This window comes from Quercus lobata, chromosome 5 (assembly GCF_001633185.2).
Source record: "Quercus lobata isolate SW786 chromosome 5, ValleyOak3.0 Primary Assembly, whole genome shotgun sequence".
NCBI classification, from domain to species: Eukaryota; Viridiplantae; Streptophyta; class Magnoliopsida; order Fagales; family Fagaceae; genus Quercus; species Quercus lobata.
In genome coordinates, this window is record NC_044908.1 from 8,100,755 (window position 1) to 8,244,933 (window position 144,179).

The 144,179-nt window shown below is 34.2% G+C and overlaps 10 protein-coding genes, 1 long non-coding RNA gene and 1 pseudogene across 20 annotated transcripts; 7 read left to right on the forward strand and 5 right to left on the reverse strand.

Annotated features, from left to right (window-relative positions):
* Positions 1-2,505: 2,505 nt before the first annotated feature.
* LOC115992744 lies at positions 2,506-6,316 on the forward strand (annotated as a pseudogene).
* A 713-nt stretch (positions 6,317-7,029) lies between these two features.
* LOC115992746 lies at positions 7,030-12,808 on the forward strand. 4 transcript variants are annotated; one of them, XR_004092643.1, is made up of 4 exons: positions 7,030-7,284; positions 7,444-7,560; positions 8,878-11,292; positions 12,574-12,808. It is a non-coding gene; the product is annotated as an uncharacterized LOC115992746 (long non-coding RNA). The 4 variants fall into 4 exon arrangements; XR_004092641.1 differs by lacking the exon at positions 12,574-12,808 and having other exon boundaries at positions 8,878-10,272; positions 10,370-12,032; XR_004092642.1 differs by lacking the exon at positions 12,574-12,808 and having other exon boundaries at positions 8,878-8,922; positions 10,110-12,032.
* Positions 12,809-21,829: 9,021 nt separating this feature from the next.
* On the reverse strand, positions 21,830-24,036 carry LOC115989883 (zinc finger BED domain-containing protein RICESLEEPER 1-like). The gene is made up of 3 exons (XM_031113757.1): positions 23,442-24,036; positions 23,007-23,337; positions 21,830-22,904 (listed from the first exon to the last, which is right to left on the reverse strand). Exons 1-3 carry the CDS (start codon positions 24,034-24,036, stop codon positions 21,830-21,832), a joined length of 2,001 nt encoding a protein of 666 aa, XP_030969617.1.
* A 1,765-nt stretch (positions 24,037-25,801) lies between these two features.
* Positions 25,802-29,744, forward strand: LOC115992745 (G-type lectin S-receptor-like serine/threonine-protein kinase SD1-13). Of its 2 annotated transcripts, none has more exons than XM_031116968.1 (7): positions 25,802-27,802; positions 27,993-28,103; positions 28,186-28,346; positions 28,421-28,631; positions 28,846-29,083; positions 29,168-29,318; positions 29,474-29,744. In XM_031116968.1, the coding sequence occupies exons 1-7, from the start codon at positions 26,521-26,523 to the stop codon at positions 29,717-29,719; spliced, it is 2,400 nt and encodes a 799-aa protein (XP_030972828.1). In that variant the 5' UTR covers positions 25,802-26,520; the 3' UTR covers positions 29,720-29,744. The 2 variants fall into 2 exon arrangements, with proteins under 2 accessions (XP_030972828.1, XP_030972827.1); XM_031116967.1 differs by lacking the exon at positions 28,846-29,083 and having other exon boundaries at positions 25,802-26,122; positions 26,294-27,802; positions 29,212-29,318.
* Positions 29,745-44,598: 14,854 nt separating this feature from the next.
* On the forward strand, positions 44,599-55,882 carry LOC115992315. Of its 3 annotated transcripts, none has more exons than XM_031116467.1 (9): positions 44,599-44,877; positions 45,400-45,562; positions 47,049-47,223; positions 47,733-47,791; positions 49,643-50,470; positions 53,643-53,780; positions 54,535-54,825; positions 54,965-55,021; positions 55,533-55,882. In XM_031116467.1, exons 2-9 carry the CDS (start codon positions 45,434-45,436, stop codon positions 55,692-55,694), a joined length of 1,839 nt encoding a protein of 612 aa, XP_030972327.1. In that variant the 5' UTR covers positions 44,599-44,877; positions 45,400-45,433; the 3' UTR covers positions 55,695-55,882. The 3 variants fall into 3 exon arrangements, with proteins under 3 accessions (XP_030972327.1, XP_030972329.1, XP_030972328.1); XM_031116469.1 differs by having other exon boundaries at positions 45,444-45,562; XM_031116468.1 differs by lacking the exon at positions 53,643-53,780.
* Positions 55,883-62,245: 6,363 nt separating this feature from the next.
* On the forward strand, positions 62,246-68,610 carry LOC115992316 (developmentally-regulated G-protein 2). Of its 2 annotated transcripts, none has more exons than XM_031116470.1 (12): positions 62,246-62,353; positions 62,730-62,817; positions 63,300-63,367; positions 63,879-63,955; positions 64,223-64,403; positions 64,640-64,696; positions 65,201-65,275; positions 65,447-65,566; positions 67,028-67,198; positions 67,502-67,615; positions 67,736-67,906; positions 68,098-68,610. In XM_031116470.1, the coding sequence occupies exons 2-12, from the start codon at positions 62,748-62,750 to the stop codon at positions 68,191-68,193; spliced, it is 1,200 nt and encodes a 399-aa protein (XP_030972330.1). In that variant the 5' UTR covers positions 62,246-62,353; positions 62,730-62,747; the 3' UTR covers positions 68,194-68,610. The 2 variants fall into 2 exon arrangements, with proteins under 2 accessions (XP_030972330.1, XP_030972331.1); XM_031116471.1 differs by having other exon boundaries at positions 62,336-62,373.
* A 942-nt stretch (positions 68,611-69,552) lies between these two features.
* LOC115992318 (omega-amidase, chloroplastic-like) lies at positions 69,553-72,574 on the reverse strand. Of its 2 annotated transcripts, none has more exons than XR_004092475.1 (10): positions 72,379-72,574; positions 71,733-71,849; positions 71,386-71,607; positions 71,174-71,267; positions 70,686-70,760; positions 70,519-70,597; positions 70,215-70,230; positions 70,049-70,119; positions 69,835-69,917; positions 69,553-69,753 (listed from the first exon to the last, which is right to left on the reverse strand). XR_004092475.1 is itself a non-coding variant. In XM_031116472.1 (10 exons), exons 1-10 carry the CDS (start codon positions 72,463-72,465, stop codon positions 69,702-69,704), a joined length of 906 nt encoding a protein of 301 aa, XP_030972332.1. In that variant the 5' UTR covers positions 72,466-72,574; the 3' UTR covers positions 69,553-69,701. The 2 variants fall into 2 exon arrangements, 1 of the variants encoding a protein (XP_030972332.1); XM_031116472.1 differs by having other exon boundaries at positions 70,049-70,129.
* A 25,133-nt stretch (positions 72,575-97,707) lies between these two features.
* On the forward strand, positions 97,708-99,807 carry LOC115989884 (receptor-like protein EIX2). The gene has a single exon (XM_031113758.1). The coding sequence runs from the start codon at positions 97,708-97,710 to the stop codon at positions 99,805-99,807; it is 2,100 nt and encodes a 699-aa protein (XP_030969618.1).
* A 159-nt stretch (positions 99,808-99,966) lies between these two features.
* LOC115989885 (receptor-like protein EIX2) lies at positions 99,967-101,856 on the forward strand. Its single transcript, XM_031113759.1, has 3 exons — positions 99,967-100,442; positions 100,484-100,535; positions 101,788-101,856. Exons 1-3 carry the CDS (start codon positions 99,967-99,969, stop codon positions 101,854-101,856), a joined length of 597 nt encoding a protein of 198 aa, XP_030969619.1.
* A 3,512-nt stretch (positions 101,857-105,368) lies between these two features.
* On the reverse strand, positions 105,369-108,426 carry LOC115989886 (omega-amidase, chloroplastic-like). The gene is made up of 9 exons (XM_031113761.1): positions 108,364-108,426; positions 107,927-108,028; positions 107,580-107,801; positions 107,365-107,458; positions 107,139-107,213; positions 106,972-107,050; positions 105,720-105,735; positions 105,554-105,634; positions 105,369-105,455 (listed from the first exon to the last, which is right to left on the reverse strand). Exons 1-9 carry the CDS (start codon positions 108,424-108,426, stop codon positions 105,369-105,371), a joined length of 819 nt encoding a protein of 272 aa, XP_030969621.1.
* A 5,307-nt stretch (positions 108,427-113,733) lies between these two features.
* On the reverse strand, positions 113,734-115,897 carry LOC115989233. Of its 2 annotated transcripts, XR_004091847.1 has the most exons (4): positions 115,628-115,897; positions 115,181-115,291; positions 114,547-114,740; positions 113,734-113,884 (listed from the first exon to the last, which is right to left on the reverse strand). XR_004091847.1 is itself a non-coding variant. In XM_031112901.1 (2 exons), exons 1-2 carry the CDS (start codon positions 114,676-114,678, stop codon positions 113,756-113,758), a joined length of 261 nt encoding a protein of 86 aa, XP_030968761.1. In that variant the 5' UTR covers positions 114,679-114,827; the 3' UTR covers positions 113,734-113,755. The 2 variants fall into 2 exon arrangements, 1 of the variants encoding a protein (XP_030968761.1); XM_031112901.1 differs by lacking the exons at positions 115,181-115,291; positions 115,628-115,897 and having other exon boundaries at positions 114,547-114,827.
* Positions 115,898-124,380: 8,483 nt separating this feature from the next.
* Positions 124,381-128,104, reverse strand: LOC115988541 (vacuolar protein sorting-associated protein 2 homolog 1-like). Its single transcript, XM_031112114.1, has 5 exons — positions 127,964-128,104; positions 126,711-126,841; positions 126,091-126,195; positions 124,823-125,083; positions 124,381-124,672 (listed from the first exon to the last, which is right to left on the reverse strand). The coding sequence occupies exons 1-5, from the start codon at positions 127,998-128,000 to the stop codon at positions 124,535-124,537; spliced, it is 672 nt and encodes a 223-aa protein (XP_030967974.1). The 5' UTR covers positions 128,001-128,104; the 3' UTR covers positions 124,381-124,534.
* Positions 128,105-144,179: the final 16,075 nt, after the last annotated feature.

Consider the following 144,179-nt stretch of genomic DNA (forward strand, 5'->3'; position numbering starts at 1 on the left):
TATGACAAAAAAAAAATACTTTATTTCACTAACTTTAAGTCAACAATTTCTATGTGGAAAAAACTTTAATTCAACAAAATTGTGCATACTAAAGTAATTTATAATGGATTCTAAACTGATTCTTTTGACAATTGTGTGTAGTAAAGAAAAAATTAACTTCTAAATTGTATGAATAATGAAGTGTAACTACTATTTAGAATTTGATCGATTATTTTTATCTTTCTCTAAACCAAATATAAATACATTAACTTATATTAAACAACAAAATTATAGTATATATGATATGTTATATAACATTCACTCTCAAAACATCAATGTTAGAGCATTAGCATTGGAGAATGCTAATGTCATATCTAAGGGAAATTTGGCATTTGTAGCTTTAAAATCATCTACATCAGAAAATTGTAAAGGCAAGTATTGTAAATTTTTTGCAATACTTGCTACAGTGCAATTCTAAAGATAGAATTGCACTGTAGCAATATTCTAAAAAAAAAAAAATATTTTATCTCTACTCTCTCTCCTCTGTCTCTCATCTCTCTCATTTTTTCTGATCTCTTCTCTCTCTTTCGTCTCTGCTTCTCCATCTGCTCTCTCGGCTCTGCTCTCCATCTGCTCTCTCATCTCTCTCATTTTTTTGAATGGGTTTGCTCCGGTGGCTCCGGTGATGATTTTTTTTGAATGGGTTTGAATGGGTTTGCTTCGGAGGCTCCGGTATCTCTACTCTCTCTCCTCTGTCTCTCATCTCTCTAATTTTTTCTGTTCTCTTCTCTCTCTTCTGTCTCTACTTCTCCATCTGCTCTCTCGACTTTGCTCTCCATCTACTCTCTCATCTCTCTCATTTTTTTGAATGGGTTTGCTCCAGTGGCTCCGGTGATTATTTTTTTTGAATGAGTTTGCTCCGGTGGCTCCGGTGATGATGTTTTTTGAATGGGTTTGCTCCGATGATGATTTTTTTTTAATGGGTTTGCTCCGATGGCTTCGGTGATGATGTTTTTTGAATAGATTTGAATGGGTTTGCTCCGATGGATCCGGTGATGATTTTTTTTGAATGGGTTTGCTTCGATGATGATTTTTTTTGAATAGGTTTGCTCCGGTGATTTTTTTTTTTTGAATGGGTATGAATGGGCTTGCTCCGGTGATGATTTTTTTGATCGGTGGCCTGGGTTTCAAATCGGCAGCGTGGGTTTCAGATTGGTGGCTTGGGTTTGCTGATCGGTGGACTGGTTTGATGGTTTGTGTGTGTGACTCTGTTGATGGTTTGTGTTTGTGTGTGTGGCTTTGTTGCTGGTTTGTGTTTGTGTTTGTGTGTGGCTCTTTGTTGCTGGTTTGATGTTTGTGTTTGTGTTTGTGTGTATGGGTGTGGTGATGGATTTGGATAGGTTGATCAGTGTATCATGGGTATATGTGTGTGTGTTGTGTGTTGAACCGGTGCTAGAGGTTGAGAGAGAGGAATAAAAATGACCGTTGGAAAGCCCAGGAAAACGGTTGGAAACAAAATAATAAAGAAAGGTTAAAAAATAATATTTTAATAAAAATAGAGTTTTGGAATGTGGAGGTATTGTAAAATGGTATGATATATTGATAAAGTGGGATTTTAGAATGGTAAAATAGAATAGCATTGAAATTTTCCAATACTGATGCTCTTCACATCCTATTCAGTTATTAATATCACACACGGTAAAAGTAGGTAATATGTATAATATATAGAATATTTTTTTATATATAAAAAGTTATAAACTGGGGGCGTCTAATGGAAAATCTAAAAAGCTACCAGCTATGGGGGCCTAGGGTGTATGTACATGATAACCTGAGCATGCATTAACATGATGATGATTGATAACATGGTAGGCATCGTAACGGTGGATGCGATGATAACATGATAGAATAACAATGTGGTCTTTTATTTATTTATTTATTATTATTTTATTTTTTTAAAGTAATAACAATGTAGTCGTTAAGGGCTTCTTCGTTGGACATAGGTGGTCAAATAACCATCTCGGTCTAAACGCGTTTTCCCAAAGTTTTCTGATTTCAACTCTCACGTTCTCAACATCTCTCTCTCTCTCAACCAGTCTTTTGTATTCAATTTCAACATGTAATCTGTCAAAAAAAGGAGCTTGAAGAGTTGAAGACTAGGGTATAAACCCATTTTGACAATTCGACTTAGGTGACTTAAAATGCATTTCTGGAATGTAAGACTTTTGAACGTCTTGAGTGTCCATCCTAGAAAACTATGAACTAAAACCATAACTTGTTAGGTGAACATTGCTACATTCTACATTCTCACACACAAGAAGGTCAGAACAAGTTATGGGACTTCTAGCAAGACAAACTTGTTGCCTGTCCTTTGCTGCTTCTGTTTAAACTTAACTGCTGCCATTGACACCATTAGATCATCTCAATCCATCAACGACTCTGAATACATAAAATATATATATATATATATATTTTTTTTTCCTCTTATTTTTTCTCCTCCACGCACATACACCTACCCCTATATCTATCTTCACTCTTTTTTTGGATTTTTTGTTTTTCTAGTTCTTGATCTCCAGAACATATCTCCACTTCCCCCTCTCTCTTATACACACAAATTTCTCTCCATCTATCTCACACAAACAAATTCTCTCTCATACACACATAGATCACCGGCAGAGAACAAAGATTAGAAAGAGTTGGCCTTTTAAATCCGCGTTCATGCACGCCACTTTGTTCGCTCTATCACCGCTCGTCCTCCTCCCCACTTCTAAGAACATGCAGCTTAATCACCATGTTGGTAAGATCGGCGTTCTACATGCTTTTTTTTATTAGTTTTATTTTATATGAAAGATTGTATTTTCTCTTTGTTTTGATTGTGTCTCCCTCTTGAGTTCAGAGACGATTGAGAGAGAGAGAATTTGCGATGAGTTTGTAGTAGTTGTGAGTATTAAGTAAAATCTGAATTTTTTAATTGATTTGTTGAATTTTTCATTTTCATAAGTTGTTTTGCCAATGAACAGTAGGTCATCAGACCAAGAGAGCCACTGTTCATTAGCAAACAATTTTTTGCTCATGAACACTGTTCTTAGCAAGATAAACCTGTTGCTGTTGCCTGTCCTTTGCTGCTTCTGTTTAAACTTAACTGCTGCCATTGACACCATTAGATCATCTCAATCCATCAACGACTCTGGATACATAATTTCCAAAGGGAGTGTTTTCAAACTAGGATTCTTCAGCCCTGAAAATTCTACCAATCGCTACCTCGGAATCTGGTATAATAACATTTCTGTATTCACTGTCATCTGGGTAGCTAATAGAGAGAAACCTCTCAAGGATTCTTCTGGGGTTCTTACTATATCTGAGGATGGCAATCTTGTGGTACTAAACGGACAGGCAGAGATTCTTTGGACATCGAATGTTTCAAATTCTATAACCAATTCAAGTGCCACTCTTCTGGATTCCGGAAACCTTATGTTGAAAGCTGACACTACAGGACTAGTAGCATGGGAAAGTTTTCAACATCCATCTGATTCCTTCTTGCCAGGCATGAAACTTGGTACTAATTTAAGGAAAGATCAGAGAGTACACCTGACGTCATGGAAAAGCCCTTCTGATCCATCTATTGGAAGCTTCTCTTTAGGCAATAATCTACTAAACAACAAGATTCCCGAAGGTTATGTTAGGAATAAGGGTCGCCCATATTGGCGGAGCGGTCCATGGAATGGTCAGATCTTTATTGGAATACCAAACTTGTATCCTGGATATCATTCTGGATTTACATTGGTTGATGACAAACAAGAGATAGTTTTTGAAACTCTTACTTATTTGGACGTGTTACGTATGTCAAAAACTGTTTTGGATTCGCAAGGAAATCTAGCGCAGACATATTGGAATGAGGAGAAAGAGGATTGGGAGGTTCTGTGGTTAGCTCCAAAAGACAAGTGTGATGTTTATGGCACATGTGATGCATTTGGAAGCTGTGATTCGCTGAGTTCACCAATCTGCAGTTGTTTGGGAGGGTTTGAGCCGAAGATTATTAAAGAATGGAATAGAGGAAATTGGACTAGTGGATGTGTCAGGAGGACACCATTGCAGTGTGAAAGAATGAACAATAGTATTGAAGAAGGAAAACCAGATGGGTTTTTGAAACTGGAGATGATCAAAGTGCCAGACTTTGCAGAGTGGTCAGATGTCAAAAAAGAAGATTGTCAAAACAAGTGTTTGAAGAACTGTTCTTGCGTAGCTTATGGATATTATACTGGCATTGGTTGTCTGTCATGGAGTGGAAAACTAATTGACCTACAACAATTCTCCGTTGGTGGATCAGATATATATATTCGTCTGGCCAATTTGGAATTCGGTAAGATCATTTATTTTAACTTTCAAGTCATAGTTTTGTAGAACCTTATGCTTCTGATCATCCAGCAGTTGGACCACTTGTTTGGTTAACTGGTTACTTACAACATATGCAATAGGATTTCAATATTTTTATTTTAAATTTCTTTACTCAATTTTGACTGAATTAGTTTAAAACTTGTATTATACACAGAAGAGGAGAGAAATTTGAGAGTAATCATCACAATTACAGTGACTATTGGAGCGATTGCTATAGCCAGCACTGCTTTCTTCTTCTGGAGGTGGATGGCTAAGAAAAAGAGAGGTAATATGCCCAATTGTCCATTAATTTGCTACAGAGACTAGGCACTGCAAGATGGATTACTAAGTAATATAATTTGCAACAGCAATGGAAAGTAAAAGCAATGAGAGTTTATTGTTTGACTACCTAAATGATGTGAAACTCCAAGATCTACCAATCTTTAATTTGGAAGAATTGGCAACAGCAACAAACAACTTTGATATGGCTAATAAGCTTGGACAAGGTGGCTTTGGTCCAGTCTATAGGGTAATGGTTTCTTATGTAGTGTTCATTTTTCCCTCTCAAATATATATGTGCTGATATTCTTTACTTTCTTATAGGGTAAATTACATAACAAGAAATAGCGGTGAAGAGATTGTGTAGAGCCTCCGGACAAGGACTTGAAGAATTTATGAATGAGGTGACGTTGATTACTAAACTCCAACATCGGAATCTTGTTAGACTTCTCGGTTGCTGCATTGAGGGAGAAGAGAAGATGTTAATCTATGAATACATGCCAAACAAAAGTTTGGATGCAATTCTTTTTGGTTAGTTCATACACTTATTTATCTTGAATATCAAGTAAGTCAGTACATAAAACAAAACAAAATGAATTTTAATAATAAGTTTCACTGTGCTAATTTAGTCCTTTGAAGCATACTTTTGTGCTAACACTGCCCCAAATTGTTTTCTCAACCTTATATTTTTTTCTCTATACAAATTTATACTCATACATTATTTATTTGGCTTACTATTGATTAGATCCAGTCCACCAAAAACTCCTTAATTGGAGAAAACGTTTCTACATTATTGAAGGAATTTGTCGAGGGTTGCTCTACCTTCATAGGGACTCTAGACTAAAGATTATTCATAGAGATCTAAAGGCATCTAACATTTTGTTAGATCAAGAGCTTAATCCAAAAATATCGGATTTTGGTATGGTTAGAATATATGGAGGCAATGAAGATCAAGTAAAAACTAAAAGGGTCGTCGGGACATAGTAAGAGCTTTGTTGAAATTAAATTTACGTGATGGCACCACTTATACTCAAATAATATGGATGTGTTTCTATGTTTGTATACAGTGGTTATATGTCTCCTGAATATGCAATCCGAGGGCTGTTTTCAGAGAAATCAGATATCTTCAGCTTTGGCGTGTTATTACTAGAGATTGTTAGTGGGAGAAGAAACACTAGCATTTGCGATGAGGAGCAATATTCGGGCCTCGCTGGATTGGTAAATCTAACTAATAACGTTCACAATATTAGAAAATTTAGTCAAACTCTAATCAAAAGCTATTTTATCTATTTGATTTATTTATTCATTTTTGACATGGTCTACTTTCAAAAAGATTGATCAATTTCAATTTTTGTCTTTCACACTTGTTAATTTTCAGGCATGGAAATTGTGGAAAGATGACAACATAATGGCTTTGGTAGACCCAACAATATGGGATCCATGCTTTCAAATAGACATTTCGAAATGTATACATGTCGGACTACTGTGCGTGCAAGAATTGGCAAGAGATAGGCCAAATGTGTCTACTGTTATTTCAATGCTTAAGAGTGAGATTTTGGATCTGCCTACTCCAAAGCAACCTGCCTTCATGGAAAGGCAGATTGCTTCAAATATAGAGCTTACTCAACAGGGTCAAATAAGATTCTCTATTTGTAATGTCACTACTTCAACAGTTAGTGGTCGATAGAAATATTTTTTTTTAGATAAATTCCTCTTAATTTGATTAATATTTTCTTCAGGAAGTAAAAGTATTTAATCTCAAATTCATTTATATCATATTTATTATCATGCATGTTTCTTATTTTTTTAAAAGAAACCATGCTATGTTGGCTTGAATTAGGACATTGATTCTAGCACACTCCTTAGTTTACATCGACCCTACATACCACTTATTTTAAATTTTAAATTTGGATATCAATAACAAAATGTGGACATCAAGTGTGAAACTATAGATATTGTGTGTATAAAGTGTACATCATCGAGTGTGTGAAAACATTTTAACTATAAGCAAACCAAATTGATTATTAGTTTATACATTCTGTAAAACCTTAAAAACATTATGTTGTCATATACAAGGAATTAATCAGCAACCCCCATTATTTATTTTTATTTTTTAAGAAAGACAATAAAGAAAATACTTTATGTTTTAATGCTAGTGGGACTTTAAAGAACAAAATATGTACCTATCATGGATTTTAGTGCTAATGTTTGACAAATACAATCTAATCTAATCTAATACTATATATATAATAGCAGAAGCCTTTAAAGAGGTGCTGCCACATTAGGAAAAATGACCCCTTAAAATTCTGCCACGTTTACAATTTATTTTTAAAAAAGCCGTACGGTGCACCGTTTGGAGAGTCTTTGTCTTTATAAAAACACAAACCCAAACGATGTAATCCCAATCAAAAGTCAAGCTCATTCTAACTTCAATTTCTCTTCGTATGAATACTCTTAACACTAACGCTTGCGTTACAGAGATAGAGAAGGAGGAAAAAAAAAAAAAAAAAAAACCTTGCGATACAGAGATGAGAAGGAGACAGAGTTCATACCCGTCACTGTCCGTTCCCTTGCCAGAATTATACCACTCGAACCAGAGGTAACCTAAAGGTGCACGCAGGAATTGAGATACAGACATAGAGAGAACTACCACCGGTAAGTTTTTCTTTTTTTCATTCTTTCTTAGATCTGGGTATGGGTATGAAATATGATTTAGGTTTTGAGAAATTTGGTTGGATTGATTTTTATATAGGTATTTGGGTTACATTACGTTTTGATTTGTTATTTTGAAATTTGGGGTTATATATGATTTAGGTTTGGAGATGGCAAAGATAGAGAAATAAGAGAGAATCTGAATTCGTTATTTGGAAAGAGCATTGGTAACAAGAGAAATCTAACATCTTCTTGTCAGAACGCCAGAAACCTTTATCGGTAATTTTTTATTTTTTATAAAAATTTTATATTGCTTTAAACGTTTGAGTTGATTTAGTCTTAGGTTGGGGTATTTAACTGAATTGATTTTGATTCAAGATCTATCTTCCTTTTTTACTTTTTTTTTTTTCCTCTAAACCACACTCTTAAATACCATTTAGAGGATAGAAAAACAGACATCTCCTTCCATTAGAGAGCGTGAGGGAGATTGAAGAAGTTTGATTTATTTAATTTGATTTTGATTGTCAATTTGTCATATACTTACTGCTACAATTATTGTTTATTTCCTTTTATGCATGTTTTGATCTCATGTTGGTTAAAATTATAGGAAAAAATAATTGTGTTAAGTTCTTAAAATTTTCTATTGCATATGACTAATTGTTAACAATGTTCAGTTCAATTTTTATCTATTTTAAATTAGTTCTATGATAGATTTTGTTTGATGTTTCTGAAATGATTTCAAATTGCAGAGTGAATATTTGTTGTTTTGTTTAATTAGTTTAAATAGATGGGTTAGATTTAGTTTTGATTAAGCGATTTTGGTTAGAAATTTTGTTTAGGTTAGCTGGCTTGGCATAAATTGGTTTTAGGTATCTAGAATCAATTTTGCATATTTGGGTTGCTTTGATTTTGAATTTGCCTTTGTTGTTTTTGAATGGTCCCTTTTTAAAATCCATTGAAAATATGCGGAGAAACATGGTACAAACTATATGATTGATTGCACCAGTTTCATTTAACAACTCTTCACTGTAGTTATTAGGAAGTATTGTCTTGGACATTCGGTGCCCTGTTTCTTAAATGCTTCTCACTTGGATATGAAAGAATCATCCTTCAATTGTGTTCTTTGTGAACATCTTTATCAAAAACATGTATCATTTGTGTATGGTATGTTAGTGTGCTCAATTAGTCCATGAAAGAAATACCATATTGCTAAGTAGTTTTTTTGCTGCATTATGTTTTGATTTTTTTAAAAGTTGTTTTAAAAGATTATCAGAGTCATCCTATATTGTTTAAGAGAAACTATTTTCAAAATTGTATTCTTTTTCTATATTTCACAATTCAAAACCTAATTATGTGATTAAGATTTTGGATTTTTTTTTTTTTAAAAAAAAAAAGAAAGAAAGTCAAGATCATGAAATTCTATCTAGAACTAATGACAATTCTGGCAGATATTATTTAGGAATAATAACAATAACAATAATAATAGTGTACTGACACCTATATGGGATGAGCTAAAAGTAGTCTTCTTATTACAAAATGTCATTTTTATGTTCAGATATGTCATTTTGCCTTACTTTGTTCAGTTCTCTTTTACAGGGTGATACTATTGCACTTCCCTTTTTTTTTGGTGGCAACACAAAGGTAAGATTCTGTGAAGGCACCAATTAGTTAACCCTTTTGAAAGTTTTTATTTTTTATATTTACTTCAAATATTTATTTGTTTGCCTTTTGTTTCAATGCGTAAAACAAATCATAGTTATTCATCACATATGTAAATAAGAGAAGCGTTACATTAATGATAGTAGCTGTGGTGATAGAGTTAGGGGTGGTGGATATCATTGCAGTGCTAGCAACATGGTGTGAAAGAGATTTAGGATGGTCATGGAGAGAGCAATTATTTAGAGGTTATCAATCTGGTGATTGTTATTGTAGTTTTCGGTAGTGTTGAAGATAAGGAAGAGATTGCTTGAGGCATTGGAGGAGATATTCTTCATGGTTGAGCTCCATATAGAATTTTCTAATGTTCTTTCACTATTAGATTTTTATTACTGTAGGGACCTGTTTCGAGTGTATGATTTTTTGAAATTATGTTCTAGCCCATGCATGACAGGAAATTTGATGGGTTTAATCTTTGATCTCAGAAATATAAATAAGAAACATTTAATATTTTTCTTTGTTTGGTTTGTTGGTGCTGAGATGTAAACATTTAAGATTTTTTGTTTGGCTGAGGAGGGTCACTTTGTCAAGAGTGTAGTAAATATGTGGTTCTAGACTTTAGCTCTGTTCTCATTGCTTTTAATTCATACTTAGAATAGTTTGAATTTGTTGGCTTTCTTTTATTTAGGATTTAGGATTGAGATTGGAAAGTGTATTTAATTGAGTTATTACCAAAGATGGGCTATATTATCCAGTTGCAGACACCTAACAAAAATTGATGTTATTTCTAAATTACAATTAAATACCTAAATATGTTAAATTAGTTGTTTATTAAAACCCATTACAAAAATCATTGTTATTGGAGTTTTAGAATGGTGGATAAACCTGCGATTTTCATAAGATTTGTTATTGTTTCTGACCTCAACTCAAATAAACTTCAATTCTAAATATTCTAAAGTAATATGTTTACATATGTTGATGTGGGTCATGGGTTTGTATATTAGGTCGTTCTTTCAGTTGGGTTTGTGTTTGAACAACTTTTAGTGAGTTCGTTTGGGTGTTATGAACACATATTTCTATCTCTCTTTTTCATCCTTTTCTATTAATATCAATTTGTGTGTAATATATTGTAGATTAAATAGTTTTTACTGATGTATCTTAGTCATTGGTAGCTTGGGGGAGGTTTGATATTTTGGGTCTTCTAAGATAGAAGTTCAATAGCAGTTTTGGGTAAATGGGGACAACCAAAGCTACAATGGACATAGATTATGAATCAATCTTTTTCGGTGATGTTAACAACTACACCATTGTTCAAATGAACTCACAAAACTCCAGGTATGAACTAAAGATTTTGAGATAAATGATATGGTCTCCATGTATCTTTTAGTTTTGTTTTTACTTTTTCCATTCCACTTATCTTTCAACCTTGCAGTGCCATGACAACACAATTGAAGAGCTCATCACAAATAGCTTACAACGTTGACATTGTCCTCTTTAGCAATTAGATTGGCCAAATGAATACGAAGAAAGGTGCATCATAGACAACAGTACCTAATCTTTCTCCCTCTCTTTTCGGTATTGGAACACCATTTTTTCATTTTTTTTTTTTTTCCTTTTGGGTTTTCAATTTTGGCGGATTATTATTGGAACACCAGTGTTTGAAGAAATGCTTAAACTGAACTTTGGATTGGATATGTGGAACCCAATTGTTTATGCACGGACAATGCTATTTACAGATTTCTTTTAAATTTTGTTGTGAATTGTGATATCAATATTTGGTTAAGTATATGTATGTGGGATTGGCCTATGTATGCTCAACATACATATTCATATTGGTATATTTAATTTGTGTTTGCCAATTGGGTTTGTGTATGACCTTGGGTTCTTGCTGTCTAATTGTTACTTTCTCTCTCAAAAGGCTAAATACTTTGTTATGTTGAGTTATTTGGGTTTTGTTTGAATGATTTTTGCTGTTTTTTATAGGTAAACTTTGGCATTGGTAATTACTATTATTATTATTATTTAATTTTCTATTAATAAAGCATATTTACACTCAAAAGTTGTTGGGTTAGTAAGTGAAGGGTTCCATCCTACCTTTTTGTTATTAATTTTTGACGATTTCTAAGTTATTCTTTATGTTGGTGCTATTTATCAATTTTTTTTTGAGATTGCTTGGAATGAAAGATTATGGGTGAGAAAGTTGGATACTTTTAACCCAATTTTGTTGGGTAAGCAATTTTGGAGATTTGAGCAGGAAAGAAATCAGATCACCATTGGAAGTGAGTTTCTTGTATGGGAAGGTTAGGGACAATTGACATAGGATTTAGCAATTGCAACCTTTGGAGAAACAAAAAGGTAGGATGGGATAGATTTGCAGGACATGTGACTTTTGTTATTGGGGATTGTAGAAAAACAAGATGTGAAAATTGACTGGGAGACCATATGCAACAAGAGCATGATTTCATATCAGTAGGTTAACTATTTGGATGAGCTCACATTTTGCTGATTTTTTTAATTCTTGCAGATTACTATTGGCAATGGTATTTTGCTTATAAATCTGATGCCTAATATCAACCTATGTTAGTAATTCTATTCATGATTCTCACGGTGTTAAAAATAGGAAAGTGAGATACTTTTTTTTATGCTACCCATAGGACAGAACATTCAAAGCATTTTTAGAATTACTATAAATGAATTGTATATTTTGAGAGTGTGAGAGACCTATGTGTTGTCGTTGATGATAAAGACAGTTATGTAAGTCAGATATGTATAGTTGGCCCATTTGGTTGGTGATGAAATCTAGGAATGTTTAGTTTTATGACTATGACATTGAAATTTGCTATCAATTCATTAATATTTTTTCTCAAAATTGTGTAGCTTTCATGATGTTCAATAATTTTATCTTATCTATATATATATATTATAAAACTGAAGCCTTTGACTTTCGATTGACTTCATAATATGATGCTACGTTAACTAGCTCCACAAATTTCCACATCAGCATTTTTTTTTCTCTACTTTTTAAATCTGAATTAATGTCTTTTGAATTGTATGTACCAGTTGATTTTTTTGATTGATATTATTGAATTTTGGTTTGTGTGTGTGATTCAAATTTGAGAAAATTTTTAGTTGAAATTTCAGATACAATAGGTTTGGATAGATTGGTGGTTGATTAGAGTTTAAATTTCGTGTTTTTGATGAATTTGGGGATCCCCAGATTTACTATTAGGTTCTAATTCAGAAGACCCATTTGGCTATTGATTTTAAATGATAGTTGTGTTCTAATCATTATTATTATTTTTGCTTTTTAAGTTGGTTCTCATCTTTTCTATTTGTTCATTTAGTAGATTTTAGATGCTATTATTTGGTTCTCTTTTAGAATAGCGTTTTGTTATTGCCTATTGGCTTTTCTTTCATATGAAACCGTATATAGTTAAAATATTTCATTGTGAAATTAAAGCTCTCTATAGTTTCTTTAAAGTGGTTTCTAAAACAATTTTGCTCTTGAGGAAATTTTCTTGATGATGTGTTGTAATTGTTATTTTTATTTTTATTTTTTTTTTCGATAACAATTGTTATAGTTGTTATTGTCTTATAAAAGTTGGTGCTAAATTTGATTTCTTTACTCTTTTGCAGCTTTAACTTAGCCTCATTTGATCAATTGCTTCCAAGGATATTCTCAGCATTCTCTTTTAGCTAGGATTTTTTTCACCTTAATTGCTAGAAATATTTTGTATACATCCAAGGGATGTTACCATTAACCTTTTTTATTTGAGAAAAAGTTACCGTTCACTTTAGTTGCTTATAATATGCTTAAAAGAAATCTATTTGTAAGAATCATATTGTGATGGAAATTATATGTGTTATTATACGACTCTTCTAAATCTATTTATTATTAATCTCTAATTAATTAATTTTATTAAAATTCTATTTTATATCTCCTCATTATCAATGGCCAAAGTAGAATTCTATCTCAAAAAAAAAAAAAAAAAAATTGATTCAACTTTGTTCTTCAATAGAACCACAATTTATAAAAAATATATATATGTACATATTCAGTCTATTAGTTATCAAATATCATTAAAAAAAAAAACTATAATTCAATGATTTATAAATTTGATTGTGATAGTTATTTCCATATTCAATATGATATTCTTAATAAGTTTTTTTATTAATTTATAAATTTTATAACATTAGCTAAACAAAATATTTAATCTAAATTAAGTTTAGAGAAAATTCAATTAAAATCTTAATTTTGTGTCATGTGTCTCATCTAATTTTTAATTTTTGGGTCAAGTAAATTATTAAGTGTAAATATCGAAAAGTCCAAATCCAATTGACGTCCAAATTTGTGCTGTGCCCATCTAATTTTTTAAATTTTGTAGTAAGGGCATTATAGGGTACAAAAACCGAAAAGTTTAAATTCAATTAAATATTTTAAAAATGTATAGTTTAAAAAAGATGTAAGCCAATACTATGTATAATTTGAATCATATAATTGCGATTATTTTTAATTGTATCCCGTGCATATGCACGGGGTTATACACGAGTTTATATAATGTAAAAATAATTGAGAGATGCTACGTCTACAATATTTTTACAATATTTTTACAACAAATCACAGGTGGTTAGTTGTTATTGGTTCAAATTTGAAATTAACACAAAGATTACTTTTTTGCCCTAACAATAACAACCTGTCACTTAGGATTTGTTGTAAAAATATTGTAGAAATGTTGTAGACATATCATTTCTCAAAATAATTTAACTTTGTAAATCTTTAGTTAACCTTTTTTAACGTTGCTTACACATGTTTGAAAAATGTCACTTAACCCATCCTAAGTTGGCTCAGTTATGTAGTTGTTTTCACCTCATTTCTTTCATTGATAAAAATGTAAAGCATTTAGATCCAAAATACACACACACACACACACTAAACAAGTCTAACTAATTTTATATTTAAAAAACAAGTTAAGACAGTTTAGTGAGCATATAGTAACATATGTATTCCTTGTGATGGCCAAATCATATTGTACCTGCACATGTATCAAAAGTAGCAAAGAATTTTGTGTGTTGTGTGTGAAAAACATCGCAAGATTACATAAGTGTCTACATGGTATGACGATTTGAGATATGAGAAAATAAATTTAATTTACACATAATCATAACTGCTTGACGTGGACTATCACCTTCAAAGAATTTAGTTAACCTTTTTTAACGTTGCTTACACATGTTTGAAAAATGTCATTTAACCCATCCTAAGTTGGCTCAGTTATGTAGTTGTTTTCACCTCATTTCTTTCATTGGTAAAAATGTAAAGCATTTAGATCCAAAATACACACACACACACTAAACAAGTCTAACTAATTTTATATTTAAAAAACAAGTTAAGACAGTTTAGTGAGCATATAGTAACATATGTATTCCTTGTGATGGCAAAATTACATTGTACCTGCACATGTATCAAAAGTAGCAAAGAATTTTGTGTGTTGTGTGTGAAAAACATCGCAAGATTGCATAAGTGTCTACATGTTATGACGATTTGAGATATGAGAAAATAAATTTAATTTACACATAATCATAACTGCTTGATGGGGACTATCACCTTCGAGGTACATCTTATAACTCCCACATCTCCTAGAAACACGCATGCAACCATATTTAAAGCATTTTGTTTTTTGTTTTTTTTTTTTTTTTTGCTTTTGATTTTCTTTGCATAATTTTCTTTTGAGCATATTATGCATAGACATATAAAAGAGAGAAAAGAAATACCCAATTATGTTAAGCTTAAGCGTCAATTTTGCTATACCGAAACATACAGATGTTATTCATGATTAGCGGGTTTTAGTGGTGAGATGGTTATTTATGCATTTCTCTTAAGATTTTTTAGTTATTCCCGTCAAAAAGAGTGATATGAGTGTTAAGTGCAAGAGATTAATTAATCTTACTCATCACAAACAAGAGCCACAAAGTTCACTTGCTTAGTTATGCATAGAGATGCTCATCTAAGCTACAAAAGATACAAAGTTTAGAAAACTTTGTTTCAATGACCATCCAAGGTACACAAGTACCAATGTACACAAAACACACTGTTTCTGTATTTTTCTAAATTTTCAATTTAAAAAAAAATAAAAATAAATAAAGCAAAGCTGAAAACGAACAAACAAACAAAAACATGTTAAACAAGGCATAGCATAAAACTATATGCAAATGCATGAGGAAAGAGGAGAAGGAGAAGAGATCAATCCATGGAGATGACACCAATGTTTTGGCGAAGGAATTTAAACCGTTTGCTATCAAGAGATTTAGTGAACAAATCAGTCTTTTGATCGTCAGTGTGAATGAACTCAAGAGTGAGGGTACCATCTTCGACAAGCTCCCTAATGAAATGATGTCGAATCTCTATATGTTTTGTTCAAGAATGTTATACCGGATTCTTAGAGATGTTAATGGCACTAGTATTGTCATAGTAGATGGTAAGATGTTCTTGATGAATACCATAATCACAGAGGAGTTTTTGCATCCACAGAAGTTGGGTGTACCAGCTACCGACAGCGATGTATTCAACCTCTGCAGTGAATAAAGAGATAGAATTCTGTTTTTTGCTCATCCAGGAGACAAGATTATTACCCACATAAAAACACCCCCCCCCCCCGGAAGTACTCTTCCTATCATTAGCATTACTAGCCCAGTCTGCGTTAGAATACCCAACTAAGACATCATTGGTGTCCTTGCTATACCACACATCGAAATCGGCAGTGGTTTTGACATACTTTATGATTCTTTTCAAAGTAATCATATGAGACTCTTTGGGATTAGCCTGATATCTAGCACACACTCCTATACTATAACTAATATTAGGTCTACTAGCAGCAAGGTAAAGAAGATTACCTATCATGCTTCTATAGAGAGAAGAATCAACATTTTTTCCCAACAAATCAATAGTGAGTTTAACATTTGGGCTCATGAGGGTTCTAACAGAACTAGCAGATTCCAAACCAAACTTTTTCACAAGATTTTTAGCATATTTGGATTGAGATAAAAATATACCTGACTCTTGCTGACGGATTTGCAACCCAAGGAAGTGATTCCAACTCTCCAATCATGCTCATCTCGAACTCGGCTTGCATGAGTTTGGAGAAATTATGAGCCAGTTCATCCTTTGTAGACCTGAAGATGATAGTCTGATGGATTCCATACGAGCTACAGGAGCAAATGTCTCATCATAGTCTATTCCTTCCATTTGTAAGTATCCTTGAGCCATAAGACGAGCCTTATTGTGGATCACTTCCCTTCCTCATAAGTCTTATTGTGGAATATCCACTTTATGCCAATGATGTGCTCACCTTCCAGTCTAGGTACTAAGGTCCAGACATCTTTGAAACTGAAGCAGTTCATCATGTATTGCCTCAACCCAGCTTTCATCCTCGAGAGCTTCCTCAACCTTGGTGGGTTCAATCTGTGACAAATAGCAAGAATAAGACACAAAGTTAGCAACACATTTATCAACAGTACACTTTCTTAGTGTAAGTTCATTCATATTTCCCACAATAAGTTCAGGAGGATGATTCAACCTGATCCTTGAGGATGGTCCTTTCTCTTCATGAGATTCAGAATCAGGTGAGGTAGGTATGTCTGTTGAACCTTCTACAACACCTAGAGTACTTGGAGTACTTGGAGATGTGGGCTCTTGATCAACTATTTCCTTAGGTATCTCCTCACTAACTTTCTCAGAACTAGAGTCTGAAACTTCATCAATAACAACGTTGATTGTTTCCATCACCTTCTTTGTTCTCTTGTTGTATACTCGATAAGCCTTGCTAGTGGAGAAGTATCCCAAAAATATTCCTTCATCGCTTTAGGAATCAAATTTTCCCACATTCTCTCTATCCTTAAGGATGAAATAGGTACTTCCAAAGATTTTGAAATACTTCATGTTTGGCTTTCTTCCCTTCCACAATTCATAGGGAGTCTTCTTGGTATCAGGTCTAAAAAACACCCTGTTAACTGTATGACATGCAGTGTTAACGGCTTCTCCCCATAAATTTCTAGCCACATCCTTGTTATGCAACATGGCTCTAGCCATTTCTTGAATGACTCTGTTCTTCCTTTCTACTACACCATTCTGCTGAGGAGTAATAGGAGTAGAGAATTCTTGAGATATACCTGATATAGTGCAAAAGGATTCCATGTATGAGTTCTTGAATTCTTTACCATGATCACTTCGAATTCGATCAATCTTTAAACTCTTCTCATTTTGTAATCTTGTGCACAAGGCTTCAATGTCTCAGGAGCATCTAACTTGGATCTTGGAAGAATAACCCAAGTGTACCTAGTGAAGTCATCTACCACAACCATGATGTATCTCTTTCCTCTAAGAGACTTGGTTCTAGTTGGACCCATGAGATCTAGATGTAGTAGCTCCAAAAGTCTAGATGTAGCTGATGTCTGAGTGTTTGGATGTTTAGCTTTTGTCTGTTTCCCAAGTTGACATGGTCCGCACACAACATTGTTCACTCTGCAGAGCTTAGGTATCCCCAAAACTGATTCATGCTTAGATACAATTGAGAGATGTTTGTAACTAGCATGTCCTATCATTTGGTACCATAGGTCTTCATTTGGCAATCGAATGCTATTGCACACAGTATCAACATTAGGTACTAGTCCATAGCAATTATCTAGAGTGTGAACGCCACTAATGAGTTTCTTCCTAAACTCATTCAACACAACGCATTTTCCTTTTGAGAATAGCACCATGAAGTCTTGATCACATATCTGACTTATACTCAACAAGTTCACCCTTAGACCTTCTACATATAGTACATTTGCAATGTCTGGCAGTCCAGATAGAGAGATAGTTCATTTTCCTTTTATTTGTGATTTGCTCTCATCACCAAAGTGACATTTCCACCTTTTTTAGACTCGAAAACCTTAAAGAGAGAGCGGTTTCCGGTCATGTGTAGTGAGCATCCATTGTCAAAGTACCACAAACATGTATCCATTACCTTAAATGCAGACTTCATCATAAAACACATTTCATGCTTAGATGACAAATCTGTAGGAATGGTGTTTTCTCTCATCTGCCATATAAGAACAAAGCCTTTAACCTTCACTCTTCTCAGATGAATTCCTCTGCATATTTTAATTCTGAGACAATCTAGTTTTTTCTTTATCACAATAAGATCTTTTTCAATAATCATCATGATAGCTTTCAAATAACTTTTAGACTTGCATTTTCTTAGACACTCAATCAAATAGAGATTGGAAAATAAGATGTATTTGAAACAAAAGATCTTTTCTTGCTGATTGCAGCCATGAAAACAGGGGTTAATGGATCACACAGTAAAGATTAATTCTAATCAGAGTGTGCCTGCTTTGATACCACCTGATAGGCTAAGAATGAATTGATCCCTTACAATTTAATTAATTACCCAAGTTAATTAACTAGACTCAATTACATTCAATAGCGTGGTAGCACAAACAAATCACTAATTATACTAAATGCAGCAAAAATTAAATTTGACACAGGTGATCTGTTTACAAATGGGGAAAACCACCAAGGCAAAACTCCACTGAGTGAATTTAAGGTCACCACTCCTAAGAATCCACTATTATAAAAAAAACAAGTGGTTACAAGTAAAAGAATTCTAGTACCTTATACCAACTTACAGTTGAATCCTTACCTTAATACACAATTGGACTTGTAATGTAGTAACAATCTCTCATTTTAATGCACGGCTCCTAGTATGTGACTAACCAATTAATACACAGATCCAAGTACGTGACTAACACACCAACTTGAAAAGGATGTTGATTGCAAAGTTCTTTAGTTCATCCACACGATAAAGATCAAGAAGCTCCTTGGTTACAAAATCCTACGGCGTACAAATGCAACAAATTCTTCAAGAGAAAGATGAACTAGGGCAAATTGTCTCTGATCATAATATGTATGAATAAAACATTTGCATCAAGTTGCATCAACTGAGACGACCCTTAAAATAATCCTTATATATGTCTAGGGTTGTGAGAAAAGAAAACCTAAGCACATAACTTGGATATGTATGAAAAACATATTTGAAAAATTGATTTTCGTAATTCTTGATAGATATTGCTATCGAGCTTATTTGTCGAGCTTCACATTTAAATCTCGATAGATACATTTGTCGAGCTATTTGCCGAGTTTTAAAGAACAACATTTCTTCACTTGATTCTTGAACAGATTTGCATTACTTCAATACTTGGACTTGAACTAATATTCTTTAAAGTATTAAACATATCCTAGATCTACCCAATTATAAGTAAAGTGCATTTTGTCAAAGGATTAGCCAATTTTAAATGACATATGTTCTTAACATAATCCACATATGTCCCAACAGATTGCATTATAACTTCATACTTATTATTGATTGCATAATTATTATGCAAACAATATTTTTTGATTGCATAATAATTAATAACAATATTTATTGATTGCATAATAATTATTGTAAAAATATTAGTAACATTTTAGTCGCCAAGTTCTCTTTTCAAAAAAAAAAAAAAAAAAAAAAACCTGTTGTAGGTTTAACCTTCGTCAACTTAACATGCAGTGGTGAAGTTAGGATTCTGTGTGTGGGAGGGTTGACCAAAAAATAAAAATAATTTTTTTTTCACAATGTAATTATAGAGTGAAGACATCAGGGTGTTGAATGTGTTTTTGTTGATTTTAATTACTTTATAAGATTATATATATATCAATAATATTTAAATTTTCCATAAACCATCGCGCACCCTTGGTGCAGTGATCACTCCATAAATATAAATGTTTGTAGAGTGTGGGAGGTAAGGACTGGGGTTCAAGTTTCTAAGAAGGAGTTTCACACACATATACACTTAGAGTAGTTTAGAGTAAAAATTCTACCTTGTATGAAATAAAATTTCCGTAAATCTATATTTTCAAATTAAATTATATATAATTAGTATAATATAAAATTTAAATATCTAAAAAGAAATTAAATATCTAATCAAATAATACATTTTATATTTATATGATGAGCAATACTATAAACACTAATTTTTCATAACTTTTCTAATAATAGTTGAGTTGATAAGTTTTTACTGATTTTTATTTAGACCAATTATTGATACTATTTTATTATCAACCATTAATAGCTTGCCACTTTGAGAGATGTTAAATTTGTTGTGAAATTATTTATTTACATAGAGTTAAGGTTATATACTTATACGATATACTAGGCAATTTATGTGTTATATATTATATAGACGCACAATTAAACAAAAATATCTTATAAAAAAAAGATCTTCTCAAAAAAAATAAAAAATAAAAAATAAAGAGTAATTGAAGAAAAGTCACATCACACATGGGGAGTTGATAAAGTAGATTAAACAGTGTTTAGCTTTTGAAGTGTCCAATCTTTTAACTAGGGCTGTCCACGAGTCGAGTCAGCCCGGGTTTGGGCCCAACCCGCACTCGACCCGATTGGGTCGGGTCACTGAAAAGCGGACCCGCAATCATTTGTAATATGGGTTAAACCCGCCTGGTCGGATCATCGGTTTGAACGGGTCGGATCATCGGTTTGAACGGGTTGGACCTCTTATTGGGCCTTTTCTGTAAATTTTATTGAATTTAATTTTTTTGGGCCTTTTGGCCGAAATTATTGGACTTTTCAACGAATTAATAGTTTTTGAATCTTAACATATCAGATTGGGCCTGTTTTTTACTAAATTTCTTTTAAAATGGGCCTTCAACTCTACTATAATTTGTCCAAAACTCCAAATTCATACTTCCCAGAATGTAAAATATCAATACATTATCAATTCAAAGTATGAATTCAAAGTATGTAAAATAGGCCTTCATTGAGTATGAATTCAAAGTAAAATCTGGATACCTGTTAAATATCAATAGAATGTAAAACCTAGGCATTAATCAAATAGATAAAAACACAAATACACAATTATCATTTTGTTACCACCTGTTCATCATCCACACATTATAACAAATATTTTCCAAATTGCCTAAGCCTTGAGGCCTGGGCAGTACCATTTTGTTTCCACATTCATCAATAAAACACAATTACCATTTTTGTTACCACCTTTTCATCATCCACACATTATAAATTTATAACAAATATTTTCCAAATTGCCTAAGCCTTAAGGCCTAGGCAGTACCATTTTGTTTCCACATTCATCAATCTGTCAAGGTGAAAACATACCTAGTACCTACCAACCATTCCACACATCAAACAAATTTCCAGAACCACATAGGCTACAAGCACTACTAAAAATACATCATCTTCATAATTTGATATATAAAGCCATAGAGGCAGCAGAGAAGGCAGTTACTGCACAAGGCAATAAACTACCAAAGCAGTAGGCAGTTCCCAGCAGTATATATAATAAGTTACAACTATGAAATACTATTAAGTATTTCCAAAAAATAGCTTTCCTAATGCAGTAAAGAACTACTCTATTTTCTATAGTTAACATGTCCATAACTTATAGAGAGGAAAGCCTACACAGATGCTAAGTTTTCCTTCCTCTAAGCAAGACAAGAGTTCATGTATAATTATAATTAGAAAAGCTACACATCTGTCCAAAAAAGCTTCAAAATATATCCAAAAAAACTGCCTCCTATACAAAAGGCGACCTTCCATCCTCCTACAATACAAGGGGAAAAATATTTATCAATACTATATAAAGACAGAATAACAGCTATAGAATAACCAAAAGGGACACCAAAATGAACAAAAATTATAAAGGCAGAAACATACCCAATCAGTGATCATTCATCAATATTGACTGTGGTACGAGTACCACCTTTGTTTGAACAGGAACTAGAACTTGCTGCTGTTGTTGTTTGTTTTAAAACTAGAAAAGAAAAAATTGAGACAATAGATTAAATTTTGCTCAAGTATATGACACATTTAATAACACTTAGTAAACAAGAAGATTGGAAGTTAAACATATTACCTAATTCATGAAATTCATCCTCCAAGGCCTCCATCTCGTCCTTTGACTTGCGAAAAGAAATTGGGACATGGGCTTGCAGCCAGTTTTGAGCACAAATAAGATTTTGAACCATGAGAGGGGAGAGTGAACTTCGAAATGGATCAAGTATACGCCCTCCGGTACTAAAAGCCGATTCAGAAGCAACCGTAGAAACAGGTACAGCCAGCACATCCCTAGCCATTTTGGACAGCACTGGGTACCTATCTGAATTGGCTTTCCACCATCCCAAAATCTCAAATTTCACATCCCTTCTACTCTCACAATTTTCAGCCAAGTATTTTTCCATCTCATTGCTACACCCTATAGACTTCTCAACCTCTAAAAACCGCTCATATCGTGAATTAACCATTGCATACGGATCACTACAACCAACTGTATCACCTTCCATGTGTGTCCTCTCATTCTCACTTGGTAGCACCACATTTGGTGAATCAACCCTAGAGTAATCATCATACAACCTAGCCATAAAACTCCCCACCAAGTCAACCATCTCATTAGCCACTTCATCCCCATAAATTTCAAAAAAAGAAAACTTCAAAAACCTCATTTTCTTCCTTGGATCAAGCACCACACCCACATATAAAAGCTTATTAATTTTATCCCCTTTCCCCCAATACTTTTCAAACTTAGCTTCCATTTTAGTTGCCATGTTTTTCAAGAGATGATTTTGAGATTTAATTAAATGAGCAATATTTTCTTGAATCACAAACATCTCATCAAAGAAGGTATTTGAAGTCACATACAAAGAACCGGAGAACTTTTTAGTTGCATTGTAAAAAAGTTTCAAGAAACTCACAAATGTCCTACAATTTTGAAAATCAACCCCACAAGGAGATCCCAAACCACCACTATTTTCCTTGTTCAAAAAGTATGAAGAATAGCTATCATCCTCAAAGTCCATTCTTAGGAACACTTTCTCAAATTTTTCAGCAGTATCTAACATGAGATAGGTAGAGTTCCACCTAGTTGGTACATCAAGACTTAGTAAACATTTGGATTCAATACCTAATCTCTCCATAATACTCCTAAAAGTTTGATTTCTATTTGGTGAGGACTTCACATACCTCACTGCTTCACGCACCCTAGCAATGGACGGATCAATTTCTTTCATACCATCTCCCACAATCAGATTTAAGATATGTGCACAACACCTCATGTGCAAGAACTCATGTTCTAAAATAGTCCCTTTCCAATCTTTAGTTACTGTTTGTAAAAATTTAATGGTAGCACCATTAGAGGAAGCATTATCCACTGTCAAGGTGAATATGCCATCAACACCCCACTCACGGAGACACATCTCAATCTTTCTACCTATAGTCTCCCCCCTATGGTCTTCCACTTGACAAAAATTCAAAATTCTTTTATGCAAGTTCCAATCATCATCAATAAAATGACCTGTGAGGGAATATAATTCAGATTTTGAATACTAGTCCATGTGTCTGTAGTAAGGCACACCCTACGACCTTTCAAGGCTTCCCTTAGTTTCTCTCTCTCAACACCATAAATGCTAATCACATCTCTAGCCACAGTTTGACGAGATGGGATATCCCTAATTTGCAACTTAGGTTGTAAGGTTGTTGAATATTTTTGAAACCCATACCCTTCAACAAACCTAAAAGGCAACTCGTCTATTATAATCATTTCTGCGAGTGCCTTCCTAGAAGCCTCAACAGTAAAGGCTGTTGGTACAAGCTTAAACCCTTCCTCCCCATTCATTTTGGGTTCAAATGCTAAGGTTTGTTGCCCTTTAAGTGAAGCTCTATTAGGGTTCTTAACACAGTTTGGTGTATGATTCAATAAATTAGTAGTACCATGACCCTTACTATTAGCACGGTAAGTTTTTTGGCAATAATGGCAAACAGCCTTAAATTGACCCTCACTCATTTTTATTTTTTCAAAATGATCCCAGGCACTAGACTTTTTCCTATTATTACCACAATCAACAGCTATCTCACTCACTTTGGTTTTATCACTAGGTCTAGGTGGAAGTGCCTCAGCATTTGTTGGAGTGGGAACAGGTTCAGCTTGGACAGCAGGTCCAGCTTGGGCAGCGGGTGTTGTTTGGGAAGGGGGGGCATCAATAGAGGGTTCCATGACCTAAAGACATCAAATTTAAGCATAAACAAACAACCATAAAAAAACTAATACTAAGAAAGATCATTGTAGTTGACCTCTTAAAGGGCAAAATCACATACATTGGAGCTTTGTAAAATAAGAAATATCATTATGCATAAGAATTTACTTCACTAGTACTGATTTCATTTAACACTCAGTGTTCTGTATCAAGGTAAATTACATGGCACTTCATGATTTCATTTAAATTGCAAGTATGCATTGTTTAAGAGTCAAGACAAAACTAAGAACTGATATAACTATAAGCATGTGAAAGAAATTGTCCTTGTTCAAAACATAGAGGCCCAATACATTTTCCCAAATCTTTTTTTTTTTTTTTTTTTATAAAACCAGATCATAGACACAACTTCAGTTGAAGTGATCTGAGACTCTCATTGTCTTTAGTTCTCTCTTTTTTTTCTTTTTTTTTTACTTTGCTTAGTTACACATAGCCAATGGTTTTTGAACAAACTTCCTCAACATCACAGACTCACAGTGTTCTTACATGGAAAGGAGGTGCTTGAGCACTAATCACAATCCGTAACCTCAAATATTTTTTTACTTCAAAAAGTTACAAACTTTGTTTGGTGTCTGTATTATTCGTTAAATCCTCACCATTCTTTATACAATAAGGCAATCAAATAATCTTAAAAGCTTTAAAAAACAATCAGAACTGAAGAATCTAAATAACTAATAAAAAAGAGAAAGAACAGATTTGTTTGAGCGACACGAACCTGTTGACGAGGAAAGCGAAACCGCGGTCGCCGTGCTTGAAGGCTGAGAGGCGGCGGACGGTGCCCTTGGTGCGACAGACCAGCGACAACACTCCGATCCTCTGCTCAGCGGGGATACGTGTGAAGATGAACCAGCAAGGTTTGGTGTTTGGTCCGTTGGAGACTTGGAGAGTTGGATTGAAGTCAAGTGTTCCAAAATAAAAGAGGGATTTTGAGACTAGAGAGCAGAGAAAAGTGGAACAGAGAGAAAAATCAGATCTATTTAAAAGAGAAAGAGATGAGGGTTGAGGGTCTCTTGAGGCTGAGGGAGGGTAACCGGCCATGGCTTGGGGAAGTGGAAATTTTTGACTATGATTTGAGGTGAGGTGAGGGTTAGCCGTTCTGCACCTCTGAGAGTCTGAAGATGAAGAGAGATTTGTGGGATTTTCTTTTGTGCGTTGGGAACTTGGAATGGATTTGTTGATCTTCAGAAGGATCAAGACCGTTGATCACGCTCAAATCGGACGGCCATGATTTGCTTTGTGTGTAAAAATATTAGGAGCAATAGGGCTGATTTGAAGTTTGAACTTAGCGTGTAAATCAATAAAAAACTGAGTGCTTTAACCGTTGATCACGTTCAAATCGGACGGTCATGATTGCTTGGTGTGTAAAAATCTTAGGAGCAAGTGGGCTGATTTGAACTTAGCGTGTAAAACAAAAAAAAACAAAAAACTCAGTGCTTTAAGTCCAATCAGTCCCCTCATTTCAGTCCTGGACAGCAACTCAGTCTTCACGGGTAAACTGAATTGGGTGCTGAATTACCCTTTTTTTTTTTTTTTTTTAAATATCGGTCGGGTCGGGTAATGCGGGTTTTTTCTTCCTTAAACCGTTACCCGACCCGATTATTCGGGTTTTGAAAGAAATACACCCGAATCCGACTCACTACAGGTATCGGGTTCACCCGTTGGGATGCGGGTCGGTCGGACCCGGTCGGTTTGGGCGGGTCAAAGAACCGCTGGACAGCCCTACTTTTAACCACACACATGGATCTCTGGAGGTTATAATTGGAAGGCATTTGAGCTTAGCAATCTGAGGAACTCTGTAGAATAAAACAACTTTGAAGGATAGAAGAAAAAGCTAATCAGACACAGAGATGAATGAGAAAAACTGAGAAAATGAGGGAGGAGAGAGTGAGAGAGGAAGGAGAAAAACTGAAAAGAGTAAAAAAAGACTCACTTATGGGTGTTGTTGAATAGGTTGCCAATCAACCCAAATGCAAATCAACTGGTATTGTTTATTGAAGACAAAGGAGACAAGTGCACAGAACACAGCCTCCTTCCATCGTTAATTCCAAAGTAAGCATGGTGTGTTGGTGATTTATTGATTATCCATGATTATTACTCAAATTGTATCTTGACTAAATAACCATCCGGTCTTAAGTCTAGATTGGATCCAAACGCGTTTTTCCAAAATTTTCTCATTTCTCTATTTCTCTCTCTGATGTAACCAATCCAATCTGTATTCAGTTTCAACCTGTCTTTTCTGTCGAAGGAAGAAACTTGAAGCCTTGGGTATAAGCACATTTTGATAATTTGATTTTAATGACATGAACAAATTTGCGGGATGTTAGACTTTTGAACATCTTGAGTTAACGTTTATCCTAGAAAACTAAAAGCTAAAATCATAAATGGTTAGAAGAATATGGCAGCATGTTCTGAATTAATTCTCACACACAAGCAGCTCAGAGCAAGTTATGGGACTTCTTAGCAAGACAAACCTGTTGCTGTTGCCTGTCCTTTGCTGCTTCTGTTTATACTTAACTGTCGCCATTGACACCGTTAGATCATCTCAATCGATCAGCGACTCTGAATACATAATTTCCAAAGGGAGTGTTTTCAAACTAGGATTCTTCAGCCCTGAAAATTTTACCAATCGCTACCTCGGAATCTGGTATAATAACATTTCTGTATTCACTGTCATCTGGGTAGCTAATAGAGAGAAACCTCTCAAGGATTCTTCTGGGGTTCTTACTATATCTGAGGACGGCAATCTTGTGGTACTAAATGGACAGGCAGATATTCTTTGGTCATCGAATGTTTCAAATTCTGTAACCAATTCTAGTGCCACTCTTGGGGATTTCGGAAACCTTGTTTTGCGAGTTGATACTACAGGACTGGTACTATGGGAAAGTTTTCAACATCCTTCTGATACCATCTTGTCAAGGATGAAACTTAGTACTAGTTCAAAGAAAGATCAGAGACTACAGTTGACATCATGGAAAAGCCCTTCTGATCCATCCATTGGTAGCTTCTCCTCAGGCATTGATCCACCAAAAATTCCTGAAGCTTTTGTTTGGAAAGAGGGTCGCCCATATTGGCGGTCTGGTCCATGGAACGGTCAGGTCTTTATTGGAATGCCAAACTGGAATCCAGGATATTATACTGGATTTACATTCATTGATGACGCAAACGGGACTGTTTTTGAAACTTTTACTGGTTTGGACATGTTACATTTGTCAAAAATTGTTTTGGATTGGCAAGGAAATGTAGTGCATACATATTGGGATGATGGGAAAGAGGATTGGGAGGTTGTGCATAAAAATCCAGAAGATGAGTGCGATGTTTATGGCACATGTGGTGCATTTGGAAGCTGTGATTTACTGAGTTCACCAATCTGCAGTTGTCTGAGAGGGTTTGAGCCGAAGATTATTAAGGAATGGAATAGAGGAAATTGGACTAGTGGATGTGTCAGGAGGACACCATTGCAGTGTGAAAGAACGAACAATAGTATTGAAGAAGGAAAAGCAGATGGGTTTTTAAAACTGGAGATGATCAAAGTGCCAGACTTTGCAGAGTTGGCACTAGATGTGAATATAGAAGATTGTCGAAAGCAGTGTTTGGAGAATTGTTCTTGTGTAGCTTATGGATATTATACTGGCATTGGTTGTTTGTCATGGAGTGGAAACCTAATTGACCTACGACATTTCTCTGTTGGACGATCAGATATATATATTCGTTTGGCCAATTTAGAATTCGGTAAGTTGATTTGTTTTAACTTTTAAGTCACAGTTTTCTATAATCGTATGCTTCTGGTCATCCAGCAGTTGGGCCACTTGTTTGGTTAACTGGTTACTTACAACAAATGCAAATAGGATTTCAATATTTTTATGTTAAATTTCTTTACTCAATTTTGACTGAATTAGTTTAAAACTTTTCTTATACACAGAAGAGGAGAGAAATTTGAGAGTAATCATTGCAATTACAGTGACAATTGGAGTGATTGCTATAGCCAGCACTGCTTTCTTCTTCTGGAGGTGGATGGCTAAGAAAAAGAGAGGTAATGTGCCCAATTTTCCATTAATTTGCTGCAGAGACTAGGCACTACAAGATGGATTACTAAATAATATAATTGGCAACAGCAATGAAAAGTAAAAGCAATGAGAGTTTACTGTTTGACTACCTAAACGATGTGAAACTCCAAGATCTACCAATCTTTAATTTGGAAGAATTGGCAACAGCAACAAACAACTTTGATATGGCTAATAAGCTTGGACAAGGTGGCTTCGGTCCAGTCTATAGGGTAATGATTTCTTATGTAAAGTTCATTTTTCCTTCCCAAAAATATATGTGCTGATATTCTTTACTTTCTTATAGGGTAAATTGCATAATGGACAAGAAATAGCAGTGAAGAGATTGTGTAGAGCCTCTGGACAAGGACTGGAAGAATTTATGAATGAGGTGGCATTGATTACTAAACTCCAACATCGGAATCTTGTTAGACTTCTCGGTTGCTGCATTGAGGGAGAAGAGAAGATGTTAATCTATGAATATATGCCAAACAAAAGTTTGGATGCAATTCTTTTTGGTTAGTTCATACACTTACTTATCTTGAATATCAAGTAAGTCAGTACATAAAACAAAACAAAATCAATTTTAATAATAAGTTTCACTGTGCTAATTTAGTCCTTTGAAGCATACTTTTGTGCTAACTATGCCCCAAATTGTTTTCTCAATCTTATATTTTTTTCTCTATACAAATTTATACTCATACATTATTCATTTGGCTTACTATTGATTAGATCCAGTCCACCAAAAACTCCTTAATTGGAGAAAACGTTTCTACATTATTGAAGGAATTTGTCGAGGGTTGCTCTACCTTCATAGGGACTCTAGACTAAAGATTATTCATAGAGATCTAAAGGCATCTAACATTTTGTTAGATCAAGAGCTTAATCCAAAAATATCGGATTTTGGTATGGCTAGAATATTTGGAGGCAATGAAGATCAAGTAAAAACTAAAAGAGTTGTCGGGACATAGTAAGAGCTTTGTTGAAATTAAATATAGGTGATGGCACCACTTATACTCAAATAATATGGATGTGTTTCTATGTTTGTATACGGTGGTTATATGTCTCCTGAATATGCAATGCGAGGGCTATTTTCAGAGAAATCAGATGTCTTCAGCTTTGGCGTGCTATTACTAGATATTGTTAGTGGGAGAAGAAACACTAGCATTTGCGATGAGGAGCAATATTCGGGCCTCGCTGGATTGGTAAATCTAACTAATAATGTTCACAATATTAGAAAATTTAGTCAAATTCAAAAGCTATTTTATCTATTTGATTTATTTATTCATTGTTGACATGGTCTACTTTCAAAAAGATTGATCAATTTCAATTTTTGTCTTTCACACTTGTTAATTTTCAGGCATGGAAATTGTGGAAAGATGACAACATAATGGCTTTGGTAGACCCAACAATATGGGATCCATGCTTTCAAATGGACATTTCAAAATGTATACATGTCGGACTACTGTGCGTGCAAGAATTGGCAAGAGATAGGCCAAATGTGTCTACTGTTATTTCAATGCTTAAGAGTGAGATTTTGGATCTGCCTACTCCAAAGGAACCTGCCTTCATGGAAAATTGGATTAATATTTTCTTTTGGAAGTGAGAGTAATTAATCTCAAATTTATTTATATTATATAGTTTTTATTATGCATGTTTATTAAAAAAGAAAAAGATAGAAACAATGCTAAGTTGGCTTGAATTAGGACATGATTCTAGCACACTCCTTAGTTTTTACATTGTCCTTACATACCACTTATTTTAAATTTTAAATTTGGATATCAAGCATGAAACCATAGATATTGTGTGTATAAAGTGTACATCATCGAGTGTGTGAGAACATTTTCACTATAAGCAAACCAAGTTTGATTATTAGTTTATACATTCTGTAAAACCTTAAAAACATTATGTTGTCATATACAAGGAATTAACCGACAACCCCCAATTTTTTTTAAAAAAAAAGATAAATGTAAAAGAAAATACTTTATGTTTTAATGCTAGAGGGACTTTAAAGAACCAAATATGTACCTATCATGGATTTTAGTGCTAACAAGTTGCGAACCCCGTGCGTTGCGCGTGATAATATTCTTAGGTGGTCTTATTAAATATATTTTTTGTAGTTTGGACTAATTTAATAAATAATAATGTATTTCATAATCATATTTTCAGTTATTATAAAGACAAGCTCAAATGTAATATATATAATTTTTGTCATACTAAAATGAAAATAATACAATTTTTCTCTGGAATTCAAAAAGTAGAAAAAACACTACTTTTAAATAAAAATTAATTATAAAATTTTGTGTATCATTAAAAAGTATATAAAATTTGGAAATTATTTTTTTAGTTTTAAACAAACTTTTTCAAATGTCCATATTAATTTATTTAGTGCCCTCATCATTTGCTGACCATTTAGGTACATGGAATGCGTGGTGGCTAATGAAAACACTATAATATTGATTAAGGCATAGCTAGGTTGGTGAATAAGAATTATGTAGAACAAATCAATTCAAATCAAGACATCTAAATAATGATACATTTTATGGGGTAGAACATTAAACGTAAGTTACAATGATAATATATATTCAATACAATAAGATTTGGCCTTTATAGTAAAAGATATTTGAAAGGCTTCAATTCACTAAAAAAGACAATGAAAAAAAAAATGGCTAAAAACTTAAGACTAAAGGATAAAGAAGCTATGTAAACATCCAATCAAACTCACAAACATGAAGATATATTTCTGTACTTATATATTTGTCTTATCTATAACAATTTGGGGCTTTGGGCAAGTTATTAAGCATCAGTTACAATTGAAATATATATTTAATACTATAAGATTTCGGTTTTATAATAGAGGGTATATGAAAGGCTTCTATTTAGTAAATAAACAATGAAAAATAATTGCTAATAACTTAAGCAATCACTAATCCATAAAACAAACAAAACACTATAAATTACAATCCTAGACAACTTCAAAATTACAAACCAAAAACATCATACAACTACTCTCTACACAATCACAAAATGAGTATACAACATGAATTACCTACAGAATTATTGCTTGAAATACTCTCCAAAACATTTCAAACGTGATGTGATCAAGCCAAATATCCAATTTATAATCAAACTCAAAATTTTTAATAAGGTTTTGAAGTAAAACAATATAAATATGTCACTATTCCCAAGCAAAAGTGTTGGTTATAGCTTTATATATAATGATTGTTACTCTTTTTTCTTAATAATAATAGTAAAAAAAAAAAAAAAACTAAGAGTACAAAGGGGAAAAAGGTAGAGAAAATTTTTTTGAAAAGAGAAGAAGTATTGTGTTAATATTGTCATAATCTATTCTAACATGTGAAAATTGAATAGATAAATAAATAACTTTAAAATCTCAAAGAATACACTAATGAAATAAGAAAGATGAGTAATACAAAATATTCGTAAATGCTTAAAATAATTACTCAAGCATCTAAAAACATCATCTAATAAAGACATAACAATTTGGTGCTAATTTATTAAAAAAAATATTTTCAAACAGTGAAATGAAACTGTATAATGACCATCTTCTTCAATTGCACTAATTGTTCTTCATCATATTGTCCAAACTATCCTGTTGTTTTCCAAATATACTAAAACTTGACAACAACACAAATTATGGACATATTATAATATGATTTTCCCCAAATATGGTCCAACAACGTTAAAAGTATTTAGTGTTTTAAATAAAATGATAAAAAATAGTTGCATTCAGGAAAGTATATGAATTAGTCAATAATAAGACAATGAAGGTACAAACCTCATAAAAAAATCAAACAAAATGGAAAAAAAAAAAAATTTGAGAGAGAGAGAGAGAGAGAGAGAGAGAGAGAGAGAGATAACCTTTTTGTATGGGAAAAAATATGCATAAATGGGGGAAAGTGACAAATTAATAGTAAGAGGATGAGAATAAGAACAACCTAAATAAAGGAAGATAAAGGGGAAAAATTATATGCAAAATTAAAACCGTCTAAGAGGAATATGTATAGACAATACTTAGTTATAACATTAAAATTAAAGTAGATGAATATGTAAAGTTAAAACCTCCTATGCTGAATTTTAAAGCCAATATATTTATATATTTATTATTGTCAAAAAAATTAAAGGTAAAAAATAAATATGAAAAAAATAATGATGTGGCAATGACATGGATGATCAGGTGGCTTAACAGAAGCATAGCAAAAATTAATGCTACGCTTCAGCTTTTAGATATTGTGGGGGGATAGGGATACGAAAACAGGTAAACAGGCAGTCAAGGTTATTTCCGAGAAGCTAAAATCCGAAAATTGATCTTGGGTGGTGATCTCACGATTTGAAGGGAGATTGGGGTAACATACTTGATGAAGATTCTGAGGACATACTTCGGACCTCGGAAGGACGAACACTAGTTATATGAAGGGCACAAAGCTAAACCGCTAGAAAGGAAAGAAAACTAACTTGGCATGGAATACGAGAAAAATGAAGAAAGAATGGTATAAAAGCCATCCCCTCTGCATTAAATACAAGACAACCACTTCTCTAGCCGCATTAATGAGAAAGTGACTATGGATGATGATGTGGCTTAACAGAAGCGTAGCAAGAATAAATGCTACAGGAGCATAACAAGAATAAATGTTACACTTCAGTTTTTAGATATTGTGGGGGGATGAGGATACAAAAACAGGTAAACAGGCAATCAAAGTTATTTCCGATGAGCTAAAATTCAAAAATTGATCTTGGGTGGTGATCTCATGATTTGAAAGGAGATTGGGGTAACACACTTGATGAAGATTCCGAGGACATACTTCGGACCTCGGAAGAACGAACACTAGTTATATGAAGGACACAAAGCTAAACCGCTAGAAAGGAAAGAAAACTGACTTGGCATGGAATACAAGAAAATTGAAGAAAGAATGGTATAGAAGCCATCCCCTCTGCATTAATACAAGACAACCACTTCTCTAGCCGCATTAATGAGGAAGTGACCATGGATGATGATGTGGCTTAACAGGAGCGTAGTAAGAATAAATGCTACACTTCAGCTTTTAGATATTGTGGGGGGACGAGGATACAAAAACAGGTAAATAGGCAGTCTAGGTTATTTTCGATGAGCTAAAATCCGAAAATTGATCTTGGGCGGTGATCTCATGATTTGAAGGGAGATTGGGGTAACATACTTGATGAAGATTCCAAGGACATACTTCGAACTTGGGAAGGACGAACACTAGTTATATGAAGGGCACAAAGCTAAACCACTACAAAGGAAAGAAAACTGACTTGGCACGGAATACGAGAAGAATGAAGAAAGAAGGATATAGAAGTCATCCCCTCTGCATTAAATACAAGACAACTACTTCTTTAGCTGCATTAATGAAGAAGTGACCATGAACAATGGTGGCATAGCTAAGATTTTAGTGTAAAGCTTTCTGGTATGTTCTAGATGGGACAAGAATTCTAGGAGTGCGATCCTAGCCCTCTAAGTGTAGGATCTAGATGCATTAAAGCTAGATATATAAACCAAGAAAATGATCTGGATTATGGGGATAGAAAAAAGAGTGCGAAAAAGAAAGAAAGAGAGTTCATCCATTTTGTAACCTCTTCCTCGAAATAGACCCGAGGACAAACACTTGTGTTTTTTCTTTATTCAACTTTCAAATTGAACATCAATGAAATAAACGCCATTTCTCGTTCAATTATAGGACATAAGCCTTCTTAATCTTTGTATTGGATATCATAAAACAGACTTGACTTCCCATCTCTAAAGAAATTAATTGTGATAGCAAATAGTAAAATCATCATTTAAGACATAAAGTTGATTTTTTGCTTTTTGCCTCCCACAGATATAATATATAGATATAGATGTTTGACAAATACAATTTATATAATGTAAAAATAATTAAACTTTGTCCATCTTAATTTTGTGAGGCCTTTTTATCGTTTCCTACTCATAGTTTGAAAAATATCACTAAACCCACTTAAAGTTGGCTTAGTTATGCAGCCATTTTCACCTTATTTCTTTCATCGATAAAAACTAAAAACTAAAAATAATAATAAAGCAAACAAGATCTAAAAGGGTATTTATAAAAAAAATTGAAGAAATTGCTTATGAATTGGGCCAGGAACACTCAAAGATAACCCAACTATTGCAAGCCTCATTTGGATTTCTTCTTTTATAGACAAAGTTCTTTGGTTTGTAACATAGAGACCACACCTTACTAATTACATCTATGAGCCACTTTACCTGGTGATAAGACTTACGACCGTGTTGATCTTCCCATAAACTTTAATAAGAAAATAGCTTGAATAACTTTTTATTAAATAATAAGTCTCTCTAGACTTATTATTTAACAAAAGGTTATTAAATAAAAAGTCTAAAGACTTATTCTCAAAAAAAAAAAAAAAAAAGTCTAAAGACAAAATTTTTCACAATTGTTTTATAATTGCTGAGGTGGCATGTTGTGATTGATACTAATGAAAGTGTTCACTACTGGACCTGTGTGAAAATGATGTTGCTTTATTCACAACTTGACACTTCAGCAATAAAAATAATACTACTACAATTTTTCTCAATATGTATCTTTTCTATATACAATTAAATACCAAGAAAGAAAAGTTCATGAATAGATTGCATTATCTTACAAAATTTGGTATCTATTTCCCTGCCATATAGGCTAACTTCCTACTATCAGCTAGAACAACATGAGGAACTGATAAAATTACAACTCTAATGTTGTTGTGTTGTACATTGTAATGAATATCCTCCAAAATTTTCCCCATCTACCATGGCTAGTGTTCTTTGTTTTGCCAATGCTTGGGGCATGGTGGTTAATAATTCCCTAGACCAAGCACCACTCAATTCCATAGGGATCCCTTTAGGAGTGAGACTGCCACCCTCATCCCTTTTCTTATATCCATCTTTATGGTCAAAGGTGAGAATTATGCATTTAGTCATAATAGAATGCACCAAACAAAGACCTATAGATCAATTTGTAGAGAGGCAGGCTTCCACACTTTGATGATCTTATGCAAGGCCATTGACCCACAGGATTCCTAGATGATCTAATCTTCAATGTAGTTATAAACCTATTCAATTTAACTCCAAGGAGGGATGAACGGACCACTCACCACACTTAGGTAGGTAAACATAGATGAAAGTTCAAAAACGTGTATAAACACCCTTGAACGTTTAGACCCCCAAATAACAACTTAACCAATTCAAGCAATATGTCAAACAACAAGTGTGCGGAAACTTAACATAAGCTATAATATGGAATTGGTTAAAAACTATCTAAGCCAAAGCAAAATACAATCCACAGCAGATAATAAAAAGACAAAGATAGAGAGGAAGGAAGATGCAAACACAAAGACAACACGCGATGTGTTATCGAAGAGGAAACCGAAGCCCTCGGCGAAAAACCTCTCCGCCGCCCTCCAAGCGGTAAACAATCCACTAGAAAATACAGTTGGGATACATGGACAGCAATAGACCCTCCAAGCCTAATCTACCCAGTGCACCTAAGCCCTCCAAGCTTTGCTCCAACGAGGTTCTTTTTCTTTTCTAGCTTCCCGGATTCCGCTAGAGTAGCATCAACCAATGAAGATTGGTCCCTTAACTGCTTCCCAGAAGTCAAACAGCTCTCTCACAAATAATGGTGAATCAGGTGGTATAATGCCTCTCAATTTGACAAGAGGAGAAGAGAGTTTATTGAAGAGACTCTAATATATAGATTGTGGGTGAATCAATCTTGTTTTTCTTTAGGGTTTCTCTCTCAAAATTCTCTCTGGAAGCTCTCTCACAATCGTGGGTAAAAAGGGTATTTATACTGGAGTGGGAGAGGAATGTGAAACGTCAGGTTTTACAAAACAGGGGTGGCTCGCGGCTTGACCTCGCGACTTGACTAAGTCGCGAGATCCAGTCGCGAGATAACCGTATGGCCAGTTGTCCTGTTTTATTCTGTAGTGCTCCAGCTTGCATGACTGTTCACCTTCTAGCATGCTTGGCACGTGTGCTACGTCTGGCGACTTGAAGCCGTGAGTCACCCGCGAGGCCCAGCCGCGAGTCTCTGTTTTCTTGCACACTCTTGAGCAATCTTCACTTTCTCTCACTCACTACCCTTACATCAAACCCACCTAAATACAGGGTTACTAAATGCTGAATTACAAGCAAATTTGGTACGGAATAAAGCCAATTAGATGGTTGAATAAATTCAACCTTACAATAGAAATCATGGAATTTAGGGCTAACAATTGCCCACAAGAATGATACCATTGTATCATTGACAACTGAAAGCCCAAAATTACTACATATTTATTTATTTATTTTGGCCAAGTGTAGATAAAAAGTTGTACCTAGTGCATAAGACTCCCCCATTTTCGTAGGGTCAATGAGAGATGATCAGTAAACAACCTTACTCTCAATTGGAGGAGGAAGTATACCCTATTTCGGGTATATGTTTCTTCCCACTCAAAGCTGAGTGGGTCCTACAACTGGGACCCACTTAACTGTAAGTGGGAGGAAATATATACCCGAACAGGGTGTATTTTCTTCAATTGGAGAGTCCAATTTTGGAACTTAAACTCATGACACATCACTTGGGCAGAAGCTGTGGGACTCACTTAGCTGTGAGTAGGAGGAAGTATACAACCGAAACAAGGTGTATTTTCTCCAATTGGAGAGTCCAACTTTGGAACTTAAACTCATGAGTAACACATCACTTGGGCAAAAGCGCTTGTCATTGCACTTAGGTCCAACCTATTATCCACTATACCAAATGTCTATTAAAATGTTAACAACTCCAAGTTATCTACAAAACTTAATAGCATAAGAATAATGAGTAAATTATGGGGCATATTTGTTGATGAATAATGATTGTAACTATGTGAAGACATCATTAGATCTTATTTGATTTTTATAAATTAACTAAATAAATTACATTGAGAAAATAATTACCCGTTTGAGAATTAAGCAGTGCTGCCACAACCATATGGAAATGAAGCTTCATAACAAGGTTCAGCTGGAGTAAGAGTGCTCCATCAAGAATGTAGATATGGTACTTCTCCCGAAACTATGTTAGTTTTCAAAGCTTGGTCAACCCCTGATTGTAGTCAGTCATCTAATTTTCGATATCATTCCAACTCTTGTTTAACTTATTTCAACCGTGGTTCCTATGTATCTTTTTGGGAATAGCTTATCCTGGGGTATAACCAGAAATATTTGGTTGGGGAGCCGAGGTAACACTATCATATTGATTTGCAATTCAAGAAAAATACAAAGTATGACATATATACATACATACATGTCTTCTTGGATTAGTTTTAGAAAAAAAAGAAAAAAAAACATTAAATCTAACAAAAACTAGAATACATTTACAAGTAATAATATTCATAGAAATTAAATATAACAAATTCACTATAAGCAACCATAAAATAAATAGCAATTAAATTCAACCAAATTAAACTACTATGGTCAACAATAAATTCAAAATCAATTTTATACTTGTCAACTAAATAGAAATTGAACTAGAGAAGAAGATCATAAATCATAAGATAAATAAATAGGAATCAAACTAAAAGATCAATAAGAAAGAAGAATAATTTTATACTTCTCAATATTTTCTTAGCTTTAAATAAGAAAACTCCTTCTTAAGGAAGGGAGAGAAGCTAATTAAAATGTGATTATGTGAGAGCATCATAAGGAAGAATTAATGAAGAGAAATTGAAGAGAGAGCAACAAGTGATGAGGAGAGTTTTTTGGGTGGCTATAAACTAGAAGGGGATATTGTAATAGTTTTGGGAAATTGCAAAACTTAAGTATAATATTTTAAGTGTAGTACATTGGGCTTCCCAATTAAATTCAAACACTATTTTTTCATGACCAATAAAATACGAATAACATTATCATTTTTAAGGGAAATTAAATTAAATTCAATAAATTTTTTTCAAAAGAAAAGGTTAGAAATTTTTTTTGAGTAGTTGGAAACAAAGGAATTACTTCTATCCATCTAATATTATCCTCATTGCCTACCTAGCATAAGAAGCTAATAGCCTGGCCACCCTATTAACAAACTTAACAAGGGACTATACTAAAACTCCAAGGCCTGCACATGGATAGGAGAGTGTGGACTTCATCAACAAGATGCCCATTAACTCAAAAATTATCTCGAATTTGCTGCCTAGCACTAGTTCCTACTAATAGTCTAATATTGTCAATAAAAAAAATAAAAAGTCTAATACTTTAACCTCACAGTCTCTAATCTCTAATGATAATTCCCACACCAGTATAACATAGGTCCTTGAATAGTTATGGGATATGGTCTCACTCAAGAAAAAAAGTGGGGGATATGGCTAACTTGTTTTAGAGGAGGAAAGGAAAAGTCAAAAGGATGAAAAGTAGAGATTTGGGGTGGGGAATTTTTAGGGTTAACGTATTGGAGGAGGGGCCTTGTTTGTGGCTCTCTCTCTCTCTCTCTCTCTCTCTCTCTCTCTCTCTCTCCTCTTGCACTATCTCTCTATGATGCCATGTAGTTTTTTTTTTACCTTGATATTCTTGAACATGTCATTTAGAATCAATCTGTGTAAAATATATACACCAATTTTTATACTTGTTTGATTAATATTGGTTGACTATGTGGATCGGATGAATTGCTAGACATTGTAATTATTGTATTAATACGTGTGACACATATATATGTGATTGGTTAGATAACCTTTTTTTTTTTTTTTTTAGAGTTTCAACCTATGGCATCCGCTCCTGATGAACGCTCTTTATCATCAGATCAAGACACCAATCAGTTTTTGGTGTAAGTGGAGATTAAATCCCAAATCTCTTATACAACCATCAGAAACTTTACTAGTTGAGCTAACTGAAACCCACGATTAAATAACTAATTGATTGTGAATTCATGAATATTCACCTAATCATATGTGGTGAGTGAATCCAAGATTTATTATCGAGTATATAGTAGTAATTGGTGACATTTCTGTCTAGCATACATGCGAATTGTGAAACCTATTTAACTATTGTCTCGAAGATATCAAATCATGACTATAGATATTAATTAGGGCATGATGTTGCTTTAGGAATTTTTTTTTTTTTTTAACAACTTTAGGAAAGGTAACTATATAAACATTGAAGGAAATTTCTTTATCGGCATTAATGAAGAGTATTGATAATTAATTTGATATAGATGTTGTCATGTTATTTTAGTTCAATATTGAGCATGCTGATTAACTTTACAGCTATATATAACATCAGTAAAAACCAAATTCATATTTAGTTTTTCAATTTATATTGGGTCTATTTGGATTGAGCTTATTTTTGCTGAAACTGAAAACTGAAACTGAAAATACTGTAGTAAAATAATTTTTAAATGTGTGAATAGTGTCGTGGGATCCATTTTTAATGAAAAAGTTGCTGAAAAGTGTAATTTGTGAGTCCATGAACAGTGCACGAGTGCATTGTTCCCCATGGAAAAGTCAACAAATGCGGGCTTAACAATAAAAAAAAAAAAAAAAAAAAAAAAAGGGAAAACACGGATTTCAGCAAAACATGGGCGTGGGACGTTGAATCCAAACGGGTACATTGTTTCAATTAATTAGTATTCATATTTAATTTTTCAATTTATGTTGTTTCCATTAACTAGTTTACACAATATATATATATATATATGTGTGTGTGTGTGTGTGTGTGTGTGTGTGTGTGTGTGTGTTATACATGCTTTGAACTACGTTCTATTTGTTTCGATGGAAAACATTGTGCAAAGATAGTTTTCCGTGTTTTCCAATTTTTGGTAGTATTAGAAAAAATGAGTAAAAAAAAAAATAAAATATCTTTGGTTAACATAAAAAGTATGACTTATTTTTAGAGATTGTTTTCCTCAATTTTTTTTTTTTTTTTTTGGGAAAACAACTCTATCTTATATCAAGCTAAATAAAGACAGTTATGAGATTATTTTCAACTCATTTAAGATTACTACTAAACATTAAAAAAAATATATATATAATTTTATAGAAAATACTTTTTAAAAAATGCCTCATTTTTTAGAAATCATTATTGCCGAAACAAAGTGTATACCAAATACTGGAAAATGTTTTCATGGTCATTTTAAAGGTCACTACCAACCAGATACTTGTTATACATGCTTTGAACTACGTTCTGTTTATTTCGATGGAAAACATTGTGTAAAGATAGTTTTCCGTGTTTTCCATCTTTGGTAGTATTAGAAAAAATGAGTAAAAAAAAAAAAAAAATTATCTTTGGTTAACATAAAAAGTATGACTTATTTTAGAGATTGTTTTCCTCATTTTTTTTTTTTTTTTTTGGGAAAACAACTCTATCTCATATCAAGCTAAGTAAAGAAAGTTATGAGATTATTTTCAACACTTACTAAAAAAAAAAAAAAAAAAGAAGAAGAAGATAGTTTTATAGAAAATACTTTTTAAAAAATGCCTCATTTTTTAGAAATCATTATTGCCGAAACAAAGTGCATACCAAATACTGGAAAATGTTTTCATGGTCATTTTAAAGGTCACTACCAACCAGATACTTGTTATACATGCTTTGAACTACGTTCTATTTATTTCGATGGAAAACATTGTGTAAAGATAGTTTTCAGTGTTTTCCATCTTTGGTAGTATTAGAAAAAATGAGTAAAAAAAAAAAAAAAATTATCTTTGGTTAACATAAAAAGTATGACTTATTTTTAGAGATTGTTTTCCTCATTTTTTTTTTTTTTTGGGAAAACAACTCTATCTCATATCAAGCTAAGTAAAGAAAGTTATGAGATTATTTTTCAACTCATACTAAAAAAAAAAAAAAGAGAGAGATAGTTTTATAGAAAATACTTTTTAAAAAAATGCCTCATTTTTTAGAAATCATTATTGCCGAAACAAAGTGCATACCAAATACTAGAAAATGTTTTCATGGTCATTTTAAAGGTCACTACCAACCAGATACTTGTAAATAAGATAGTTTTCTTGAAAATGTTTTTTTTTTTTTTTTGAGAATGTTATAATTGCTGAATAATAAAAAGATAAAAATATGATATTGGTCCCTACATTTTGGGGTTATAGTCAATTTAGTTCCTACATTTTGGTAGCAATTAATTTAGTTCCAATTATTTTCCATTTGCAACCAATTTAGTCAATACTGTTAACTACTAATGAAAAATACTTATGAGGCAAATAGTGTGCACAATTGGCATACATGTGGCTAAAAAAAATCCACATTAGACAAATAAAATAAAAAATTTGAAAGGATGAATTAAAAAAATTCCCAGAAAATTTTCTTGCAGTTTCTTACTGACCAAACACAACTTAAAACACAAAAATCAAACTAAACAATCACCCATCACAAACTAAAAGATCCTACAATAGCTCCAAATTAAAATCAGCTCCACTATGAACCCAACCACCATAATTCAACCATCAAAAATCAACCTAAAATAAGATCGTACTAGATTAGATTAGTGAGCTTGGCATCACAGTTGGATCGGTGATGTGTGAGGTGGAGATCTTCTAGTGGACTTGTGATGGCGCAGGTTTAGGCTAGGTTTTTATTGAAGTGCCATGGTAAACAGGTTGCAACCTACACACTCAGGACAGCTATCATCAAATACTAAGCACTCAAACCTTCCACAGTCTCACAACACAACCACATCAATTTTCATTTGCATGTAGCTTCCTCTTGTCCAAGTCATAGATTGAGTTTTTGCTTGAAATCAGGTTTATCACCTTGGTTGAAACAGGTTTCTAGCGTGTGACTTCCGATGGGCTCTTGTGAGTTTGGTATGAACTGTGTTATGGGTTATTGATTTGGTGAACGATGTTGTGGGTCAAAATTGATTTGTTCTTCTTCGGTTATTTTTTGAGGTTTAATTTATGTGTTTGGTTGCCAAGAAAGTCCAAGAATGAAAAATTAAAATTATTTCACTATTCAACTTATTTTTACTATTATTCATGGGTCTTATTGCACTTTTTGGTACTATTCATGAGTCCCACTGTACTATTTTAACTAACTTTTACCTTTATTTACAATACTTTCAGTAATAATTTTTTAGTTTCAGCAAAATAAGCGGTATCCAAACACACCCTTAACTTGTCAAAATGTGAACGTTCATCACGCGCTTGAGAAAAATATGACACTAATACACTTTAACATTTTACCAACTTAACACTTAACTTGTGGTTTAGAAATTAGCATTCTGCCCACAAAATGGTTTAGAAAAAATCATGTGCTTACCCATTTAGTAGTTTCAATATTTATTGTTTCCATAATAATTAATGGCAAAATAAAACCAATGTGAGTGAACCTTTACTTTCAAAACTATGATTATAAATAGAGTTATTATTTTATTTTATGTTTCAATAATATCTGCTTTTAATAATTGTCTTTTTATCATTTGACTAAGACATCAATTGATTTTTGGTATAAGTGAGGATATAATATCACTTCAGATCTCTTATTCAACAATAAGAGTCTTTACTAGGATTTTTTTTTTTTTTTTGGTGAGGGGGAGTCTTTACTAGTTAAACTAATTGAAACTCACAATTAAAGTTATTATTGGATACACGTAGAGCATGATGACGTGATGTTCCATCTTCACACATGTATTCTAATAATTTTCCTCGCAAATAAAACTCATTCTCATAACATAAGCGAGTTCTCCTAATTTTCAAATATTGAATTGCCATTTTACTCTCATTTATTAGTGTTTTTATTATTTATTTAACCTTATTTATGTTTTAAACAACATAGCATTTATATTTTTCAAGGTAAAGGTTATAAAGAGATGATATCTTAAGATTAAACCACAAATTTCTTTGGCTTCCTGATTGGCACCTATGTCCATTCCCTAGTCTTTGTATTGCAATTTAAACCAGCCTCTCTTCCCATAAAATATTGAGGTCCTGTCTGGTAGCAGTGTTTAAATATTATTGTTTAGTTTTTAATGTTGTGAAAATATATGTTTAAGTGTTACAAAAATACGTGTTAGAAGTGTTATTATTGTTTAAACATTGAAAACTGTTATTTAAAAATAGGTACCGAATAACCCCTGAACCCCCCTCCCCCAAATTTCATCAAATCACAACTAGAGACTTAGAAGTTTCCACAAAAACTTCCATAACGAAAGAAACACAGGCACAAGTAATTTTTAGGTATTTTTGAAGTACGGAGAATGATACTCCATCATTTTCCAATCATGGTACGGTCCACTTATTAAATTCATGATATAGTCCACCATGAACGTAAGAAGATAAATTATCATTTCTCCATATTCGTACCTAAAAATTTTCCCAATAATGACCCTTTTTGCATTGGCATGTGTCATGTCTATATCCTTATCTAGTCCATTGGTTTACGGTAAGAGATACAAAACAAGTCAAATTTGACATTATTCATATAATCATATTTAAAAAGCTAGGGAAAATTATCTAATAAAACAATTGTACGCAATTACGGATTACCTTCTCTTATAATATCTGACCAAAAAAAAAAAAAATGTAAGTTGTTTATCCAACATTCCTGTACGCTGGATATATGGAACTCGATTAACACATTACCATTTTAAAACATGTCACACTTTTTTATTTTTACTTTTTTTATAAACACATCACCAAAAATCTCATAAGGCCCACCGCCCACATTAAATAGAGATTTATTATTATTATTATTTAATAATAATAATATTAAATCTCATAAGGCCCACCGCCCACGTATATGTTGGTCTAATAATTATTTTTAGTCCCTATCTTTTCCTTTAAAGAAGTACTATATTAATGATATTTCACAACACTTTCCATAACAAATTATAGGTAAAAAGTTATTATTAGTTATAATTTGAATTCACAACTTAAATTATTTTTTTGTCCACCTATAACAACTAATAACAACCTAACACCTAGAATTTTTTAAGAAAATATTGCGGACATAACATTTCTCTTTACCTTAATATGATTAGACTTTTTTTTAGAAACAATACAATTAAACTAATACTTGTTAAAGTCACAATTTCAATTATAATAGATTTACACGCAGTGTATAGACACTACCCATATGTGAGTTCTAGTTAATTCAATTGAGAAAAGAGATTTGAAATTTGATCTTCACCTACACAAAAAATTAATTGGTGTCTTGATTAGATGATAAAAAACACAATCATTAAAGCGAAAATCATAGGTTGAAACTTTATAAAATAAAATAAAAAACACTACCCCTATAATTAACCTTAATTTTTTTTTTTTTTTTTAAACAAGAAATATATATGGACTATGGTCCCTTTATAGATACATGTAAAACTATAAACCTAAGCCAAACCCAAATATGCATTATCCCAAAACCGAAACCACCCGGACTCCACTCCTATCTCTCAAATCCAGCTCATACTACGTTTGGATTCCGAACCGTATGATAATAGTAATGGTAAACACAGCGTGCTGCAAAAGCAACTAAAGCCAAAGCCCAGAAACAAAACACAGCACACAATAAACACAAACACAAACACACTCTCACTCTCTCTCTCTCTCTCTAAAAAGCAAAAATACTTTTATTTATATTTATATTTTTATTCCCACAATTCTTTTACTTAGACTATAAGTTTCTTTCTCTCTCTGTATTTGCCAACTCGGTTTCACAACTCAGCCTCAGACCCTTTTGCCAACTCATTTGGAATCGGTGGGTTTCACTCCCTAGTTGCAAGGACTGAGTCAACTCGGTCACCAAAGTCACCTGGGTCATCTAATCCTATGGTGAGGGCCTCCATAAATTGAAATACCCATTAATTTTTTCTTTGTTTTAGTCTCATTTCTTATTCAATTAAGCTTCAAATTGCAATCTTTTAATAGTAAATTTTGGTCTTTTGTACTATTGCATTGAAATTTGCGGTGTTTGAAGCACGCTTGTGTTTGTTTTAGTTGTTAATTTTGGGAAATTTTGAGTTTTTGCAATGTGGGTATGAGTTTTAGAGTGTGTAAATTTTAAAAAATTGGGAATTGTTAATGTATTTTTTGGTACTGTGGACTGATAATTAGTGGTATATAAAGCAAACAAATTTGGTTTTAGTGTGAATTATAGTTATTAGAATCATGGGTTTTGTTTTTGGTATGAATATGCAATTGAGATACTATTTTTGTTTTTGTTTGTTACTGTTATTTGTATTTATGCTTGAGTTGCATGTGATGGATGGAGTTTTAATTTTGAAAAGAAAATAAAAAAGTTCACTTTGAATTATTTATTTATTTTTGTTTGTTTTATCTGTTTTGGGTGTTCAGTTTGTGTATTTGAGTTGCATGTGGTGGATTTTCCATGGAAACAGTGGTTGGAGTTGAGGGAAATGATGAAGGGAAGGTTGAGGAAACTGGGGTTGAGAAGAGTAGCTCTGCCCTTTCTTCACCAAAGCAGATTGCTGACCCAGTTGTCTACAAACTTGTCCGGGTATACTTCTTATATACACACACACACACACACACACACACACACACACACACGTGTGTATCTTGTTGCTGTTATTATTTCTATTTATGGATAAATTGAGAGGGGAAACTGATTTTTCCTGTTGGGGATGAAAAACGTTGAATTGGGGTTTCTTGAGATGTAAATGCAAAAGAACACCTTTTTGTTTATTAGTTTATATGAGAAATTAATGTTGAATGTTAAAGGATTCTTCTTATGTGATATCCTGCTAAATGCATGTAGAAGCAGCTTATTAGGCAAACAATGTTATGCCTTTCAGCTGGTAGCATAGTCTTTAATGTTATTGGTGTGAAGAAGAAATAATCATAAAATCCAAAGTAGATATATCAGTGAAGGAAGGTGAGATAGATAACCAGTGTACTTGGTTGGCTGCAGTTCCTCAAGAGCACTGTCATTCCATTCAGTCCAAACACTTGGGAGTTGATTTCCAAGCTAGTGGGCTTTTCCATCTTCGACACCTACCCGTCCAGAAAGACATCTTTTTGAACACTGTACTAGGCATTACCTGAGAGTACCCAATAAGGACAAAACTAAAGATCAGAGCTCTTTAAATGCAATTGTTCCCTGCATGTTATCCTAAGCACAGTTTTTTCCATGTCTTTTGCTTTGACCACTAATGTGTTGCATTGAAGTGAAAGTTTTGATATGTGCATCTGCTTTTCACAAAAATTTGGGTTTCTCCGCATGTTTCGGAATTTCTCTGTTCAAACTTAAAAACATAAAAGTTCTGGCACTGGTCCCCATTACTTGTAGAGAGATTTAGCCATGCCACTATACACTTCCATCTCAAAATGGAATCAACTGAAGGATGCTACTTGTATCTTTCTCTCTGTTCCTGTCAGTTTGAGGATAAAGAGAGCAATCATTTTCAACAGCCTGTTGTGATTTTTATGCAAATTGCATGTGGGACTGTGCAGTTCTTTTACAAGTAGAAAGGGTTGTGGGCACACATGAGAGAGAGAGAGAGAGAGAGAGAGAGAGAGAGTTACCATTTAGCTTTCTCTTCTCTCCTCCTTGTACAGACAGCCAACACACATCACATCCAAAGAAAGTTAGGCTCAAATCTCTGCACTCCTTATCCTTTTCTTCACTCTCTATAGCCTTAAAGTAAATGTGGATGAATTATATTGAACGCATTACTTGTTTGTCTTTGTAATTAGTGGTGAAGCAATTTAAGTCATAATGATTTTGCTTCATAAAGGACCTATCGAAGACAGAAAATTAGAGTTTTGATAAGTATTAAAATTCATTGATAGAAGAAACATAAAAGGTGTGCAACCATACTACACAAGTAGTATGTTAAAAAATAGGATATCCAACTTCCAATTTTGGGCTGGTAGCACATTTAAAAAGAAAAAAATATCATATGTTAATCTTATTTATGTGGAGTATTTTTTTCATCTCATTTTGCATTTAAATATGTTCTTGTGTCTTATCTGATATTCAGGTTGAAGGAGATGGGAGATTAGTGCCTGCCACAGATGATGAATTAATGGAGGTTGAGGATTTTCTTGAAGATGACAAGACTGAAATGCATGATGTTGCTGACAGTGGGCAGACTGTAGGGCACATATCTGACGAAGGGGCATCCTCTGAGAAGACTCAATTAGAGAGCACAGAAGGTTAGCTTATGTTACCATTACTACTACTTCTTCTTCCTCTGTTTTATTATTACCTCTTTGAACAACAATTTAAAGCAGATGGATACAAATTGTGTACTTTGCATACCGTTGGGATAGGGAATTCTGTATCTTAATGACTAGGCCGGAACATTCTGGATTTTATATTTCTGAAATTGGTTTTCTTTTATGAAATTAAATATTTTGTACAGATGCATTATATATTGATTACTATTGATCATGAGGTTGGATTCCAATTTGGCGGTAGCTAGAGGAACTAGGTTTTGGGTACACCTCATCTTTTGTTTTTTTTTTTTTTAACTGTAATTTAGATGTTGTGTAAATATATATATCTGCTGGGTCGCTTTCCAAACTTACTGGAAGTCCAGTACCACTAAAGGTCTATCCTTTTCAGCAACTTAGTACCACTAATTCATGTGGAAACTTATGCTTTTCATCTTAGTTTCTGGTTCCATCTGGATTTTAGTATCTGAATGAGCAATATGTGCCAGGTTTGTTAAAGTTGGAGAACTCAGAAGCTGATGCTGGTAAATTAAATGCACGGCATGAGGTATTGGTTTGCCTTTTTAAATATTTTGCTCTTTTGGTATGTAGATTCCTTCTATGTTTCAGGACTGAATGGATACTTGAATATATATAATGCTTGTATGACTGTTTCCATAACCAGTTGTTATGAATGTTATAGCATTAATGTTGCTACGCCATTACATACCTTTTTGTATTTTTTGATTTGTAATTTTGATACTGTAATGTAGGAAAAATAGCAATGGTTGAAGTAACTTATTCTCAACTTTTTGTTAAATCACTAGTGTATGATTGGGATAGCTCATTGGCTTCTTTGGCTTAAAAATAAGCTGTATAAAAGTATGGATATACGTAGAAAAAAGTAAGGCTTTAAGAAGCTGTACATAAGCTGGCTTTTTAAAAAAAAGCCAGCTTTATAAGCTTAATCAAAACTCTGTTACTTTATATTGCAGTGCACACTTTTTACCTGCATTTGTTGCGACTTTATCATTATAATTAGAGCCAATTTCATTTTCTAGATTGCATTGTTTGAAAGATTATGTCTATTTCTAAATATCTAATATTATAAAATTATTGTTGAGAAGTTTTGTGGAAACTATGGAGGCTGTTATGAAGATTTCCTTTATTAGCCAACTTCGAGACTTAGAGAGTTGTCGAATGTAATGGGTCTTAGTGATGGTAGTACTCTTATAGAGTTTAGTGGTTCCCTTTCATTTTTTTTTTCTTTTGATAAATGATTCCCCTTCTTTGCTTGTAATATTTGATTTTTTTTTCCCCCAGCTTCCTTAGGTGCTCTCACACATGAGGTAGCTTTTCTGCAATAAATTACGTTGCTTATAAAATAATATAAAAATGTTTGTGTTATATAACTGAAAAGATCAGTTTCTAATTAACCTTCCACCAATGTATGGAGGCTATGCATTTTTATTTTGGTGAAAAACAATGCCTTTCTTTTCATGAAAAACTTATTATATATATATATATATATGTATAAAATAAAAGCTCTAGCGCAGACTTTATCCTTCATGCCAGTGTTCATGCTTAACATGTAAAGACTGAATTTCTGTTCCATAAATTGATTTAGAAATGGGCAATTAAAACTGTCCAACTCTTTGCTAGTATAACACATCATACTTGAGTTTATGTGATGTTATTTTGTTTATTTGGATCAACATATAACTTCAACCTGTAGCTAAATGTGGTTACATTAATTAGAATGGAAATAATTAAACTTGGATGTTGGACTTGTGGATATATCTAGATTATTTCTAAGTACTGCACCAACAGATAGACAAAGGCCAATGAGCTCTAGCTCAAACAGCGCCTCTTCCTACCATATAATAAGGTGGACTGTGGAGTGTATGGCAGTGGAAAATTTATAATTTTTAAGAGCTTAGTAGATAGGCATACTTGGATTAGCAAAGATACGGTGCAGTCTCTGCATGATTTTAGCACCAAAAGGGGGGAAATAAAGGGTAACTGGGTTAAATTACAGTACCCTTTACAATTTATATCTATTTTGCGAGCTATGGACTTTTTTTTTCTTTATTCTCTATCAGATTCCTACTCTGAGTGGTTTATTTGTTTATCCATACGTATATGCTTCCTTGTGTTGAATTATGTGTTTCTATGTGTGCAAGTGTGTGATTTTGGGAGGTGTGGTAATTAATTTCCTTGGATCCTTCTTGGCCATAAATATATCTTGTAATTCATTGAGGTGGTGTTGCCAAAGGTCAAATGCGAAGGAAGGCTCTGTTTAGGATCTCATGAACATTCTTCTGCTTGTAAATTACAATTGTACACTGCTAATGTTAGGATTAGCATGATAAATTATTTTTGCATTGATGAGAAGCTTCAATGTTAAATTCCCTTGCAGGAAATCATTCCCTCATCAGCGCCAATTTTGAATGACAACAATATCAATCAATCTGGAACCACCGTGGAGTGCCCTAAACCTCTAGAGAAAACGATAGAAAATGTATCATCAACTTCTGCTATCCCTACTAGTTCTAGCTCAAAGCCTGATTTTTCCAAGTTAAATGGTGAAATTTGCTTGGATAAACTATCAATTAGAGAGCTCCATGAAGTATTTAAGGCAACATTTGGGCGAGAGACTACTGTCAAAGACAAGCAGTGGCTTAAAAGGAGGATTGCCATGGGATTGACTAATTCTTGTGATGTATCAACCACAACTTTTACGATTAAAGATAATAAGCTAGTGACGAAAGGCGAAGAAGAATTCAATAAGAATGTGGATGGTTCCTTCACCCAGGATCCAGAAGTTGGAGCAACAGATGTTAACAGCAAAGGTTCACCAGCTAGTCATGGTAGCCAAATGGAAGATCATCAAACTGCTTCAGGCAAAAAATTGAGAAGCCATAGTTTAGAACTTGATAGTGGAAGTGAGCATCTTCACATAGAACAGGGAGCTGCCAAAAGAATTCGGAAGCCCACCCGGCGATATATTGAAGAATTATCCGAAGTAGAATCTAAAGATTATAGCCAAAGGTTGATTACTTCACCTAAGAATGCTGTACCTGGACAGACGTCTCCAAAATCTTCTGTCAGGCCTGTTAGAAATGTCCCTTCAGAAGGGAGAATTGTTGTAACCAGGTTGGACTCTCTTGGAGGATCTGGTGTTCAGGTTCCTTATGTTTCTCGGGTCCGAAGAAGCCGGCCAAGGAAAAACGTCATGGCTCTTATGGTATGTGACACCTTTTATACCTGAGCAATATGAATGGGGCTTGGTAATCTGATTTTTTTTTTTAGTTTTGGATTTCTGTTTCTTAAGCAAATGATATATTTCTAATTTCTTTCATACCCCAGTGGCTGCCAGGCATTGGTTTGCTATGTGTACACATTCCACATGCAAGTTTTTATGATTGTTTTGGATATTTTTTTGGGGGTTGCGGGGGAATAAGAGCGGGTTGGCATTCTAGCATATTCATATTATCCTTTCTATTTTTTGTGGTTATCGTTGCTGTCATCATCATTTCCCAACAAGCTTGATCTCAATCGCACTTTCTTCCTTGAGAGTGCAATGTGGAGGGTGAGATCATAGGTTTAAGACCCACTGGGTTTGTGTGTAACTTATCATCATTGATGTCAAATACATGCTTGCAATATATTCTTATCTCCCCTCTCTCTATCTGCCTCTCTCCCAAATCTTCTTTCACTTTTTGTCATTTGTTTTCTTTTTTTATTCTTCTTCTTTTCAATATTGGTTCTCATGATCTATACCTTTGAAACTGCCATTTTTCTTTGGTTTGTTGTACTGTCTGATCTACAATTTATTCAACTTTTTTTTTTTTTTTTTTGATAAGCAATTTGTCCCACTTAAATATTTAGGAAGTGTTGTTAAAACACGTGTTTATAGTACTCATAATGCCAAAAATGTGTTTGGTACAATGTTCCAAACAACATGTTTCAATGTGTGAAAAAACCTAGTTGTGTGTTTGGTATTTGTGTGTTTTAATTAACAAAAAGCTGCCAGCCCAGTTAACATTATTATTTTTTAATTGGAGGAGAGAGAGTCCAGATATTACCGTTTCCAACTTCTCCCCTTTCATTCACTTTACCAAATTGTTCTCTGCAGCTCTGAAATTCTCCTCATAATTTTGTCCACCCCAAACCCTTGCAACTCATTCTCATCGCCGGCAACCCAGTTGAAGAAAACCTTGTCTGGCCTTCTTGTTCTGTCGGAGCTCCCACCCATGAGCCGCAGTCCAAGACCCAGGCCCAAGAACTGCCACTGCTCGCCACCTAAACACTGATGGTTGTGTGACACTGCCATTGTGCAAGAGGGACAGCAGCAGGGGCTGGGGTTTGCAGAATTTACTTGGCGTGAAGGATGGAGACGGTAGAGAGAGTAAAGAGGGCTCAGAGGGTAGGGCTGACATGGCATGGGAGAGAGAGTTAATAGAGGTGTAGTCTAATCAAAGTGGGACCCATGCATTTCTAATTATTACGAAAATGACACTGAACAACAGTTTTTGCATCTTGAAAACTGGTATGAGGAGCTTTCTAAAATCAGTGTTTAAACACCATATTTTGAGTAATATAACTCAAAACACTCTTAAAAAAAAAACTTGTCTACCAAACATGTTTTTTTGGGAACAATAGTTTTCAGTGTTTAAACACTGAAAAATGTTGTTAAAAATCTAATACCAAACGGCTTGATTCATGAATTAAAATCTATGTATTCTGACCCTTGCATGTGTTGACTTCAGTGTCTTCTCTTTGAAGCAGTTCGGCTGATATCTTGATTAAGGGGAATTGTTCTTTAATAATTGCTTTCCAATTGCAAGCATCCTCTCATGCATTCAATTCTCCTGGAGGATGATATGTATGTATGTGTGTATATATATATTTCTATGATGAATATTTCTGTCCATATCGCAGCTAAGTAAAAAAAAAAAAAAAAAAAAAAAAAAAAAAAAGTTCATCTTAAAAAAAAAAAAAAATCCTTTAGGTTCTGTAATGACACTGTACCACTTTATGCATGATGCCATTAATGTGAAAAAACAAAAATGAGGAAGCTTTTGTTCAAGAAATGGGAGTAAAAGAATAGTGGGACTGATTCATTTTGCATGTCGGGAAAGTGAAGATCTTAATACACAATAGAAGCCAACACAAGTTAGAATGAGAAACTAGCTTGGATGCTAACCATAGCTCTGTATTATTATCCAACTGAGGTATCCACATGGGACACTTCAAGATGGGGAACTCATTAATTCCATCTAAATATGCTTAAGACATAATTTAGGAGAACTGTGTCAGAATCAATAATCATACAAGTGCATTGTCGTACTGAGAATAATGTTGAATAAGTTCATTGGTTATTGGAAGCCAAAGAGACAAGGATATGGCTTCAGTTTCATGGCCAGTGCATTAGCAGGCTTAATATAACATTTTGCTACCATGATCCCTGCTGATGGAAGAACACTGGTCTGACATTTCCTGATTGATTACTCACCAGAATTCTCTTTGAGGAAACCTAATGAGAAACTCTCTAATAGGTTTGCTGGATGCAACTTTAGGATACATTTTTCACTAGTATGCACAGTTGTATTTAAAGTATATATCATTAGTGGATGAAACTGTAGTTGAAAGTGTCATGAAAGAACGTGGCAAACATTTTGAAGCATTTTTTTTAAGGAAAATATCTGGGATATATTTTGTTGTATGAACTGGTGGAATTTGCTCAAGATTTTCCTTGTTAGGTATCATCTGTTTATTTGCATTTTTTTTTTTTGATAAGTCTTTTACTTATGTGTTTTGAACTAATTGTATGAACATATTTGAATTCTGTGATTATTAAACCATGAGCTGTTGGAGGAATTCAGCAATAAGTAAAGATTTTGACTTATCTTATCACCAAAAAAAAGGGAAAAAAAAAAAAAAAATCAGTGCAGAAAGATTTTGGGTTCTGTTTAGTAAGAAGCTATACCTCTGCCTCGATTAAATAACACTTGGCTTTGTTTAATAAGTCTTGTAAATAATTTGTAATTGAAACATAATTGATTAAGAAACTTACCGAAATCAATGATTGGTATATCCTTGTGTGGGTAAACGACACTTACCAAAAACAAACAACTACTATATGAAACTCATGGACTATGAAAAAGAATCAGACAAGCTCCGGGGTTGTGTGTATTGTAGTTGGTTACTTGCCTTAGGAAATTCAAATGTGTAGGATTTTGATACAGTCATGCTAAAATTAAAGACAGATTAGATTTTGCAATAAGTTGGATAGAAAATTAATGGTATGCAATTATAATTAACCCAATATGGTTTTTCTAAGTTTGATTTTATTTTGTTTTACTGAAATTGTTATACCACACAAGAACTGATGTGGTTCAATTGTCAACTGGTAGAAATTCAATCCAAGTAGCATGGGCATGGCAGCTAAACTAGTAAAGAAGGCCCTTGGTGTACATAATTCTCAAACAGATGATAATAAGAGGGACAAAGTTTTGAAAAAGAGATCTTCTGCAGAACAGATTCAGCAGCCGGTAAGACCAAATTTGGGTGCATCACTTGACAATTTGTATTAGTTATTGGCGTTTTTGTCTGGCAGAAAAACTGTTGTATACTATTTTAGCAGCAAATCTATTGGTTTGTAGTTTGTTTTCCATGTCCCCTCTCTAAATACTTTCCTTTAAAAATTTTTGGGTGTAGTATTCCTTTTTGTCAAGGGCTAAAACTCCTAAAATTTAAGAAACTCTGATGGCTATAATATTTTCTTATTTGGAGTTTGCAAATATTCTGGCTAGTCTATGTTCTTCTGCCTCTCATGTTGAAGCCGAAGTACAGCGTGCATATTTTGATTGAGTGTGATCCTGTCACCTGGATTGTATTACAGTCCTATTCCATGATGCTTGTTTTTGGGCAAGTTAAAACTTAAAACGTTATGGCATTAGTCCCCATGGATAACAAGATAAAGAAGCTGACATGGTTTGTTTTAGTTTCTTTGTAGACTATCAGCTGCTGCATTAAGAGAGAGAGAGAAGAGGAGGGGGGGGGGGGGGGGGGGGTGGAGGAGGGGCTATACCTAGTGTTTGTTAAAGGATTTCATAGGTGCAGGAGACGAAAAGAGATAGTTACAATTATATCATTTAAGCTGTGTGCATTCTTTTAAGATGGTTACTTTTCTGGATCTGATATGCTGTTTCTCTTGAGCAGTGGAGTGCTGTATAATCTCTTGTATTTAAAATTTAATTGCTTTTTAATTTTATAGGTAACTGTTAAGTTCTTTTTCCTATGTAGTTTTTTTCTGAAGTAGAGAAAGATAGGCAGCGGTCAGTAATGGGCAGATTTGAACGGGGAGAAAATTTGGGGCTGACACAGGCAGATTCGTCTGGGGATAATTCAGATGATAATGTGGTAACTGTTCCCACAGCAAAAGGTGGAATGAGAAGGAAACATCATCGAGCTTGGACTCTTGTTGAGGTTATGAAATTGGTTGAGGGTGTATCCAAGTGTGGAGCTGGGAGGTGGTCTGAGATCAAACGACTGGCTTTTTCATCCTATTCATACCGCACATCTGTTGATCTTAAGGTACAAAATCTCTCTTAATCTTTATTTCCTAAATTTACAGTTAACTCATTTGAAATTGTTATCTTGATATGAAAGGCAAGTTTTTGGATGATAGTCTTTCCAAATATCCTTTAAATTGACAATAGAATTAATTGTGTAGGACAAGTGGAGGAACCTACTAAAAGCTAGCTTTGCCCAGACTCCTCCAGATGATGGGGTAAGCTTTCACACTTCCAAGTTTCAACATTCTTTAATCTGGGTAGCTTGTGGAGGAGGGTGGCAGTTCAACCTGATGCCCTCTTCCAATGCATGCAAGTTTTGAACTCTTAAGGTTAGCTTTTATGTAAACTTGGTGTAATGCCATCGTCACATGTCCTCTCTTAATTTCAAATTAATGCTTTTTACCAAGGAAGAAAAACCAAAATTTTAATGGGTTCCACAATCACTATATATTGGTTTTACTCACTCAGTCTTGTGTTACAGTATGTGCTTGAATGAGCCTTGGCACTGCAATTACTGACATTTTCTCACAACTTACTTTATTGAAAGGGAAAAAAAAATGTATATTACCGTTGTTTAAAATGTAATCAGGATGTCTCAGTTGAAGTTCTGGAGGCATTACAACTTTTCAAAAAAGGAAAAAGGTTATGGAGCCACTAGGGTTTATTTTTAAATTCTTGTGGCTAGCTTTTAGCTTATGTTGTTTCTCTTTCTGTGATCAATGATAGTTGAACTCCCGGAAGCCTACTTCAATGCCCATCCCCGAATCAATTCTGCTAAGAGTAAGAGAGCTTGCTGAGATGAATGCACAGGTTCCTACAAGTATCAGCTCAACCAAACCAATAATGGGTAGTAGAAATTTGCACGAAACAAGATCTGGGTACTTGTAACATTGTAAATAATACCATTTGAGCTGTCTAAAATGAAAATAAAGTTACTAATCTGTATGCATAAAGCGCCTCCATGATATCCAGTTTTATGATGCTTTTGTATGGATGTTGGTGATAGGCATAAAGGAAGTTTATGAAAGATTTACTCTTGCTATGAAAGCATTCTTATTTCTGTTTTTGAACCATAATTAGTGGATTGATTGATGAAGGTAGGACCTGTTATTGCATATAATGGTCACATCATTGAGGTAAGCTTGTTTGAAATTTTGCTTCAACTGGGGAAGTAATATTATCTAAGATGATATTTATATCTGTAAGATAAATAATATTCATTTGCTAAAAATACATCTTCATTTAAAAAAAATAAAATTGAAGATATAATTCATAATTTTCAAGATATTATATAATAGGCTTTTAATTTGTTAAAAGACTTTGAATTTTAACTAATATTCACCTTTATATGTGAAAATGGGTGAGATTTTATCTACTTGATATGGTTGTTATTATACGCTTTTCTTTATTGTGAAAATAGAGAAAATTGATATTTTCAATAATAAGTAGCTTATTATTTTGCAATTTGTTTAGTTTTGAAATTTATGTTTTGCAATTTGTTTAGTTTTAAAAATAGAGAAATTCATATTATCTTTAGGGAATAATGCAAAAGCACTCCTTGAACTCTGGGTTAAAATGAAATTGACCCTCTTTATTTTTAATTTGAAAATAAGACTCCACGAGGTTTAGGAAATGACCAAATTGGTCATTATGTTGCATTTGTGTTAGTTGGGTTGAATAAAAAGAAAAATAATAATAAATTTTTAAATAAAATAAGTCATTTTAAAAATTCATATGGTCTCCCTTCCCCTCCTTGAACAGAAGAACTGAAGCACTAGGATAGATAAGTTAAATCAAACTAGTATATCTTTTTTTTTTTTTTTAAAGGAAATTTTTAAATTTTTCGCTGTAACTGGATTGAATCATGTGTGCGCTACTTCCATTTTTTATATGTTAAGTTTTGGTTTAAGCTTGGGCCACCATTGAATTAGTCAGGAATTTGACATGTTTATAGAGGTTTTGAGTCGTAAGGTACCTTCTTCTAAGTGGAGGCTTGTATAACATTTGTGTTGTAAATTGTGATATGAAGGAAGGTGGTGGATTTTGTGTTTCAAGGTTTGTCCCACGTTGAAAGTTTACAAAACCTTTGTGGGTTTATAAAGTAATACAAGCACAAACAAATGAAGTAATTGAGAGAACTTTTGTGGGTTTATAAAGTAACACAAGCACAAACAAATGAAGTAAATTGAGAGAACTTATGGACATGAAACTCCAGAACAGATGTGCATTACTCCAATGTGGAGCTTTAGAGGGTCTGAATCAAAGTTAAATACACAAATTAAAAAAAAAATTCTCCTAATATTTTGTATACAGGAGGTGAATTGCTCTTAACCCGTGTTGAGGTCTAAAATAGGTCATAAAGAAATAAGCCCAAAAACAAAAGAACAAGTCAAGCCCAAAAGAAAAATCTCAGGCTAAGCCCAAAAGTAATAGGCACGGATGACCCATGGGAGGCAAAAGGAAGGCCCAGAGGATCTTGAAGCCCAGAAGAGGAAGAATCATCCCAAAAAGAGACCACGGCAAAATAAAAAGAAACAAGGATCCTCAAATCCCTTCAAGCACAAATAAAAAAAGAAAAAAGAGAAGACTGGGACAGATCGGTAGAAAGAAGACAGGAAAAGAAAAGAACAAGAAACGCAAGCGACCTTTCATGGCACAGACAGCAAAAGGGGCCTCGGGAAACCAGGACAGGGAAGAAAGAATGGCAACGAATGACTTTCAAAAATGGCAGAACAGGATTCCGCCCAAATAGGAAAGAAAGGAATACGCCAGAAATGAGGATACCGAGAAGGGCATACCTCAGCACGTCCCAAAGAGGATGGCCAATCAGAAGCTTTCGAAGGAATCAGAACCAAGAGAAGGAAAGAGTGAGAAAAAACGGCAAAGGGACTTACCGAGGCGACAGAGACAGAACATGCTCTGTTTGCAAAAGAACAAAACAGGGGAACCCGGGACACCCAGAAAAACTCCATTATAAAAGGAGGGGACGGGTCGTGAAGAAAGCAGCAAGAAAAAAGGAAAGAAAACACACAAAAAAAAGAAGAAACTCTCTAGGAAGAACCATCAGAAAAATCCATCCAGAAAGAAAATACTAAGGGAAGAACGAAATACTTCTTCCCGATATCCTGTAAAGGCCACTATTGCACATACTCGGATTCAACAGGAATCAAACTTTGCAAGTTTTGAAGGCTGAAATAGCCATTCAAGACTGCAATTTTTGAGCTTGATTGGACCTTGTATCACGTTCTAGTGAGCTTTCTGTAATCAAACAGATAACTTGTTAATGAAATACTGCCTCATAACTTCCAGGATCCCCACTGCACCTTTTTCTTTATCGTTTTTTGCTAATCCTGTCTTTGTTCTGAATTTACGTTGCTAACATTTTTGGGCATTCTACGATATCCTTGTTTGTCATTTTTTATATTGTCAGGAGTATTCTCTGTACCTACTTGATTCTTAAACAGCTCGTTAGCTGCGGTGAGTCAAGGCCCGGTCCACCAAATCCCTCTTTTTTTTCATTTGGGCCCGGGATCCTTGGGCCTGAGTATCCTAAAAAGGGCACTCTCACAACCCGAAAATAAGCTTTTGCAAGTAGGGATAATTATTACCTTAAAGAAAGTGTTTCAATGTGTTTCAAAGTTGTATTATTTTCTAATCATTCTTAATTTCATCATCACCTTAAATAAAGTGTTTCAACGTGCTTCAAAGTTGCGTTATTTTCTAATCATTCTCAATTTGAATTTCTACATCGTATAATAATTTTTTAACTTACAAATGATTTAGATTGTGCTTACTGCTTACTATTTACCACTATATGTGAAAATGAGTGAGATTTTATCAACTTGACAATGATCTACCTAATGAGAGCCTATAATATGATTTGTCTTCTAGAGATTTTAGTTGAGGGATAGCTTAATGGGAATTATCAACAATTTCCATAGAGCATTTAAACTTTTTTTTTTTTTTATATATATTTTTATTATTATTATTTCAGGGTGTAATATGAGATTCTGAATTCCCACAAGCTAAAACCTCGTTTAGTTAAATGGCAAGTTCCTAGTAAATGGTGAGTCAAGTTGAATACAGATGAGTCTCAATAGGTAATGATCTAGGACAAGTAGGTAGAGGTGGGATTTTTAGAGAAAAAGATGGATATTAGATCTATGGTTTCTAATGCCTTAGAGGAATATCTACAAGTGTCGTAGCAAAGCTTTACGCTGGGATTGTTTATCCCTTATTATCTCCATGATCTTTTGAGTAATTGTGTAATTGGATTCTTTATTGCTGGTTTATTTTCTTGACTGTTCTATTAAAGTTTACACTGGGTTGGTTTCGCTAGTGGATGATAAAATGCATGTGTCTCTTGTGGGGATATCTCAAAAGGAACTCAAGGGTGTCTACAATGAGGCAACCTTGTGTGTCGATGCCTTGGCAACAATAGGGAGAGATCAAGCTCAAGATCTTACTTTGTTTTCTTCTCCCTCTTATACTATCTTTTGTTGTATTAATTTTGGGTGTAAATGAAAACTGAATCCTGAATCTCTTATTCAACGATAAAAAACTTTACTAATTGAACTAATTGAAATCCACATATTTTAACGCTTTTGATTTGCAATGTATATAAAAGATAGTTCTTTTTTATTATATCAAAGTACTAGTTCTTCCTTACTTTGTCTTCTTTAATTATTCTTAGATTAAAGACTGTCAAGAAATTTTTATCACCTTAGGTAAACAAACTCAAAATAGGTCATGTAGCTTAAAAACAATTTCTTTAATTATTCTTAGATAAAAGATTGTCAAGAAATTTTTGTTGCCTCAGGTAAACAAACTTAAATTAGGTCATGTAGCTTAAAAACAAATTCGATCACAGACAAAATGACAAAAAAATTATTGAAAAAAAGGTGCACAAAATCATGACATCAAAACACCTTAGTGAAGTTAAATTGTTTAGAGTGAGTCTCCCATACATAATATATATATATATATATATATATATATATTTAAGACTTATAGTCAAGTTCTGGGCATTGAAATTGCTAATTATGATATTTGATTTTGGATATTATCCATATTAGTATGGAACCCATGCTTATGCACGAAAATGATGAATTATAACTATGATATTTGATTTTGGGTATTATCCATATTAGTATGGAACCCATGCTTACGCACGAAAATGATGAATTATAGTGATGTTATTGATGCTAACTTGAGTTATAGAACGTATAAGATATTAATTCGGTCAGGACATTTGGAGGTACTAAAATAGTTTTTTTTATTTTTGCAATTTTCATGATATTGCTTATGCCAAGTTTCTTATTACATTGTTATTATGTATATAATTTTGAAAATCATGAATGGATACTACATATACAATATTAATTTACAATCATTGTCTGTGAAATTCTACTAAATACAATACAAAATAAAAGAATAAATTGGTTCAATAGTATCTTCTAAATTAAATGAGGATAAATACATTAGATTGTTCAGCTCAATTACAATTTGTTATGTTCAAGATTCTGGTATACAAAATATCTAAATAGAAACAGTATAAAAAATATGTTTATTAGTTCAAAGAAAAAATAACTACAAAAATCTAAACAATTTAATTTGTATGAAAAGCTAATGTAAGGACTCAATTTGTAACGACCCCAAACTGGTATTGGGTTTGTATGTTAAAAGCCCAAACAATAAAATTTGTAGAACGTGGGCTAAAAGGCTAGGCCTTGGTCACCGGATAGTGGTTGGTCATGATGTTCATGGTAATCGCACGATGGTGAACTTAGCATATCTAATAAGATTTTTCCCACGGCATGGCTTGAATGGCTTCGGTCCTTAGACCTCGTCCAAGGAGTTTCGTGTTCTTATTATTCTCCCTTTTTTAGGATTCAATGTTCTGGGAGACGATATGTCCCCCACTTCCTGAATTTCTTCTTTTTCCTTTTTATACTAGCCTTTACCTTCCCTCCTACGTTCACATGTAGGTTCAACTTTCTAGGGTTGATACTTATCCTATCAGCCCATACTTAAAGTGGTTGGGAGTAGTTGTAAAAGCTGAAAAGCATTGCTTTGTCAGGCGCAGAGTACTTAATGGCAGTAATGGTAGCCTTTCCCTTGTCCTTTGTCGCCACACTATTCAATGGTCCTTTCCACATTAATGCAGAGGTGTTTGGCTTTTCCATGCACCGCTCCTATACCATACTCTTCCTTTTTTCTAGGAGTGCCTTGGGAAGCCGAGGACAGCATCGTCCTCGGCTTTATCTCTAGGCCATTTGGACTTTCATTGCATGTCCTCGGTTCGGGCCTTGGACCCTAATGTAAAGTGGGCTGGGGTCACAAATTCTTTGGCCCCACAACTAATAAAAGCAAAATTCAATTTTGAATCTAATTACATTTTCTCTAAGCATTTGTTATATATATAACCCAAATCAAATCAAGAGTTAAATATACACAAAAGTTGACAAGATTGGAAAAGTGACCCAGCTTCTTTTATGTGCCTTGCAATTAAGGAGACTTAAATCTTATAATATTTTGTTTTTGCTTAACATTGTACCTACACACTTTTTCCATTTCAAGTTCACAAAAGGAGTATAAACATAATTTTCTATCTAAGAAGCCAAGGTTGCTGCTTGGTTATACAATTTGAGGCCTAAGACAATAATTTAAGTGCGACCTTTTATATTTAAATATTATTTATTTAATTTTCTATATTATATAGTCCCTAAATTCATTCTTCTTACTAATTAATATGCAAAATTACTAATTATATTTTTATATTTAGGTTTTGTTAATGTCTATTTTCAAAAATTAATAATACAAATGCTTTACTTAATCTTCTTGTGACATAATCAATTTAAATTGAAATTCTATTGATTTTAGTTTTGAAAAACTTTATTGCAAAAACAATAATAACAAGTATTGTTAATAATAATTTGTAATACATGCATTTGAATGAGAATTTCGTCCTTTTATATAATTATCTAACAATCTTAACTTGAGTTAAAGATTAATTCAATACATAAATTGATGAATTAAATAGTAAAAAAATCAAGATAAATTTTATGCAGAGAATCAAAGATCACGGTCTACAATTTTATATATAAAACTTAACATGTATGTGTGCGTGTGTGTGTATATATATATATATATATATAATGATAAAATACAATTAACATCCCTGAGGTTTGGGCAGTCAATCAAGTTCTAGACTTTTCAAAACTAACTAACTTGGACCCTATACCATTATCTTTATTTATTTATTTATTTAAAGGATTAGGGATCAAATTGGTCGGTTTTAAACAATTTTGAACCTATCTGATATTAGTTCAAATATAAGAATATGGAAGTTAACTATATATATATATATATATAGTCATTGGGCTGGACCATTCACATAAAAATGGGCCTCCTTATTAATTAGTCCACACAACTATTTTTACATTCTCAATTCTGATCCAAAAAAGACCTACACTATCACTTTTCTCTCTCTCTCTCTCTCTCTCACTCTAATATCAGCTTCTGAGATCGCCTGGTACTGAGTCACGGTGAGTCACCCATTAAGCAAGTTAACTCGTTCACTTCTCTCTCTCTCTCTCTCTGGAAATTGTTTCTCTTCCAGTTGGTGCAATTAGCGTAGGTTACTTAAAATAAATTTTAAAAAATAAGAACTCATTGTAATAAGAAAGATATAAAAACTTTTTGTTTTGTTCTTTTTCCCTTTTGATTTACTGTTCGTTTGGTTACTGAGAAATCGATGGAAAATAAAAATCAATAAGAGAATCCAATGGAATTGGTTACTTTCCCACGATTTCTCAGCATTTTTGGTTATCCAAATTGCTATAATTTTTGTGAAAAAAATGAAAAAGAATTGTAATTTTTTTTTGGTTGTTGTTTCTTATATTTTGATACTTGTGGTTGCAGTTCAAGTCATAAGGGAAAATGGGTATCATAGAAAAGATCAAAGAAATTGAGGCCGAGATGGCTCGGACTCAAAAGAACAAAGCCACAGGTACTGTTAAATCCAATGCATTATAGCTTGTTGATCAGAAATTTTCATCTGGGTATGCTTTATTTTGTCTTGCCTTGTGTTTTTGAGCTTCAATTTTGATAGTTATTGTCAAATTTTCAGTCTTTGATGTAATGTTTAAATATCACAGGATCAATTTTTAACTGCTATTGTCAAAGTTTCAGTATTTGATGTGATGTTTTAATTTCCCATTATCGAATTTTCGAAGCTTTGCCAAATTTTCAGTTTTAATGTAATGTTCAAGTATCCCACTTTAAATTTCAATACATGCACCCGACCCTAACTAGTATTTTATGGATCTATAGCTGACCCCAAAATTTTGGGACCAAGGCGGCTGTTGTTGTACTTAAATTTTTAGTTGTTGATATAAGGTTCCATTTAAATATATGTATACTCTTGTTGAGATTCTTAGTTAAATATTTGTGCTTGATGGGTAAATGTATTTTGTTTGATGGAATATGCAGAGTATCATCTTGGTCAGCTCAAGGCGAAGATAGCTAAGCTAAGGACGCAATTGCTGGAGCCTCCAAAAGTATGCTAGGACCTGTTAGGTTCCTGTTTTTTGAGAACGTTTTTAGTTTTTAAATTTACATAAATAGAGCAAAAATGCTACCAAAGTTGCGAAAGATGTTTTCTGAAACTTTTTTTTGGTTTCCATTTAGGAACGACTAAACACTTAAAACATCTTGCTTGTAAGTTTTGTTTTTGTCATTTAAAAACAGTTTTAAACATTGTTTTAGTTTTTTTCCCCCTGAAAGGCTGAAAGTATAATCAAAGCCCCTAGTTTCTTGTGTTTTGCTTCCTCAATGGTTAACTTCAGATGAATTGTCACTTATTTTTATTTTTGTGTGGTTGAGGAAGTGATGCTAGCCTGTATTATGTCTGGTAATTTAAAGACTTACTTATTTAGTGTTTGCTCTTTAGATGTATTTTGTTTCTTTTTATGTTTTAATTTCGTGTTATTTTTTCCACAGCCCATTGGTGTAGACTGTTTTGTGAGTATGTTCAAGTTGTGGTTTTTTATTGTTTGAACTATGAAACAGGGTTCTAGTGGAGGTGGAGAGGGCTTTGAAGTTACCAAGTTTGGCCATGGACGTGTTGCGCTAATAGGATTTCCAAGGTTTGCCATCTGTAGGACTTGAACATGCATGCAATCTTCTTATAATACTCAACTCTGCAGGAGTAATAACAGGCCCACTTTTTGCTTCATGATTTCTTTCAAAACCCAAGCTTAGTGGCCTCTTTCTCTCTCTCTCTCTCTCTCTCTCTCTCTCCCCTGTAACACACATACACATTCACATTAGCATTTGCTAGTCTCCATATGTTTTGGGTGATTTAACAGTATGTATGTCTGAAGACGTCAATTCTATTACTAATATGCTTGCAGTGTGGGGAAGTCAACCCTTTTAACCATGTTGACGGGCACACATTCAGAGGCTGCTTCTTATGAATTTACAACACTTACCTGTATTCCTGGGATTATACACTACAATGATACTAAAATTCAACTGCTCGATCTTCCTGGAATTATTGAAGGTGCTTCTGAAGGAAAGGGTCGTGGGAGGCAGGTAAAATAACCCTAAATGTTTCTTATGTTGTGATGATTGTGCATCATTTGTATATATATAAAAATTAATCTCACGAGGTAGTTAAGAAAAGGATTATTTTTTATGATTATTGTGTCTTAAATTGAATGTAAAAAACCTTTTGAGTTGGCACTTGATTCTTTTATAAATACTTTTCTACTCAATATGTCATGGTATCTTGGAGATTAGAAGAATTTGACAAGACTATTTTCTCTTAGGTTATTGCTGTTGCCAAGTCTTCAGACATTGTATTGATGGTTCTTGATGCCTCAAAGGTATGTATCTTTCTAGATATAGTTTTGTTGCTAATATAACTGGTTGATGAGTCAAGTTTGTGATTATTGTGGTGACTTCTTGATTAGTTCAACTGGGGGACTTACATGCATTACTCATGAAAATTTCCTCCAAGTTGGAAAATTAATAACCAGAAGAAATTATCTTTGGTTTTACTGCAAGAAATTGGGGGCCTACTGGTTACCCATGGGAATTGCAAGAGTTTACTAAATTATTTAGTGAGATGCAAAATACCTTTTTCAGCTTACAAGATTTGCCTGCACTTCTTGTTACCTGTTCCTAGAATGTCGTACTTTGCTGAGCTGTTAATATAACTGTGTAAATCAAGCTTTTTCCTCTTTACATTTCTTTTTTTAAACCCATCTCTTTGCTCTACCTCGTGAGCTGTTAGTAGCTTGGTTATTTTCCCTTTTCGGAATATAAAATCTTTTATATTTTTATTAGGTGTTCTTGTTATGATGTTAATTGTTTTTCAAATGCTTCAGAGTGAGGGTCATCGTCAAATACTGACAAAGGAATTGGAAGCTGTGGGCTTGCGTCTAAACAAGAGACCACCTCAAGTATGTTCTTTTCAAGGATGTGTTTTTAATATTAACATTTTCAAGAATTTTCTTTTATAGGACTCAGCCTGCCTTGAATTCTCTAGTCATTGGTTTCTTTGATTATTTTTCATAATTTATTTGTTGATCTAGTGGGACCATAGTTGATTTTTTTGGTTTGCTTTTTTGCAGATATACTTCAAAAGGAAAAAAACTGGAGGCATTTCGTTCAACAGTACTTCTCCTTTAACTCATGTGGATGAGAAGCTGTGTTATCAAATTTTGCATGAATACAAAATCCACAATGCAGAGGTACTTGGTTTAAAGTTTACCTCAATTATATATGGTTGCGTGTTTGCACCTTTAATACTGATAAATGCAAAAAATTGAATTGGAATTTAACTGCTTAATCAGGCAACTGCTATAGTGTGAAAAAATCTTTACTAGCAGCTCAAAGTCTTTAGAAAAATGTTGTTGTTGATGGTTAATTGCTGATTATACGTACTTAATGTACTCTGTTCAGGTCAACTGCAAATTCTTTATTTCCCATCACATGAAAAATTTTTTCTGTTGCATTTCTTGGGAAAAAGGGAAAACAATATCCCTGTCAATGTGCAATACATGAATCAGAATGAAGCTGTTTTGATCTTTGCACATATGTTTTCTTAGAATGGCTTGTGTTCTTTGTTTACATTATTAAATGAAAATTACTGCAATACTAGAAAGTAGCAGATGAAATTTTGAGTATAATTTCCTATACTGTTTTTTCTGCTTGCATCTTTTGAATTTTGTCTCTCTATTTTCAATTTAGAATTGTCAGTTTTCATCTAAGCACTGTTTTTGAGCAAGTTTTCCATGCTCAGATCCCACATAGCTCTTTTGTATATACGCATATATGTAACAATAAGTAAATGTAGGAAGGAGGAAATTTGAGTAAAAGTAGCAGTTGAGGTTCCAATAGATGGAGAAGTTCTTTCACCTGTGCAGCATGGTTGATGCTTCAAAGTGTTTCAGTACTTTAAACTATGTTGTTCTAACTGTAGATAATTATTTAGAGGAAGATTGCAAGAGAATATCATTGTGAACAAGTGCTTGTTTGGTAGTTTGAGTATTGTTGTTCAAAATGATGTGAAAACTGTGGTTTAAAAAAAGTTGTGAAAACACATATTTAAAGTACTCATGATGCAAAAAATGTCTTAGGTACTATATTTCTAATAACGTCTTTTCAAAATTGAAAAAACATAATTGTGTGATTGGTATATGTGTGTGTGTGTGGTTTTTTTTTTTTTTTTAAGTGATGACATGTAGTCTAATCAATGGGACCTACAGTTTTTTTACTTATTTACAAAAGTGCCATTGAGCAATGTTATTTGAAAACTGAAAACTGGTAAGAGGAGTTTTCTAAATTCAGTGTTTAAACACCCTAAAATAAGAAATGTAACTCAAGCACTCCTAAAAAAAATCTCTTACCTTTGCGTTGTTTTTTGTTGGGGTCCATAGTTTTCAGTGTTTAAACACTGAAAACTGTTTTTTGAGTGTTTTAGGCATAGTAATGGTTCAGTTCCATCTTGATGAGTTGTATTTACACTCTCTGCACTATGTGCAATATTTTAGTGTGGTTGATAGTTTCTCTTCTGGCCAGCCCCAAAAAATTGGGACTAAGGCTTATTTGTTGGGTTGTTGTTTATAGTTTCTCTTCTATATTACTTTCTCTCTACTACCTACTAGCGACCCCATAAAACGTATACTTAGTTGTTGGTGATTTTGTTGCAGTTGCTGTTTCGTGAGGATGCCACAGTTGATGATCTTATAGATGTTATTGAGGGAAATCGGAAATACATGAAGTGTATATATGTTTACAACAAGATAGACGTTATTGGTATTGATGATGTTGACAACTTAGCTCGGCAACCTAATTCAGTTGTCATTAGTTGCAATCTGAAGGTAGATTTTACATTTCTAATCTTTACCAACTTTGATTGTGGAATTTAATATTTGGAGCTTGGAGTAACCCATCTCAGTTCCAATGCATTTTGAAGCAAACTGAGGTCGTTCTGTGGTTTAATGCAGTTTCTTCTTGTAAAATGTACTTTCTCATTGTGCATTTATGCAAAACATACGTTACCACTCATCTAATTATGCATCCAAACCTATGATATAACTCCTTGTTGAAGCATTATATTTTGTACGGATTTTCATTCGATGTGAATGGCTTTGTAACTTATATGGCTCATGTTGCTTAAACAGCTGAACTTTGACAGACTACTAGCAAAAATGTGGGAAGAGATGGGGCTTGTAAGAGTTTATACAAAGCCACAAGGCCAGCAACCTGATTTCTCAGATCCTGTAGTTCTTTCTGCTGTATGTTGCATACCTTTTTTGGCTGTCCAGCTATCTTTAAATAGGAAGCTTTATTTATGCATGGAAGTTTCTAGTTTTCTTCCCTTTTCTTATTTCAATACTCTTGGTATTTGATTTCAGGATAGAGGTGGCTGCACTGTTGAAGACTTCTGTAATCACATACATAGAAGTTTGGTGAAGGAGGTGAAATATGTGCTAGTATGGGGTATAAGTGCCAGGCACTACCCGCAGCATTGTGGCCTTAGTCATTTACTTCAAGATGAGGATGTGGTTCAGATTGTTAAGAAAAAGGTGCAGACAATTATTTCCTTGTTTAATAGTCTGATTGAAACTGTATTTACTTGACAACTATACATGGCTGCTTTGTCGTTATACTTGAACAGGAAACTTTTGATAGAAACTCCTTGCAAACTCAACCCCCCCCCCCCCCCCCCCCCCAAAAAAAAAGTCCTAAAATTAAACATTGCTTTTGCATTCTCCAGGATAGGGAAGGGGAAGGACGAGGTCGGTTCAAGTCGCATTCAACAGCGCCTGCTCGAATATCTGATAGGGAGAAAAAGGCTCCATTGAAGACATAATTCCATTGACAGGTGCTACAATGCAGACCTGTGGTTTTTGAATGAAGTGGCATGGAGGATATACTTTAAGATAGATAGATCTATTGGCTCGTGTTGTAATTTGAGTTGTTCTTTAAAAGGCTGTCCTTTAGAATATACTGGTTGATTGTAATGCTAAACTTATTGTAGCAGATTTTGTATTCCTTTTAGAGTTTCTTATGGAAATGAGAATCCTACGTTGCATTTAAAAAAAAAAAAAAAAAACGTTAAACTCCTTTTAGAAATTTGTAAGTTTGCCTTGTGGTTTTCAGATCCTATGGGAAAATACTAACAGCTTGCATTCTAGGCATGAAAACATGTTATCTGTAAGTTTGTGCAAAGGCTAATAAGCTGTACCTGATGCTGTTTCCTATAATGAAATTATTATGGATTGACAGTGAGCCATACAAGCATCATCATATTCTAGATTCTCTTTTCCACAATAGTTATCTATGCGCCATAAGCCTCTTAGATTCTAGCCGATTGTAAGTGAGCCATACAAGCATCATCAGTTGAGTTAGCTGGCACCTTTGTTTGTTATGCTGCATTGATTTTTCTAGAAGACCTTATTCCCTGTTGTTAGCAAGGCTACTCTTTGTGCATCAAACAGAAACACATTTTCAGGAGTATGACTATACAACCAACGATGAATAAGTGTTCTTGCAGCACATGATATTTAATAATTCATTTCTCAAAATTGAGATTGTGATTTGTGGGTTCATTGGAACAAAAAAGCCTGTGCCACATTATCACAAAATGGGTGGGTTGAATTTGCTGGGGTCATTGTCAAAAGCTAAATTATATGACAGTTATAATCTATTTTGAAGTGTTCTAACTCCTTGTATAAAATATTAGTTTACAGTTACAGTAAATTGCCCCTTCCTCAGCTATAGGGGAAAAGAAACACAACAGATATTCATCAAAATGTTTTAAATCCAGCTCCATACATGATATTTTCTCATTCTTTTTTCACTCATTACCTGTCTCAATCTCTCTGCATCATCCCCTTTATTCATTGTATTTGCCAAAAAGCACATAATTTCCTGTACAACTATTTTAGTAATGCCTCTGCAACTATGGCGTTACTAAGTCTATGTATTACAACAATAGTATCTGTTTTAAGGCCAAAATACTTGTCTTCAATCTAAAACTTGGAGTTGAGCTTACTATCAATTGCTTTTGGTAAAAGACACTTCCCAATCTCTTAAAGATTAATTATTAGTAACTACAAAGGTAATGGAGAGGGAGTTGCTTACTGGCAAGTAGCAACTATGATTATCACACAAAGAAGACTTCTTTAAAAAAATAAATAAAGAAAAAAGGTCTTTTAACAAACGTACGAGCACCTTCAAAGAGCAAATTCCAATAATTATCATGAGTATTACATCCAATCCAAGAAAAATTTAGAGAGACTAAATGGAGAGTTTTGGAAATGAATGCTGAGTGCTGTCATAGGTTCACCCTTTCAAGGCTTTTGTCCTTCATGTCCATCAAGACAGGTAAATATCTGCCCTCTTTTGCTTGTCAAGTGGAAGGCCTTTCCTGCATATTTCCAAAACTTTATGAGAAAAGTTGGACACAATATAACATAAATGAACTTCAAGTTTCAGACTAGAACACTACCTTTGGAGTTCAATTTTGGAATAATCAATCTCAGCAACTACCACAGTTTCTTCATGCCCTGAGGTTGCAATTATCTCACCAGACTGCTTATTAATTACCATTAAAAAAAATATAATGTTAAACCTTTTATCTAGGAAGAAATTGAAATGATTTAAGTCAAAGCTTTAAAAACCCAGCAAAAAAAAAAAAAAAAAAAAAATCCAAACTTTGATACCGGTCCAACAAGGGTAGAGTGGCCCCATATTGCATAGCTACCGCTAGAACCTCGAGAGGGTGAGCAAGTAGCTACAAACAACTGCCACCATATCAAAAAAAAGCTCATAGCAAAATTGTATTAGCCTATAACAGAAAATTTTGAGGTGCTACAGATTTTTCAGTACCTGGTTATCTGCTGCTCTGAAAGTTTAGAAATAATGTGTTAGTGAGATAAGTATTGTTGCTATGATTGGTTTTTATAAATACTCAATTCAAAAATGTTTGAGCAGAAGAAGCCTATAGGTTCTTTGTTCTTACCAAGTAATGTTAGAAGCAATAACATTTTCGCAAGTCTTTTTCACAATTGCTGATGTGCCAAGATATGATTGGAACAACATCAGCCACATTTAATACACCAATCATACCATACCACATTGCCACTTTGATGATTGTGAAAAAAAATTGGCCAATAGATTTATTGATTCTTACCTTGCTCTCTGCATCACTTCCCATAACAATTCGCCAGTGCTAATGTTAAAGGCCCCAGGATAGCATATTATACGAGCACCTGCAGGTATTTACACTCAATAAATTTGTCATACATATCATATGCACAGTGAACTAAAGACCACTATTATTTCAAAAAAATGGAGAACCTGTTGCTCTATATAATGCAGCAAGCTCAGGGAAGCGTATATCATGACAAATTCCTATTCCAATACGGCCAACATCTGCATTGAACAATTGCTTATCAGTGGCCAAGTCTATTTGAAAAATTGCTCATCAACCATTAAAACTAAATGATAGATTAATGTTATATCAATTACTCCACCAAGTATTGTCACATAAGTCTTTTTTTTTTTTTTGAGTAGATATTGTCACATAAGTCTTAAGGACACTATTTTTAACAATTTTGTTCATAACTGCTAACGTGGCTTGTTTGAGTGATGCATGATAAAGTAGTGCCAATGGTGGACCCACGCAAAAGTAATGAGCCTCTGTTCATGGCACCTAATGACACCTTACTAAACCACATCCACTTTAGCTGAGTAGTCAGTAGGCACAGAAGGTACATATTCTAAAATATAGTCTGATCACAAAAAATGCTAGTGATATTTTAGGTTTGAGTCTAGATCATATATACCTGTGTCCACAATGGTTGGTTTATCTCCTGCAGCAAAGAAGTCAGATTCCTTGAATGTAATATCTCCTGGAATTTCAATATCAAACAAATGAATCTGCAAAGAACACAATTGAATTTGAAACAAATTCTAAATGTAATAAGGTTCAAATATTCCTATCAATGTAACATATGCTCTAGAATCTTAATAAAAATAGATATGTGCACGTGCTCACTTTTCTATGCTTTGCCTTGAGCTTTCCATCAGGTCCAAATACACAGCTAGTATTATACAATTGGCCATCACTGGATTCAGGCACAGATCCACCAACAATTGTGATTCCATGAGAACAAGCAGCTTCGGATAACATGGAAAATGTTGGTGAGGCATCCTCATTCTCGAAATCCTCAGCGAATTTTGCAAAGTAACCATTTGAATAAGGACAGTTCCACATTTCCTTCATTGAAAATAAGCAAATAAACGAGGATTATGTTAATTTACAAAGACTTTTAAAAAACAATTATTTCAAACTACATCGCTATTGCCTATTGCAGCAATCACGTGGGTAGCCAAGCAACTCACAGGTAAAACAACAAGCCTTGCGCCGCACTCTACAGCAGCTTTAATCGAATTACGAGCACAAGCCAGATTCTGATTCTTCTCTGATGTAACAGATAGCTGACAAAGGCCAATCTTAAACTGTCCACAATATATAGCAACTATAATTACTTGAGTCAATGACTAAAAATGGAAAAAAGAAAAAGTGACCCTAAATTCTTGAACAAATATTAGATTTTTCACTTCCTACTTTACAACAACAAAGCCTCAATCTCAAAATTAAAGGTTAACTATAGTTTCTCAACAGACTAGTCTTGATCGTTTTGTATACTCCATTCTGCATCCTACTCTACTAGTGATAAATAATTCTTCTATTCAGTTTTATTATGAGGAAATGACTAGAACCAAAAAATTGATTGATGCATTCATTTGTTTTCTTGATAATTAAACACATATACCAACTATATTAGTATGTACTACATGTAATAATTTAGGGACGTGTTCATATATAGACTAGCATATGAACTATTAAAATCATTTTAAAAAAATCCAGTGTTCATGGGATTTATAAAGTAACAAATTAAAAGGGTGCTAACTAAAGGACTAGAAGAACAAAATATAGGACAAGATTTGAAGTAAAAAAAAAAAAAAAAAAAAAAAAGAACCAAACCTTTGTAATATTACTGGGTACTTGTAGTTGTTCTGAGGCAGCAAGCATGGTGTGCTCTATGGAGCTTGATGTAGAAGATGCCATCATTGCATTCACACACCAAGACTGAGCTGATGCTATTTAGGCAAAAGACAGTTCTAGAAAGAGGGAGTATCACATCGATGTCCTCTTAGTCCTAGAGCACTGTGAATAACTAGTTTAGCCACCGTAAAAATGTGTGGTCCTGAATAATATATAATAGATTAATAGGGCCGAATCAGAAATTTTTTATTCAGAAAATTAACTTGTGCTGGTGTATGGTTGCGATGAGTAATCACACTAGATGTACTTTCATATGCTTTATTATACCTATTTGGTGGATGATGTTACTTCAATAAAATATAAGTGAATTAATTAATATTTTTATTAGTTAGGTTTTATTAAACAATCATATCTTTTAAATAAGGAATATCTATTCATGATTATTGAATGTGCCAAATCCCAAGAGCCCATGACTTTGTGAAATGTGGTCCTTACTCTACTTTGATAGGGTGGGCATTAAAAGCCTTGACCCTCAAAAAATGCATAAGCTTTTTTTTTTTTTTTTAGGGTAATGTGATCTTACTTATGTACACTTAAGTGGAATTAGTTTACTCTTATGGTGTTGACATTGTCTGTAATGACCTATCATTCTATGAGTTTATTTATTTATTTATTTAATTAGTGTTATAATTTTTCACACGTTCTAATTTGAGGTTTATACGTTTTTTCACAAAAATTATACATTTAAAACAAATAAAAAAAATTAACAATGGAGTAATAGAAATTGAACATAAATTATACAAAACAAACCCCCATTTTGGCTTACAACTAGAGGTAAAAATTATCATATTTTCTTTTTCCAACCTTTCTTGGCAATCAAAAAGTGAACAATTTACTCATAGAACTCAAAAGGCACAAATCAAGATTGAATAAAAAATTAGAGAATTGGGAAGAGTAAAAAATACATTTGGGTAATTGCATTCTTCTTTCTTTTCTACTTAGTTTCCATCGCAAATAGTGATAGGCTAAGAATGTATTGACTCCTTGTGATAAATTAACCAATTAATTAGCCAAGTGAATTAATTAAGTCAATTAATATGCAATTCGCATGGTAGCACAAACAAATCACCAACTAAGTTAAATGAAGCGGAAAATAAATTTGACACGGTGATTTGTTTACAAATGAGGCAAACCACCGAGGCAAAACCCCACCGGGTGAATTTAAGGTCACCATTCCCGAGAATCCACTATTATTAAAACAAGTGGTTACAAGTAAAAGAATTCCAATACCTTATACCAACTTACAGTTGAACCCTTAACCCAATATATAATTGGACTTGTAATGTAGTAACAATCTTTCCTTTTCAATGCACGGCTCCAAGTACGTGACTAACCAATAGATGCACGAATCCTAGTACATGACTAACACACCAACTTGAGAAGGATGTTGGCCGCAACGTTCTTCAGTTCATTCACACAATGAAGATCAAGAAGCTCCTTGCTCATAAAACCCTATGGCGTACAAACGCAGCAGCTTCTTCAAGAGAAAGATGAATTAGGGCCAATGGTCTCCGGTCACAATATGCTTGCAACAACAAGTGCAACCACCTTATGACAACCCTTAAAATAATTCTCATATATGTCTAGGGTTGTGAGAAAAGAAAGCCTAAACACATACACATGGATATGCGTAAAATCAGATCTGAAAAACTAATTTTCGTAATTCTCGATAGATACAGCTATCGAGCTTATCTATCGAGCTTCACATTTTAAATCTCGATAGATATATTTGTCGAGATATTTGTCAAGCTTTAAAGAACAACACTTCTTCACTTGATTCTTGAACAGATTTACTTGGCTTCAATACTTGGATTTGAACTCTTGTTCCTTGAAGTATTGAACACATCCTAGATCTACCAAATTACAAGTAAAGTGTGTTTTGTCAAAAGATTAGCCAATTCTAAATGACATATGTCCTAACAATCTCCCTCTTTGGTAATCCATAACAAAATCACAACAAACAAATACGAGAGAAGTCATAAATCACTTAACTCATACTCACTTGATGAATACAATAAAATCTATCCTAACACAAAATCTTGAAAAAATTTGCAAGAAGAGAGTTTATAGCATGATAGACTTTAACAACTTGTATTTTTGAAACACTTTAAACAAAACTTATCAAGGCATCTTAGTGTAAAACAGAAATAAAAGATTGCATACAATTAATAAGAAGCATGTGTATAAAGAGAGAAAAGAAACAACACATGGAGAGATAGGTGAAAGAATGTAATAACAACCTCATCAATATATATATATATATATATATATATCAATAATGAGTATAAGGTTTGCTATCACAAAGTGTACAAGAACAATGTATCTAAAGAATAAAGAAAAGAAAAGATACAAAAAGTCCTCACTACATCCCTCAAAGATAAACACTCCCCCTAAAAAAAATCTCATATACTAACTTTCCCCCTAAGTACATGACTACTATAATACCCAAAACTACTTCTCATTTTTGTCACAAATGACAAAGGGCAAGTCACTGAGAAGTAATCATCTTCTCGTCATGGGAAGAGCTAGCATCATCATCCTCAGCAACATCAGCATCGCTACTGGAACCATTATCATCATCCTCATCCTCGAAAGCCTCTAGAGAAGGTGAAGGAGATGGAGATGCCACGAAACCACCCATGCAAGCCTGACATCACGCAGTACGACTTACACGGGTGTTCACCTGATACAACTCATCATTGAGAGTGTCAAGGCGAACATCCATGCGCTCAAGTTGTGCTATAATGGTTGCTAACGTCACACCACCACTCGAAGAGGAAGGAGCGGAGGTGGATGGAGTGGAGGAATCTAAAGGAGTCGCCGTCTCGGTCCGTGGCCACTTCGGTCGAAGCTAGGCCTCGCTCCGTCTAACGAACACACCGCTGATGGCATCCGTGTAGAACAAATGTCATCACGATATTCAGGAACCTCAGACCTTTTGCAAAGCCCAAGCAAGGGGTGTTTTGATGTTCACCCCAAGATGAGGGTGTCTCACAGAATAGAGACATGAGTTCGTCTTTAGACACAGTCTTAAGACGAGGAAAGCTAGGGTAATTAGGATGTGATACCTTCGGGATGTGTAGCACATCGGAGATAAGCTCTGGTGTGACTACAAGACGTATACCTCAAACAATAGTAAGAAAATGAGGTATGGAGTAATCAAAACTATGCATATTAGGGTAAAAATCCTGTATGGTCATAGTAGGACAGCTGACTAGGATGTCATACAGGGACTCCTAACCCCGACTGTGAATGACAGTGGGTAAGTTAGTATTGGAGAAATCCGAAAGGATGACTTGGAGTTCTGAATGAATGCCACGTCTAGAAAAGTTCTCCGAGAAGTTTGTCCGGACTTTCTCATCACAAAACCGAATATAAAGAGGGGTATGATCAGAAGAAGATGCCTTGGAACAAAGAGGGTTCTGGGACGGAGTAGATTTGCGCTTGGGTGCCATGTGCAGATTGTCCGAGAGAGAGAGAGACACGTAGAAGAGTACCAAAAAACATCAAAATCAATAAGATAGAAAAGAGAGGTACATATGCATGAAAAATGCATGAACATATGACATGCAACAATAAAAATATCATGGGCTCAGCCCAATCCAAACCTACCAGGACACAAGATTTCAACAAATAGAACACACATCTAAAATGCATGAAACATTGTGAAAGTGAAAATGTGATGCAATGCAAGAGCATATAGGATCATTTAAACAAAATCCAACCCAAAAATTTCACAAAAACTTCATCAATTTTGAAAAATCCCAAAAAATTTCAAAAACCCCAAAAACCTAGGTCTAAATGCGTGAAATGCATGAAGAATGAGGGATTAGAGAAGCATACTAGAGGGAAAATGAAAGGATTAATCCAAGTGGGGAAGATGAAGAGTTTGAGTGGGAAATGTTTGGGAGAGAGAAGAGAGTTTTTCTGTCGATAGAAATCAAAGAGAAATGAGAGAAAAATTGCTTAGAAACTATATATAAAAAACATGAAGCTTGATGGATCGAGAGTTATTGAGAATTTGTCGAGCACTAATTATCGACAGATTTATCTATCGAGGAGCTATCGAGAGTTGTCAACAGCAAAGAGATCTTAATGGATTGAACAACTATTGAGCATCTATTGAGCAGACATAAAGTTTTTTTATGGATCGAGAATCTGTCAAGCAGCTATCGAGATAAATTTCAAGAAACTTCGATGGATCGAAATTGCAATAAGATTTGTTGAGAAAAGAAATCCAAGGGTCTTGAGAGATAGTTTATCTGTCGAGAAGCTGTCGAGCTAGGCAGAAACAGTTTTGCAAAGAAGAGAAAAACATAGAAATGAATGCAATTAAGCATGCTACTCAACCAAAGCTTCAAACAACATTTTAAGCTTTCAAAAATATCTCTCAACAAGAAAAATATCAAGCATTTAGATCCAAAACACACACACACACACACACACACACACACATACACACACACTAAACAAGTCTAACCAATTTTATATTTCAAAAACAAGTCAAGATAGTTTAGTGAGTATACATTAACACATTTATTCCTTGTGATAGACAAATCACATTGTACCTACACATGTATCAAAAGTAGCAAAGAATTTGCATGTTGTGTGTGAAAACATCGCAAGATTGCATAAGCATCTACTTGTTATGACAATTTGAGATATGAGAAAATTAATTTAACTCACACACAATCATAACTCCTTGATGGGGACTATCACATTTGAGGTACATCCTATAACTCCCACATCTCTTAGAAACATGCTTGCAATCATATATAAAACATTTTAATTCTTTTTACTTTTTATTCTTTCTTTGCATATTTTTCTTTTAAGCATATCATGCATGGGCGTATAAGAGAGAGAAGAAAATACACAATTATGTTAAGCTTTTGACATTACACTTTTGCTGTGCCGAAGCATACAATTGTCATTTCATGATTGGCGGGCTTTAGTGGTGAGATGATTATTTATGCCAAACTCTTAGGATTTTTTAGTCATTCTTGTCAAAAAGAATGATATGAGTGTTAAGTTCAATAGATTATTTGTTAGAACATATGTGTTTCACATGTTAGGAACATATGTCACTATTTTATGTAATTGGCTAATTCTTTGACAAAACGCACTTTACTTATATTTGGATATATCTAGGATGTATTTAATGCTTCAAGAAACCTTGTTTCAAATTCAAGTGTTAAAATCATGCAAGTCTGTCCAAGATTCAAGTTTGAAAATTACCTGTCATTTTTGGTTATCTAAATTGCTATAATTTTTGTGAAAAAAATGAAAAAGAATTGTAATTTTTTTTTGGTTGTTGTTTCTTATATTTTGATACTTGTGGTTGCAGTTCAAGTCATAAGGAAAAATGGGTATCATAGAAAAGATCAAAGAAATTGAGGCCGAGATGGCTCGAACTCAAAAGAACAAAGCCACAGGTACTGTTAAATCCAATGCATTATAGCTTGTTGATCAGAAATTTTCATCTGGGTATGCTTTATTTTGTCTTGCCTTGTGTTTTTGAGCTTCAATTTTAATAGTTATTGTCAAATTTTCAGTCTTTGATGAAATGTTTAAGTATCTTGATGTCAGTTTTTAACTGTTATTGTCAAATTTTCAGTCTTTGATGTAATGTTTAAATATCACAGGATCAATTTTTAACTGCTATTGTCAAAGTTTCAGTATTTGATGTGATGTTTTAATTTCCCATTATCGAATTTTCGAAGCTTTGCCAAATTTTCAGTTTTAATGTAATGTTCAAGTATCCCACTTTAAAAATTTTAATACATGCACCCAACCCTAACTAGTATTTTATGGATCTATAGCTAACCCCAAAATTTTGGGACCAAGGCGGCTGTTGTTGTACTTAAATTTTTAGTTGTTGATATAAGGTTCCATTTAAATATATGTATACTCTTGTTGAGATTCTTAGTTAAATATTTGTGCTTGATGGGTAAATGTATTTTGTTTGATGGAATATGCAGAGTATCATCTTGGTCAGCTCAAGGCGAAGATAGCTAAGCTAAGGACGCAATTGCTGGAGCCTCCAAAAGTATGCTAGGACCTATTAGGTTCCTGTTTTTTGAGAACGTTTTTAGTTTTTAAATTTACATAAATAGAGCAAAAATGCTTCCAAAGTCGCGAAAGATGTTTTCTGAAACTTTTTTTTGGTTTCCATTTAGGAACAACTAAACACTTAAAACATCTTGCTTGTAAGTTTTGTTTTTGTCATTTAGAAACAGTTTTAAACATTGTTTTAGTTTTTTCCCCCCTAAAAGGCTGAAAGTATAATCAAAGCCCCTAGTTTCTTGTGTTTTGCTTCCTCAATGGTTAACTTCAGATGAATTGTCACTTATTTTTATTTTTGTGTGGTTGAGGAAGTGATGCTAGCCTGTATTATGTCTGGTAATTTAAAGACTTACTTATTTAGTGTTTGCTCTTTAGATGTATTTTGTTTCTTTTTATGTTTTAATTTCGTGTTATTTTTTCCACAGCCCCATTGGTGTAGACTGTTTTGTGAGTATGTTCAAGTTGTGGTTTTTTATTGTTTGAACTATGAAACAGAGTTCTAGTGGAGGTGGAGAGGGCTTTGAAGTTACCAAGTTTGGCCATGGACGTGTTGCGCTAATAGGATTTCCAAGGTTTGCCATCTGTATGACTTGAACATGCACGCAATCTTCTTATAATACTCAACTCTGCAGGAGTAATAACAGACCCACTTTTTGCTTCATGATTTCTTTCAAAACCTAAGCTTAGTGGCCTCTCTCTCTCTCTCTCTCTCTCTCTCTCTCTCTCTCTCTCTCTCCTGTAACACATACACATTCACATTAGCATTTGCTAGTCTCCATTTGCGCTTGTTTTGATAATAGTGGATTCTCGGGAATGGTGACCTTAAAATCACTCGGTGGGGTTTGTGTCGTGTAGGTTTTCCCCATTTGAAAATAAATCACCGTGTCAAATTATTTTCCACTACACTTAGTATAATTGGTGATTTGTTTGTGCTACCACATGCTTTGCATGTTAATTTGATTAATTAATAAATTTAGCTAATTAATCACAAGGGTTCAATACGTTTTTGGCTTATCATTATTTAATCTTGGCGTAAATGCACTTTTAGTCCTTACGTTTTGGCTTTTTTCCATTTTAGTCCCTACATTTCCATTTCACCACTTTTAGTCCCTAAACTAATTAACGCATGTTATTTTAGTCCTTTCTGTCAGTCAGCCGATGGAAATAACTGAGTTGACTAACGAAGAGATTAAAATATTATTAAAAATTTACTGTAACACTCATTGGATAAAAATAAATAAATAAATAAATAAATAAATAAATAAATAAAAATCAAACTCTATGTTCATTTTCAACCAGAACACCAAAGAACACAGACCCAAATTTTAAACATAAGAACACATACCCAGATTTACTTGCATTTTCTTGTCAACCAAACACAAACACAAATCGATCTCCAGCAAGAACACAAACACAAACCTAGTAGTAGATCTTCTTAGATTTTCTCAAACCACAAAACCAAGATATACAAAACAATCTCATCGTCGTTGCCTCCTTCAAACCCACCCACCGACCCACCTGCTACTGTCAAACCCACTCACCTCCTTCAGACCCACCCACCAATTTGTGGTCCTTTACCTCTCTCTTTCTCTCAATCTATCTCTCCCTCTCCCTCTCTCACGATCAATGCTTATTTTTGAGGAAGACTGAATTTTTTTTTTTTTGTTGATTTGGTCTATATATTCAAATTTCCTATTATAATATTAAAGTCGAGGGTTTGTGTTCTTTGGTGCTTTTGTTGAAGATGAACATAGAGCATGATTTTTTTAATTTATTTTTTATCTGATGAGTGCTACAGTAAATTTTTAATAATATTTTAATCTTTCCGTTAGTCAGCTCAGTTATTTCTGTCGGCTGACTGACAGAAAGGACTAAAATAACATGCGTTAATTGGTTTAGGGACTAAAAGTGGTGAAATTGAAATTTAGGGACCAAAATGGAAAAAAAGCCAAAACGTAGGGACTAAAAGTGCATTTACGCCTTTAATCTTACTCATCACAAACACGAGCCACAAAACTCACTTACTTAGTTGTGCATAGAGATGCTCATCTAAACTACAAATGATACAAAGTTTAGAAAACTTTGTTTCAATGGTCATTCAATGTACACAAGTACAAATGTACACAAAACACACACTGTTTTTGTATTTTTTCTGATTTTTCTTTTTTTTTTTTCTTTTTATGAAAAGCAAAATAAGACAAAACTGAAAACAAACAAATAAAAACATGTTAAAACAAAGCATAACATAAAACTAGACTGACTCAAAACAAGAAAGCAAAATACAAGTAATGCAAACAAAAATAGAGGGAGAGAAAAAAAAATGACTAAATGACTTAGTTCATTTTTCCTTCCACACTTTGGAATAACATTTTCGTTTAGCGAATCCTTGATCCGGTGGTAAGGGAGAAGAATTGAAGCCATCACAAACATGAGCCACAAAGCTCACTTGCTTACTTGTGCATAGAGATGCTCATCTAAGTTACAAATGATACAAAGTTTAGAAAATTTTGTTTCAATGGCCATTCAAGGTACACAAGTACAAATGTACACAAAACACACACTGTTTTTGTATTTTTCTGATTTTTCATTTTGATTTTATTTTTATGAAAAGCAAAATAAAACAAAACTGAAAGCAAACAAACAAAAACATGTTGAAACAAAGTATAGCATAAAACTAGACTGACTCAAAACAAGAAAGCAAAACACAAGTAACGCAAACAAAAATAGAGGGAGAAAAAAAAAAGGACGAAATCACTTAGTTCCTTTTTCCTTTCACACATTGGAAGAACCTTTCCTTTTAGAGAACCCTTGATCCGGCGGTGAGGGAGAAGAATTGAAGTAGTTCAAGTTTGAAAGGAAAATGAGGGTTTTGAGAAGATCTCCAAGAGGAGCAAAAAAGGATGGAAACTAATTCTGGTTTTCGGATAAGATCATACTATTGCTTTGTTGAGTGTTCAACCACTTATAGTAATTAGGTCGAGTATGTCCAGTCGCTCCACAATGATGATAGAGATGTTGCTTCTTCTGTTTAGACTTTTGGTTATTGCCCTTCTTAGCCCTAGGGTTTTTAGTCTCTTCTTATCAAGCATAGGGGGTGCTCCTAAGATAGATTTACCATTGTTTGTGTTCTCAATAACTAAAACAGATTTCATATCGTTGTTTTTGGATTCAAAAATATTAGCAGGTGAAACAAACATAGTAGTACTAGAAGAAGCAATATTAGAGAAGATAAATCATACCCCAAACTAGTTCAATCAAAAGTAGATTTCTGTAAACTAAGCATCTCATCAAGCTTTGCACTTGAAGTCCTCTCCAATTGAGCTCTGACTTGCAGCAACTTCGCCTCAAGCTTCTTAGTTCTCTTGGCCAAGAAATTGTTCTCAAACTGCAGTGTTCTAATAGTTTGATTAGCTTCATCAAACTTTGTGGATATTTCTTCTCGTTCAAGTTCCACTTCACTGAGCTTCTTCATGGCCAACCTACACAATATCTCATGCTTTTCAGAGACCTTGTATAATTTTGCATAGGCTGTGTGAATGTCATCCTGTTCATCCATCTTTTCAAATTTAGACTCCACCAAGTCCTCCTCTTCATCCACTTCTTCAACAATCCCCTTAGTAGGATTCATAGTGGCAGTAAAGGCATTTAGGATTCTATCATCTTCATTATTCAAATCATCATCAACCTCGGTGTCACTCAAGGTAGCAGTAAAGGCCTTGCTTTTCCCAATGGTCTTGAGATAAGTTGGACATTCTTGTTTCATGTGTCCAAAACCTAGAATTCCGAAGCACTTTGGTCTGGAGGGAATAGTGTACTGACTGTCATCTCTAGCATCCTTCTTCCCTTTATCTTGACTCTTGAACTGTGAAGAACTGGATTGCTTTCGGTCTTTGTCAAATCCTTTAGCATGGCATTCTTCATGAATTTCTTGAACTACCTTGTAATGTAGGATTTCAAGGGAATTTTGAACTGTCTTGTCAAACCCAATTCATAAGTCTACAAGTTGCTAACCAGATTTGTCAAGGGAATTTTGTCAATGTTTTTTGATTCTTCAATGGCAGTGATCTTGGCATGAAATCTCTCTAGAAGAGATCTGAGCACTTTTCTTACAATCTTGGGTTCTGGAATGGTTTCTCCAAGACTAAATGCAGAGTTCATTATGTCCTTGAGTTTGGCATAGAACTCATCGAACGACTCATCCTCCTCCATCTTAATCTCTTCAAAGCTTGTGGTAAGCCTTTAAAACTTTGAATCCTTGACAGCCTTAGTTCCTTTATAGGTTGTCTGGAGGATGGTCTATACTTCCTTTGCAGTTTCAATGGAGGAGATCTTCTTGAACTCCTCATTCATGATCGCAGTGAATAAAGCATTCAATGCTTTGCTGTTGAAGTTAGCACTTTGATCTTTGCATCATCCCAATCAGCCGACGCTTCTTTTGGCTTGGTCCAGCCTATCTCCACAGCTTGCCATACTTTCTCATCTAATGACTACAAGAAAGCTCTCATGCGTACTTTCCAGTATGCATAGTTAGTGCCATCAAATAAATGAGGTATACTTAACAGTTGTCCTCTATCCATGACAACAGGGGTCAATGGATCACACAGCAAAGATTAACCCTAATCAGAGTATGCCTGCTTTGATAATACTTGATAGACCAAGAATGTATTGACCCCTTATGATACATTAACCAATTAATTAGCCAAGTGAATTAATTAAGTCAATTAACATGCAATTCGAGTAGTAGCACAAACAAATCACCAACTAAATTAAATGCAGTAGAAAATAAATTTGACACGGTGATTTGTTTACGAATGGGGAAAACCACCGAGACAAAACCCCACTAGGTGAATTTAAGGTCACCACTCCCGAGAATTCATTATTATAAAAAAAAAAACGGTTACAAGTAAAGGAATCCCAATACCTTAGACCAATCTACAGTTGAACCATTACCCCATACACAATTATACTTGTAATGTAGTGATAATCTCTTCTTTTCAATGCACGACTCCAAGTATGTGACTAATTAATAGATGCACGGATCCTAGTACGTGATTAACACACCAACTTGAGAAGGATGTTAGCTACAAAATTCTTCAGTTCATCCACACGATGAAGATCAAGAAGCTCCTTAGTCACAAAATCCTATGGCGTACAAACGCTGCAGCTTTTTCAAGAGAAAGATGAATTACGGCAAATTGTCTCCAGTCACAATATGCTTGTGTGAGAGACCGCGACCTCGGCCCATTTTTATGATGTGTTGGGCCAAACCCACGTGAATGGGTGGAGTCGTGTTATTGCCTCTCAAAATGGAGATTCGACTAGTTATATTTTTCCCTTTAAATTAAGAGTTTTACAATGGAGTCTCCACTTATTTAATTATTGAAAAAATAAGAAAACCATAATTGAAAAATTCCTCATTTTATTAATTTGAAATTGAATTTACATTGATCATAGGAAAATTACATGGTTTTGGTCCTAGATACAATCTAAGATAAAGTACATGGCTTCGTTTCCTAATTACAATCTAAAAATAAAAAATTACATGGATAAGCATTTGATCTACTAACCCTTGATCTAAACTCGGAGACTATGTTACAAGGTGGGAAGGTGTTAGGCACCCACCTTGCCCGGTGAAACCGGTCTTCTAGACTATGATAGCCAACATTCATATCACATCATCCAATATGTCAATCAATTTGTATGTTGAATTTGATGTGTGTGCATGTGATAAACCCTAATTCAATTTATTAAGCATGGCATTTGGATTGAAAAATAAACTCTAGTGAATGTGTGTGGATAGTGATAACCTAGATTCAAGGATTTGAAAGAATTACTAAACAAACATGTTTTTCATATTTTTAATGTGAATTTAAGATTAAATCTAGTGATATGCATGAACATGTGATGAACAACTAAGAACATGTGAAGAACACATAAGAACAATTAAGAACATTCAAACATATTCAAGAGAATTATCATGTTTTAATCTTAAATTCTCATCATGGCAATATAAGCAAACAGTTAGGGAAGGGGATTATACCTTCATGCAAGATCCATATGATGGAGGTGAGGATTCTTGATGGAGGTCCTAAGGGTGGAGGAAAAGAAGAGCTAGGAGAGGGAGAGTGAGTCTCACTCAATACTTTGAGTCTCAAGAAGACCAAAATATGACAAGACTACTCAATTTCACTAGAACTCAAGAGAAGAGAAGAGATGAGGATTTTTTGTGTCTTGAAATGAAGGAGATGGGGGGTTTATATAGTAGTAGTGGAGGAAATATGAATGGAAGGTCATTTAATGAGGGTTGACAAAGAATCATGAACCTAGACCTCATTTTAACCTTGGGGGAAATTTGGTGCATTAAATGGAAAGATTTGTGTGACTGAGGAGCAAGCCAAAATTTGGTTTTCCCGTAGTTGCTGTAACAGCCTATAAAGCCAACTTTGAAAAATCATATCTGTCTCAATTCTGATCAGAATTGTCTCATTCTTATGCTCAAATTGAAGACCTGGATGTCTAGTTTCTGGGAAAAATAACCTCATTCACAGATTCAAAATATTATGAGAGATATCGATTAAATGGTGAGCAGAGGTCATTTGTTAGAAAATAGTTTCAGCACAATTAACACCAATAGGTCCCCAAATTAGCTCTTAATTAATATTAAATGGCTCCAATCACTCCCATTTCAAACTTAATTGGTTCCAAATTTACTCTAATTAAAATATAACTGAACAAATTACTCATTGAATAATTAATGTTTAACTATCTAGTTAATTAGGTTTGTGCAACCTTACCATAAAATGTAGTCCTAACCAACCAAATTATGACACATCATCGATCTCAAATTGATTATACTTATAACCAATTGAAATCAATTGTTCATAATCACATATAGTCGGACTCAATTTGTGATAGTGCATCTCAGCCATTAAAACTTGATTTGATGATAACTTTCAATCTAATGGTCCGATTAGGGCTCATGACCAGTCGATTTAATCGTTACAACATCAAGATCACTTTGGTGAAATGAGATTAAAGATCTAATGACCAGAATCAAGATGCATATTTTCAATGTGAAATTACCCTGTTACCCTCCATGTGAGGTTAAATACGAGTTGCAAAATAGGATGTCAACAGCTTGCAACAAGTGCAACCACCTTATGACGGCCCTTAGAATAATCATCATATATGTCTCTTGATAGATACATTTGTCAAGATATTTGTCGAGCTTTAAAGAACAACATTTCTTCAGTTGATTTTTGAACAAATTTGCATGACTTCAATACTTGGACTTGAACTCTTGTTCCTTGAAGTATTAAACACATCCTAGATTTACCTAATTACAAGTAAAATGTGTTTTGTCAAAGGATTAGCCAATTCTAAATGACATATGTTCTTAACATAATCCACATATGTCCTAACAAATAGAAACAGAAAATTGCATGATCATTAGTAGAAAAAAATAAACATTAAATTGACTTCAAAATAAAATAGCCATGACAAAAAAAGAAGTATTTCTTCATAATTGTTGCTTTGCAAAGCCATTAACATAGTTTTGTTTTGCAATTTCTCCACTATAAAAATACAAACAAGCTATATGTCATGCCATGACCCATCAAATAATAATAAATAAACATAGGGATAATATGAAAAGGACAAATTTTAGTTACAAAATTGGTTGTAATATAAAACTACAACTTTATTTAATAAAATAAATATTATTACATATTTTGAAAATTTAACCGTTGAATTATATGTTTTTTACTCTCAAAATACACATGTCAAATTTTATATCAATAAGATATTATTTACTATATAATTTATAAGCTTATATTTTATGCATAATTTTACTGATTTACTATATGATTTATAACCCATTATTGACTATATGATTATGATTTATAAGCTTATATGATTTACTATTGATCTTTAATTTTCTAGAAAATTTGAAAATATGAAGAATATAAGAATAAAATGTAATCCAGTGGTAAATTTTGACAAATTTACCTCCAATAAAAATATATTGAATAAGGTTGTAGTCTAAGATTACAACCAATTTTGTAACTAAATTTTGTCCATATAAAAATACAAAGTTTCAAATCTACTAGAAAATAATAAAATGACAGATTGGTCATCTTGTTTGGAGAGAGAAAAGGAAAAAAAAAAAGAAAAAGAAAAAGATGAAAGCATACCGTTTTCTCCAACATATCTATCAATAGTGGTTCATGGAGCATTTGAACAGCTTGAAGATGAGAAATGCAAATGGATCTCACCTTTTGAAGACAATCTTGGATGATTATAGAGATGAGTCTTGGCAGGAGAGGCGTGACTTTTGGGATTTTTTTTTTCCTCCTCTTAAAGACTTTAATATCGATAGTTAGTACGTGCACCCTTGGTGCAATAGTTACTCCACAAATATAAGTGTTTATTGAGTGTAGGAGCAGGGGCCAAGGGTTGGGATTTAAATTTTTTAGAGAGAGTTTCACACATATATACACTTAAATTAGACTAAAGTAGAATTTTTATCTTATATTAAAAAAAAAAAAAAAACGAGGCAAACAATTAGCAATAAGATAAGTTTTCCTATTTAAAAATTATTATCTTAATTGTTTAGTTAGCAAAATGCTGACAGGGCATCATCGGGACATTTAAAAGTAGAAAGAAAAGGTCAGGATTCTAAAAACTCTACATCCTATTTAAGATTAACTGTAAACCAAACTTCCAACAAAAATTTAAATTTTTCATTACTATTCCAAACCTTGCCTATCCCTATGTTTTCTCTATTCTTCTCAGATGCACAACAACACCACATCATCTTAAAACCCATTTGATCTGTAAAACCCTACCGTGTTCGCTAACCCTTATTGTCCCTTGCCCGGCTTAAAACACAAACACCGATGATTGGCATCATCATCATGTTGCAAATGACGTTGTATTCGACATCTTGACAAGACTGCATGTGAAATCACTTTTAAGATTAAGGTGCATTTATAAATCCTGGGACCCCTTAATCACCAGCCCTTGTTTCATCTCCACGCACCTTAATCGTAATCTTAAAAATCACAATCATGGTTATCTCATACACATGCTATCAATTGCATCATATCCTATTCCTTCTAAGAAAAGAATCTGTGTGGTAGTTTGTGATCGCACCTTTTTTAGGATTTCCGAGGTTCCACTTCCCTTTGATTTTTTCTTTCATATATATTATAGGTTCGTGCAATGGCTTATTGTGTTTCTTTCATATATGTTTGTGGAATCCCAGCATTAGGAAACTTAAGATGTTAAGTGATTCTTGCTTGAGCAACAGCTGCCAATATACATGGTTTGCTACTGGATTCGGTTATCATTCCGATACCAATGACTACAAACTTGTAAAACTTTTCTGTTTCCGGGATGCATCCTTCGATTTCAATGTGCTTCCAACTGTGGCTGTGGTTTACACTTCAAGCTCAGACTCATGGAAGAGGGTTGTAGTCCCATTGGAACCCAATGGTGGTGCAGTTGATAATGTTTATGATTTCCATTTGTTTGCCACATTTGTAAGTGGGGCTTTGAATTGGTTGATTGCTTTACATGGTGAACGGGTTGATAGAGATCAAATTATCTTTTTCATTTGATGTCAATTGCTAGCGAGAGTTTCTGAGAAGTAGAACTGCCTGCTGGACAATCATATCGATTTAGAAATCTTTTGGCGTTCAAGGGGAATCTGGCTGCCATTGTATTAGGAGGCCCTACAACAACATCAGTGGACACATTCTACATTTGGGTGATGAGAAAGTATGGTAAAACAGAATCATGGACTAAACATTATAAGTTTGGCTGGAATGATTTTGTACATTTTTTTGGTTGCACCAGGCACGGTGAAATTCTAGTGAAAAAGCATCAAGCCAGGTCTCAGTTTAAGGATAAATGGATTACAAAGGTTGTGGAAGTCGAAGTGTGTGTGTGTTTCACTTGGCTGTGAATATTTAGATGAGAGGGATCTTCATATTCAACATTATATCCACCAACTATAGTTCCAACTTTCATAGAGAGCCTTGTGGAGCAAACATGCAAGCTGGATGAGAAATCAAGGCACTTTTTTTATTTTATTTTTTATTTTTTTATGCAAGTTGTCATATATGGTATGTTCAGCTACTTGTTTCTATTAGTATTGTTGCGGTCATCTTTTGAAAATGTTATTCTAAAGAAAAATGTTATAGTGTACGGTAATATGGAAACTGCTTTTTTACTTCTTGTTTATGATCATAAGGAATGGGTTTCTGAAATTTTGTTTTAGTTGAAGATGAAGTAGAAGATTTACAGGCACACATTGTTGTAAGGCTATCTTATGGCTTGGCTTTTTTATGAATTGAAGTAATTTGACCTACTTTAATTCATAAGACTAATTTTTTTTTTGCAGTGTTACTTGTTACAAGATATGACTGCAGCTACTTGTAACCTGTTCCTATAATGCTGCACTTTGCACTGCCATTAGTATAACTGTGTAATTTTAGCTGTAAGGTGGAATTTAATTTTAGTTGTTTGTTACAAGGTTTGATGACTTTATCAGCTGAGTCAGCTACCTTTGTTATTATGTTGCATTGCTTTGCCTGATGACCTTATTCCCAGTTGCTAGTAATGCCATTATTTGTGCAACAAAAACATTTTTCTAGAGTATGACATTACAAACATCACTGAAGAAGTGTTATTGCAGCACATGATATTTAATAATTCATTTCTCAAAAACTGGTACTTTAACTTGGTGATATGCTCTTACTTCTGCTTGGCACTAGCAGCTATTCATTGACATCATTGTCTACTTTATTGTGATTGTGAATTCATTGGAACAAAAAGCCCGTTATACATTACATTGGCACACGCTTTGGTCATTTTGAACAGCTGAGGTCATTCAAAGTCCCAACTTTTGACTTTTCAGTCTTTCTTCCTCTTTTTTAACATTTAGGACTTGTTTCAGTTTTTTTCTTTTGTCTTTTTTTAAGTTTGATTCATCCTTGAAGTTGAGCCTACTACCTATCACTTGTGGTGAGAGAAAATTGCCAATCTTTTATTTATTTATTTTAAGAAACTCAATCTTTTAAAATTTAATTATTTGTAACTACAAATGTAATGGAGAGGGACTTACTTATTAGAAAATAGAAACTATAATTATCACGCAATAAGACTTATTTAGGAAAAAAAAAAGGTTTTCTAACATATGCAGAGTATATGCAAAGAGCTTGTACAAATAATTGTCATGAGTATTACATCCAAAACAAAATTGAGATACATCAGTGGAGAGTTTTTCTAATAAATCCTATTCCTTCCTAAGTGAATGTTGCCCTGTGGTTCACCCCTTTAAGGCTTTTGTTCTTCATATCCATCAACACAGGTAAATATCTCCCCTCTTTTGCTTGTCAAGTGGAAGGAAGGCCTTTCCTGCATATTTCCAAACCTTTATGAGAAAAGTTGGATATGTTATAAAGAACTAAAAGTTTCAGAATAGAATCTAGAACACATCATTTGGATTTCAATTTTGGAATAATCTATCACAGCAAGTACCACAGTCTCTTCATGCCCTGAGGTTGCAATTATCTCACCGGACTGCTTATTACCAAATAAAGTAAAATCTAAAAGTTTAACCTTTTATTCATCATATGGGAAGAAATTGAAGGGACTAAGTCCAAAATTTGATAAACCAGCAAAAGAAATCCAAACTTTGATACCGGTCAACAAGGGTAGAGTGGCCACATATTGCATAGCTACCACTAGAATCTCAAGGGGTGAGCAAGTAGCTACAAACAACTGCCACGATAACGGAATAAGGCTCATAGTGAAATTGCATTCAGTCTACAACAGAAAATTTAGAGTTACTACGGATTTTTAGGTACCTGGTTATCTGCTGCTATGAAAGTTTGGTAATAATTAATTTGTATTTGTTACTAAAGATAAGTATTGCAGCTATAATTGGTTTTTATACACTCAATTCAGGAGAAAAAAAAAATTGCGCAGAAGAAGCCTATAGGTTCCTATTTCTTACTGAGTAATGTTAGGAGCAACAAAAAAAATTGCGAGTTTTTTTTTTCATAATTGTTGACGTGCCAAGATATGATCAATAGAACATCAGCCTTGCCACATTTAATACACCAATCATATAATGCCACCTTGATGATTGTGGGAAATTTTTTGTCTCTAGATCTATTGTCTGCATCACTTCCCATAACAATTCACTAGTGCTAACGTTAAAGGCCCCAGGATAGCATATTATATGAGCACCTGCCAGCATTTACACTCAAGACTTTGTCATACATATCACATGCATAGTGAGCTAAAAGACCACTATTATTTCAACATAATGGAGAACCTTTTGCTCTATATAATGCAGCAAGCTCAAGGAATAGTATATCATGACAAGTTCCTACTCCAATACTGCCAACATCTGCATTGAAAAAATTGCTTATCAGTGACCAAATCTATTTAAAAAATTGCTCATCAACCATCAAAACTAAATGATAGATTATTGTTATGTCATTGACTCTCACAAGTATTGTCACATAAGTCTAAGGACACTATTTTTAACAAATTTTTTTTCATAACTACTGATGTGGCCTATTGTCAGTGATGAATAATAAAAGTGGTGTCAATGATAGACCTAGGCGAAAGTGATATAACTTCAATGTTAGCAATGGTAAACAATTGTGTCCCATAGAATTACTCTTAGTGTCAAATGAGCCTCTGATCATGGCACCTAATCACACCTTACTAAACCACATCCACTTTAGTTGAGTAGGCACAAATGCAGGGGTGGAACCAAGAATTTTTGTTTGGGGGAGGGCTAAACTCTCATATTCAAAACTCAAAGTATCAAATACATACATACATATGTTTTCGTGACTAGTTTTTTTATTTTTTAAAAAAATTCCTAAGTATTAAATTTGCAATCACAATTAGGCAATGGGTCTCATATCAGTAGTTTTGAATTTTCACACTCATCCATCAATTTCAAGATTTGCTTCTCCAAATGTCAAACACGCAAAAATTTGATTAGAAGCCAATATGGAATTCTAGACAAAAATAATGAATAAAACCTACCCATTGGTTGAACAAATTAAAGGGAAAAAAAAAAAACTATAAATTATAAGATAAACAAGTAGAAATAGGAAGGGAGAAAAATTGAAAGAAAAATAAATTGTACCTTTGAATAAGAAACTAAGGGTCTGTTTGGATACTGCTTATTGCTGAAAACTGAAAATATTGTAGCAAAATAATTTTTAAATGTGTAAATAGTATCGTGAGACCTAGTTTTAATGAAAATTTTTGTGAAAAAAGTACATATGGGTCCTATGAACAGTACACGGGACTGAAAACGTGAAACATTGGAAATGCATGAAATGCAGTATCCTAACGAATACTAAGTGTACGTTTGGATTGGCGTTTTTTTAGCAAATTTGTGCATTTGCATTTCTTTTGTGGGTCCATGGGTATTGTTCACATACCCATAAAAGTTAGCAAAACATAGTTTTCTCTCTCTCTCTCTCTCTCTCTGGGTCTCATAGTACTATTTATACATTTAAAAATTATTTTACTACAATATTTTCAGCAATAAACTTTCAATTTTTAGTAAATAAACACTATCTAAACACACTCTAAACTGTCAATGTCATCAGAGTTTCATACCACTTTTAAAAGGTATTTGGTAAGCAAAATATATTGAAGAGAGCCAATTAGATATTGGAAAGGACAGCACTGCGCCAAGAGAAGAAAGTTGAACTAAAGAGAAGACTTTTAAGTTACAGAAAAGAAAAGTGAAAGTTGTAAAATCTTTTTAAGATGTTGAAACTTCTAAAAGAAGCTAAAAATAAAAGTCTAAATTCTAAAATAATGGGTGTCAAATTGGGAAGGGGAGAGAGTAATAGAGTGACACGAAAAAGCAGCAAATGGGGGAGGGCAATTATTTTTTTCGGGGGCCAGGTCTTCCAAAAAAGAGATGTCTTGTTTTTACTCACAATAAATCAACTTTTAAAAAATTTTGTGGGGGCCATGGGCTCCATCTTTTATGCATAGTTCCACCCCTGCAATTTGCAAATGGTACAAAGTCTAAAATATACTCTGATCACAACAAATGCTAGTGATTTCTAAGGTTTGGATCTAAATCATATATACCTATGTCCACAATTGTTGGTTTATCTCCTGCAGCAAAGAAGTCAGATTCCTTGAGTGTAAAAAAAAAAATTCTCTAGAAAGAATATGATATGGTTCAAAATTTCTAATCTAGGAAGAATAAACATTTTTATTTAAGGTGTTATATTCGTATCGTATCCGTGTCGTATCTATATCATATCGGTGTCATACTGACTATTTCATGTCATAATTTTTAAAAAATTATTTACGTCGCTATGTCGTACCCGCGTCCGTATCTATATTCGTGTTTGTTGAAAATCATATTACATATTACATATTACATACTCTCCTAAAATCTTAATCAAAATACATATGTATATGTGCTCACATTTTTATGCTTTGTCTTAAGCCATCAGGTCCAAATACACGGCTAGTATTATACAATCGGCCATTACTGGATTCAGGCACAGATCCACTAAGAAGTGTGATTCCATGAGAGCAACCAGCTTCGGATAACATGGAAAATGTAGGTGAGGCAAATGAGATAATTTGGCTGTATATTTTTTTGCTAAAAAGATAGTGATTTTATTCATGAAAATCTGATGCAAATGAGATAATTTTTTTTAATACATAAATCCTACATTTCTAACATTTTATTTTACCCCAAAAAAAAAAAAAGGTCCAACATTGCCATTTCCTAACAAAACAGTCCTTTTTTTTTTTTTTTTTAATTGTATTATTATTATTATATTTTTTATAATAATACGTAACAGAGGATTTAGATTGGGTCTTTCTGGTCCCAAAATATATATATATATATATATATATATATATATATATATCTAGATACGTTCTTTTTCTTTGTACGTCCTCCAAAAAAAAAACTTCTTCCACGCAATCAAATGTAGATCACCTACCACTTTCTGGTCAAACCAACCATTTTAAATTTTAATGCCCTCACCATTCATCATATTTCACTTCTCTTTCCAAGAATTCTTTCCTTCGTCTGTCTTATTCTCCTACCAAATACGGCAATATCATAAAGGGAAGCTTGGACTCCAAAAATCTGTCTGATGAAACAAAAATCCAGTTTTTGTAGGATTGTTCAGGGATGGTAGGATCGTGTAAATCTACCGATTCAGGAACGATTAATTCTCCTATCAAATGATTAAGTCCAAACTTTAATAACCCAGCCAAAAAAAAAAAAAATCCAAACTTTGATACCGGTCCAACAGGGGTAGAGTGGCCCCATATTGCATGGCTACCACTAGAATCACGAGAGGGTGAGCAAGTAGCTACAAACAACTGCCACCATAACAAAATAAGGCTCATAGCGAAATTGCATTATGCCTATAACAGAAAATTTTGAGGTGCTACAGAGTTTTCAGTACCTGGTTATCTGCTGCTCTGAAAGTTTAGAAATAATGTGTTAGTGAAGATAAGTATCGCTGCTATGATTGGTTTTTGTATATACTCAATTCAGGGGGAAAAATGTTTGAGCAGAAGAAGCCTATAGTAGGTGGTTTCAAACGATCTATTAATGTAGGAGGCTTTTTTTCTATATCACTTTTTATGACGTATAAGATGTATACAAAGACTTACTATTTAATGGAATCTACACTTTATAAATATAATAATATATAAAAAAACACATTAAATTAATACAATGGGATAATATCCTTTCAAATCTATATCTATATATTTAAAAGTTAAATAATAACATTTATTATTGCTATGTTCTTACTGCAATTTGCTATACGCCACTTTTCCTAATAAAGTAATCAAAGTGAAAAGAAATAAGACCCATAGTATATTACAATTGGTGGAGCATAAAATTGAATACTCATAGTAGAACAAAGGACTATCAGTTTTCACATAGACCACATAGATTTTCTTCATCAATATCAATGTTATCAACTTTCTGACTTCTGACTTCTTTTGCCTTAACCCACACTCCAATCCTAGGGTGTTTGGGGGGGGGGGGGGGGGGAGACTTGTTAACCACTACACATTTTCTACCGTGTGGCATAATTTCCATGTAAAACCATATGTCAAATGTCCAACTTCTAGATGCCATGTTCTTTTTATTATATATATTTTTTAACAATAATCATTGATGAGCCAAATATAGTTGAATCCCACTAGTAATATTGAAAACTTTGTCTGCCTAATAGTTGTTGTTTTTTTTTTTTTTTTTTTTTTTGGTCAACTTCTTTTGCCTTGAACTTTTATTTGTTTACACTTATAACCTGAACTAAAGGAAGTGGAGGTAGATGTTACTATTATTCTAATTTCTATGTATTTCTTGTTATTTCCGTTTTTTTATTAGATAAGCAACTGGTTGATCCCCAGAGAGAGAGAGAGAGAGAGAGAGTAGTTTAATTAAGTATTATTGAAGATGGCAAGGTCAAAAAGAAAAAAAAATCAAATAAGAGTGTCAGATGATGGAAATGTCTAAGAGAGCCTCTGCACTACAAGATGCAGAAGGCAATACATGATCATGATGTATATCAAACCATTCCAGAACTTTTTTGTTTTACATAGTGACAAAGGTAGCATGAATTCATATGAAGCCAAGTGGTAAAGTAGCGAACAAACAATATAACATCTACACAAATTGTTGTGGAAATAGCACTCCAAGATTCAAATTAATAACAATAAATAATAGGCATATACACACACAAAAAAACCCCAGCATTTATGTGGTTTGACAAACTACCTACATCCACAGGCAACAACAAAGGAAGTTTCCCTATAGAAGTAAGGAGACAAATGTTTGCGGTTTGCCAAACTAATTCTTTTGCTGTCACTCAATCTGTTGATCGAATTCACTCCTTGGCTTGTCTATACTTCCACATTTTGAAAACATGTGGATCAATGCATTGGATACGATCGAAGAGTGTTCGATCTGACATTGTTCAACAGTAAGGGAAAAATCAATTGTCACATGCATATTTTATCGGAACATGGAAAAGCAAACAAATAAAAATACATGAAATTGAAAGTCTTAACGTTAACGCTAATAGAACCATTACACGAACTTTCTTATCACAGCAACCTTCACATGCTTTGCTAATGCTAATGTATTTGCCATTTCTATGTCCCCTAGTTGTGTACACGCTGAGATAGCCTCATTGCTTTCCAGTTTTCACATTCCTTTCCTTCATTTTCTTCTGTTCAGTGGCTTCTTTTGCATACCCATTCTGTGCATAACAAACCATCATTACTGCCCAACTTGATGTGTCAGGCACTGCTATCTCATCAAACACTTATCGGGACTCAACAACACTGCCACATTTTCCATATCCCGCAATCATTGTAGCCAAGTAATTGATTTTTTTGCCAGCATGCTATAATACAATTCATTATAAATTCATATTATATGTGCGGCTGATATTGAGTATGTGCGTCTATCTTTTATTTTCTTGTTATAATGTTATTTGTGTGAATTGTGATGTGTGTGCTTTGAGGTTTTTTTTTTTTTTTTTTTTTTTTTTTTTTTTCAAGGTTTAGTAGTCATAATTTCCATTCATCCTAATTTGTTTGTAAATGTATAATATTAAATGAGTAAATCTCAAATTGGGATGAATGAATAATTATAATATTAAAAAAAAAAAAAAAAAAAAAGCCTCATCGCATAGGCAAAGTACATGTGATGAGGTTAGTATTTTTTTCTAAGATTTCATTTATAACGCTGAAAACCTTTTAACTCAATTGATTGACACTTTTTGGTCTTTCTAAGGCATCCAAGAAAGAATGAATTTTTCACCTTTTGGTCTTTCTATGGCATTTAGTTAGAATTAGGATGAAAGAATGAAAAAGAAACTTAAGGAATATTGTGGGTTTAGAGTTTGAGGGATTTAATGCTATTAGAATTTTTTGTATGAATTCCACAACGTTGGGAAGGGGTAGAGTGAAATAAATAAAAGGGCAAGTTTTTTCTAGGAAGTTGCAATTGGTTTGTGGCGGTAGGTTGGTTTTTTATTTTTTATTTTTTTTTTATTTTTTATGTGATGTGGGATAGGTGTTTTGTTTTTGATAGATCATGGGGTAGTTTTGGTTGTGTACAAGGTGTAGTGGGAAGGTTTTTTTTTTTTTTTTTTTTTTTTTTCTTCTTCAATTTAATTTGATTTTTTTTATTTGTGATAAACATTGGGTAGTCTATCAACTATCTAGTGGAGAGTTTTTACTTTGTAGTTTTTTTGCTATTAATTTTTGTCAATTTACAATTTTAAGTTTTCCTCTTTTTTTTTTTTTTTTTTTTTTTTTTGGAATAAAGATAACTAATTAAATTAAAAGTATTTTTAACATTTCAAGAAATAATAAACAGAAGAAGATTAGTATATAGATATATTTATTTATAATTATATATACATACGTAGTAACCTCAAAATGGTACGTTAAAATACATTGATACCGAAATATTCTATTCCAAGGAACAAATTAAAATGAGATCAGAAACAGTATTCACAATATTAGAGTCTGTTTGATAGAGAAGTTTAAGTAATGTTGTTTGTATTTTTTTGAAATACGTATGAGTGAAAAAATATGTGAAAATGTGTATAATATTATTTGAGAATTAAAAACACGTGTTCAAAATACTCTACGGGGCATTAGTATTCCAAGCTTTACTAGTTTTTTTTTTTTTTTTAGCTGTGAGAGTTGAGACCCCAACAAAAACCCCAGGGATTAATCAAACAATGAAGGTCATTTCAGTATATCCATGACCCAAAAAAAAAAAAAAGCCCATTGTTCACGTTTAGTAAAAATAAAAAATAAAATACACTAGTAGTAGCCCATACCGTGTGGAAAAATCTTAAACAACGACTTTATCTTATTTTAGAAAATTAAGCTGGTGCCACGACTTGTGGCACAATTTGTGCCACAAGTTGTGGCACCAGCAGTGCTCTATTTTAGACCGTATGAACAACTCGGTCATCGTTGACATTGACCAGATCAATCTACGTTGACTTCATAGTCACTGATGAATATCAGTCATGCAGAATGGCTTTTTTGCTTGGTGTAAACTTAAATCACTGATAATTATCAGTAACAAGCTAAACTATCAAACATTTGAACATCATGGATCTTACTGTTGTGTTTCTGTTTCTGTCCTTGTTTGTGTCCTCATCACCTTTGGGGATTATCAAACTCAGTTCATGCAATGAAGCTCAGAGTCAAACTAATAATGTGAAATGCATCCACACTGAAAGAGAAGCACTTCTCAGCTTCAAGAAAGGCCTCACTGATCCTTCGGGAAGGCTTTCGTGTTGGGTTGGTGAAGATTGTTGCCAATGGAGAGGCATAGAGTGCAACAACCAATCAGGTCATGTTACCAAACTCGATCTTCGGTGTCCATTTGAATTAGAGTCATTGACGCCATATACGAATCCATACCTGAGTGGTAAGATAAGCTCTTCATTGATTCACTTGAAATATTTAAATTACTTGGACCTAAGTTTGAATGATTTTGAAGACATTCAGATCCCCCAATTTTTTGGTATGCTAGAGAACCTGGTGTATCTCAATCTCTCTTATTCATACTTTTATGGGGAGATTCCTCCTCACCTTGGCAATTTGTCAAGCTTGATGCATCTTGACCTTCATGGAAACTATGGCGTGTATGCCGAAAATTTGGATTGGCTGTCAAATCTCTCTTCTTTGAAGTACCTGGATTTGGGGGAACTGGGTCTCAAAGATGTTGGAGCAGATTGGCTACAAGCTATTAATATGCTTCCTTCCCTTCTAGAGTTACGTTTATCTTATTGTGACCTTGAAAGCCTTCCACCTTCCCTTCCATTCGTCAATTTCACATCTCTTTTAGTCCTTGATTTATCAGAGAACCAATTTCACTCTTCCATACCTCAGTGGCTGTTTAATCTTGAGAACCTCACCACACTTGATCTCAGCGGTAATTTTTTTTTACAAGGTCAATTCCCAAGCTTTTTTCAAAATCGTTGTAAACTGAAGACCTTAGATCTTTCATGGAACAATTTTGATGGCAATATTGATGGATTTTTAGATGATTTATCAGCTTCCTTGAACAATTGCCTGGAGTCCCTAGATTTGAGTTATAACCAACTGGTAGGAAAAATTCCTGATTCATTGGGGAAACTTGGAAGCCTAAGATACCTCAATCTCGAAAACAACTCTTTTTGGGGTTCAATTCCATTTTCTATTGGGAACCTGTCATCCTTGGAAGAGTTGAACCTCTGTGGTAATGAGATGAATGGAACAATTCCTGAAAGTCTTGGACAACTCTCAGAGCTAGTCCATTTGTACCTGCTTGATAATTCCTGGGTAGGCTTCATCACAGAAGCTCAATTGATGAATCTCACAAGACTAGAAGAGTTTGTACTAACAACTGATAAAAATCAGTCCCTAGTTTTCAAAGTGACATACGATTGGGTTCCTCCGTTTAGGCTTCAAGGTCTTGATCTAGAAAATTGTCTCATTGGCCCCAAATTTCCCGCATGGCTTCAAGTTCAAAATAAGCTTACCGATGTCACCCTTAAAAACATTGGAATCTCAGACACCATACCTGAAGAATGGTTCTCTAAGATATCTTCTCAACTCACTTACTTGGATCTATCCAATAATCAGATCACGGGGAATTTGCCTCACCAATTAGTATTTCCCAATGTAGATTTTATTGATCTAAGTTATAATCTCTTCAAGGGTCCTATCCCACTTTGGTTTACTACTGCGAGGCAGATATATCTGAGAAGAAATTTATTTTCAGGCCATATCCCGTCAAATATTGGTGATCTAATGCCAAAATTGGAAACTTTAGATCTCTCGGAGAACTACCTCGATGGTAAAATTCCCTTTTCTATACAAAAGATGAAAGATCTTTATGTACTTAACCTTGGGAGAAATCAGCTTTCAGGGGAGCTCTCTTATAATTGGAATGAGTCAAAAGAATTGGTTGTTGTGGATATTGGACACAACAACCTATCTGGAAAAATTCCGAGCTCAATGGGGTGCTTGAGTTACCTTTCTACATTAGTGTTGAGCAACAACAATCTTCATGGAGAAATTCCTTCTTCTTTGCAAAATTGTTCTTTTGTGAGCATTGATTTGGGTGGGAATAATCTCTCAGGAAACCTTCCGTTATGGATAGGACCAAGTGTCCTTATCCTAATCATGCAGTCAAATATGTTTAGTGGAATCATTCCTTGACAATGGTGCAATCTTCCAGTTCTACAAATCTTAGATCTTGCACATAACAATCTTTTCGGGGGAATTCCGGACTGTTTAGACAATTTGACTACTTTGGTTTATGGCAACAACAACTTCTTTCATTTCTATAACTCAAGTTATATTGAGAAAGCAATCATAATGACAAAAGGTAGAGAGCTTGAATATAGCAACACTCTTCAATTTGTTACCAGCATTGATCTTTCAAGGAATAAGCTAACGGGGGGAATCCCTAATGAAATAGCAAGTCTCGGAAGGTTGGGTACACTTAACCTGTCAATGAATCATCTAACTGGAAACATTCCCAAGAATATCGGAAACATGCGGTGGTTGGAAACACTTGATCTCTCGAGGAATAGTTTTTCTGGACCTATTCCTGAAAGCATGTCTTTTTTGACTTTCTTGGCACACTTGAACTTGTCATTTAACAATTTGACAGGAAGAATCCCAAATGGTAATCAACTCCAAACCCTAAATGATGCATCCATATACAAGGGCAACCCTTTATTGTGTGGGTCTACACTTCTGACCAAGTGCCTAGGAGATGAAACATCTAATGGCCCAACTTTTATAGGTGGCAGTGTTGAAGACAGACAAGATGGTGATGATACTGAAAGGTTGTGGTTCTATATTAGCATTGGACTTGGTTTTATTGTAGGCTTCTGGGGTATTTGCGGCACCTTATTGGTGAAAAAGTCATGGAGACATTGGTATTTTCGTTTTTGTGATGATATCAAAGATAGAATAACACTAACAATTGCATTGAAAGTGGTTCATTTGAAAAAGAAATTTGGGCTGGAAAAAAATTGAGTTTGCAAGGAAAATGCTCATGCAACATTCTATTGTGCATGTAGAATTTGGTGAGACATGTGAGAGCTTGATTGAAATATTTTTTTGGCTTGTTGCTTTGAAGTGTGTTGTTTCTATATTGTATCTTTCGTGTGCTGTCTAAGTATTTGAAATGAAACCACTTTTTCATTTTAGGGTCATGCGTAGCAAGCTGAAGCAAGTGGTACAGATGGTGTATTGTCATGGTATATTATTTATTATTTTCATTTTTGGCTTATTAATCCATAATATCTTATCTGCATTGTGAACCAGTATTTTTTTCTTTGAGTCCCCTCTTGCTTTCGAAAGAGCATTACTTGGTTTATCACTTGATCTTGTTATTGCAATAAGGGAAATCTTAAACATAAGAAAAGAACTCAATTGATAAGACATTCCAGCAGTTCAATCATGAACTACAGTGGCTTCAGTGTCAATTGAGGAAAAATTCCAAGGTATAGGCAATTAAAAGCAATGCTTGCAATTTTCTGTCAAATGCAAGCAATCTGCCTGATTAGCGTGAGGTATTTCATTTCAGTTCATATACCTATAAAGAGGCAATCAAATAGCTATACTTTCTAACTACAGAACAACCAGGCCACAGAGACTGTCCACAGATCGCCACCCATTGGACCCCTTATTTATTGATTTCTGAGTTTCAAGTGTATGTGCGTGTGTTATTGTGAGAGAGAGAGAGGGCAGTGCTCATTTTTATATACTTTGTCTTTCTTGATCCAATCCATTCAAATAGATCTACCTATTATAAATAGAGGCAAAAATTTGCAATGCAACAAATTGAATTTGCTCATGTGCAACCATCTGGTGCCAAGAAATTAGACATAACCGGCCCTTTTAAGTATCAATTCAGTTCAAAACTGAGCTTGGATGGAACTGAACAAGATTTGGCAAACGAATACATAGGTCAATGACTCTGATTGGAGAAATTGATAACGGAGGACATGGGAGCGAATGAGGGAGGTCCAAAGGAACTGGTTTTTACAGTGGGGTATTTTGACAAACAGATTGCGTGCATACTGCATAGCTGGGGTTATCACCAGGAGAGTAAGGGAGCTTAGTTAAGAGGTGGTGGGGTTTAGGGTTTAAGGTTTTGAGTAAAACTGCTTGAGTTTGTTTCAGTTAGGCAACAGTTTTGCTTCCTTGGATGAAATGGGTGGTGACTCTTTGGACAGTTGCAATAAGAGCTAAAGTTTGAAGGTGAAGGAAGAGACTTGGTTAACATTCCCTAGGCATCCTATGACTTTTGATTCCAACGTTTCCGAGTTAAGTAACTATTTTAGTAATGCCTCTGCAACTCAGGCGTTACTAAAATCTATGTATTACAATGAGAGTTTCTGTTTCAAGCCTACTACCTATTGCTTTTGGTACAAGAAATTTGCCAAACTTTTAAATTTTAAAATTGAATATTATTTTTAATATATAAATCTTTTGACATACGCACAGTACATGCAAAGAGCTACAAATAATTGTCATCAGTATTCCATGCAAAACAAAATTTAGTTACACCAATGGAGAGGTTTTGGAAACGAATGCCATTCTTGCAAGTGAATGTTATCAAAAAGTTCACCTTTTTTAAGGCTTTTGTCCTTCGTGTCCATCAACACAAGTGTAAATGTTTGCTCTCGTTTGCTTGTCAAGTAGAAGGCCTTTCCTATATATTTCTTTTCTTTTTTTCGGTAAAACAAGCTTAATCATTACTTAGGAATTCACAAGTCTATTACAACGTAAATTAGCCTTATCAAAAGCTAATATATCCTCCACCACAGACGGTGGGTTACAAAAAGTTACAAAACTATACAAAAATTGCGCTCCTAATTTAGCCAATGCATCAGCGCATTGGTTTGCTTCCCGGAATGTATGGATCACGCGCTTATTTGGAATTTCCTTCAAGAGGCTCCTACAATCAGATAAGAGAGGCTCCATTAAGAGATTTTCAGTTTCATTGTTCATTAGAATAACAATGCTCAAAGCATCAAGTTCAATTATAAGTTGCTGAATGCCCATTTCCTTAGCTAGCAGCAGCCCGTCTCTAAGTGCCCAAAGCTCAGTCAAGGCACTATTAGTGAACCCAAGGCCTCTAGCAAACCCCTTCAGCCAAGCCCCATCATGATCTCTAATTAAACCCCCTCCACCGGCTCTATCTGGATTCCTCATTGCTGAACCATCGGTGTTAAGTTTCAACCAACCCCTCGGTGGCTTCTCCCAACCCACGGGAACAATGGTTTTTTGTTGTTTGATCTTAGAAGCAAAACCAATGGCAAAAAATTCAGTACCGGCTTGGATACATTTTCTCCAAAACTGAGAATCCACAACACCAGTCCTAAAGATGAAATTATTTCTATGAGTCCATAGGTGCCACAAACCCATAGGAAATAGCACCTTCCAAGGAATTCCTTTCATAGAGGCATTCATACCATCTTTACAATTGATTTCCAGCCAAGTTTTAAAGGGCAGTGTGAATGAATTCATGGTGCAATGGGGCACTTGCAGCTGTGACTAGAACTGATGAGCAACTTCACAGCTCCTGAATAAGTGCTCAATAGATTCATTATGCTTGCAACACATTTTACACAAAGAATCAAGGCTTAAACCTCTTGAACCCAACACTTGTGCTGTAGGAAGACTATCATGAAGACACAGCCATATAAGGAATTGGATCTTTGGCAAAGTTTCAGACTTCCAAACCCATTTAAAGGACAAAGTATCCGGGTTCAGGGGGTTTAAACCCCTTGCAAGCAGATATGCAGCTTGGATAGAGAATAATCCATTATTAGAGTATGCCCACATGAGACTATCACATTCTTGGTTAACAAAAGAGAAAGGAGTGGCCTTAATGGTGTTTAGCACACTTGCAGGAAGTTCAAAGGAGATGCTTGAAGGCCTCCACGTATGGTTATCATCAAAGCATTGTCTAACAGTCAACACTTCCTCCTCCCGGGTTAGTGGTCCTTCAATTAGCTCCCTTAATCTCCCACAAGGCATCCAGAAATCCCTCCACATGCTCACAGTCTCCCCATTTCTTATGGTCCATCTTAAGCCTTTGACATATGTAGGCCCTCCCTTCTTACAAGCAGCCCATATCCAAGAGCAAGGCAAATGCCTGCCTACATCAGTAACTCTGTTAGGACAGAGATATTTGGCTGCTAGCATCTTTGCCCATGGCTTCTCTTCCTCTTGGCCAAGCCTCCAACAAAGCTTGGCTAAAATGGCTTCATTTCTATGCTTCATTGAAAAAAGCCCCAAACCTCCCAACTCTTTAGGCAAAGTAACAGTGCTCCACTTCACTATATGCATTCTCCTCCTTTCCTCTGTTGACCCCCAAATGAAATCCCTCATCATTTTGTCAATGGCATCACATACTTTGACTGGAAGGCTATGGCACTGCATGTAGTACTCGGTAATGGGAGCAGCAGTAGTCTTGGCAAGCACTAGTCTCCCAGCTTTAGACAGAACTTTAGATTTCCAACCAGCTAGCTTACTTTGGATTTTGTCCAAAATAAAATTAAAAGCAATACCAACTCTGCCTTTGTGGATGATGGGGAAGCCCAAATATTTACCAAGGTTGTTGGTAGCAATGATCCCCAATTTCCTGCATAAAGTCCTCCGCCTTCTAGCAGGAACATTAGAAGAGAAGAATATTCTAGATTTTCCATAGTTTACCTTCTGCCCAGCCAGGTTACAAAAGTTGTTAAGAACTTCCATTATAGAATTACAATTCTTAGTATTAGCCTTGGCAAAAAGCAGAATATCATCAGCAAAAAGGACATGGGAGAAGCTAGGCCCATTTCTAGAAGCTTTAACCATATCCCACTTCTTATCCTCACACATCTTGGTTATTTGAGCTCCAAAAAACTCCATGCATAAGAGGAAAAGATAGGGAGAAATGGGATCCCCTTGCCTTATTCCTCTTGAAGGGCAGAAGGTTGGAAGTTTACTTCCATTGAAGAGAAGGGAAGTAGATGACGTAGCCACACAACTTAAGATGAGCTTGATGATGTTTTCAGGAAACCCAAATTGTATAAGAATCATCCTGATAAAGCTCCATTCTAAGCGATCATATGCTTTCTCCAAGTCTATCTTCACCACCATATACCCATCTTTACCTCTTCTATTTCCAAGGGAATAAATAAGCTCTTGAGCAATGATTACATTATCTGAACCTCTCCTCCCTTCCAGAAAAGCAGCTTGCATGGGAGAAATAAGTCTAGGCAGAAGGGGTTTAATTCTTTGAACAAGGATTTTTGATACAATTTTATACACAGTGTTACATAGGCTAATAGGTCTAAAGTGGCTAACTGTCTCAGGTCCCAATTGCTTAGGAATCAAGGCTATCAGGGTTTGGTTAAGAAAATCTGGGATTTTTTGGTTGGCAAAAATTTGTTTCACTTCATTCCTCACAGATTCCCCAACCACTAGCCAGAACCTCTGGTAGAATCCAGCATGCATCCCATCATTTCCTATATATTTCAAAAGAGTAGTTATAGGTACACACTATGTATTAAAATTATGAAATTATATTTTTAAAACACGATTTCACCATTTTACAATTATAATTGAAATCGTGTTTTTAAAATAGGATTTTAGCTGGGCTATGTATAACAATGTATAACTCAGCATGTGCAACAATAATTATCATGTCAATAACTTTGTGGGAAAAGTTGGATATGACATAAATGAATTGTAAGTTTCAAACTAGAATACTACCTTTGGAGTTCAATTTTGGAATAATCAATCTCAGCAACCACCATAGTCTCTTCATGCCCTGAGGTTGCAATTATCTCACCAGACTGCATATTACCATTAAAAAAAAATTAAAAATCTAATGTTACATCTTTTATCTGTCATAAGGGAAGAAATTGAAGTGACTAAGTCCAAACTTTGATACCGGTCCAGCAAGAGTAGAGTGACCCCATATTGCATAGCTACCACTAGAATCTCGGGAGGGTGAGGAAGTAGCTACAAAGAACTGCCATCATAACAAAAAAGGCTTATAGTGAAATTGCATTTAGTCTGTAACAGAAAACTTTGAAATACTATGGATTTTTAAGTACCTGGTTATCTGCTGCTCTGAAAGTTAGGAAATAATTTGTATTTGTTAGTAAAGATAAATATTGCAGCTATAGCTGGATGTTATTGTTAGAGATATATTAGCTCATTAGCATAGGTCTAAGTCTAATTCTACTTTGTGTGCAAGCCAAGTCTCCTACTTGTACTAGAAGTCTATTAGTCTAGGGTTTAGTCTACTATATATACACATGTTATGATTCATTGTAACACAGGATTTGTACTACACTCTAATATATTATTAATGTAACCCTTTAGGGTTTCCTCCGTGGATGTAAGCCGTTAGGTTGAATCACGTAACCCTCGTGTGTTATTGTGTTTTATACTTTATGCTTTCGCTTCCGCATCTATACTAGCATATTCAACATGATGTATCAATACTAATATTTAACATGGTATCAGAGCCACCTTCCTGTGGCCATGGTTTTCTGTCCTTACGGTATATTTAAGAGCAATCTTTGTCTTCCTCGGTGTTTTTCTCCTCTGCGTTCATCTTCTTTGGCTTCCTACTACTGCCGTCAAAACTCTCCGGTATAGTCAAGCCACCGTTAGAAGTCGCATCAACACTGCAAGACCATTGCCTTCCTCAAACTACCGTCACAGAGCCAAACTTCATTCAAGGGATCTTCTCAACCTTATCAAATCTCAAGATTTCATCAAGCTTCCATCTTGAATTTGAGAGGGGGTATTAAAGATATATTAGCCCATTATCATAGGCCCAAGCCTAATTCTACTTTGTGTGCAAGCCAAGTCTCCTACTTGTACTAGAAGTCTATTAGTCTAGGGTTTAGTCTACTATATATACACATGTTATGATTCATTGTAATACAGGATTTGCACTACACTCTAATATATTATTAATGTAGCCCTTTAGGGTTTTCTCCGTGGATGTAAGCCGTTAGGCTAAACCACATAACTCTCGTGTGTTATTGTGTTTTATACTTTATGCTTTCGCTTCCGCATCTATACTAGCATATTCAACATGGTGTATTAATACTAATATTTAACAGTTATATACTCAATTCAAGGGGAAAAAACATTTGAGTTGAAGAAGCCTATATATTCTTATTGAGTAGTGCTAGGGACACACAAATTTTCACAAGTTTTTTCACAACTACCGACGTGCCAAGTTGTGTGATTGGAGCAGTATAAGCTTTACCACTTTTAATAGCACCGATCACACAATGCCACATCAACAATTGTAAAAAATTGTGTGCCTCTAGATTTATTGATTCTTACTGTGCTCTCTGCATCACTTCCCATAACAATTCACCAGAGCTAATGTTGAAGGCCCCAGGATAGCATATTATATCAGCACCTGCAGGCATTTACAATAAAGTCTCTGTCATACATATCATATGCGTAGTATACTAGATGACCAATATTTTTTCAACAAAATGGAGAACCTTTTGCTCTATATAATACAGCAAGTTGAGGGAAGCGTATATCATGACAGATTCCTACTCCAATGCGGCCAATGTCTGCATAGAACAATTGCTTATCTATTTTGAAAAAGTTGTTCATTAACCAGTAAAACTCAATGACTAATTTGTGTAAGCTTTTAGAGTATATTGTAATCTGATCGCAACAAAAGCTGGTGATTTTTTAGGTTGAAGTTTAAATTATATATACCTGTGTCCACAATGGTAGGTTTGTCTCCCGCAGCAAAGAAGTCAGATTCCTTGAGTGTAATATCTCCTGGAATGTCAATATCAAACAAATGCATCTGCAAAGAAAACGTTTGTTCTTTCAAAAGTTCTAAATGTGATAGTACGATTCAAATTTTCCAATACATGTTACATATGCTCCTAAAATCTTAAGCAAAATAGGTATGAATCTGTGCTTACTTTTCTATGCTTTGCTTTAAGCTTTCCGTCAGGTCCAAATACACAGCTAGTATTATACAATTGGCCATCACTGGATTCAGGCACAGATCCACCAACAATTGTGATTCCATGAGAACAAACAGCTTCGAATAACATGGAAAATGTTGGTGAGGCATCCTCATTCTCAAAATCCTTAGCGAATTTTGCAAAGTAGTCATTTGAATAAGGACAGTTCCACATTTCCTTCATTGAAAATAAGCAAATAAACAAGAATGATGTTAATTTGCAATGACATCTAACAGACTATTATTTCAAACCACATTGCTATTGCCAATTGCAACTACCACATGGGTAGCTAGGCAACTCACAGGTAAATCAACAAGCCTTGCGCCGCACTCTACAGCAGCTTTAATAGAATTACGAGCACAAGCCAGATTCTGATTCTTCTCTGATGTAACAGATAGCTGATTCTACTAGTGATAATTAAATAATTCTTCTATTCAGTTTTATTGTGAGGAAATGACTAGAACCGAAAAATTGATTGATGTATTCATTTGTTTTCTTGATAATTAAACACATATACCAACTATATTAGTATGTACTACATGCAATAATTTATAGTACATGTTCATATATAGACTAGCATATGAACTATTAAAATCATTTTTAAAAAATCCAGAGTGTTTGTGAGATATATAAAGTAACAAATTAAAAGGGTGCTAACTAAAGGACCAGAAGAACAAAATATAGGACAATATTTGAAGTAAAAAAAAAAGAACCAAATTTTTGTAATATTACTGGGTACTTTTAGTTGTTCTGAGGCAGCAAGCATGGTGTGCTCTATGGAGCTTGGTGTAGAAGATGCCATCATTGCATTCACACACCAAGACTGAGCTGATGCTATTTAGGCAAAAGAAAGTTCTAGTACCAATAATTCTCAAAGTTTGTGTTTTTGTTTTTCTCTATAGTCAACGGGCCTATCTATTCTGCGCATGCATGTATGCATGCCATGTTTGCGAGTTGTCGTCTTATAAGGTCGTAATTCCCTACTCCCTAGCTCAGAGAAGTAACTGAGAATTTGCTTTAAGCCAGACTGAACTAATTAATAGGAAAATTTATTATTCTGTATTCTCAATTTCTCAGTCTATAGTGACTTGGTACCTTCTTTTTTTTTTTCCTTTTTTCTCTCAGATAAATGATTAATTTTATCATGAATTTAATTATTTAATGGAACTTATAATATGTAGAAAGAGGAAGTATCAAATAGCTGTCCTCCCAGTCCTAGAGCACTGCGAATAACTGGTTTAGCCACTGTAAAATCGTTTGGTCCTGAATAATATATGATATATAATAGATTAATAGGGCTGATGGAGTCGGAAATTTTTTTTTCAGAAGATTAACATGTGCTGGTGTATGGTTGTGATGAGTGATCACACTATAAGATGATGTACCTTCTTATACTCTATTATATCCACTTGGTAGATGATGTTGTTTCAATAAAATATGAGTGAATTAATCAATATTTTTATTAGTTTTTTTTTTTTTTTGAGAAACTTATTTTTATTAATTAGGTTTTATTAAACAATTATATTTTTTAAATGAGTCCAAATCTTCTATCACATTTTTCCTGCTCCACTTTACACTCCACGAGTAAGATTTTGCCACTTGTCCATCTAATTGAGTTAATACTAATTTTCTACCTTCTCTTATTAAAATTTCCTAAAATAAATAAATAACCGTACATATTCCCACTGGCCAGCACCAAATTGCCGACATAATCAATGGCCAAACACCACTACCAAATTCACCCAGTCCAATTTGTGGTACATCGGAAAAAAATGAAGATTACATGAAGATCTCCAAATAGCCAAAGCCATATCAGTATATCACACATATTTAATGGCTACTAAACAACACCGAAGCTAGAGATTTTCAATTTGGCCCATCTTCAAACAACTTCTCATAACTTTTGAGCATAAATTAAACCCAATTATCTTATTCCCACCTCTATATTTATCAAAATCCCCAATAGCAAAACAATTTCAAGCAATCGGACTACAATTTCTAACCAAAATCGGTATTTGAAAGTCAAGTACAAGAATTAAGTCACGGCATCTAAATTTTCTCAATGCAATAATACCTCTCAACGGTAATCTAAAATAGGACTTTTACTTTGTTTCCTCTCCTCAGTTTTCACTAGAACTAAACACGTAAACTAATACCCACTTATGGATCTGAAGACAAGGTGGCATGGTGTGTATTTGGTGGCGGTGTATGGCTGTGACTTGGGTGGAGTATGGTTGTGACTGGCGCTATTAATGACTTTAGCGATCTTTTGCAAGTGTCATCAGCAAAGGTTGACGTTGGTGGACCGGAATTGTTGGCTGGTAGGGATGTGTTGTGTTTTCTCTTTTAATTTTTTATTTAATTTAGGAAACTTAAATAAGAAAAAGCAGAAAATTAGTATTTAATTAAATGGATAGACATGTAACAAGTTTTTATTTATGAAGTATAAAGTGAAACAGAAAGGGTAAAACAGAAAATTTGGACTCGCTTCACAAACACAATGCACCATTTTTTTTCAAACTCAAAGGCAACATTCATTATATGAAAAAACTAGAAGTTTCCAACAAAAAACATGCTAGGTTGATAACTCTTCACCCAGGAAATAAATAAAGAGACATACAAAAGTAACAAAACTTTTGACTAAAAAAAAAATCCTATAAAAGGAAAAAAAAAAACTTTTTTTTTTTATTCAAGGTTAGAAATTGACGCACCAAGACAACAATTAAGCAAAACCCAACAACGAAAAGAAAGCAAAACCAAATAGGCAGAAGAATTCGAAAAGAAATTTCTCAAAAATATTTTTTATGAATATATTATATAGAGCATTTAAAAAATTAAACTCTTTTTTTTTTAATAATACACCATAATTCTCCTAATAAATTGGAATAATAAATATATAACCACTCTAAAGAATTAAATCCGATAGTAAATAGAAACAAAGTAACAAACAAGGCCGCGTGATAATAAAACCCTAGAAACCAAAAAAAAAAAAAAAACCCTAAAACTAAAAGCCGTCCTTGTCCTCCATGGATGCCTTGGAGTTGGATAGCCAGATAATTCAGGAAGGCCATGATGGCACTAGGCTTGCCGAGGTTTGTCACATTGACAACCTCATAGAAGAAGTGTTGGTTGAAATACTCTGTAGGCTTTCTTTGAAGCGTGTTCATCAATGCAAGTGTGTGTCCAAGCATTGGCAATCTTTGATTTCCAGTCCTGACTTCATCAACTGGTACGTAAACTATAAACCACACAACTCGCTCTCACACTTCTCTTTGATTTCACAAAGCAAACGGCCCAAGAAAGATGGTTGGCTTCATCGCATTAAATATTACAAAGAACATCGTCGTGACATTCTTGTTATTTCTGTGGAAAAAGTATTCAAATCCAGAGGTTTCTCTTTCAAGTTCCTACCTGTACAACCTGTTTGTTTATTGGGGTTTTGCAATGGGTTAGTTTTATGCTCAAATGGTGATAAGAACATGTTCTTCGTATGTAATCCTCAAACAATGCAATGGGTTCAACTTCCTCGTCTTTGCTCTTGGTATAAGGCTGAGAGTAATGAAACCCTTGTAGGGTTTATGTCTGATTATTACTATGACAAAGAGGGAGCACAGTTCGGAAGTAATACTTGGTGCAAGGTTGTGTTTATTAACAAACATGAATTGGATTATAGTAATCTAATAAATGTTAATATATTTTCATCAGAGACAGGACAATGGTTTAAGAAAGTCGTGTCGTGCCAACGTTTTTTTACTTTTGATTTTAACCGTTGTTCTTCTTCTTCCACAATATGCAATGGAATTCAGCATTGGTTAGACCCCAGGTATGGCTTTATTTCATATGATCTGTGCAATAATGCTGATTGCTTTGGTTTCATTCATCTGCCTTATGAAAAGCACTTTGACATGGAATGTGATCCTAGCTTTGGAGTGTGTCAAGGGTGTCTAATGGTATCTGTGTATGAGGAAGTTGATATTTTGAGGGTTTGGACACTTAGGGATTATTACAAAGGTGAATGGCAATTGGAGCACAGGATTGATAATCTTAGTGATCTTGTTGATCTGCCAGCACAAGTGTTCGAACATGGATTTGAATTTGAAGTAACTTTCAGTCCAGTTGATGATAATGAATGGTATTTATCGATTTTCAACACCAAATACAAGACAGACGCGGCCATATCTTCTTACAAAATTAAGAATGAGAACTTTGAACTGTTTTGGCGGTCACGTTGGGGGTCAGGCAATCAATTGGATAGGGTGTTCCCATTCGTGCTGCCATGCTGGCCAACACCAATTCCTAAATTCAAGCCATACCGAAACCTCCTACTAGATGAATTGCATGATTTTGGAGAAATTATACAGTCACCTGGTAAACAACGTCACTTGTCCACCATTCCACTAAAAAACTCTCACTTGTTTAAAATTACTAAGTCAGTAATCAATTTTTGTTAAAAAAAAAAAATTAACTCAACAATTTTAAACATATGAGAATTTTTAAGTGAAATGGTGAACCACATCACTTGTATCCACCATGAGGACCTTATAATTTCTCGTGATCTTGGTCTATAATCTGTTGAGACTATTGGCAATGATGATACAATTAGTTATTTCAAGTGCCATAATTTGTTTAGCTATCTTGCTCCATCGTGTGTACTTAATTTTCTAAATTTATTCATTTTATATATATATATATATATATATATATATATAACTACTTGGGCAGTACAAACTGAATTTATGTATTGCTGCCTTTATCCATGTTCATTGCTTTCTTTTCATCATGCCCCATAACAGTTACATCACATGTATTTCTTTCGCAATGTTGAGAAAAGAGATGAATGAACTCAAAGCTTTTGTGCTTTAGCCAACAATTTTAAATTGATTTGTAGAAAATTCTTTTTTGAGAAAGAATATGTAGAAAATTCAATAGCCAATTTTATGCTTGCAAACCTTTTAGTAGCTACTAGCTATTGCATATGGGTAATATCCAACCTGCTGTTACTTATCAAAAATATCCCGCCTGTTATTATTGTAACTGGGTGGGTCATACTTTGTGCACCATTACATGTTCTCCATGTTTTTCCACTTAGAATCAGTTATCAAAATTTTCTACCAGCAACAAAAGCCTCGCTAACCCAAAATATCAAAAATGGAGTGAGACAAAATAATAGTAAATATATAACTTCAGTAAAAGTAGTAAAAATTATTGGACCTTATATATGTGACCAATCTTGACTAATTTGTTAAGGATTCATAGCCAACCTCAAAACTATTGAACTAAAGTTTATTTGTTGTTGTTGCAAAAGCCTCTTATCCCAATACATCAGCCAATAGTGAATGCATTTGCAGGGTTGTGAAGATAATTAGTAGTTAGTTAGTGGATATGTGACCAAAGGAGCATATCTAATGATATAATAATGTTTTCTTTTCATAATATAATTCAGCAAACTAAACTATTTCCATGTTTTGTTGTATTCTAAGGGTGATAGCAGGATAAGGCCGGTGAAGACTTACGCTTGCGCAGAGAACTTTTTGTTGTAGGTAAAATGACTAGTTGTTTGACATATGTGAGATTATTTGTTGGTTTAGCCAGTGGTAACCATTTTAGGTTTGTTGCAATCAAACTTAATGTTAGGTGGTGTGAAATTTTTCATTACATACGATGAAATGTATTACTACATATCTTCCTCTCACATAAAAATGTGGTTTTTATAGACTGGTAAGTCTGTATATGAATTCCACTTTCATATGAGAGAGAAACATAGCACACTAGGTGTATACATAGTTATTTCTCCATCACTAATAAAGGGGGAGGGGGTTCAATTTTAAAGTTTCATGCATGCTAAATAATCTAAGCAATAGGCACCACAAGGAGAAACAAGCCTTCCATTTAGTACGATAATTTCCATGACTAAGAAGAGAAAATTACAACTGCTTCAGATATATACTCATTTCCCACCAATTTGGTGAGAGCTTGCTCGGAGGAAAACATTCCATCAAAGACAATGTGACAGAAAATCATGTAATTTGAGACAAACACAACAAAAGACAATTAAATATCCAGAGAAAATTCAGAACCCCTAAACAAAATAAAAACCATTTCATCAGCATGCATTCAGTGACATGAAGTTGCTAAAAATTTCTCTTTGTCCGGGAAATAAGCTTAAATTTTTCTTCAGCTTCAACCTGCTGGCGAACGTCAGTTTTTGATGCCCGGTCTGGATGAAATTTTAACACGGCTTGTTTGTAAGCTGTTTGCACCTAAAAGTAAGAAATAATTAATATTAAACAGGAAAAGTTTTATGTAATAAGTTGTAGCTGTGGCATATATAATGAGAATTAAACCAAACTCAAACCCATACAATTCAAATACGCCAAATTCCTATACAAGTGTTGTAGTCATTTTTGTTCTATTGGTGTAGAAAAATGCATAGACTCCTATGATACTTACAGTGGATTCTAGTTCAATTATTTTTTGCAACATAAAAGTGTACTATCAATTTTGCTACTAGAGATTTACAAACTAACATGATAATAAAACTAACATGATAATAAATGTGATTGGTGACCATGTCAACAACATAATCAATAAGTTTCTTAATTATTATTGTTATAATTATTTTTCTGTATTTAAAAGTTGACACATCAATTTAGAAGGTTTAGTTAGTAAATTTTTACTACCCCTTAGAAGGTTCCATTAAATATGTGATTCCATTAACTTGTACGCATTGCAAGACTTCAGCTTGCATATTTACCTATGCCTTTTTTTGTTGGAAAATCAAGCATAATTACATTAGCCTTTTTGTATGTATGATATCTATATATCTATGAATGTATGTGTGTGTATATATATATATATATATATATATATAGTATGTATGTGTGTGTGTATATATATATATATATATATATTTCCAACTAACCTCATGTGGCAGGGGATCAGAATCACCACCAAGTTTGATTCCTAAGCCCCAAAGCAATGTGGCCATATCCGAGGTTTCCAATTTATCAAGCTCCTTCCTTATTTCAACACGAAGTTGCTCTTTCAAGTTCATATTTTCCTCATCCTTGATTTGCCATCATTAAGTTGCTCTTTCAAGTTCATATTTTCCTCATCCTTGATTTGCCATCATTTAGCAGATGGGGGAAAAACATAGTAGTTAGTAAACGAGCAATGTTGGAAACTTTAAGTCATGTCTTGCAAAAGTTTGAGAAGGAAATATATAAACAACAGGAAAATACAGCACAAAGACACAAAATTGGATTTAAGAGCTAAACCAAAGCTGACTATGGGAAAGTAGCCTTGCAAAATGAAGATACAATTGTTAAAATATATTATCACTATCTTCATGTCTTGCATGTCTAGATTCAATATTCTGATATTCTATGTTTTTTTGAGAATCATTCAATATTCTAATACCACTGTATTAGCATGCATACTACACCTTGCATTACTCCTATACTTTGTATTGTATTTCCATACCATTAGACCTCGGTTTTTAAGCTTATATAAAGTCCCCTATGTACAATTTAGATGTGTTAATATTTAATCTGAACCTTCTTTGTGGTCTTTCTCACTTCCTCCACACGTTGCTTTTACCTCCTCTGCATGTCCACCAAATGCCTTTCATCTCTTTTTCTCCTACGTAGCCTCTTTTCCTCTTCTGCCTGTAAAAGAAAAAACTATTTCAGTCCCAAACAAAGGAAATTAATTATTAAGAGCATTTAATGAAATCCGTTCATATCAACATTTAGTCTATTAATTAACATATTTCCAATGTAGAGAGAAAAGGGGGGAAGAACACTTCTGAAAGTGTAAGGTTTAAGTTGGAATCACACTATATATATAGAGTTTAAAATGTAATATGGCACAATTTTGTGTCTTTAGTATGTTTGGGAGACTGATACATTGTTGGTCCACTTTATAACAGCTTAAGCCTTTGGGACTGCTTTCCAATTACTGAAAGACAGAAAGCAAATCATAACCATGCTTCTGAATTATACCTGAATTTGTAACTGTCGCAGCATAGATGCCCATTCTTCTTCTATTGCTCTCTTGTATTCATCAGTCTCCTTGTGCTTTTCTCGTTCACTAATAAAATCTCTTTGAATTGAGGGAGTAAAATCCTTGATTTGGCATGGAAACTTGTAAGTCATGTCTTGCTAAACTTTTGAAGGAAATATATAAACAACAAATACAACACAGACAAAATATGAGGCAAAGTTAATCAAAGATGACTAAGGTAAAGTTGCCTTGCAAAATGAAGATTCATATGTTAGGACATATTATGATCCAAGGGCTCAAATCCATTGTCCTATCTAGCCAAATTCAATGTTTTCTTACCACTGTACTAGCATGCGCATACTATATCTATCTTTTGTATTGTATTTCGGTACTATAATACCTAGGCTTTAAAGCCTGTATTTAAGGACCTTGTACAATTTAGACATGTAACACAATTATTGCATTCAGTTCTTACAATAATACATCTAGAAGACAGAATATTAAATAAACCTTCTTTTGGGTCTCTCTCACTTCTTCCGCACATTGCTTTCGCCTTCTCTGCAAGTCCGTCAAACACCTTTCATCTCTTCTTCTCTTACGCAGCCTCTATGCCTCTTCTTCCTGTATAAGCACAGTCATATAAAAGTCCACTAAATAATTTTGTTTATTAAGTACATTTAACAAAATCGGTTCTTATCAACATTAAGCATATTAAGTATTAACATCTTTCCAATGCACGGCAAAAAATTTGAAACTTCAGAAAGTGTGAGTTTCAACTTAAAGTTGCCCTTAAACTATAGAGCTTAAAATGTGATGTAACCACAATTTTTTATCTTTAGTGTGTTTGTGAGCTTCATACATTGTTGGTCTACTTCCTAATAACAGCTTAAGCTAGATACAATGAATCTGAATGTGCAGATCAAGCAATCCAAGATAATAGTACACACTAAAAAGGAACACCACATATTCTATACAAGCAGATAATAGTAAACAACAGCTGGCTGCTTGTAGAGAGGTAAGTGAAGGAAGATACAGCCACTAACTGAAATTGCTGCTCACATCATATAAAATGATTAGATGTTATCCTGGGTCATAGGTTTTAAATTTCTACATATTTGATAGAAATTTTCTACAAAACCAGTTGAGGATACCGAAAGAATACCTTGGGAAAAAGTTTTCAATCATGCAACTACATGGAAAAGGATCATATCTCCATTCAAAAGGATCAATTTTATAGTTAGGGTATTTAAAATTTTAAATGATGTGGCACCAGGTATCTCTGTTAGATACAAGAAATTATATCATCTTAAATTGAATTAATGTAGAAGAAAACCTGAATATGTAGCTGTTGCTGCCTTGATGCCCATTCTTCTTCCATTGCTCGCTTGTATTCATCAGTCTCCTTGATCATTTCTCGTTCACTAATTAAAATTCTTTGACCCGTGGGATTAACATCCCCATCTTCATCAGCAACTAATGGATCAAATCCATCATCACGTGTCTCCTTTTCTTCCGCCAAATGTGTTTCATTACACCTACTGTTGCATAAAGATATTTGTTCAGAAAATGCTTTTTCCTTGGTTGTATCTAACTTTCCTTCCAAAGGGGAGTTGCAAAAGGAAGATTCTTCAAGAACAAGCACATCGTTGTATTTGTCATGGTCACTAGGATGAGTTACACTACCATAGTTAGATGATCCGGAATTTGACACAACCCTACCCTTCTCATTACAAGAATTGTAACTCCGTGCCTGATGAAACTCATCATCTTTGCTCCTCCATCAAAATTAGTATGTACCAAGATAAACTTGCTATTAAAATTAACCTGTGAACTTTGGGAACTATATTTTCAATGCAAATACCATTAACCTCTTCTTTATTGCCAAGTGTTTCATCAACTTCAAGACCAGCACATGTTTCACCTTCTTGGAGATCTATAGCAGTTGGTATAAAACCCCTTTGTGGACTTTCATCTTCTGTGCAAAAATCATTGCCACCACCATGAACATGATTGGAATTCTGCCTTTCAAAGCTGAGAGCCATAAGGTTATTGTTTTTTACTGCTCTCTGTGTGTTTCTTAAGACGAAAAAATATTTGAGAATAGTCAACACTCCATACAATGGAAGTGTGGTTCTATTTCCTTATATAACAACAGGTTTACATCATATATAGAAAGCAATTTGTACATGGAAAGATTCTAGAATAAATGCAGAATGTATTCCAAAAGAAATTGCAGAGAACAAAGTTAGCCCTCGGGCTTGATATTTGGATTTGGGAGGCAATCTGTCATGCTTTATCTTTGGTAATTCAACTCCTTGATTTAAGGACTGAGGCTGAGAATTTGGCTTGTGTTTGTTACCATATTGGAATTGAGGCTGCAACCCTTTATGATCCAAATTTCGCTGTTTGTGTTAATCTGATTTTCTGCTCTGATAGGTACAACAGAAAGCTCATGTAAACTTATAAAGAGCACTCTTGGAACTTAGAAAGTCATGTTGTAGTTAATGTTATCCGTGGTTGGCATAAACGAGAATCCTGGTCAATGTCCTATGTGTGTTTTCCAAGTCTTTATCACTGTAAAGAGCAAACAAAAAGTTAAGGAACTTGAATAACCAAAAGACATACAATTGAATTTAATACTCCATTAAAAAACCTGTTCAATTCACTTTTTATAATTTAAAAAGACAAGCAAGCGCAAGAACTTGGTAGATACAGCCATTTAAGAGTAATTCCAACAATTTTAACCTTTTCAAAGAAACTAGATGCTTCTGGCCCCCTCATTCCCAGCTAAAAATTTTGCATAATTTTACAAGGACAAACTATTTTACAAATTATTGATGTGACAAATTTTTTTTTGGTTCTCGTCTAAACCCACTACTAACATTAGTTTTTTACTTACCAATAATCACCTACTACATCTACATCAATGATTTGTAGAAAAGTTTATAAAATAGTTTATGCCTTTAGTATTTTCCTACTAATACAAGTGTAAATGGATTTGAATTTTTCTAGTCTAAATGGTACACAGTTGTTGTTGCCTTGTTGGCTATTTATTAACATAGCAAATATTCCATATGCACATAAGAGAGTTTGAATTTACCAAATGAAAGGGATTTGAATTACAAATGACTCTATTTCTAATGGCTAATGCTATCATTTATCTTACCTCCAACTATAGGACTCTTTTTTAATTCGAATTTCTCACCATATCACAACCAGCATGAGTTTGTTTTTCAGTTGAATAACAATTCTTATCCATAACAATTGATTAGTGTTAATTTTATTCTATAAGAAAGTCTAAAATTATATCACTAATAATTTATCTATACTATTAATAACAAGATTATTTGTTTGGGTAAGATTTCCTATTTGAGTTTTATCATTTTGCGTATTAAAATATCCTGACACAAATTCTTAAACTCTCAAAATTAACCCTATTTTTTAGTTAAATAATTTTAAATATAAAAACACAAACCGGTTAAAATAGTAATTTACTAATTTTTTTAAAAGTTCTTAATTTTTAGGCTTTCAGACAATTATCAACTCTCACCTACAAAAATATCCTAAATGTTATAACACTTTCTCTATCTCACTTTTAAACATTATTTTACTAAACCCAAAATAAATAAATAAAATAAAAAAGAGCTTCATCTTACTTTTAAACATTATTTCACTAAGTCCAAAATTAAAAAAAAAAAAAAAAAAAAAAAGATCCTCATTGCACACGCAAAGCATTTATAATGAGTTTAGTTAAATATAAATATATATCACTAACTTAAATTAATTAGACATTCACAAATTACAATGAACAAATACATTTTTTGTAGCACATGATCATGCTGAGCTATAAAGTACACAAATTGTATATTGAATTGTGTTTACAATATTATTTTAACTATTGTACTTAGTATGAATGTAATAGTAATTTTTTGTACGGACGACCCCCCCCCCCCCCCCACCAAAAAAACACCACCCTTCCCAATCCATGACCCACTCGATCCTGTCAATTGACCCATCAACACAACCCATCTCGTTTTGTTTACTTATGCTAAATTACATCATATTTCTCTCAAAAAAAAACTACATCATATTAAGATTTATTATATACCCCATCTCGTTCTGTTTACTTATGCTAAATTACATCATATTTCTCTCTCAAAAAAAAAAAAAAAAATTACATCATATTAAGATTTATTATATACAACTCTATCAATAATTTTTTATGCACTATTGATATAGTAATTCTTTTTAATTCTTTTAGATTAACAAAAATATATCATCTATATATGTATACTTGACATTAAAACTTGATTATGTAATGCAGTTTTTATAATCAAGCATTTTGTAGCATCAAGTGTTATAAGTTGTAACAAACAGATTTCCATTGACAGTATGAAATCAATAGAAACCAATTTATCCTAGCTAGATATTTGTGGCGAGGCAAACCAATTCCTGTTGTTTGGTTTTTATCAAGAAAATTGTTCATATATTGGCAGTGTTAAGTGATTTTTTTTTTTTTTTTTTTTTTTTGGGGGAGAAAAAACAATAAGTGATGCTAAGCTGTCTATTTGAAGCAAAATAAATAAATAAATAGATGGTTTTGAAATGAGAAATTGACCAAATTGGACCAAATTAAATCTAAATGGACTAAAGTGGACCGAATAGACTGAATGGGCCAAAATGGATTGAAATGCTACACTAATATGGCTCAAATGGAACTTAGCAACAATATATTTTTAGCTTCAACTTTTAGATATTATATAGATTTGATGGAACAAACTCAACTCAACTACTATTTTTGGTTGCAATATGTGCAGTGGCGGAGCCACACACAAAGGTGGGGGGGCCAAGGCCCCCCCAAAATTTTAAAAAATTAATTTATAGTATGTATATTATTTACATTTTAAAAAATGTAGCATGTAAAAATTGAAGTTGGTCCCCCCAAATTTTGAGTTATTTCAACGATGCTCTTAAAAGAAAAAGAAATTATATTAAAATCATATAATTTAAGAGGTTTAACAAATTAAATTATGTAGAAAATGATAAATTTTTGTACATGTCTAATAGAAGAAATACATGACTTTTATATACTAATTAAAATTTAGAAAATGATAAATTCTCTTAGTAAATTAATTTATATACATGTGTGTGTAGAGGTTTGTCTTAACTAATATATTAGCATTACAACTTGGCCCTCCCAAACCAAAATTTCTGGCTCCGCCCCTGAATATGTGGGTCATGGAGAATGATTTGAGTGTCCATTTAGCATTGAATTACAAGTTAGTTTCTTTTTTTCTTTTAAATTTTATGTACAACTTTTTAAAACTTAGATTTTTTTTTTCCTTACGTTTTCTCACTTTTTCAAAATACAAGTATATTAGTACACTTTCGGGGAAAATGGGTTTTTGCCCTTATTTTGTAAAAAATCTAGCACAATGTCCCTGTTTTGAAACTATTAAACACCGTGTCCCTATTTGGAAACTCGATTTTAAAAAAATCAAGTTACAGGTGGGACTCGACATTTCTATTCATATTTTATCACTTAATTTTTTTTAAAAAAATTATGTGAAACTTGACTTTGCTAAAGTCGAGTTTCAATTAAAAATTTAAATTTAACTCGATTTTGAGGATATCAAGTTTTATACGGAACTCGATTTTGTTAAAATCGAGTTTTAAAAATAAGAATACAATGCTTAATAGTTTCAAAAAATGGACATTGTGCTAGATTTTTTACAAAATAAGGGCAAAATCCCATTTTCCCCATGCACTTTCAACAAAAAGCTAAATAAAATATTCTAAAACAAATACTGATCATCCTAATTCCTAAGGGCTAAGGGCATTTATTTAGTTACTACAGCAACTTAACTAGTTGGGTACATTCAATTATTAGCTGCAAAATAAACATTAAAAAAAAAAATACTTTGTCAATAATTCATTGCTTTACACACATAAATTCATTGTAATTATTTATTCCCTCCTTCCCAAATTATTAATCCTCTATTTCATTTTGGGATGTCCCAAATTCCTCTTTGAAAAATCAATAAATAAATTTCATAACTTACCTTTTACTTTATTTATAAATTGAATACCCTTTTACTTTATTTATAAATTGAATATCCTTAGGCCTTATTTTGCTGGAGTTTAAGTAAATAAAGTTAATTTTGGAAACTTGTATCTCAACCTATTAAATGATTTTTATTTTTTTTTTAATTTTGGAGTTTCTACTTTGTAATACTTTTCTTAATATTTGTCATTTTTTTAAAAAGATTTTTGTTCATGGATGCTCACACTATAATGGGGAGTGGAAAAGGTTGCGACAATTCCAGCTTTTGGAGTTTGAAAAGACAAAAATAGTTCTTTTGATTCATGTTGCTTTCTCCCAATTGTCACTTACGTTATGGTCTCACCATTCTTTAGTAGCCGTTATCTTCTATTGCCTCCATTTGATCTTTAGTTGTTGTAATTTTGTTGTTCAATTGTACCATTCTTTAGTTTTTTTTTTTTTTTTTGGTAAACCCATTCTATAGTATTTGTTGTATAGCAGAAGTTACTCGTTGTAGAACAAACAATGTAATGTTACCAGATCATGACATCACAAGGAGGATTGTATGAGGGAAGAGCTTGTGTCTGGTGACCAGTTCCACTGGATACATTAGGATGTGGACACGTGATCAATAAAACTGGCCACTAAACACAAGTTGTGTCCATTACATAAAAGTTCAAATAAGTATGTTCTTACTTCTTGGCCTTAATCTTGAATTCTTATCCTTTTATCTAGTTAAATTCTCCTGTCTATGCGGTTTGGACATTCTTTTATAGCTACAAAGATTACAGAACACTAGAAATAGTGATTCACTTCCACATATGATAACCACCATTATAAATCTCAAGCCATTTTCTAGACTGAATATAAAATTACAACTTACTAAACCCTTTTACTTTCAATCCTCATGAATTTGTATTAACACCAAGTCCATGTCCATCATTTACTACATATCATTGTGCTAATTGGATTGGTCATTCAACTTGTAACTTTTTTGTAAACATCTACCACTTTCAAGCCTGCAGTGCAGCCTGCATGTTTAAAGTCTTCCAAGTTCTTTCAGCCCTTCCAATTTGGTGTAAACAACAAATCATGCGCTCAATCTACTATGGGATTGTGGTCATTGTATCAATGATCATTGCATTCAAATTTTACTACATTGCTAAGTTTGATTGTGTGCTTACAAACACTTACTAGATCCACCTACAACAGGCGAACCAGTTAAGGAGAAGACCTTTGATTCTTTGAGAATGAATCCCTTTCTGGTTTCCACATTCAAGTATAAGAAAGGGACTGAAAACATAGAAGCAGCTTCTGAAACTGAATGTGTGGCGTTCTTGACTAGCTTTGAAGATGATGAATATGAGTCAACTTCCACGATGCAAGCACTCTTTCCATGCACCTTGCATTGACATGTGGCTCTATTCTCATTCCGACTGCCCGCTCTGCTGCACCTGACTGCCCACTCTGCCGCACTCCCATTGACAGACTGAGTACTCAAAATGGGGCAATGAAATCAAAACAACTCCCCGGATGCATGTCACGATTACCATTACCATCTAAACCTCATTTTTCTCCTTGTTTCTTTTCTCTCGTTTACTTCCAAATTTTGTTTTTATGGTTCCTACAACCCTGAATGATATAAGAGTTTTCGCTTCATCTCATACAAAAATTTATGTCTATTTTAGCATAAAAATATACTTTTTTCTATTTTACACCACCACTTTATAAAAATATCCACACTAGATTATCTATTCTACATTCTATTTTATTTAAATAATAATTTTTTTTACTTTTTTATTATTATTTTTGTCCCTGTATTTTTTGGTTACTTTGTTTTTTAAGCAAACAAACAACTCAAACACAAAATCACAACCAAATCAAACCCCAAATACAACTATCTCCTCTTTCCTCTCAACATCAACATCAACTCTCTACCCAGTATCCACCCACCCACTAAAACCACTCACGACAATCAAAACAACACCAAGCACAGCAAGATGAGATCTGCACCAGCATTACAACGACAAAATTGAACTCTTCAGAAGCCTCAATTGATCAAAACCATCTCCTCTTTCTCTCACCTAAATTTCAACCAAATACAACCTCCACGAATCAAATTAACCAAAACCCATTACCCCATTTGAACTATACCCTAAATATCAAACACCCATAAAAAATAAAATAAAAAGATCAAGTTTTGAACCATACCCATTTCTCTACAACCCCTTGGGCTCCCACCTAAGCCACCACAACATCCTCACATCTCTCCAACTTCTTCTTCTCAATTTGCGCCTCTACACTTGACAAGGATGTCGATGACGACAAATTCCATGTTGCTAGAGGAAGGGGGGTGAGCCACAGAGCCTTTGACGACTAAACCACTAAGTTGGAACTTGGATTTGGATGGGTTTGAGGTGTATTTGTTGAGAGTGTCAGTTGTGGTAATATAAAGATGAGAGAGAGAGAGAGAGAGAGAGAATCCGATGAGAGGTAAGAGAAAGAATCTACAAAAAATTTAAATTTAACATCTACAGCACCCATGCATATTCCTATGGTTGTTCGTTTTACACAATTTTGCATAAGCTGATGTTGGTGATTTTGGGGGTTGATTGGGCAAAATTTTGCCCTAAAGCTATTTTAGATTGACTAATGCGAGTGCTCTAATGTAATATTCCTACACCAGAGATGTAAAGCATAAAATGGAAATTTCATCATAAGCATTAAACATAGATATTTAATTAAGGGGGGAAAAGCCCAGAAAACACCATGATGTGATATGTACTTCAAACATTGATTCAATGTTACAAAGCTGATTATTAACATCTTTCCTAAGTGAAGCTTCTTCTTACCTAGCCCAGATTTACATTTTTCTTAAATTATCCAACCTCGCCTGTAAATCATTATCAATCCCAGTGTCTTCATTTCCCAATGATTCAGCTTGGGCAACCCTGTTCGTTGCAGCTGGTGCAGCGACAGAAGTTGAGGGTGCATTCATAAGCTGCATATTAAACAAACATAGTTATTAGTATTATTGTTCTCAATCTAGATTTCCCCAGGCTGACGATCTAATTAAACCAAGGAAATTTGTCTCATTTTGGATAAGCTAAATATTGTTTCACACGTAAGAGACACTAAGCAATGGACGTACCTCTGAATTGACATCAATTCCAATCTCATCAAGCACCTGATTCACGAGCTCTTCTGTTTCTTCCTCTTCTTCATCCCCTTCCAAAGCATCATCAATGGCATCTCCCATCACCTCAGTCGTTAGTTCCATCTTTTCATTCTGCCTCTCAAACTCTAGCATTATTTTCTGCAGTGAGGGCAGGTTCATCTGCCTATTCATCTGACCCATTGCCTTGGTTACACCTTTCATGGCCTCTCCCATCGATTGAGTTGATTTAAGAGTCTGCAAACAATCTTTTAACATTATAACAGCTTCAAAATCTCTATAATACAGAATAGCTTAGTATGTGATAGGGATGGCAACGAGGGGTGGGATCAGATTATGGGTGCCCTGCCCCACCTTCAGGGCACAGAAAACTCACACAGGGCTTGTCGGAAGTAGGGTAGGTTGGAGGTATTTTGTCATACCAATGAGACGGCTTCGACATTGATGAGATAGAGATGAAAGAGAAACAGGAGGGGTGGCCATGAGAGAGAGAGAGAGACAAGTGTTTTGGGGGATGGTAATAAAATATGAATAAAAAGAGTATATGCCAGAATCCATGAAACAGATCAAAGACACCCGAACAAACCCCCATCCCCCCAAATATTTTTTGGTTCCCCAATCAACTAGAAGCAAACTAAAATCTAAATGTTCCTCAAATCACCCAAAAAATGTCTCGAAAAATGTTAAAGCCTTTTGTAGATGCAATATAATATAACTCTAATTCTCTGAGATACTATCATCTGTAGTTCTCCTAACAAAACAAGATCTGAACGAAGTTCTCCAACCAAAATGCTGATTTTTCTTCATATCTTGAAATTATTCAACCACACAGTTAATGCTATTACAAAGTAAGTTCTTTGCAGGGAAGATACTGCAAAATTTTGGTATCTAGGCTAAATGTGAACACCAATTCAACCCAAATTATGCAAATGCATCAATGATAAAGCACATAAACCTTTACAACCAAAATGATATATTACTGATCCAAGAGAGAGTGATGCACTCCATTTCCAAAACATTTATAATATGAGGGATGGAGCAAAAATATATGTGATTTACATAGACATGAATTGCATACACATTAAATTTTATATATATATATATATATATTTTTTTTTTTTTAAAACACCCTATCACAGTATGCTATACTTCCCATCTGAAATGCAAACATGTAAGGATGTAGATAACAACTTCTCAGTTATAAAAAAGATGCACAAAGAAGAGGGTAAAGATTCAAATTGTACCTGAATTCTCAATGACACGCCCTGGAGTTGTGATTTAAGCTTATAAAACTTTTCCACCTGATGCCGTGTTCTAATAAGGTCTTTAGCCATTACTCTCACAGCCCCCTTAAATAAAGATAATCCAATCTTAGGATGCGTTTTGGTCATATAAGTACAATTTTCATCCCATTACTGCAACTTTAATTAGAAAATAAAGCTTGCAAAACACTGAACCCTGTAGCACCAACATGTAAATACATCTTCATATATCCGTGGATTCATTAATAGAACCTAACAGCAGAAATAACAGATCAAACAAAACTGCCTCAGCTCACTTAAATAAATAAAAAAAGTAGTAGCAACATTACCACTCTTTACACATAACTATTGCCCTGAACAAAAACCAAAACTTTAATTCACATCGCATTACATGCACAAGAGTTCCATGCCAAATAGCAGAAATGGGCACTGAAAATCCTTGATGTGTATCAATACTATGGCCACAGTTTGTGTTCTGCTTGACCTTTCATCAAATTTGAGAGATTTTTTTGTTTTTATAGGTAATTTTGAGAGAGTTTTAATCAACCCACCAACAAAAATCAACACAATAACAAACGAATTTCCAAAACAATCAGGCTTACCATCTGTCCTTGTTTAGCGTTTTTCTTTATCTCTACAATCAGCTTTTTCTCTTGTGTCTGTAATCCTTGCCTTTCCCTTTCTATTTCTCGGATAGACTTGTCTATCATCCTCTTATTTTCCCGCAGAAGCTCTGCACACAAGTTCAAACATTTTTCACTTCACAACAAGCTCGAGATTTTCCTCAAAGCCCTAGATGGTTAACTATTACATCAACAATTACACACACGCCCAAAATTGCCAAGGCGTTATCTCATGTAATAGAAATTATGTATGTCATGCCCCCTCTCATATATGCATTAGACCCACATTCATGAACTCCACATGTACATGAGAGGACTGTTTCATACACCCTCTCATATACACGTGAAAAGATACCTCTTCATGTAAATAGGTGTATGCAACATTCTTTCGCAAACACATGAGATTCATAGGTGCAGGTCCCAAACATATGTAAGACAGTTGAAAGACACCTGCTACATTAGATAATTTCTAAAAACATGACCAAAAACACAAAATAAGGCCTCCACACAAGTTTTATTTTATTTCCTTAACAGATTAGCCACTTCAAACAATGTGACAGTTGTATAACTCTCTCTCTCTCTCTCTCTTTCCCTCTCACTCACACACACAACAGCAAAGCCCTCAACTCAGATGTATTCTTTTCTGTCATTCCATCCTATTCAAAATCATACTCTATGTCACGTCCTTAATCGGACAAAGTTTTTTTTTTCAACACTTTAATTCATGTTATTATATGTTTTCCTACATTTTTTTTCCTAGACTTGAATCAACTCACTCTTCCTCCTCAGTACATTATTCGCTCTCCAAATTTCCTCATTCTGAACCTGATCTTTCCTCATATCACCTAAAACACACAATGAGGTGAAAATTCCCTAAATATTCATCATGGGTCCACTTTCTAAGCTTTTGAGACAAATGGGTCTAATTTCAAACATGCCCACAACAATCACCCCCAAAAAAAAAAAGACCCAGTTGATCAACCATATATAAAAATTCATAATCTAACAGAAACAGCCATTAAAATTGTATATTCAAATCAAATTGCTTGAATTTACTAATTCAATTGCATGGTACTGAAACTAAACTGGAAACAACTAAAACCCTAGCTATTTGTTTCCTGAGTGAGAATTTAAAGGCTTATTTTTATCTGATTTGGCTCAACAAAGTGAAAACTCATAGAAAGAAAAACGAAAGAGAGAAATTGAAAGTAAGAGGATTTATATATATATACCAGCTGGGGTTTTTCGGTTGCCAAAGAGGAAGCTCATGTTTCCCGGTTGATGCTAAAATGCGCTGTGCGTTTACGATTCTCTCTATTTTTCTTTGCCTCGCTCTGATTTTTGTCGGTTTGTTTTAGGCAGTTAGTAGTTACTATTCGGGAAAGGCTATATAGGAAAAGCCCAATACTTGGCTTGATATGCAAACGTCCCTTTTTTTATTATTATTATTATTATTATTATTATTGTAATTATTATTACAGACAAAGTTTAGCTATAATAACATCACTTAATATCTTTTAATTAAAGATGAATTTTGATAAATTCACTATTAGATTATATCTTCTTCTTTTTTTCCATACTTGCAAAATTTTTAGAAAATTAAAGATCAACAACTCTGTTATCAATAAATTATTTAAATTACAAGTTTTTACAATTTAAAATTATGTATAAAATATAATCTTATAGTTTATTAGTAAATAATATTCGATTATCACAAAATTTGACATATGTATTAAGAGCGTAACGAACATGCAATCTAACAGTTAAATTTTTAAAATATGTAGTAATATTAATAATATTAAGTAAGATTGTTACCTTAGGTTACAACCAATTTTGTAACTACACTTTCTCCATAAAAATTTTCTAAAAATTATCTCCTAAACCAATATCTCTAAGGCATCCGTTAACTTTTCTCTTATAATTGAGAAGTTTCCAAACTCTGATTCGAATTAAGATCATCTAGAATGTTAAGGTAACCCTATTATGGAGTTCTTAAAATTATATTTATCAAATTTGAAATTAATGGATTGAATTTTTTTTATATCATCAACAATTTAAACAATACAGTCCCGCATTCAATAATAAGTAGAGGAAAAGTTTATAAGAACGATTAAGTTGTTGTTTCTATTAAAAAAAATTGTGATTTAGTGAACCTAGGGTTGAACACAATTTGATGTAGCATGTGTTTGAAGAGGTTTTTGAGCCACTCCAACATTGTTAAAATCCTAAAAATGCAAACATCAGTGGTGATTTTCATTGATATAATATGGTTGGTTGCTCCGATCACTAACAAACAAAAAAAAAAAAAAAAAAAAAAAGAACAGAAATTTTACACAACTCAACCATAAAGAGAAAGATAGAAAATAGATTTGAAATCTCAAATGAGAGAAAAAGTAGATAGATATGAGCACTGGCGGAGCCAGAGGGGGGCGAGGGGGGGCACCTGCCCCCCTTGACTTCTCCTAAAATTTTTTAGTAATAGTAGTCTAAGACCCTAAAGTAGTTACATTCTGACATGGAGGAAAAAAAATTGAAGAAAAGGACTTCTACTTTGTTGAAAGTCACCAAACCATTGCTTTTGTCTTGTCCTACTGCAATTTGCACCTATTTCACTATTTTTTATTTTATATCATTATTTACACCATTTTTAGTATTTATGATATTTGTCACAGTATTTTATTCTTGAATGATACTCGAGATATTACAAATTTTACTACTTATATCTTATAAATTAGCATGTCACCAATCACAAAAAATAATTTATAACATTTATTCATTATATTTTTTAAGTAACACTAATCACATTTTTACTCCATCAGTTTATAAAATTTTTAGTAACTATGAATTGGTTATTTTTGTTTATTTATTTTAATAATATGAAATATATTCATATTTGCTTACAACTGTTTATTTATTTTGTTATTATTATTGGTTAATATTTTTTAGATTAATTTCACTTTTAATATCATCTTTTAATTTTGCCCCCTCTAGACTAAAATTCTGCCTCCGCCACTGGATATGAGAATCTCCGATCTCATACTGAGATCTCAAATCAGCGAGATCTAAAGATTTGACCTTGCCGATTTAAGTGAGAAATAAGATAAATAGGGTATTTATCTTATTTATCCTATTTATCTCATTTATTACTTGTTTTTTTTATATAGATAATTTATCTTGTCTATTACTATTAAAATGATGATAGAGAAAGCTGTTTATCAATTTAATTAATTGACTAAAACACCCCTACTCTATTGGATTATCATTATTCCTTAAAAATAATAAATGGGGTATATAAGTAAAATTTTAAATTAAATTCATTAGAAATAGATAAAAATCCAAAACAATAAAATTCAAATTCCATGTATAATTATAAATCTACTAGTCCACTACCAAGCCTTCCAACCGCCATTCAAATGCATTCAAATCAGTTTTCTGATAAAAAATTACTACAATTATCCCCCACAAAGTAGAAAAGTTTTTTTTTTTTTAATCAAATGATAATTCATCATTCTTATTAAAATCTAATAAACAGAAGATATATGTATAAACATATCATTTCCTTATTAAATTTTGATATTGCTAATTTGTTATCATTTGATACGAAATACCTTCCTCAAAAAGTAACAACCTACTCCACGCAAATAAGTTAAATTGTGCCAATTTAAAAATCTCTTTTAAGTCTTTAACCCCTATCTAATACATTTAAGACTCCCCTTTAAATTTTTTATTTTATTTTATTTAATTCCTTCTTCTTGTTCATTCCTCTCCCCCTTTATGTCATCCTTAGAGCATTCTTATCAAAGGTTCATTTAGCATTTTTAGCATCTCAAATAATAAAAACACACTTACATCAAACATGCTAAAGCTTAAAAAATTTAACATCAAGCTACAGGGAGCTGTTATCAATAACAGCTCACTGTAGCTGGATTGTAAAAATATATATAAATATATATATATATATATATATTTTTTTTTATATTCTCACCAACTCTCACTTCTCTCTTCTCTTTCCTCTCTCACTTCTCTCTTCTCTAGTATTTCTTCTCTCTCCCGTTGGTTGTGGTCTAGCGATGGTTGTGGTCCGGCGATGGTCGTGAGTTGTGGTCTAATGGTCCGATGGTTGTGGTTCGGCAGGGTGATTTGATTTTGTAGGTCTAGGTTTGTGGGTCTGGGTTCATGGGTCTGGGTTCGTGGATCATCGAGTTGACCGACGTAGTCATCAACTTGATCGGCATGGGTCTTTGATCGTTGTGGTGGTCGTTGGAATTGTGGTGGCCAGCGGTGGGTAGGATTGTTAGGTTGTGAAAGAGAGAGCAACAGAGAGACCGAAAGGGAGAGAAGATGAAAAAAAAAATTAAAAAATAAAAGGAATAAAGAAATAACATTTAAATGAAGTTGTAAAAAAAAAAAAATAGAAGTTTTGATATTAAGTGTATTATAAAGTGAGATGTTAAATGTTATAAAGTGGCTTTTTGAGATGCTAAATGCTAAAATTTTTAGAATCCTTGATGTGAATTCTCTTACTTCCTTCCTCTTTCGCCTGATTAAGTGGCCACTACAACAGTAGTGGGTCTTTTTTTTGTGTCAAATATTAATTTTAAAGTTTAATGCATGGGGTTTTTTTTGTTCTTTTTTCTACTTTTGTTATTTTGAGTGTTTGGGCTAACGGGTGTGCTATTGTTCTACGACACTGTTCATGGCTTCCTTAATGGAATCCGAAAGGTTAAATTTTTAATAATAATAATAATAAAATTAAAAAAAAAAAGTGAAAAAACCCATTCAGTCTCTGGAGCTTTAATTTTAGATTCACTTTGTTTCTTTAAATAATAATCTTAAAAGAGTCTTATTTGAAGGCCAAAAACAAAAACAATTATACGAATGAGATGTTTTCTATTTTGTTTTGTAGATTTTTCTTTGTAGTCAAATATTAAGTTGTTGTGGTTAAATAATGCAGTATCACTGTTGTTTTGTGTTTTTTGTTGATGGGTCTACTCAGAATACTTACCCAAAAGATATTAATTTATATTGCTTCTTTTCCTTTATTTATTTATTTTTAATAAATCATTAATCTTTGTATTTTAAAAATGCTAGACCAAAACACCAGGTTTCTAGGATAATTATCTGTTTCATTTTCAAACATTGCAACATGTAAGATGCATTCCACATGAGACTCAACAATGTCAACGATATCAAAAAGTCAGGACACTATATGTGGTATTGGAATTTGGAAAATATGCTGTGGTATTATTTGCTAACATGGAGAGAAGTATTGTGGTGGAGGAGAATCATTGTAAGGGCAATGTTAATACTGTCTTCAAGCCTGATGGGCTGTTTTGTTTATTCAAACTAATCAGTTTTTGGTGTAGGGAGGAATTGAACCCTAATTCTCTTATTGAATCATCAAATATTTCACAAGTTCAACTAACTGGAACCCACAAAATTATGATATATATATATATATATATATAAATGTGTGTGTGTGTATTTTATAGAGTTTCAACCTATAGCATCCGCTTGATGATAGTACTCTTTATCGCCAAATCAAGACATCAATCAATTCTTAACACTTACACTTTATACATGGATTTCAAAGTTTTTTTTTTTTTTTATTTTTTTTTTTTTATATAAATGTGTATACGTTTGTTATGATTTCATTGTAAAGATGACGTTACATTTTATTATTGTTCTAATTTATTATTTAATTGAATAAGCACTTGGTGATTTAATCATTTATTTATATGTGTTTTTGAAAATAGGTAAGAAATTAATTTTAAAGTAGGATTTTTGTGCAGTTTAGGTTAGCTTAGGTTTCCACTCGATCAAGAATGAAATTTTATATTTTATTTCACTAGAAAATTGGTCATCTTATTTACTTCTATTTTATTTCATGCCTAGGAAGTTAGCAATTATTTCTTCACAATACCAATTGATTGGCCTAGGCTAAAAAGACATATTAGACACAAAATTCTTATATTTATAGATTATTAGACAAGAAATATGGGGTGGACATAGAGGGTTGGTTTCAAGAACATTTTACTAGATTCATAAATTATCTAAAATGAAACTAATTTAAATTTGCTAAAAATTTCGAATTTACTCAAGTTATTGATTAGATACCTAAAACGATCTTAGTAACAATATTCTAAGAGAAATACTTTTGTATTGTTACTACATGGATACTTCAATCTATTTGTATTATTAATACTAGCCTAATCACACTCGCTATGCATGCGTTCAGAAATTTTTTTGTTTTTTTGTTGGTTTAATGTCAAAATTTGTTATTCATCCCAAATGGAAGTTTAGTTGATTGCCCAATGATATTATGCATTTGTAAACTAATGATATTGTCAAGAAAATGATGAGGCTAGCCCCAAAAAATAAACACCAAAACTACTATTTTGTATGTGTGGATGTGTTCATATTTTGGTACTAGCCTTATCTGCTTTTTAAAAATCCAAACAAAAAAAACCCAAAGTTACTTTTCACCCACATAACTATATTTTGTTTTTTTAATAATTCACACACAAAAGTATTGTTGCATGTTGCATGCACACATACATTTGTTATGAATTCTATCGTTCATAAGAAAACAACCTACTTTGGATATCCCTTTCATGTGATCAAAGCATATTTTTCAACCAAAAAAAAAAAACCTACTTGTAGCTTAACCAGCACCATCTAGGGTTTAAATCCCTCAACCCTTAACTGTTGAATTATAAAATAAATAAGTATTACTTTCTTTTGCATAAATTTTCATGTAAAATATTGGAGGAAATTAAAAATATACAAATATTTTATTAGCTTATTGAGCCCTAATTCAGCCCACAATATGTCTACCAAATAATATTTGAAGTGAGAGAAGGTAATTTATATTGCATTGTAATGCAATCAGTAACTCCAAGATAGAAATAAGTGTTATTGCCAAGCAAATACCTACGTGCATAAATTGTATTACTTACCAAAAGAATTTTGATCCCGAATCATGGACAAATTTCCTGTATACTCTTCTATGTTGTTTCATATTTGGTATACTGAATTATATCATATTCGGTATACCGAAAATCAATCAAGGAGTCAAAAAAAAAAAAATTAACAATCCGAGTTAAACACATAATTTTTTTTTTTACAACTCATAATGAGGAGCTTATGATAAGAAAGTTATCTTAACGCGTTTCTTTATGTGTGACAAATTATATATTTAAAGAACTCAAACCTAGAGAAGATAAAGTCTATAAACGTCCAGAGAAATTAAGGATGCATGATTTTAGACTACAATTTCAATGCATATTTGGTGATTACAGGGTATGAAATTATAACCAAAAAAAAAATGTTGAGATTGAATAACTTATATTCAAAAACATTGAATATGGTAAAAAAAAAATAAAAATAAAAAAACATGTAAGGACTCAATTTGTAACGATCCCAAATTGGTCTTGGGTTCGTATGTCAAAGGCCCAAACAATAAAATTTATAGAGCATGGGCTGAAAGGTTAGGCCTTGGTCACCGAGCAGTGGTTAGTCATGGTTTTCATGGTGGACACACAGGGGTGAACTAAGCTTGTCCATGGATCTTGTCCGTGAAGCTTAATATTCTTATTATTCCTCTCTTTTTGGGTACCATGGCTTGGGAGACGATATCTCCCCCCACTTTCTGTTAGTTGCAATAACCGAAACCACACTGTTCAGAGGTCTTTTCCCATCAATGTGGCTAAGACGTTTGTTGACGCATTCAATGTGGAGGTGACGTCTTTTGCTTGAACCATTCCCACGCCGCACCCCCATGCGAGTCCCATTCCACTCGCCTTTTCTTCTGGGAGCGCTTTGGAGGCTGCCTTTGATAACGTGTTGTTATTCCCTTTTAGTCCTCGGGATGCCGAGGACAGGGCCATCCTCGACTGCACTCCTAGGCTATTTGGTCTTTCATTACTTGTCCTCGGCAACTACTCTCCTCGGCGCGGGCCTTGGGCCCTAATGGAAAGTAGGCCGGGACCATAAATTCTCTAGGCCCACAATAACCCCTCAAAATCTTGTTGTCCAGATCCTCGGACGGAGAGGAGGGTTTTGATGACATCAGACCTCTGTCAAAACTTGTTAATCCTTGTCATCTATCAGTTTCAGAGACTCTTCATCTGCCCGAGGCACGTTCTTGGAGCCTTGGAAGGTGAAACGTGTCTTCATTAAATGCGGGCGGCTCTGTGCTTCCCATGTTCAACGGCGTGATGGTAATCTAACGGTGGAGATTTCCTTACCTTTATAGGCGGGAAAATTCGTGTAGTTACTTTCGATGGGAGGTATAAATAATTTTTGGAATTGATTTGTCTCTTCACTTTTGCACTTAAGAGTTCTAGCGCACATATCCTGGGTTCAACCAAACTTTCATCCAAATTCAAGTCTATCTCCAGCACAAAAAGCCTGTCCGAGGAACCTTTCCTCTTTTCTGTAAGTTCTCTGCCTTCACTAACTCGTACTTTTTCTTTTCTGGGTTTATTTTTCTCTTGTTCCTCTCCTTCTCCCGTCACCCCCCTAAATCTGCTTAGTAGTTCCTTGAAATGGTTAAACTGAAAAAGTTGGTTGAGACCGAAGAGGCGATGGAAAAGTTCATCGCCGACTATAGGATTCCCCCCAATGTAAGTTTAAGGCACTGCAAGGTGGGGGAGTGGCATCTTCAGAGAAGGACGAGCGAGGTGGTAATTCCCATTTTCGCCTTCGTAGAGGGGGGTATGAGAATCCCCATGGGACCGGTAATGCGGAGTAACCTTAGACATTTCCGATTAGCTCCCACCCAATGTGCTGCCAATATGTTTAGAATTTTGGGTTGTGTGGATGCCTTAAACAAAAAAAATAGGGCTAAGACTAACCCATCATGATGTAAATTGGTGCTACAATCTCCAAAATTTGAAGGGTAAATCCTACTACATGAAGATGAGAGACAATAGGGTTCGGCTAATCCAGTGCCTCCCCGAGTCCAACAAAGGGTTGAACAAGGACTTTCTTATCGTATCTGGGGAATGGCATGATGGCCTTCCTTGCCTAATGGTGGAGGGAGAACCAGGTGGGATGTAGAGAGTAGGAGGGTACAAATCATTTGCGCCATCTTAATTTGATGTGGTTCGGTTACTAACCATGTACATGCCTCTTTTTGCAGATCCAAACGCCTTTCACCGACACTTTCATCTGGTTAACCAGGTTGATTTGGAGACTGTTCTTCGAGCGGCGGTTTTTATAAATGACGACGATGGTCAAGTTAGAGCCGCTCACAAAATCTTAGGGTACAATCCTATCCAGAAGTCATTTGCCGACCCAAAGCACGTGATTAGCGTTAACAATCCTCGGCTTCCGAAAATCACTGTAGTCGAGCACGGGTTTTTGATCTCCGAAGGATCTCTTGTCCCGGAGGGCATCTCGTTTGCAGGCTCCTCCTCATCTCACCAGGCAGCGGAGGACGAAGGTGATTTGGGTCTGTCCGAGGAGGGATTTGGGGCATTTGACCAATCTGACCCATCCGAGGATCCTTCTGGTGATCTAGGTGACCCTGACTTGTTCGAAGCGGAACTGTTATCAGTGGGAACATCCTCCCGAGCAGAGATGGGTCTTAAGAGAAAGCCCTCGACTAGCTTATTCGACCTCATTGAGAGTCATCCGGGGAAGGGTGGATAGGGAAAACCGCAATCCAGTGTTCTAACTCCCCCACCCCAGCCCCAGCCCATCCAGACTAGGTCCTCCTCTACAAAGTCGCAGCCACAATCTCCCCGCCCCAAACTTCATACTCCTCCTCAATCAGCTCTGCCTCCTCGGCCGGAGCCCACTGACTCAAAGAGAAAGAGGAGTCCCAAGGATAAGGAACCCATGGATGGGGGAAAATCCCAATCCTCTCAGGAGAGGGACGAAGCTCCGCGAGCTCAAAAACAGTTGAAGATCGGGCACCAAAGCCAGGGGAAAGGGATCGATACCCAATCTGCACCAAGTGCTTGGCTTCCCGCCCCAATGCTCCATGGGGAGCCACTGTTGGAAAACTCGTCCATGAGGAACCTTGGAGACGGCGAAGGCAGTTATGTGGCCGACGTGTTAGGGAGGACCCTGCTGCTCCCTACTAATATGGAAGAGTTGAAGAACATGAGGATGCAGGAGGTTTTCCTCAGCGGGAAGAGGTACCTGGGTATGGTAAGGCTCCTAGAACTTATAACTCCGTCAATTCTTGCTCCTAGGCTCTCGTCCATAATGTGTTTGTTTCAATTGGCAGGCTATCTAGGCTACCTATAGGATGGAGGAGGAAGTTAAGGGGCAGAGTAAGGCCGTCGAGCTTGAGCGCAGTAAACGTATAGATGCTACGCGAACCCTCAAAACTTCCAAAATTGACCTCGCGAAGGCCAGAGAGGACTTAAAAAAGGCTGCCCGAGCCAGGGATAGTGCCGTGGCAGGTTTGATTGGTGCCCAAAAACAGACCGAGGAACAGACAAAGCACCTACTCGCTGCCGAGGAGCAATTGCAGATTGCTAAGGAGCAGATCAGTGATTTAAAGAAGAAACTGATCGTGGCAGACAATGCTAAGGGCGTGGCGAAATTTGTCAGGGATGAAGCCGTGAGGGCCAAGCAGAAGGCTGAGTTTGCCAGAACTAAGGTCGAAACTGCTAGGGACAAGGCCAAGGAGGAGGGTTACGAGGCGGGGGTGGCTGAAACCCAAGCCTCCCTTAAAGCTCAGATCCCTGGAGTATGCAGGTTATACTGCTCCCAGGTTTGGGACGAGGCCCTCAAACGAGCTGGGGTGGAAGCTTTGCCTGACTTGTGGAAGGCGGAGAGCGTATTTTATCCCCCAGCCATCCGTAAGACTGCCTCCACCAGCTCCGAGACTATGAGCGTTCCACAGGAGGCTGAAGCTGCTCAGTCAGAAGCTGCTCAAATCATCGTCACTCCTGGCGAGTCGACTGAGGGAGGAGAGCCTCATGATGCGACAGAAGCACCTGGAGGTCTGAATCCCGAGATGCCTAAAGAGGCTGCTGAGTTTACGGTCAGTGCTCAGATCTCTAGTGCTGAGGAGCCAGCCATCTTTGTTCAGCCCCTACAAGCCATTCCCCCTACTGATGTCCCTAAGAGCACCGAGACTGATCCTGCTCAACCTTCCCAAGAAGGGGATGTCTCCCAAGGCCCCGAGGCTAGTCCTGCTCGGCCTTCCCAGGATGTGGCCAAAACGAAATCGAAGAAGTAGACGTCCTGGCCAACTTTTGTATTTGCTTCTAGTTTAACTGTTAATTAGTTTCCTTTTTGTTTTGAGAACTTTAGAGTTTGCTTACAGTTGAACTCTTTGACCACTTATATGAAATTCTTTTCTTCCTTTTTCCTTTAAATTACATGTTCGTTGCCCTTGCCGATATTTACTATTGTTTCGAACCTTATGGTTTTTGAACTAGTTATTTTAGCATGTATAAATGACTGTGCATATGATTTATTTGGGATCACATCCCGGAATTCTAACTTACCCATGCCTATAGGGCGTTGAACTTGTATCTGAACATACTTCTGGGGAGTCAAGGGTATCATCCGAGGTGCCGAGTGTGTTGTTAGGCCGAGCCTGGTACTTAGATTTCTTTTAAGTAGTTGGTTTCCCCATAAGTTTGAGTCCGAGGACCATGCAATACCTTGGTTCTGTCCAAAACTTAGAATTTTCTTTAAGTAGTTGGTTTCCCCATAGGTTTAAGTCCGAGGACCATGCAATACCTTGGTTCTGTCCAAAACTTAGAATTTCTTTAAGTTTCGAGGATTAGCCCCTCGGCCAAGGTGTGGGGCGCTGACCTGACGTTGGAAGCCCCTAGAACTGTCCGCGCCACTAGCGCTTCGAAACGTAGCCCCTAGTGGGATTTTATATTAGGGCAACAACAGCGGGCTGCTGGAAGTGATGGAGGGGCTTTCGCAGGCCCTTGTTTGACAGGAGCTCGATCCACCGCCTATGCCAACGCACAAGCCTCCCCACAGACGGCGCCAATTGTAAGGACTCAATTTGTAACGATCCCAAACTGGTCTTGGGTTCGTATGTCAAAGGCCTTAACAATAAAATTTGTAGAGCGTGGGCTGAAAGGCTAGGCCTTGGTCACCGAGCAGTGGTTAGTCATGGTTTTCATGGTAGACACACAGGGGTGAACTAAGCTTGTCCATGGATCTTGTCCGTGAAACTTAATGTTCTCATTATTCCTCTCTCTTTTTGGGTACCATGGCTTGGGAGACGATATCTCCCCCCACTTTCTGTTAGTTGCAATAACCGAAACCACACTGTTCAGGGGTCTTTTCCCATCAATGTGACTAGGACGTTTGTTGGCGTATTCAATGCGGAGGTGACGTCTTTTCCTTGAACCATTCCCACGCCGCACCCCCATGCGAGTCCCATTCCACTCTCCTTTTCTTCTGGGAGCGCTTTGGAGGCTGCCTTTGATGACGTGTTATTATTCCCTTTTAGTCCTCGGGATGCCGAGGACAGGGCCATCCTCGGCTGCACTCCTAGGCTATTTGGTCTTTCATTACTTGTCCTCGGCAACTACTCTCCTCAGCGCGGGCCTTGAACCCTAATAGAAAGTGGGCCGGGACCACAAATTCTTTGGCCCCACAAAACCTTAATTTATTACATATTGTAATAGAATGTGGGAAGTTTTTTAATTTTTTTTTAGTATTGTCTCATAAACTAATAAAAGCCCAAAATCATGACTCTCATTACTTTGAATAATAATAATAATAATAGGAAAAAAAAATGTAGCTCTAGTTGACCAAAATAATAATAATAATAATAGAAAAACAATGTACCTCTGGTTGTGGTCAAGGACTCAAGAGGCTTGTTCATTGTTTGACAAATATGAAATACCTACAAATACCTATGCGTAAATTTTATTGCTTACCGCATGAATGTTGATCTTGAACCAATAAATAAATTATTTATTACTAAATAAACGTTTATCTACAGCCTGGAAAGTTCATAACTTTAACCTGGGCAATCCATTTGAATCATTTTTTTTTTCTTTTTCTTATTCTGAGTGTGTTGGGCATGAGTTTATAAGCTCAACTTTTAACTTCTAGTTTTTTAACTTTTATGTACAACTTTTTAAAATCCCACTTTCTTTTCATATTTTTTCACATTTTCAATTTTTTTTCTCAATGTATAAGCATATTTTAGCACTTTCTGTAAAATATTTTCAATTTCAACTAAATAAACTGTTTCCAATCAAACCTTTCATGTAAATTTTTTAGAAATACCTTAATGGAAATAGAAAATAGTTATCTATGAAGAATTAAGATGTAAAAAAGAAAAAAGATAAAGTTTGGTGGCAATTTAAAGTTTTAAACAAAAAGTCATCTAATTTTACACATAATCAGTTTCAACCAAACCAAGCCCAACTTGGGCCTACGCCTAATCCAAGTAGCAAGAGTAATGATTGGGTTTGGGCCAATTACTCGTTATTCCATTTGCAAATGCTTATCTTTTTCACTTAATCTTTATTTTTTTTAAATCTTTTTTTTAGAAACATTTTTTTTTAAATCTTTTATTTTGAGAACTAAAATCTTTTCTACTTAATCTTAGATCATCATAAAGTAAGAAAGAAAATAAGTAATATATTTATTAAGTAGCAGAGGGTCTTGGAAGTAATAGACATCGAAGGACATATGTCATGTATTATATTCCATATTCTACAATTACAAACTTTGAAAAATAATATTCCACTATCACATAATATTAACCAAATAAATAATGGGTTGGGCCAGGCTAAGTTAGATTTTATCCCTGCCTTGCTTTATGGGCCTTTTCTTATGACCCAATTCCAGTCTCATGGGCAAACCCTGCTTAAAAGGTTTACTAAGATTGAGATTCACTTCATTATAGAGAAACACCCCCCCCCCCCCCCCACCCCCCCCCGCCAAAAAAAAAATGGCTGACCCACCCTTTTGGTTTAAAAATTAAATTTCAATTGTTAATAATATTCATAATGAATAGTGAAGAATATATTACAATGAACACTAGGAAAATCAAGAAATGCATGTGTTCTAGTTTGGCGCATATGCAATTTGCCATGACGGTTTTTTTTTTTTTTTTGGCTAACTACAGTTCACCAATAAGAGTAGACTCTTTATATTACGATAAAGAAAAATACCTTCTTCTTTTTTTCCTTCGATTATGTGAAGGGGATTAAATTACTCTAAAGTTTTAAGAATAACTTCATCCGAAAGTTTCTAAAATCTTATCCGTTCATTTTGAAATGAGACCATTAAACTATTTTATAGTGATATGTTGTTTATAGATGGAATTTCAAAAGCCTTTGTGACTAAGTTAGATCTACCAGTGTCATTCTCAAGAGACCATATATTTAAGGTTGGTTGGTTGGGAATTAAAAGCAATTCATTGTAGAGGTAGGCAGGTTGTTGTTTAGAGGAAGACTTGGGAACAGTGTTGTAAACACAAATTTTTCTCAATTGTAGAAAATCAAGCAATTGAAAAGAAATATGGTTTGCAAATAATAATTTGTATTGATGAATAACAAGTACAATCCCTATTTCAATTCTTTTACAAAAGAATACCCTCTGATTCTATCTTCATTGAACTTGACTCGAACAAGGAATCTTCTTGACTTTAGCTGAAAGATGGATTGAACGGTTTCCACAACAAATCTCTAGCTTCAAGCTTATTAGAGATTTATTGTTCTTCAAGTCTTTGAATATGAAAGCTTTTAGGTTGAAGTTCTTTGGGGCTTTAGAGGCTTGATCCGTTGAGTTTCAAGGATTTGAGATTTGTTGAAGTTTATGGAGGGTTTTTCAGCTTAATTCCAATAGAACTTCAAAGAACTTATTTGAATGTTCTTCGTGTGTTCTTGAGACAGAATTTCTCCAGAGTTTTGACGTCTTGAAAACTTCGTCCTCAAAATGAGAAGGGATGTCCTCTATTTATAGTGATTTTAGAGGATAAGCTCCACTTCGAATTGATATACTTGGAAGTATGTAGTAGACTTTTGATTGGCCCAAATTCTTCTTAGAGATAATTATCTTTATTTATCTATTTTGATAAATATCATATTTTGATAAAGATAAAATCAACAAAGATAAATAATTATCTCTATTTAATTTATTTAATAAAGATAATTGTCTACCAATTTTGAATAGAAAATTTATCTTTATTTTATTTATTTATTTATTTTAATAAAGATAATTACCCATAAATTTTGAATAGGAAATTTATCTTTATCTTGTGGGCCAAATGACACGTGGCAAATTTTGATATGCCAATGTGATGCCAATTTGGATGACACATGTCATCATCTAATTTAATGACATTAATTTAGAATTTGCCACTAAACTTTGATGTGGCATTTTATAATTAGCTTAAAATTTTGCCTCTTACAAATGCCCCCTCGAGATTTGGTCATGTACACGATCTTGAATGTGGAAAGTGATCAAGTCTCGACAACTTCATGCTTAGATGCAATTAGTTTCAGCACCTTTCATTTATTTAGGAATTTGCAAGCAGGCATTTCTCCAATAGCTTGAATATGTGCGAGAGTCTACCATCATGAGAAGAGCTTTGCTCCTAACTTGTCTTGCAAAGATAACTTTAAGAAGGAAATTTGTTTCCTAGTCAAAGTAGTAATCATATAAGGACTGAAATTCTATCCTTCGCAATGATGATCCTTCATACCTTCCACCAGACACTAGAATTGCCCTTCATTTTGACTTCTTTTCCTAGCCACATTGGTCTTTGACTAGATGAGTTTTGTTTTCTAGTCAAAGTGGTCTTAGTTAGACTCCTAGTAGGAATTAAACAAATATCCCCACTATGAGAAGAGATTTACTCCTAATCAAAGTGTAGTTAAAATATGCTACGTGATAGCTAGGGAAGTTCCTATTACAATTTGGCTAATGATTATCACAATTGCTCTTAAGATGGGATTGCAATTCTTCCGGGCCTAATCTTGACAATTTAGGATTCCATATTTGCTTCAAGTCGGCGGCCGTAAGGGCTTCCACTTATAAGAAGGAAGTTTGTTTCCTAGTTGAGGTAGTCTTGCGAAGATAACTTCAATAAGGAGATTTCCTATCCTACTTACTGTAATATTGGCCACAGTACACCTGATATCAATAGCCAACGTCCTATAAGAATTGAAACTCTATCCTACTTAAAGTTCTTATGAGTTTAATTCCAAGTAGAACGAAGGAACTCGAAATGTCTTATTCCTTCCAAGAATCCTTTTTTATTTTGACTTCTTTTCCTGGCCAATCTAGTCTTGACTAGATGAGTTTTAGTTGCAATTAAACTCTCTCTGACCAGCACTATAAAAGGGTAGCCTCAGCTTCATGTTTATATCTTTGTAAACCGTCTCTTTTCTTTGTATGCTTTCAAATATATTGACTTATATTTGCTGGTGCAGATTTGATCTCAACTTCACGATAATTAACACCACTAGCATTGATTACCAGCATCTCTCCCTTGGGTATAACAACCTTCTTTAAATTTATTTTGTTTTCTATAAACAAAGTTCTTCTTGCATGCTATGTGAATTTTATCCTCCTCTTGACTCACGTCCATACATGGTTGCCTCAAAGATGCAATCGTATTATTGATCATGATCTTGTTTTTGTGAGTATGATATGAACTGAACGTGCACTTGGTATGATTGGATGACCTTGCCCCTTTTTCATATAAATATATATATAAATATATATATATATATATATATATATTTTTGGGTACGAAAATAACTCTTCCTTTGACAATTTCTTTTGCATGCATAAGCTTGTCCATCGTTGAAGAATTTGGCTTCAAGTTTTGCAGGAGTTTGATCATACGCAAATTAATCTTTGGAGATACATTCTTGTACAAAACTTTTCTTACTTCTGAATTTCTCTTCCAACATGTCTATTTTTTGTTTTGTATTGTTCCACCTCCATTTAGAATAGGTAATATGATGACTTAGTGGCACTACAAAGAACTTGCAAGAGTTTATTTTGTTCCTCAAGCCAAGTAGCTACCAAGACAACGACCTTGACGATAATCTTGAAGACGAAGACAATATTGGCAAGGAAGTCTATTTGTGATACGAAGGCTTCCTTGGAGAGGAAGACAATCTTGACAAGGAAGTCTATCTGTGATACGATGACTTCCTTGAAGAGACAATCTTGACAATGAAGTCTATCTGTGATACGATGACTTCTTTGGAGAGGAAGACTATCTTGACAAGGGAGTCTATCTGTGATACGAAGACTTCCTTGAAGAGAAAATCTTGACAATGAAGTCTATCTGTGATACGATGACTTCTTTGGAGAGGAAGACAATCTTGACAAGGGAATCTATCTGTGATACGAAGACTTCCTTGGAGAGGAAGACAATCTTGAGAAGGAAGTCTATTTGTGATACGATGACTTCCTTGAAGAGACAATCTTGACAATGAAGTCTATCTGTGATACGATGACTTCTTTGGAGAGGAA

Excerpts from the sequence above, each read along its gene's own strand:
- LOC115989883 (XM_031113757.1), bottom strand. The coding sequence starts at position 24,036 with ATGGAACCCTCTATTGATGCCCCCCCTTCCCAAACAACACCCGCTGCC. Across the intron at positions 23,338-23,441 it reads AGATGTGATTAGCATTTATG|GTCATTTTATTGATGATGAT; the intron begins GTGTTGAGAGAG and ends ATTCCCTCACAG. Across the intron at positions 22,905-23,006 it reads AGGGTGCGTGAAGCAGTGAG|GTGGAACTCTACCTATCTCA; the intron begins GTATGTGAAGTC and ends TGTACCAACTAG.
- LOC115992745 (XM_031116968.1), top strand. The coding sequence starts at position 26,521 with ATGGGACTTCTTAGCAAGACAAACCTGTTGCTGTTGCCTGTCCTTTGC. Across the intron at positions 28,104-28,185 it reads GATGGCTAAGAAAAAGAGAG|CAATGAAAAGTAAAAGCAAT; the intron begins GTAATGTGCCCA and ends AATTGGCAACAG. Across the intron at positions 29,319-29,473 it reads ATTCGGGCCTCGCTGGATTG|GCATGGAAATTGTGGAAAGA; the intron begins GTAAATCTAACT and ends GTTAATTTTCAG.
- LOC115992315 (XM_031116467.1), top strand. The coding sequence starts at position 45,434 with ATGGAAACAGTGGTTGGAGTTGAGGGAAATGATGAAGGGAAGGTTGAG. Across the intron at positions 45,563-47,048 it reads TTGTCTACAAACTTGTCCGG|GTTGAAGGAGATGGGAGATT; the intron begins GTATACTTCTTA and ends TCTGATATTCAG. Across the intron at positions 55,022-55,532 it reads AGACTCCTCCAGATGATGGG|TTGAACTCCCGGAAGCCTAC; the intron begins GTAAGCTTTCAC and ends GATCAATGATAG.
- LOC115992316 (XM_031116470.1), top strand. The coding sequence starts at position 62,748 with ATGGGTATCATAGAAAAGATCAAAGAAATTGAGGCCGAGATGGCTCGG. Across the intron at positions 64,404-64,639 it reads GAAAGGGTCGTGGGAGGCAG|GTTATTGCTGTTGCCAAGTC; the intron begins GTAAAATAACCC and ends ATTTTCTCTTAG. Across the intron at positions 64,697-65,200 it reads TGGTTCTTGATGCCTCAAAG|AGTGAGGGTCATCGTCAAAT; the intron begins GTATGTATCTTT and ends CAAATGCTTCAG.
- LOC115992318 (XM_031116472.1), bottom strand. The coding sequence starts at position 72,465 with ATGATGGCATCTTCTACATCAAGCTCCATAGAGCACACCATGCTTGCT. Across the intron at positions 71,608-71,732 it reads CAAGGCTTGTTGTTTTACCT|GAAATGTGGAACTGTCCTTA; the intron begins GTGAGTTGCTTG and ends TTTTCAATGAAG. Across the intron at positions 69,918-70,048 it reads ACTCTACCCTTGTTGGACCG|TCTGGTGAGATAATTGCAAC; the intron begins GTATCAAAGTTT and ends ATTAATAAGCAG.
- LOC115989884 (XM_031113758.1), top strand. The coding sequence starts at position 97,708 with ATGGATCTTACTGTTGTGTTTCTGTTTCTGTCCTTGTTTGTGTCCTCA.
- LOC115989885 (XM_031113759.1), top strand. The coding sequence starts at position 99,967 with ATGACAAAAGGTAGAGAGCTTGAATATAGCAACACTCTTCAATTTGTT. Across the intron at positions 100,443-100,483 it reads GATGGTGATGATACTGAAAG|GCTTCTGGGGTATTTGCGGC; the intron begins GTTGTGGTTCTA and ends GTTTTATTGTAG. Across the intron at positions 100,536-101,787 it reads AAAAAGTCATGGAGACATTG|TTAGGCAACAGTTTTGCTTC; the intron begins GTATTTTCGTTT and ends AGTTTGTTTCAG.
- LOC115989886 (XM_031113761.1), bottom strand. The coding sequence starts at position 108,426 with ATGGCATCTTCTACACCAAGCTCCATAGAGCACACCATGCTTGCTGCC. Across the intron at positions 107,459-107,579 it reads TTAAAGCAAAGCATAGAAAA|ATGCATTTGTTTGATATTGA; the intron begins GTAAGCACAGAT and ends TTTTCTTTGCAG. Across the intron at positions 105,456-105,553 it reads ACTCTACTCTTGCTGGACCG|TCTGGTGAGATAATTGCAAC; the intron begins GTATCAAAGTTT and ends GGTAATATGCAG.
- LOC115989233 (XM_031112901.1), bottom strand. The coding sequence starts at position 114,678 with ATGAACTTGAAAGAGCAACTTCGTGTTGAAATAAGGAAGGAGCTTGAT. Across the intron at positions 113,885-114,546 it reads CTGATCCCCTGCCACATGAG|GTGCAAACAGCTTACAAACA; the intron begins GTTAGTTGGAAA and ends TCTTACTTTTAG.
- LOC115988541 (XM_031112114.1), bottom strand. The coding sequence starts at position 128,000 with ATGAGCTTCCTCTTTGGCAACCGAAAAACCCCAGCTG. Across the intron at positions 126,842-127,963 it reads CAACCGAAAAACCCCAGCTG|AGCTTCTGCGGGAAAATAAG; the intron begins GTATATATATAT and ends ACTTGTGTGCAG. Across the intron at positions 126,196-126,710 it reads ACGCTAAACAAGGACAGATG|GGGGCTGTGAGAGTAATGGC; the intron begins GTAAGCCTGATT and ends TCTTTATTTAAG.